The sequence below is a fragment of the Mustela nivalis genome, assembly GCF_964662115.1.
Source record: "Mustela nivalis genome assembly, chromosome: 9".
Lineage (NCBI taxonomy): Eukaryota > Metazoa > Chordata > Mammalia > Carnivora > Mustelidae > Mustela > Mustela nivalis.
In genome coordinates, this window is record NC_139028.1 from 119,673,535 (window position 1) to 119,788,058 (window position 114,524).

General features: G+C 61.3%; 9 protein-coding genes across 33 annotated transcripts; 5 read left to right on the forward strand and 4 right to left on the reverse strand.

Moving 5' to 3' along the window:
- The first annotated feature begins 7,436 nt into the window (after positions 1–7,436).
- SCT (secretin) lies at positions 7,437–8,525 on the forward strand. The gene is made up of 4 exons (XM_082749428.1): positions 7,437–7,677; positions 7,789–7,890; positions 7,985–8,077; positions 8,282–8,525. The coding sequence occupies exons 1-4, from the start codon at positions 7,601–7,603 to the stop codon at positions 8,403–8,405; spliced, it is 396 nt and encodes a 131-aa protein (XP_082605554.1). The 5' UTR covers positions 7,437–7,600; the 3' UTR covers positions 8,406–8,525.
- Positions 8,526–9,807: 1,282 nt separating this feature from the next.
- Positions 9,808–16,730, forward strand: CDHR5 (cadherin related family member 5). The gene is made up of 15 exons (XM_082749433.1): positions 9,808–9,982; positions 10,063–10,238; positions 10,567–10,617; positions 12,165–12,257; positions 12,334–12,435; positions 12,510–12,620; positions 12,713–12,883; positions 13,445–13,535; positions 13,692–13,789; positions 13,889–14,089; positions 14,161–14,274; positions 14,351–14,441; positions 14,570–15,190; positions 15,739–15,953; positions 16,205–16,730. Exons 1-15 carry the CDS (start codon positions 9,823–9,825, stop codon positions 16,637–16,639), a joined length of 2,730 nt encoding a protein of 909 aa, XP_082605559.1. The 5' UTR covers positions 9,808–9,822; the 3' UTR covers positions 16,640–16,730.
- A 1,433-nt stretch (positions 16,731–18,163) lies between these two features.
- IRF7 (interferon regulatory factor 7) lies at positions 18,164–21,726 on the forward strand. Of its 2 annotated transcripts, XM_082749435.1 has the most exons (9): positions 18,164–18,725; positions 18,806–18,968; positions 19,060–19,279; positions 19,576–19,628; positions 19,723–19,930; positions 20,130–20,207; positions 20,281–20,763; positions 20,861–20,979; positions 21,069–21,726. In XM_082749435.1, exons 1-9 carry the CDS (start codon positions 18,706–18,708, stop codon positions 21,222–21,224), a joined length of 1,500 nt encoding a protein of 499 aa, XP_082605561.1. In that variant the 5' UTR covers positions 18,164–18,705; the 3' UTR covers positions 21,225–21,726. The 2 variants fall into 2 exon arrangements, with proteins under 2 accessions (XP_082605561.1, XP_082605562.1); XM_082749436.1 differs by lacking the exons at positions 19,576–19,628; positions 19,723–19,930 and having other exon boundaries at positions 18,167–18,725.
- A 35-nt stretch (positions 21,727–21,761) lies between these two features.
- On the reverse strand, positions 21,762–49,511 carry PHRF1 (PHD and ring finger domains 1). 4 transcript variants are annotated; one of them, XM_082749429.1, is made up of 18 exons: positions 49,101–49,511; positions 45,299–45,414; positions 44,789–44,896; positions 40,765–40,988; positions 38,605–38,688; positions 37,328–37,446; positions 33,848–33,945; positions 33,530–33,705; positions 32,816–32,945; positions 29,389–29,516; positions 27,973–28,154; positions 27,528–27,647; positions 27,017–27,171; positions 23,492–26,104; positions 23,067–23,224; positions 22,687–22,947; positions 22,479–22,607; positions 21,762–22,112 (listed from the first exon to the last, which is right to left on the reverse strand). In XM_082749429.1, the coding sequence occupies exons 2-18, from the start codon at positions 45,390–45,392 to the stop codon at positions 21,969–21,971; spliced, it is 4,923 nt and encodes a 1,640-aa protein (XP_082605555.1). In that variant the 5' UTR covers positions 45,393–45,414; positions 49,101–49,511; the 3' UTR covers positions 21,762–21,968. The 4 variants fall into 4 exon arrangements, with proteins under 4 accessions (XP_082605555.1, XP_082605558.1, XP_082605557.1 ...); XM_082749432.1 differs by having other exon boundaries at positions 27,528–27,644; positions 40,765–40,982; positions 49,101–49,231; XM_082749431.1 differs by having other exon boundaries at positions 40,765–40,982; positions 49,101–49,231.
- Positions 49,512–55,949: 6,438 nt separating this feature from the next.
- RASSF7 (Ras association domain family member 7) lies at positions 55,950–58,744 on the reverse strand. Its single transcript, XM_082749441.1, has 6 exons — positions 58,621–58,744; positions 57,812–57,942; positions 56,924–57,636; positions 56,656–56,784; positions 56,498–56,579; positions 55,950–56,420 (listed from the first exon to the last, which is right to left on the reverse strand). The coding sequence occupies exons 2-6, from the start codon at positions 57,933–57,935 to the stop codon at positions 56,389–56,391; spliced, it is 1,080 nt and encodes a 359-aa protein (XP_082605567.1). The 5' UTR covers positions 57,936–57,942; positions 58,621–58,744; the 3' UTR covers positions 55,950–56,388.
- A 176-nt stretch (positions 58,745–58,920) lies between these two features.
- Positions 58,921–64,836, forward strand: LMNTD2 (lamin tail domain containing 2). 4 transcript variants are annotated; one of them, XM_082749440.1, is made up of 15 exons: positions 58,955–58,996; positions 60,148–60,184; positions 60,573–60,780; positions 60,859–61,011; positions 61,358–61,445; positions 61,581–61,736; positions 62,005–62,076; positions 62,167–62,255; positions 62,567–62,856; positions 63,159–63,285; positions 63,473–63,662; positions 63,758–63,877; positions 63,965–64,388; positions 64,476–64,528; positions 64,638–64,836. In XM_082749440.1, exons 3-15 carry the CDS (start codon positions 60,593–60,595, stop codon positions 64,767–64,769), a joined length of 2,082 nt encoding a protein of 693 aa, XP_082605566.1. In that variant the 5' UTR covers positions 58,955–58,996; positions 60,148–60,184; positions 60,573–60,592; the 3' UTR covers positions 64,770–64,836. The 4 variants fall into 4 exon arrangements, with proteins under 4 accessions (XP_082605564.1, XP_082605566.1, XP_082605565.1 ...); XM_082749438.1 differs by lacking the exon at positions 60,148–60,184 and having other exon boundaries at positions 58,921–58,996; XM_082749439.1 differs by lacking the exon at positions 58,955–58,996 and having other exon boundaries at positions 59,482–60,414.
- Positions 64,835–86,718, reverse strand: LRRC56 (leucine rich repeat containing 56). Of its 13 annotated transcripts, XM_082749446.1 has the most exons (15): positions 85,440–85,654; positions 83,749–84,948; positions 81,997–82,069; positions 81,356–81,542; positions 79,509–81,235; positions 77,997–78,084; positions 77,331–77,391; positions 69,353–69,449; positions 69,080–69,280; positions 68,128–68,311; positions 67,576–67,752; positions 67,432–67,496; positions 67,081–67,223; positions 66,767–66,882; positions 64,835–65,638 (listed from the first exon to the last, which is right to left on the reverse strand). In XM_082749446.1, the coding sequence occupies exons 5-15, from the start codon at positions 79,545–79,547 to the stop codon at positions 65,292–65,294; spliced, it is 1,518 nt and encodes a 505-aa protein (XP_082605572.1). In that variant the 5' UTR covers positions 79,548–81,235; positions 81,356–81,542; positions 81,997–82,069; positions 83,749–84,948; positions 85,440–85,654; the 3' UTR covers positions 64,835–65,291. The 13 variants fall into 13 exon arrangements, with proteins under 13 accessions (XP_082605572.1, XP_082605577.1, XP_082605576.1 ...); XM_082749451.1 differs by lacking the exons at positions 79,509–81,235; positions 85,440–85,654 and adding an exon at positions 86,407–86,718; XM_082749450.1 differs by lacking the exon at positions 79,509–81,235 and having other exon boundaries at positions 85,498–85,652.
- HRAS (HRas proto-oncogene, GTPase) lies at positions 85,823–88,981 on the forward strand. Of its 6 annotated transcripts, none has more exons than XM_082749465.1 (6): positions 85,823–85,984; positions 87,083–87,243; positions 87,420–87,598; positions 87,718–87,877; positions 87,972–88,053; positions 88,534–88,981. In XM_082749465.1, exons 2-5 carry the CDS (start codon positions 87,133–87,135, stop codon positions 88,032–88,034), a joined length of 513 nt encoding a protein of 170 aa, XP_082605591.1. In that variant the 5' UTR covers positions 85,823–85,984; positions 87,083–87,132; the 3' UTR covers positions 88,035–88,053; positions 88,534–88,981. The 6 variants fall into 6 exon arrangements, with proteins under 6 accessions (XP_082605591.1, XP_082605587.1, XP_082605592.1 ...); XM_082749466.1 differs by having other exon boundaries at positions 85,825–85,984; positions 87,080–87,243; XM_082749462.1 differs by lacking the exon at positions 87,972–88,053 and adding an exon at positions 86,777–86,850 and having other exon boundaries at positions 85,837–85,984.
- Positions 88,982–89,780: 799 nt separating this feature from the next.
- On the reverse strand, positions 89,781–98,465 carry LOC309840421 (uncharacterized protein; the record flags this gene model as incomplete). The annotated part of the gene is made up of 12 exons (XM_082682477.1): positions 97,915–98,465; positions 97,453–97,532; positions 97,100–97,169; positions 96,456–96,541; positions 95,263–95,302; positions 94,879–94,959; positions 94,416–94,545; positions 93,940–94,049; positions 92,756–92,876; positions 91,952–92,098; positions 90,419–91,436; positions 89,781–90,066 (listed from the first exon to the last, which is right to left on the reverse strand). Exons 1-12 carry the CDS (start codon positions 98,110–98,112, stop codon positions 89,781–89,783), a joined length of 2,367 nt encoding a protein of 788 aa, XP_082538603.1. The 5' UTR covers positions 98,113–98,465.
- Positions 98,466–114,524: the final 16,059 nt, after the last annotated feature.

The following is a 114,524-nucleotide window of genomic DNA, read 5'->3' on the forward strand; positions in this document are numbered from 1 at the left end:
AGGGGCTCCGCGGCTGCGGGCCTCTCGCAGGCGGCCTCTGTCCGGCGCGGGTCTGCCTCACTGCGCGGCGGCGCCCCCTTCGCTTCGCTCGTCGGCAGCACGTCGGGGCGGACGGCGTCCGGCCGTGCTCCCTTCTCGGGCCGCAGGCCGGCGAGGACGCGTGTCCGCGCGGGCCGGTGTCTCCCGGTCGTCCTCACGTGGCCCCCGCGTCCCTTCACGAGCCGTGTCCACGCGCAGTTTCCGCGGCCAAGGCCCCTTCGTCCCTCTGTTCGCGAAGTGTGTGTTTTTCTAGAATACAGCAGCCTTTCTGCTAGAGGTTTCTTAATGTTACTCTTCTTTTCAAAGAACCAACTTTGGTTTCATCGATTTTTCCCTACAGTTTGTTTTCAGTTTCACTCATTTCTGCTTTTATCTCTGTGTCCTCCTGCGGGCTCTGTCCCCAGTTTGTCCCGTTTCTGGTTTGTGAGCCCAGTGCTTTCCTGACACAACCACTTAACGCTACATACGTCCCTCCGACATGCGTCCCACACATTTGTCTGATCCATTGATCACGTTCAGTTAAAAATATTTTCTTCTGGGGCACCTGGGTGGCTCAGTGGGCAAAGCCTCTGCCTTCGGCTCAGTCATGATCCCAGGGTCCTGGGATCGAGTCCCGCATCAGGCTCTCTGCTCAGCAGGGGCCTGCTTCCCCCTCTCTCTCTGCCTGCCTCTCTGCCTACTTGTGATCTCTGTCTGTCAAATAAATAAATAAATAAATAAATATTTTAAAAAAAATTCTTAAAAAATAAAAATATTTTTAAAGATTTTATTTATTTATTTGACAGAGAGAAACTACAAGTACACTGAGAGGCAGGCAGAGAGAGAAGGAAGCAGGCTCCCTGCTGAGCAGAGAGCCCGATGCGGGACTCGACCCCAGGACCCTGAGATCATGACCTGAGCCGAAGGCAGCGGCTTAACCCACTGAGCCACCCAGGCGCCCCTGAATACATTTTTTTAAATTCATAGAACCATACCTCAAAAAGAGTAGCCATAGGGGTGCCTGAGGGGTTCAGGGGGTGAAGCCTCCGCCTTCAGCTCAGGTCAGGATCCCAGGGTTCTGGAATCGAGTCCCACATCCGGCTCCCTGCTCAGAGGGAGCCTGCTTTTCCTTCTCCCTCTGCTGCTCCCCCTGCTTGTGCTCTCTCGCTTGCTCTCTCTCTCTCTCTGACAAGTAAATAAATAATAAAAATCTTAAAAAAAAAAAAAAAGGTGCAGAGCTGAGCAGCTCAGCCTGATGGAATGATGTCCTAATTCTGTCCAAAGCCTCCGGCTGGTGAAAGCTGGGATATGCAGCCTTGAAGGTCCCTCCCCCCTGCTGGGACTGATGAGTGTCTGCAACCCTCAAGACTAGGACAGAAGCAAGAGCGGTCAGCCTCGTGGTGACACTGGAACAGGTGCTGGAGCCAGTTTTGTAGCCATTTGCTGCAGAATTTTATGGGATGCTTGAAACATTCTAGATAACACTTATTTGGCTTGTAAGAGTTGTTTGATAGTTTAAGACTCTCTCCTTAATCAATAGAACAAGTAGAAAGTCAGCAAAGCTATAGAAGAAGCTGCGTGACCATCAACCAAGTAGACAGATTTGACATTTATGGAGCAGTGCGTGCAATGACAGAGAAATACAGATGCTCTTCAAGTCGACATGGCACATTCACCAAGCTAGACCATAGTCTGCATCAAAAAAGAAAGCTTAACATATGTTTTTAAAAGAATGTAAGTCATACAAAGTATGTTCTCTGACCATAAAGGGATTAAACTAGAAACCAACAGAAAGAAAGCAGAAAAATCTCTAAAAATTTTGGAATTAACACAATTTGAAGTAAAAAGTGGGCCAAAGGAGAAATTAGAAAATAATTTGAACTAAAGGGAAAAAAAACCATGATATCAAAATTTATGGGACGGAGCTAAAGCTCTGTTCAGGGGAAAATTCATAGCATTAACTACTTAATTTGAAAAGAAGGATGGTCTCAAACTAATGTAAAATACCATTTGGCAATCCAAAGAAGAAATACCACATGATCGTATTGACTGATGGAGAAAAACATTTGAGAAAATTCAATATGTGCTCATGATGAAAGTGCTTAGCAACCTAGAACCGGAAGGCGCTCCCTCAACCCAGCAAAAGGCATCTTCAAACCCTGCAGCCAGCATGACTCTTAATGATGCAAGATTGAGTGCTTTCCACCTAAACTCAGGAAAAAGGGTGTCCGTTCTCACCATTGTTAGTCAACATTGTGCTGCCATTCCAGCCAGTGCAATTGAGCGATAAAAAATTCACAAATAAAATACATGCAGATTGCAGAGGGAGAAGCAAACTGCCCCTATTCACAGACAACATGACTGTCTAAGTAAAACCCCAAGGAATCTACAAAAGCTCCCAGAACTAACAAGTCAGCTGAGCCAGGTGGCAGGGTACAAAGTTGACACATGAAGATCCTTGTGTTTCTGTACACCAGCGACAAATAACTGGAAGCCAAAATTAAAAAGTAAAAGCACAACAGCATTTACAACAGCTTATGTATTATGTACAACAATTACATTATGTAATATGTAGAAATCTGACAAAACAGGTACTGGATTGGGGCTCCCAGGTGGCTCAGTGGTTAAATGCCTGCCTTCAGCTCAGGTCATGGTCCTAGTGTCCTGGGCTGAGCCAAGCTTGGGGCTCTCTGCTCAGCAGAGAGTCCGCTTTTCCCCCTCCCTCTGCCTCTCCCCATGCTTGTGCACTCGCTCTCTCTCTCAAATAAATAACATCTTTTTTTTTTTTAAGTTTAAAAAATTTCCACTCATAGAATAGGAGAAAATATCAGCAGATTACATTTTTAGCAAAGGACTTGTATACAACATATATAAAGAACTCTCAGAGCTCAACAATGACATCACAAGAAAGAAAGCTCCAGATTAATATCCCTTATAAATATATATACAAAACTCTTCAACAGGGATGACCACGTGGCTCAGTCGGTTAAGCGTCTGCCTTCCACTTGGGTCATGATCCCGGGGTCCTCAGAGGGAGCCCCACATCCTGCTCTCTGCTCGGTGGGGAGTCTGCTGCTCCCTCTGCCGGCTGCTCCCCCTGCTTGTGCACCCTCGCTCTTTCTCTCTCCCTCTGACAAATGCATAAATAAAATCTCTAAAAAGAAAACAAAAAAACAAAACTCTTCAACAAAATCTGAGCAAACTTAATCCAGCAGCATTTTTCAAAAGATTATGCACTTGGAGGTGTTTATTCAAGGAAGGCACCAGTAATTCAACAGAAAAAACTCAGCAAGTGTAGTATATCACATTGCTAGAACAGAGGGGAAATGCCCATTTAATCAATGCAACAGATGCAGAAAAAGCATTTGATGAAATCCAGTACCCTTCTATGATTTAAAAAAAAAAAAAACCTCAATAAACTATGAGTAGAAAGAAACTTAAAAAAAGAAAGAAAGAAACTTCCTCAACGTGATAAAGGACATCTATCAAAAACCCACAGGAGGGGCACCTGGGTGGCTCAGTGGGTTAAAGCCGCTGACTTCTGCTCAGGTCATGATCTCAGGGTCCTGGGATCGAGCCCCGCACCGGGCTCTCTGCTTGGTGGGGAGCCTGCTTCCTCCTCTCTCTCCGCCCGCCTCTCTGCCTGCTTGTGATCTCCCTTTCTCTCTCACTCTCTGTCAAATAAATAAATAGATAAATAAATAAATAAAAATCTTAAAAAAAAAAAACCCACAGGAAACATTACACTCAATAGTGAGAGACTGGAAGCTTTTCTCCTAAGATCAAGAAAACGACAAGGACATCCACTTTTGCTGCTTCTCCTTGTCATGTGCTAGAAGTTCTAGCTAGAACAATTAGGCAAGAAAAAGAAATAAAAGGTATCCAAAATTGGAAAGGAAAAAATAAACTATTTCTAATTGCAGATGACATGATCTTATGCATAGAAAATCCAACAAAACAAAACCCTATTACAGCTAATAAATAAATTCAGAAAAGTTGCAGGGTGTGAGATCATCATGCAAAAATCAGTTTTATTTCTGTATACTAACAAAGAACAATTCAAAAATGAAGTTAAGAAAATACTTCATTTGTAATAGCATCAAAAAGAATAAAATGGGGACGCCTGGGTGGCTCAGTGGGTTAAGCAGCTGCCTTCGGCTCAGGTCATGATCCCAGCGTCCTGGGATCGAGTCCCGTATCGGGCTCCTTGCTCGGCAGGGAGCCTGCTTCCTCCTCTGCCTCTGCCTGCCTCTCTGCCTGCCTGTGCTCACTCGCTCTCTCTCCCTCTCTCTCTGACAAATAAATAAATAAAATCTTTAAAAAAAAAGAAGGATAAAATGCAGAGAGGGCAACCCTCCAGGGTTCCTTCCCTCTTCTGGAACTTTGTACTGTCACTCAATAAACTTTACTATCCGTTAATAAACTTTTTGCTACTTACCAAAGAAAAAAAAGGAATAAAATAGTCAGAAAAAAATTCCAAGGGGGCCCGTGGCTGGCACAGTGAGCTGAGATTCCCACTCTGGCTTTCCGCTCGGGCTGTGCCGTCTGGCCGACGTGGGGCTCCGCACTCCACTCACGCCACTCGGAATCGCCTTGGGGTTCTCTCTCCCTCTGCCTCTGCCCTTCCCACTTGTGCGCGTGCTCTCTCTCTCTCAACTGTCTCTGTCTCTCTCAAATAAGTAAATCTTAAAAATAAAAATAGAGAAGAAGAAATTTAAGCAAGAAGATGAAAGACGTGCACACCGATAGTACGAAACGTTGCTGGCGAGGCTAAAGGCGGCGACGCTCATGGCCTAGAAGACTTCGTAGTGGGAAGGCGGCCTTTCTCAGCAAACCCAACGGTCGATTTGATACCCTCCCTAGCAAAATTCCCTTAGCTTCTTTTTTTTTTTTTTTTTTTTTTACGAAATAGAAAAGCCAATCCTAAGTTCGTATGGACGTGTATGTAAGGAACCACAAATAACCAAGACGATCTTGAAAAAGAAAAACAGTCGTAGGACTCATGGCTCCTAATTTCAAAATTTACTACAAAGCTACAGGAATCAAAACAGAATGATACGGGCAGACAGTTAGACATAGATCAATGGAACAGAGTTTAGAATTCAGAAATCAATACTCATACATTTAAAATAAATTGATTTTCTTTTTTAGAAAGATATTTATTTATTTATTTTAAAAAATATTTTATTTATTTATCTGACAGACAGAGATCACAAGTAGGCAGAGAGGCAGGCAGAGAGAGAGGAGGAAGCAGGCTCCCCGCCGAGCAGAGAGCCCGATGCGGGGCTCAATCCCAGGACCCTGAGATCATGACCTGAGCCGAAGGCAGAGGCTTAACCCACTGAGTCACCCAGGAGCCCCTATTTATTTATTTTTAAAGATTTTATTTATTTATTTGACAGAGAGAGACACAGCGAGAGGGGGAACACAGCAGGGGGAGTGGGAGTGGGAGAGACAGGCCTCCTGCTGAGCAGGGAGCCAGGTACAGGGCTGGATCCCACGACCCTGGGATTATGACATGAGCTGAAGGGAGACGCTTAACAACTGAGCCACCCAGGCACCCTTAGATTTTTATTAATTTGATAGAGAAAGAGCACGCCAGAGCCCAAGCAGGGGGCGGGGCAGAAGGAGAAGCAGACCCCCCGCTGAGCAGGGAGCCCAGGGCAGGGCTGGATCCCAGGACCCCTGGGTTCATGACCTGAGCGGAAGGCAGAGGCTTAACCAGCCGGGCCACTCAGGTGCCCCAAATCAACTGATTTTCAACAAGGGTGTCAGGAGTGTTCATCGAGGGAAGAAGAGTCTGAGCCGCGCAGTGTTGGGACAACGCTGCATCTCCGAGCACGACAAGAACGACATGCAAAAAAGAACTCAAAGTGGATCAGAGACCTAAATGTATGATCTAAAACTGTAGAAATCTTAGAGGAAGATATAGGAGCAAATCTTCACGACCTTGAATTTGGCAATGGTTTCTTAAGCCTAACACCAGAAGCACCAAGAAAACACCAAGTGATAATTGGATTTCATGAAACAAAAATCTTTTGTGCATCAAAGGACACTATCAAAGGAGTAAAAACAGGACTCACAGAATGGGTGAAGATATTTATAAATCACATATCTGATAAGTGTCTTCTTTTATTCCCGCCGCCTGGGGGGCTCCATTGGTTCATGAGGGTGTAGGCCAGGACCTTGGGGAGGCCAACCCAAGCCCCAGACTCTGGGGGGGAGAGGCGTGGGGTGTGGAAGTGGGCTGCAGGCAGAGCTGGATCCAGCCTCAGGATGCCCTTCATTTGAACTTCCCAAGGCTGGAGAGGCTGCATGCAGACTGGGGTTGGACAGGAGGTGGAGATGCAGACAGACTGCTGGGAAAAAGGCAGGCAGCCCAGTTACTCCTGCTTAATCAATAGGGGATTAAATCAGTTTAGGCTTTTAAAAACCAGTACTAATGAAATCCTTAAACAGAAATTACAAAACTAGTAAATGAAATGATAAACCAGTAGTTTTTGTGTTAAACTTTACATTCATTTTATTTTACTTCTTTTTTCTTTTTTTTTCTTTTATTTTTTTTTTAAAGATTTTATTTATTTATTTGGCAGAGAGAGATCACAGTAGGAGAGAGGAAGGGAAGAGATCACAGAGAAAGAGGAAGGGAAGCAGGCCCCCCGCTGAGCAGAGAGCCCGATGTGGGACTCGATCCCAGGACCCTGAAATCATGACCCCAGCCGAAGGCAGCGGCTTAACCCACTGAGCCACCCAGGCGCCCCTTACTTATTTTTTAAAGATTTTATTTATTTATTTATTTGGCAGACAGAGGTCACAAGTAGGCAGAGAGGCAGACAGAGAGAGAGGAGGAAGCAGGCTCCCCGCTGAGCAGAGAGCCCGATGCGGGGCCGATCCCAGGACCCTGGGATCATGACCTGAGCCGAAGGCAGAGGCTTTAACCCACTGAGCCACCCAGGTGCCCCTTTACATTCATTTAAAAAAAAGTTTTTTCAGTTTTTATTTATATAAGTAATCTTTACACCCAATGTGGGGTTCAAACTCACGACCCCAAGATCAAGAATCGAATGCCCTACTGACTGAGCCAGACAGGTGCCCCAAACTTTACACTCATTTAAAAATAATCAGTAGAATTTCATAAAGAGCAGTTTTATGTTTAAGAAAAATTGAGCAGTAGGTTCGGGCAAGAGGCACGGGCCCAGCCTTCCCCATTCCCACCGCCCGCCCCGCCTCTCCCGCGGAGTCCCCGGCCCGGGGCGCTCGCCCCCTCTGCGCCCAGAGTGGAAACGGCTCGGAGGCTTTGCACATGCTGTTCCCGCTGCAGCCTCGCCCGGACGTCCCTCCGCCCTCGGGGGCGCCCCTCCCCGACCCCCGCGGGCGCGCGCCCCGGCGCAGCGCTCCCCTCCCTGCCCAGCCAGCCAAGGGGCGCCGCCGCGGCGGTGGGGGCGGGCGGCCAGCCCGGGCGACAGCTGGGTGGGCGGCTCTGACCTTCGGGTTCGATCGATGCCCCGCTCCCGGGCGCTATAAAGGGGCCGCGCGGAGCTCGGGCGGCCGCAGCAGCGCTCAGCCCCCCGCGCGCTCAGCCATGGCCGTCGCGCCCCTGCTGCTGCTGCTGCTGCCGCCGCTGCTCCCGGGCTCCGCCGCGCTCCCCGCGCCCCCCAGGTGAGGGACCCACGCCCGCTCCTCGAACCCCACCCCCCCACCCCCGGCCCGGCGCGCCCCCCGCCCCCGCCTGGCTCTGAACCGGCGCGCGCCCCCGCCCCCGCCCCGCAGGGCCCCGCGCCACTCGGACGGGACGTTCACCAGCGAGCTCAGCCGCCTGCGGGAGAGCGCGCGGCTGCAGCGGCTGCTCCAGGGCCTGGTGGGCAAGCGCAGGTGAGGGGCTGCGGCGCTCCCCCGGCTGCGGGAGAACTGCGGGGCGTGGGCGCCGCGCACCTCCGGGACTAATTCCACTTGGGATGGGGGGCAGCGAGCAGGACCCGGAGAACAGCACGAGCTGGACCAAGTCGGCCGAGGGCCGCCTCTGCCTGCACTGGCCGTACACACCCACCCTGCAGGCCTGGTGAGCCCCGCCGCCCGCGGCACCCACCTGCTCCTGCCCCGCACCCTTCCTCTGCCCCCCCCCCAGGACCCTGGGTCTGGGACAGGAACGGGGCGCGGCAGGGGGCCCGGCGTCTGGGAAGGGGAAACAGTGCTGGTGACCAGAGGAGGCCCGGTTCCCCTAGGGGGCCGCAGTCTCCCGCCCCTGACCTGGCTGTCCCCGCAGGATGCCCCTGAGGGACCCCCTGGATCAGACCTGGTCTCCCCGGTTGCCTCCTGGGTCCGGGTCTGGGGCCACCTTGGCAGAGCCAGCCATCCCCGCTGTGGAGGCCACCCGAAGCCGGCCCTGAGGAAGAAGGAGTCCCCGCTGGCACCGGCACCTGCACGGAGCGGCCAGGGGAGGGGGGGGAGGAGGAGGAGGAGGAGGAGGAGGGCTTGCACTTGTCGCCAATAAAGGAGGAATTCAGACACTGGCCCCGTGAGCTCACTCCGCGCCGTCTCCCAGGTCAGGGCGGTCAGAATGCAGGAGGCCCCAACGGCAGCCTGTAGCCCGGTGACCGCACCCAGCTGCCCTTTAAACCTGGGGAGCCAGCGGGCGCCTCTCCTCCCCTATCTCTGCTGTCCCCGGAGCTTCCCCGAGACCCACCCGCATCCCTGCCGTCCACTCGGCAAACACCCCGGGGCTCTGGGTGCGTGGGTGGGGGGCACAGGACGTCTGTCCCGGAGGCCCCGTGTGGGGCAGTGGAGCGGCTGAGGGGGGAGTCTGAGGGGGCGAGGAAGCCCCGGGCAGGAAGCGGTGGCAGAAGGGCCCCGGCGTCCGCTCCAGCGAGAGAGGACCCCCACGCATGCCACGGCTCCGGCTCCAGGTTCTGTGGTCTCTCGTGGCTTGACTGCTTTGAGCCTGACGAGTGGGGGGGTCACGACACCCCGACACCCCGGGAGGAGCTGGGGCCTGCGGGAGCCAGGCAGGCACCACCTGCAGGGGCCAGGAGCCTTAGGGGGCAGCGGCCAGGCAAAGCTAGAGAGCGGAAGGACCACAGCCACACACACCCCCCTCGTGGTAGCAGCCCCTCCCTCCTGCCTCTCCCTGCTGCTGCTGAGGCCTGGCCCGTGGGGGTGGGGTGGGGGGTGCCTTTGACGGAAGGGCAGTTGGGGGTCTGGGCCAAGGAGCCTTGCCAGGAACTCCTCTGGCAAGCACCGGAGCCCATGGGGCCCCCCAGGAGCTCCCGCAGCCCCCTGAAGCTCAGCCATCCTTATTTCTGCGGTCCTGCCCACCCCACCGCCCTGGAGGGGATGGGCTGGTTTCCAGGACAAGCAGGGGTGATCCCAGGGCACAAACAGCCTTTTCCTTCCCGACCTAGAGGGTTGGTGTCGGGTAGGCGGGAGGAGGTGGACCCGGAGGGAGCAACTGGGGCCTGAACCTTGCTCCGGGATGATTCTGGAAGAGGAGGCCAGCAGAGGGGCTGCCAGGATTGCGGGGGAGGGGTGGGTACAGCCAACACAGAAGCCACAGCTGAGCCCCTGCCCCCCAGCTCCCTGCCCCAGCTTCTGCCCACCCAGCCACACCTCCCAGCCCCCTCCCCAGGCCCTGAGCACCTTCTACGTCCTGCCCTGGGTTTGAGAGCTGAGCCCCCTTGGTCCCCCATATGTGGCCCAGCTCTGTTGGGGAACCCCCACCCCAGTTTGCCCCCTCCCCGCAGCAGGGTAGGCCTGGCCGGGCGGCCGGCGGGAGCCCCCTTGGAGGAGGCCGGTGGCTTGTAAAGGATCATGACACGGGGCGGTGCCTGGCGGGAGCGAAGGTCGCCCGGCTCAGCCGCCACCAGCAGCGCCAGCCAGCTGCTCAGAGGGTCTGGCCAGGGGACGGCCACCAAGATGGGGGCTTGGGCCCTGCTGCTGTCACTTCTCATGGCCACGGCCCGGGCCCAGGGTACCTGCGGGGCGGGGGCAGGAGGCTGGGCGGTGGGCGGGTCCCAGGAGGGCACTGACTCTTCCTCTCCAACTTTCCAGTCTGCTCTGTGAGCAACACCATCTTCGAAGTCGCAGAGAACACTAACCGGCCTGAGCCCCTGGCTGACATCTCTGTCCCCGCGGGCCAGCACGTGACCCTCGGACCCTCGTCCACCCCCGACGCCTTCCGGATCCAGGGGACTCAGCTCTTTCTCAACGTGACCCCCGACTATGAGGTGCAGATGGCAGGCCGGGCGGGGTACCCCCGTGGGGGTGGCGGGAGGGCTCACCCTCCACAGGACCCAAGCCGCCGCCCGCACCCCTCCCCAGACAAGGCGTCCCAGGCGGCCTGAGGTTTCTGCACCCTCCAGGCAATGACTGGCCCTTCTTGGGGCCCCAAGGTGGGTAGGGTGGTTGAGGGCTCGAGCTGCCTGGGCCCCCGATGCCCTCTGGACTTAGCAGGACTGCTGGGGACCCTCCCCGCCTGTCTCCTCACTTGTGACATGGGGCCAGCACACTGCGGTCAGCTGGGCAGGTGACCCTGACCCTCGTTTGCCCCCTCAGGAGAACATGATGCTGGAGGCGCACCTGGAGTGCAGAAGTGGCGGCACCGTGGTGAGTACCCCCCGCCCCCCCGCCCCTGTGTGGCCACCCTCAGCCTGTGATGTCAGCGCACTCCAGGCCCCGACCTCTCCACTCTGCTCAGCTTGGTCCAGGGCCACTCCCTGGTGACCTCACCCTGTGGTATGTTGACGCCCACACTTCCTCCAGCCCAGACTCTGCCCTGAGATGCAGACCCCAGCAGAGACCCCTGACCCAGAGCCCCCACCACGGAAGGCACTTCACCCTGCCGGGTCCCTCACCCCCCACTGAGCCCCTCATGTCTCTCTGTCAGCAAGGCTGTGGGCTCTGCCTCAGGCAGGACTCCACATCAGTCAGAGCCTTGGCCACCAGCATCTCCTTTCTGGAAACTTCCAACTGTCAACCGGTCCGCTTGCTCCCCTCTTGGCCCTGGCCAGTCCACTCTCAGTGCGGCCAGACACTCTTACTAAGCAAGTGGACAGCCCGGCTGCTTTCTCCCTCGGAGCCGAGGCCGCACGGACCGCGGGGTGCAGGCGGGGTGCGCAGACCCCGACCTCACTCCAGCCAGCCTCGAGCCCTCTCCCCAGATGGGCACCTGCCACCCTCTCCCACCGTCTCGCGTCTTCCCTCCGAGCTCCCCTTCCCAGGGAGGCATCGACCGCCCTGTTTTAAGCCACAAGCCCCGCGCGCACGCACCTGCCGGCTGGACTGGACCCACGGCCCACAGGCTCCAGTGCTCCAGTGCCTGGAGCTGTCCTGGCGCAGACGGTAGGCACGCCACACGACACCTCAGCACGGGACTCCGGAAGACAAGGCCTTCCTAAAGAGCCACAGTGCCGCGGCCTCCGGGAAAAGGGCTCCTCAGCATCATGTCACACCTGACGCCCTCCCATTCCCACAGTCACAGAGACCCCGGCACAGCCCACCTACTGCGCCTGGCCGCTAGGCCTCCCGAGTCCCTCCCTCCCTCCCCCCTCCCCCCTTCTTTCCTAGGTTGGGGGATTCTTTAAGTCCTCTCTACGGCGACGGCGACGTGGGCTTCAGCTCACAACCGGAGATGGAGAGTCAACTTCTCCTCCCACTGAGCCAGCTGGGTGCCCCTCTTAAGCCTCTTTTTTTTTTTTTTTAAGATTTTTAAAATTTATTTGACAGAGACCACAGGCAGGCAGAGAGGCAGGCAGAGAGAGAGGAGGAAGCAGGCTCCCCGCGGAGCAGAGAGCCCGACGGGGCTCAATCCCAGGACCCTGAGATCATGACCTGAGCCGAAGGCAGAGGGTTTAACCCATTGAGCCCCCCAGGCGCCCCCTCTTAAGCCTCTTTCAATCTACGGCTTCTCCTTCTCTCTTCCTTGTTCTTGAGAATAATAATTTCTGAAGCACCTCGAGCGTTCTCCCACTGTTCTCATGAAGGGTTTTGCCGCCCCCCCCACCCTGCCCCGCACCTGTGCTGCTCTCCGGGGCGCTGGCCGCCTCGTGAGCTGCGGGGTTGTGTCTGTGCTCTGTCTGCAATCCACGCGGAGCAGGAGCCCAGGACCGGCGGCCACCAGAGCGCAGCACGGCTGACCCCACCCTGTCCCGCAGGTGACGCAGCTCAGAGTCTTTGTGTTTGTGCTGGACATCAACGACAACCCGCCCAAGTTCCCCTTTCAAGTCAAGGTGGAGAAAGTGTCTGAGGTGAGCGAGAGGGCCAGGGGCTCGACCACGGGGGTCAAGGGTACAGCCAGACCACTCACTCCCCCGCTTCCCCCAGGACACTAAAGTGAGCACCATCGTCATCCCTGCGACGGGACTGGAGGCCCAGGATCGCGACCAGGATGACATCTTGTTCTATTCCCTCCAGGAGGTGACCCCGGTCAGTGTCCCCCCAAACCCTCCTTCTGTGTCCTCCTGGGCTCCAAGACTGGGTCCCACCCCCTGCCTCCCCAGGGCGCTGGTAGCTTCTTCTCCCTGGTGGGCACCAACCTCCCCGCCCTGCGGCTGGACCGGCGCCTGGACTTCGACGCGCAGCAGAGCATCGACTTCCTGCTGCTGGTGCGGGTAAGCAGGCGGGGGCTCAGGTCCCCCCCCCCGCCGAGCCACCCCCAGCCCAGGACCCCCGGGCTTGATCCAGCTGGGCTCTGCTGCTGCAGGACACACGGGAGGAGAACGCAGAGCCCAGCCACACGGCCACGGCCACCTTGATCCTGGAGGTGCAGCCTGCTGACCTTCGCCCCCCCTGGTTCCTGCCCTGTGCCTACTCAGACCACCACGTCTGCATCAACGCCGAGTACCACGGTGCTGTCCCCACGGGGCACCAGCTGGTACGGGGGGCAGGGAGGGCAGGAGGGACATAGGGGGCAGGGCTCGGGAGTCAGGGGGCCACATTTGGTTGCGATTTTCATGCGAACGTTCTTTGGAAGCCAATCCCACCCAACCACGGGGTGGCGAGCGGTGACGGAGCCCCTCAGTGTAGACGGAGGTGCGTGGCCTGGTGGTCTCGGGGCAGGGCTGGGCAGCGCCTTGGGGACCTAGTCCCGTGCGCTGGGAGGGCGGCAGCGTGAGGGGCCGTGGTGGTGCTCCAGGCGGCCTCTCTGACCCGCTGACGTCCCTGCTCCGGCCCAAGAGGCCCACGGAGACGCCGGAACACAGTGGAGCGTCCTGAGCACCTGACCCTGACTCCCCATGACTTCTGCCTGTCCCACGCGCGTGCCCGCTCTGGAAACGCCCGTTGTTCCATTTGAGCAAATCAAGTCCGTAGCAGCGGAGCGGGGGGCCGGGAGGGCCCTCGCGGAGAGACAACTTTCCTGTTAAGGGATGTTGGACGGTCAGCTGGGCCCGACACCCCAGCCCCACGGCACCTCCTCCTGTCCCTGTCCCCGCAGCCAGGCCCCCTCGTGCTCCGTCCAGGGCCCGTCCACGCCGTGGACGGGGATCAGGGCATCAGCCAGCACATCCTCTACAGCATTGTGCGGGGTGAGTGCGGGCCGCAGCCCTGTTTCCCTCTGTGTCCTGCACCCCACCCCACCCTGGGCTGCGGGGGCTCTGGGGGACTTGGGCAGAGCCCGTGGGACCCTCGCCCTCAGGCCGCTGGAGGGGGCAGGAGGCCAAGCTTTCCCACCACCCTCGCAGGACAAGAAGATGGCACGTTTGCTATTGGCGCTGACTCGGGCAATCTCACCATGACCAGAAGTGTCCCCAGCCCAAAGACCTTCACTCTGGTGGTCAAGGTGGGCGCCCTGGCCAGGCCTCCACGGCCTTCCTGAGCCTCAGGCTGCAAGACTTGCCCTTGAGAACCCGCTGGTCGCTGAGGCCTCCCCTTCCCCCAGGGTGAGCAGGCAGATGGCGCCCGCTACTCGGTGACCTGGGTCCAGATCGAGGCCCGAAATGCCGCCGGGAGCCCACCCTACTTCGCCAAGAGCCGCTACCACGGCATGGTGGCGCGCGGCTCTGGAGGAGGCGTGGAGGTCAAGGACGCAACCACTCCCTCCCTGCCTCTGAGGGTCTGGGCCCAGGACCCTGACTTTCCGGTAGGCGCCACCCCCGCTGCGGGTGGGCTCGGGGGGCAGCCTGGGCCCGGGACTCACTGGGCCATGTTTAGGACCTCAACTCTGCCATCACCTACCGTGTCACCAATAACACTGACTTCCGGATGGATGGCGAGACCCTGCTGACCGCCTCCCTGTTGGCTGACGAGGGGGTCTTCTACGCAGAGGTGAGGGCAGGGGGCATCTTCAAGGGGCAGGGGCTAAGGCGGGGCCTGCGAGGGACAAGCCCCCTTTCTGCTCCAGGTTGAGGCCAACAACACAGTGACCGCGAGTACAGCCCGCACGGTGGTGGAGATCCAGGTGCTGGAGTGGGAGGAGCCCACCCCCCCCACAGGTGAGCCGGACGTGGACCCCCCAGGCAGCGGCTCAGGGAAGGCCTCTTGCCTCAGCTGGGCTGGTGGCTTCCCCAGGGCAGGCTTGCTGGAGGCAGAGCCAAGCCTGAATCCTGTCCCTGGTCCCCAGGTCCCCCCGAGACCCCCACATCCCCAGAGACTGGAAGAACAAGCCGGCCCCCCAGCAGCACCACGTCGGAAGCCCCCAGACCCCCGGGGCCCTCTCAGGGCCCCTCGACGACCAGCTCTGCGACCCCGGGGCCCTCTCAGGGACCCTCGACGACCAGCTCTGCGACCCCGGGGCCCTCTCAGGGACCCTCGACGACCAGCTCTGCGACCCCGGGGCCCTCTCAGGGACCCTCGACGACCAGCTCTGCGACCCCGGGGCCCTCTCAGGGACCCTCGACGACCAGCTCTGCGACCCCGGGGCCCTCTCAGGGACCCTCGACGACCAGCTCTGCGACCCCGGGGCCCTCTCAGGGACCCTCGACGACCAGCTCTGCGACCCCGGGGCCCTCTCAGGGACCCTCGACGACCAGCTCTGCGACCCCGGGGCCCTCTCAGGGCCCACAGCCCCCTTCAAGCACGATTCCAAGGCCACCTGCCTCATCGACGCCCGGCGGGCCCCCCAGCGTGGAAACCAGCACCTTCCTCCCATCAGCTTCAACCAGCGGGGGCTCAACACAGTCGCTGAAGCCAGGAACCTCTCAGCCGATGCCCTCTGGGCCCAGCAGAACTCCCCAAACCTCAGGTAGCCCTCTCATTTGCCCCAGAGTCACCCATATATTCCCTGATGCTTACTGTGGGGGTCCTGGGAATCCCTGTAGGGCAGGGCCCACCCAGGGCAGGGGGAGGCCCAGACTGACCACACTGACCATGAAATCCCAGGGGGTTTGCTCTGGTCTGGGTAGAGACCTGTTCTGGGGCTCCCAACAAGGTAACCTGGGGAAGGTGTATGGAGGACGGGGCAGAAGCCAGATTTGGGGTCAGTGGGCCTATAATTCCAGGCTGTTCTCTCTGCCTTCATGGTCCCTCCTATGGTGCTGGGCCCCCCACTTCCACCAGGAGCTGGTGGGCCTTGACCCCCATCTCCCCCCATTTGGCAGCCTCCCCAAGGGCCCCGGGAACACACAGCTCCTCGGCAGGGCGGTGGGCGGCAGGGGAGTGGTACCATGCCCCAGAACCCCAGCTCTGGTGGGACACCCGGTTTGGCTTGTTGTCACGGTGTCTAAAGCCTGGGGCAGGTCTGTCTGGGAAGCGCTTGGGATGCTGATGGTCAGTGGGTGGTGTTGCTCCCAGGGCCAGCCCAGACTGGAGGAGGCAGCACTGCGGGGACCCCCGGGGACGGCGAGCCCGGTGTCGGTGCTGCCGGGGACCGGCGCTTCTCTGTCGTGGACATGGCGGCCCTGGGCGGGGTGCTGGGCGCACTGCTCCTTCTGGCTCTGCTCGCCCTGCTCATCCTGGTCCACAAGCACTACGGCCAGCAGCTCAAGTGTTGCTCTGGGAAAGCTGTGGTGAGGCCCTGGGGGGCTGGGGGCAGGACTAGAGAGGGAGACAGGCAGGTGAGGACAGAGCCAAGGAGAGGTGGACAGGGGGACAGAGAAGGGGCAGGGGTGGGAGCAGAGGTGAGGAAGGCTGGGGTATAGTGCACACAATGCGGAGGAGGCCGAAAGAGGTGAAAAGGAAGGACTAGCCTGGGTCCTTGTCTCTTGGCCCAGGCCTGGGGTCCTGGTTGAGGCCCTGGCTGCCCCTCTCCCCTCCGCAGGAGCAGCCCCTCAGCTTTGACAATGAGGCCTTTGATGCCCCCCAGGAGGCCAACTGGGCGCCAGCTCCCTACTCCTCCCCTGGTCTCATGCGGGCGGCCCCGGAGCCCGCAGAGCCACCAGAGCCTGCGCTTCTGGAGCCCCCCAGCACTACGACCCTGCGTCCAGCCTCAGAGTCCCCCGAGCTGACCCGCGATGGAGGCAGCCCAGCGGCCGTGAGGTCCATCCTGACCAAGGAGCGGCGGCCTGAGGGTGGCTACAAGGCCGTGTGGTTTGGGGAGGACATTGGGGCTGAGGCCGACGTGGTGGTCCTCAACACGCCCGCCTCCGACGCGGCTGGCGCCAACGACTCTGGCAGCGAGGCTGGCAGCGACGAGGAAGCAGTTGCTGGTCCCCATGCCGATGACACGCCCAGCACTGGCTCCTCCTACGTCTAGCCGGGCTCCCCCCCTCCCCCGTGGGCAGGACCTGATGTCTGCCAGCCACTCGCCCCCACTCCAATGCGCACAATAAAGCGACAGTTTCCAAGTTCGGCTGCATGAGAGTCAGCGGCCCTGTCAGCCAGGGTCGCCCCCCTCCCCAGCTGCTGGCCGAGGGAGGTGACGGCGCACCCTATCCCTGGCCCCGCCCCTGCCTGGGCCGGGTGGCACTGGGGCTTCCCGTAAACCACGTGCTGTGCCCGCCCGCAGTGGGCCTTTCCACACTAGCGCCAGCTGGAGGCCTCAGTTCCTCTCAAGGCCTGACCGCGGGGGCAGGAGGGAGGCCTGCACTGCGGGGCCCCCACCTCCCCAGCTGACATGGAGATTCTTGACCTGAGCAAACTCCCTGGAGACCTCGCCGGGGGGGGGGGGGTGTGTGTGAAAGCCTGTGGGCCTGTGAGGTTCCCTGTGGGCAGGGAGGCACCTGGTCCTGGCTTCCGGACTGTCACCTGTGGCTTGTTGCAGGGGCTGAGTGACAGGACTGGGAAGCAGTGGCTGCAGGCCATGGGCGGGGGAGGAGGACTGTGGCAGGAGGACCCCCGCTAGGAGCGGCACCAGAGCCACAGAGTGGGGGACAGAGCCGCCTCTGCTGGCCTCCCCAGGGCAGGACCGCAGGCTGGACTTCCTCCCTGACCCCCTCCTCACTGTCCCTTGTGGGTCCTCTGCGTTTTTCCTATGAAAAGCCACCACGAACTGCTTTCCAAATGTCTTATTCTCAAGGGTGTGAGCATTCTTGTCTGAACAATTCTCATTAAGATTACAAAGGCGGAAGGGTGGGGGCGCCTGGTTGGCTCCGTGGGTCACCCACGGACTCTGGGTTTCCCTTCAGGTGGTGATCTCGGGGTCTGGCTTCCAGCCAGGAGGGGGCTCCGCACTCAGCGGGGACTGGCTCGGAGACCCTCTCCCTCCGACCTCCCTCCTGCTCCTGCAAGCTCTCTCTTCCACATATAAATCTTTAAAGAACCCCAAACCAGCGGGGTGCCTGGGTGGCTTGGCCGGTGGAGCACCCCACCTTGCTCTCAGCGGGGGTCTGGACGATGGGATCCCCCGGTTGGCGCTACTCTGGGTGCGGAGCTACTTAAAAAAAAAAAAAAGAAATCCAAAGCGCAGGGCTGCCCCTTGGCCCACGCTCTCCTCCACGACCCACTTCCCCCGGGAAGAGAAGGGAAGATGTGTGGGGTCTTCAGTTCACCCCACTGCCTCCCCACCCCCACTAGTTGCCAATGGCGCCCTGCCCCGTCCCTGCGTGTGCGGGGCTGGGTGCTCCTCGAGGGAGAGGAGTGACTGGACCCCGCAGGACCCGCCAGTCCCGCCGCCCCTGCAGCCCCGCCCGCATCCGGGAGCCTCGGCGGGGGCCTGGGGAACGCGTCCCCCCAGCACACAGGGGACCCCGCCGCCGGAGCACGTGACTTCCTCGGCTGCACCTGCAGCCCCGCCCCGCCCCCCCGCCCCCCCGCCGGCGGGTCCCCATAAAAGCGCGCGTTCCGGCCGCTCCGGGAGACCAGGCTTCCAGCCCCGGCGGCCCGGCGCGTGGGGAGGGTCCGGCGCCCGGAGTCGGGGCGGGACGGAGAGGGGGCGGTCGTCCCGCTGACGGGCCGCGGGTGGCGAGCGGCGCGCGGTCCCGGCTTCGGCTTAGGTTTCGCTTTCCCGGCGCGCGGTTTCGCTTTCCCGGCGCCCGGAGCGCGCCCCGGCCCGCGGCCGCCCCCGCGGTGTCTCTGAAGGGGGCCCCGACGGCGCCCTCCCGCCCAGGACTGGGCGCCGACTCCACGCCCGGGACCCCCGGCGCCCGCGCAGCCCCCCGCAGCCCCGCGCTGTGCTCACCCCCGCGCCGCCGCCGCCCGGAGCCCGCACCTCGGCGACGTCGTGGCCCGCGACCCTCCGCCGCGTCCGGGGTCCCCGCACGTGGAGCGCCTGCGCCGCACCGTCCGTGGGCACCCGCGAGCCACGCTTCCCGGCTGCGGCCGTGACCGCCCCTCCCGGCGGAGGCCCCCCGCGCCCCCCGCGTCGGTCCCGCGCAGCGAGCGATGGCCGCGGCCGCTGACAGGTGAGCCCCCGTCCCACCCCGGCTGCGCGGCCACTCCGCCGGCCGCCCGCACCCTCACCCGCCGGCCGCCCCGCCCGCAGGAGGCCCCCGCGCCTGCTCTTCGGAGACTGGCTCCTGGGGGAGGTCAGCAGCGGCCGCTACGAGGGTCTGCGGTGGCTGGACGCGGCCCGCACGCGCTTCCGCGTGCCCTGGAAGCACTTCTCGCGGAAGGACCTGGGGGAGGCGGACTCCCGCATCTTCAAGGTGGGACCCCCAGCCCGGCTGGGTGGGACGGCCGGCCCGGGGCCTGGCGCGCGCCCCCAGGCTCGCTCACACCGTCGGTCCCTCCCCCCAGGCCTGGGCGGTGGCTCGCGGCAGGTGGCCGCCCAGCAGCAGCGAAGGCAGGGGCGGGGGCGACCAGCTGGCCCTGGAGGGCGCGCTCCGGGCCGTCTGGAAAACCAACTTCCGCTGTGCGCTGCACAGCACCCAGCGGTTCGTGATGCTGCAGGACAACTCAGGGGACCCCGCGGACCCGCACAAAGTGTACGCGCTCAGCTTCGAGCCTGCGGAGACAGGTGAGGAGCGGGGGGTGCGGCAGGACGTTTGGGGCAGAGAACGGGGCTGGGAGGGCACTGGGATTCTGCTCTCCACTGGACACAGACCCCACGAGCAGAGCCGTGCTTTCCAGAAACTGGCCTCAGAGAGGCTGGTGCCAGGTTGTTGGGGGAGGGCAGGGAAAGCTGATTGGGACTGCTGGGATTAGTGGGGGGGGGGGGGCAGCTCTGAGGGCCGACCCAGAGACACATGCCCAAGCGTCCCACTCCACAGAGTCTCATCCCACACTGCCCTGATCCCAATTCTCTCTTGTAAGGTCCGGGCACTCAGCAGGGGGAGGTGGCCCTTGAAGACGCCCTGCCCTTGATGGTGAGCCTGTTCAGCCCTCCTTGTTTCCAGGTGGGGGCTGCCAGTCTTCCCTGGGGCTGACGAGCTGCTGACGCCGGCCCCTCCTCCCCTGCAGGGTGAGCTCCCAGGGCCATGCCTGGCAGGAGACGCTGCTGAGAGGCCAGGGCTTGGACTGAGCCCTGAGCTCGGTGCCCCAAGACCCCCTTTTGGCACAGCCGACAGTGCTGGGGACCTCTTGCTCCAGGCTCTGGAGCAGAGCTGCCTGGAGGCCCACCTGCTGGAAGCTGCATGGGTGGGGGACCCAGTGCCCCCAGAGGCTCCTGGTGAGAGGCTGTGTCTGGTGGGGGCGCTCAGCCTTGCAGAATTCCATGGGCTGGGGGGGGGGGTGCGAGGGCGAGAGGGCAGAGTCCAAGAGGAGAGGGAGGGGCTAGGGGTGTGGTGGGAGTGAGGACGCCCGTGGAGATGGAGCCGGCCACAGCCCGGCCTGTCTGGCTGCTCCCAACTGCGCATTTTCCTCCTCAGGCCTGGAGCTCCTAAACATGGAGCCTTCTCTGCCAAGGGCAGGACACACGGTCCCTGTGCACCAGGCGCAGGAGACAGGTGAGAGCCGGAGGGGTGTGTGCGGGAGTGAGGGCCTGGAGGGCCAGGTTTCAGCTTGGGCCTTCCTCCCCAGATGCAGGCCTGGTCCCGGTCCTGGAGCCCTGGCAGCGTCCACCAGAGGTGGAGCCTTGCCCCGGGGTGGCTGCTGAGCCTGGATCGCACCGAGAGCCCAGCCTGAGGGCCCTGGATGTGACCATCATGTACAAGGGCCGCACAGTGCTGCAGGAGGTGGTGTGGCGTCCAAGCTTCGTGTTCCTTTACGGATCCCCAGGCCCAGCCACCACAGCCACTGAGCCCCAGCATGTGGCCTTCCCGAGCCCGGCCGAGCTCCCTGACCAGAAGCAGATGCACTACACCGAGAAGCTGCTGCAGCACGTGGCCCCGGGACTGCAGCTGGAGCTCCGGGGCTGTAGGCTGTGGGCCCGGCGCCTGGGCAAATGCAAGGTCTACTGGGAGGTGGGAGGGCCCCTGGGCTCTGCCAGCCCCTCCACACCCCCCCGCCTGCTGCAAAGGAACCAAGACACCCCCATCTTCGACTTCAGCACCTTCTTCCGAGGTCAGTGATGCACCAGACTTGGGGCTGCACCATCCCTGCCCGCTCCCGTCCTACTGCACCCCCCCCCCCCCCCGCTCACCGGAGTTCCCCCCTGCAGAGATGATGGAGTTCCGGGCTCGCCGGCGTCCGAGCTCCCCGCACTACACCATCTACCTGGGTTTCGGGCAGGACCTGTCAGCTGGGAGGCCCAAGGAGAAGAGCCTGGTGCTGGTGAAGGTGAGGCTTGGGGTTCCGGGAGGCAAGGCCGCACACAGCCCCTGTCTGTCCTGTCCTTTCTGTCTGTACTGATGACACCCTGCCCACAGCTGGAGCCGTGGCTGTGCCGGGCGCACCTGGAGTGCGTGCAGAGAGAAGGGGTGTCCTCCCTGGACAGCAGCAGCCTTGGCCTCTGCCTGTCCAGCTCCAACAGCCTCTACGAGGACCTGGAGCGCTTCCTCATGGAGGTGCAGCAGCCTGCCTGAGGGCCGGCCCGTCTCCAAGCCAAGAAAAAGGCCTCAAGAGTCAGTGCTGGTGTCCTGTGCAGGGGTGGGCTCGGGCTCAGAAGGGGCAGCAGACTTCTGGGAGCCCCCAACACCTACAGGCCCAGGACGCGAGGCGACCGCCCTGCCCCGCCCGCCCTCCTCCGTCTTCACAATGAAAAAACAGGCCACACGCTTTAGAGCCAACAAACTCTACTCAAAGAATACAAAACGCCCCAGGGACAGGAGGTATCTGCCCCTGCAGGTGCTGGGGAGGGGGCACCACGAATGGTCGACTCTGTGCTGTGTGCAGCCCCCGCCCCGCCGGCTTCCAGACCCACCCACACCGCGCTCTGCTGGTGGGAGGCAGCGAACACGCGGGTCACTTACAGAGCTAACAGAGGGCTGGGCACGGCCCTCCCTTGTTACTCCAGAGAATAAAATCAGGCCATTGGCGAGGGGTCAATGAGCCCCTTCCACCCGCCAGGCCCCTCCTGATACCAAAGCCTTTGACTTTCAAGTACTGAGTCAATCAAGAAGTTTCTAAAGATAATCCATTTTTGATAAATTAGAACACAATGGAAACCGTGTATCTATAATATACATATAAAAAGGTCCAGTTTGAAACTGAGCAGGACAAGTGCGCAGGGCACGTGTGATCGCGGGAGCCCTGATACCGTAGTGCTGGCCGGCTGTCTTCCGAGGCCTCTGCTTCTGCCGTCCCCAGCGGGAGCGCCAGGGGCGGCCTCAGCTCTCGGGGCCCTGGGCGGGCGCCTCCTCCCCAGCCTCGGCCCTCCGGTGCCGGCGCATGTGTCGGTACTTGTCCACGTAGGCCCTCACCAGGTTACCCACTTTCACGGGGTTGATCTCCCCGCTCTTGCTGTGGCATATCTGGGGGCGTGGGGGGAGGGGCACACATGACCCGGATAGCCCCCCCGGGGGGACAGGCACCAAGCAAGACCCATCCCCCTGCCAGGGCCGCCTCGAAGGCCTGCTGAGGGCCCAGCCCCTGGCCAGACACGCCACGTGTGGCTGTGGGCCCCAGATTTGGCCCCAACAACCACCCTCAGGCTCTGGCTCCCCCACCTGCGAAAGCGGTGCGTCCGTACCTCCTGTCTCTCGCCCGCTGAGCAAGGGACGGGGGCGCCGTCCCGTCCCCTCACCAACACCCATGCTTCCTTTTCCCGAGCACCTGAGCTCCCGCCACAGGAAGACAGAAGCGGCCTCCGGCCGTCGGCCCCTCCCGCGCACACCCACCTTCTGCACAGCCTTGCGCAGGATGTCCTTGTACTCCTCCTTGGTCACCTCCCGCTTCTGGTAGAAGGGCTTGATGGCCAGCTTCACCTCCTCGACCGCCCGCTCCTGCACCTGCAGCTTCTTCATGTACTGGGAGCAAGCATAGGGGTGACCACCCGGCCAGGGGCCGTGCCGCCAGCCCCGCCGTGGGCCGGGGACCCACACTTACCTCCTCATTCTTGGCCTTCTCCGCAGCAGGCCTGGGAGCCGCCGCCCTCTCCTCAGAGTTGCTGGCGCCACTGCTGTAGGCGGCCGGTTCGGAGACTGCGGGCAGGGCGGGGGGCCCCGGGGCCGGGCTCTGCGGGACCCCGCAGCTCGCCAGGGGAAGGCTCCCGTGCAGGATGTACTGCACCGCGGGCTGGCCGGCTGCTGCGTACGGCGGGAGACTCACAGGCAGAGCTGGGGTGGGAGGCAGGTTTGGGGTATAAACCTGGACAGAAACGCGCACAGTTCAGGGTAGCGCTCCCCACTGCCCCAGCAAGAGCCCCGCCAGAGAGGGGAGTCCTCAGCCCCAGCCTGGCACCACGTTGCTCCAACCCAGGCACCTACCTGAGAGGGCTCCGCTTCAGGGAAGCTGGACTCTGGAAGCGCGTAACTGGCAGGAGGGGGCTCAGAGAAGGGTGCCTGCTGGAACCCCACCGAGGGGCCCATGTCTTCTGTTTCCCAGACCCCTTCCCGGGGCTTCTGGGGCCTGTGGAGCGGCATCCCTGAGGGCCAACACAGGGGAGGGTGGGTGCTCTTGGCCACCCTGGGCTAGAAGCGGCTTCCCAGCTGGAGAACTCCAGAAAGGCATCCCGGCAGCAAGGACCACAGCCTAGGCTGCAACCACCTCCCTACCTTGTGGTCTATGCTACCCCAGGGACCGAAGAGATCCGTGTGCCCCCCCCCCCACCGCCAAACACACAGCCCAAGGGCCACCACCCCGTGCTGCCCCGAGTCATGCCCGCGAGCGCCCGCAGGAGTGTCCTACTCACGCAGGCCTGGGTCCGCGGCGGGGGCGCCACTCTGCGCCTCCTGCAGGTTCCACGTGACTCTCTTCACCAGCGCTTTAGCCCGTAGGAGGGGGGGCTGGGGGGGGCCTTCCTCCTTCCCCACGGGCACCGCGCCCACAGCCCGGCTTCCCAGGGCGCCGGCCACCACGGCGGCCCCAGTGGCCTCCTGCTGGAGCCCGGGCCTCTCTTCAGGGCCCTGTGCCCCGGGCGGAGCCTGGGCGGTGTCTTCACCGTGGATGGACGACACCTCCCGGCGGATGACTGCCACGGCCAGGCTGGTGTCCTGCTGGTGCCCGCCGGCCGGCGGGATGGAGGGAGTGGGGGGGAGGTCCCGCTCTGGGGAGGAGTCTGTGCTCTCAGGGGAGGGCGGGGAGCTCATGTCATCCAGCTGCATGAAGAAGGCTTCGCTTGAGAAATCCTCAAAGATGTGTCCTGCCTCGACAGAGTCACCGTAATCCAGGTCCTCGGGCGGATGGCCCGCCGGGGCCTCTGGAGCCACCTTGTGGGTTTCGGCCCCAGCTGGGGAGGCGTCTGCTCCTGCCGGGGCCAGCGGCCTGGCTGGCGGCTCCTGGTCAGGCTTCTGCTCCTCCTGGAGAACAGGCGCCAACTTCCTCTCTGGAGAGCGAGGCCTTGGCCGCCTCTCATGGGAGCGAGGACGCTGGTGCTCCCGGGACCTGTGCTCTGTGCTCGGCGACCTCGGTGACCTGGATCTACGCTTCCTCCTCTCGTGGGAGCCCCACCGGGTTCGGGGCCGCTCCCGGCTCCTCTCTCGGGGGCTCCTCTCCCTTGGGTGCCGGTGCCTCCGGGCTCTCTCTAGGCTGCTGGGGGGAGAGCACTCCCGCCCCCGAGACCTGGACCCTGACCGCCTCCGCTTCCTCCTCCTGCTCTCCCTGCGTTCGTGGGAGGAGCTGCCGGGGCTGCCCGAGCGGGACCTGGATCTCCGCCGGCCGTGACCCCGGGAGTCCCTCTTCCTCCTGCGCTCATCCTTTGTCTTCTTCCGCTTGGCTCGCTCGTGGCTGCTGGAGTGGTCGCTAGAAGACCTCCGGCCCCGGGACTTGGTCTGCTGCCTCCTGGGGTGGTCATCCCCTACCAGGGGCGACACAGACCGTGAGCTCCTGTCCCCAGAGCGGGAACCCGAGCGGGAGCCCGAGCGGGTCCTCCTGTGCTCCCTGGATGTGGCTCGCTTCCTCTTGGCTTTCTTCCCGCCACGGGAGCTGGACGTGGAGCGGGAGCACGACGGGGACCTCAGCTCCACGATCCTGTGGGTGGTCATCTGTGGTGCATCAGGGCTGGGTGGGGCCTCCGGCTCGGCTACAGTCACGCACGTCACCATCCGCTCCTCGGAGCCAAAGAAGGTACTGCAGGGCGGCTGGCCCGTGTCCTCCCATGGCTCCGGCGGGGAGGGCCTCTGTGCCCGGGAGGCTGAGCCCTGACCCTCGCCCAGCCCCTCGCGCAGCCCCTCGCGCAGCCCCTCGCACTCCAGGTCGGAGGTCCCCTCGGCAGCCCCCTCGCCCCGGAGCTCCAGCCCGCTGGAGGAGGGCCCCCGAGGGGGCTCAGGCTCCGTCCCCAAGACCGTCTCCACGGTGTAAGAGGTGACACAGCGCACAGTCTGCAACATTGGGGCCTTCGGGCTGTTGATGGAGATGGTGCGTGTGATCTCAGACGGCAGGAGGCCAGAGCCCAGGCGCTCGGGGCTGCTGCCGGCAGAACTGGAGTCGGAGCCTGTGGGGTCAAAGGGGTCGTAGATCTCGCTCTTGAGCTGTTTGGTCTTCCTGATGGAGAACAGGGGCGAGGGAGTCTCCTTCCTCTGCACCTTGTTGTCGACCGGCCGAAACGTGTTACAAAAGCCGGGACTGGAGAGTCTGCCGGAGTGTGCCGTGTTCCCGGGAATATTGATCCTGAAGCTCTCGAAGGTCGAGCTGACCCCCTTCCCCTTCGAGGGTCCCAGTGAGGCGGGGGACTGGGAGTCGCCCCCAGAGGGCGGGCCAGGGTCCTGTGGGCCCCTGTGGCGTGGCTCTCCCTCCGCTCTGGCACCATGGCCGGGCTGCCCAGGGCCCTCCCTGCCCGTGAGCCGGCTGATGCAGGAGCTGGGGATCTCGGCGCGTTGCTCGCTGGCGGGCGCCGCGTCCGTCTGTCTGCCGCCGCCGTCCTCCCTTCTGACCTTTGGTATCCGTGGTAGCTCAGAGATGTCGGGCCTCCTGGGAGCTGGCTTCAGGGCCTGGCCCAGCAACGCACCGGCGGGCGGCAGCTGACAGCAGCTACTGGGGGTCTTGGAGGACGCGGAGCTGGGAAGCAGAGCGCGTCGGCTGTCACTGTCCCATCGAGTGTCGTCCCTTTGCTTTAAGCCGGGCCCGCGCACGCCTGACAGGTTCTGAGTCTGACCAGACAGAGGGGTCACAGGCGGGTCCAGTCTCACAGCCGCCCCAGTCCTGAGGGCAGGGACACGGGAGGGCGCTGGCCCGCCACGACAGCTCAGCCCCGCGCCCTGTGGCCCACTTCCCGAGTGCGGCGCTCGGGGCTGCAGGCAGGCCCTGGGCCCACGGTGCTCGGCGCCTTGGGATGAGCCGCCTGTGCTCCGAGGGAAGGAAACAGGTGCTGGAAGACAAGAGGTGAGCGGCCGTCAGTCCCCGCTGCCGGCTCCTCCAGCGCGAGCAGTGCGTCGCCTGGCCCAGATCACAACGGCCTTCCCCTAAAAGCTGTGCTTTTAACTGCCTATTCCCAGGGCGCCTGGGGGGGCTCAAAGTGTCTCCCTTTGGCTCAGGTCACGATCTCGGCCTCCTGAGACGGAGCCGTGTGTCGGGCTGGGAAGCCGGCTTCTCCCTCTCCCTCTGCCCCCCCAACTCCCTGGCCTGCTCTCTGGAATCATGAATAAAACCCTTTAAAAAGTCACAATAAATAGATAAATAAAGGCCAGTTCCCCCTTCACCCCTGAGACCTCGGTGCACCTGGAGGTCTGGGCCAGTGCTCGGGTCTCACGTGCCACCAGAGATTCTTCCTCGTGGGTCTCACGGGTGTGCTCCGCACCCATGGAAAGTGTCCCTGCCAGTTACAGAGGCTTGTCATGGCAGGTAGGTGTGTGTGTGCACGCACGCGCACGTGTCCACCAGGGACAGGAAGGGTACAGCCAGCCCCATCCTCCATGGCTGGGGACCCCAACCCCAAAAACCTCCCAGGCCCGGCTACATGGGGGCGGGATCTACAGGGGCTGGCTCTGTGGCTGTGGGAATGCACACCAGCCACGTTACGACCACAGAGAGTCTGTGGGCTGGTCCAGAAACCCCATCATCACCTCGACTCTCAGCCTGTGAACTCTTTCAGAAAGGCAGGTAGAGTTAATGGAGAAGAAATGAGAAAACCGTGCCCCTTCAACGTCCATTCTGAGCAGAGAATGCGTTTTAGTTCAACTGGCTCAGAGGTAAGGAGAACCAAGAGGCTCATTCCCAGAGGGTCAAGGCAGAGAGGGCGTCCGCACGGACGCAGATGGGCTCCGCGTGGCAGCCACCTCACCTGCACTCTTGGCGCTGAGGGAGCCGTCCCGGTGGATGACGATGTCCGCCCCATTCATCATCAGCAGGCTCTGGCCCGACAGGATGCTCCCCACCAGGTCTGGGACAGGGGCCTCGTCCACCTCCGGCTCAGGCGCCGCGGCAGGAACACTCCTCCTGCAGGTACCGAGTCGCAGCTGCCTCCCTGTGCCCAAGACCCTCACGCCAGGCGGGAGCCCCAGCCCCCCAGCACCCTGCAAGCGGGCAGCATTGCACACAGCCAGCAGCCCCCAAAAAGAAAAGCAGCCTGTTCGGAGGGGAGATCATCTGACGCTTCTGAACCCAAATGCCCCCAACAGTCCTGCAGCAGGGAGGGTGTGCGGCGGTGGCCTCAAGCTCCCATGGCTCCTCGCCCCCACCACACACCCAGACAGACTGCGGCACTTCCTCCCAGGCCAGGTGGAGCGCCAGCCCCTGTGGAGCCCCGTGGTCTGGGCCGCCTCCCAGGACCATGGCCCCCTGCCCGCACACACCTGGAGAGCCCCACGGCCACGGGCCTGGCTACGGGCCGGTGAGAACGCAGCGCTGACTGGGACAGGACCCGCCTCTTGGCACTCAACGGGGAAGCAGGGTTTGCAGACGGCTCTTCACTGCTGGAGAGAGCACGCGGGCCGAAGGGACGCTGACCCCATACCATCGGAGGCCCAGGGAGACCCTAGGTCCCTCCTCGATGGCATATGCGGCAGCACTCGTGCCCCAAGTGGCACACGGGCCCCATGGAGGGGCTTCGTGCCGGTAACAGCTCGCTGGGGCAGGTGTGCAAGCTGGACCTTCTCTGCTCGAGCAGAGGCGGGTGTAGGGCGCTCCGTCACACCCCGTGACTCTGAGGAGGGGTCCGCAATCGCCACCGTCGCTGTTCAAACGTAACGTCCGAGGCCACTGCCCACAAGGAAAGGAGGGAGGTCGCCCTGCCCTTACCTGTCAAAGGGGTCCAGCTCATAGGGGTCTCCAAAGAGCGACAGGGAGGCCACGCCGATGTCCGCACGCATCAGCCCCAGAGAGGGGTCTGCCGGCTTGTGCACAGACGGGATGCAGGCTCCACGGGCCGGACCCCGGAGGCCCAGTGTCCGTGCGATGCGGGAGCGAGCTGTGGCTTCATTCTGAACCGAAGTCACAAAAGGCAAGGAATGTAAGCCAGATGGGAGCTGAAGGGCTTCGTGTGTGTTAACAGCATTTAGAGGTTTTATTCCGACAGATTTAACGAGCGTATCTCAACATCCCCAACCTAACACACTGCAAAACTGCCCGCAGAAGCTGGGCACAGCTGGTGCACCGTGCCGCGGGGGCGTCGACCCTGCACACCTGGGACCCCGCTGCCGCGGGGGCGTCGACCCTGCACACCTGGGACCCTGCCGCTGTGGGGGCATCGACCCTGCACACCTGGGACCCTCCCATTGCAGGGTGGGGGGTCCGATCCTGCACACACACTGCCAAGCAGCACAACGGGCTGTCCAGGTGATGGCTGCCTACACACCTGAGGAGCAGTGCTGGGGGACCTGCACCCCCACCCGGCAGGTGTGCCACCAACCCTCCAGGACTTTCACATCGGCGGACTACCAGAGCAGCTGCTCGCTCTCATTGAAACGGAAGTGTAGGCTCTGTAAGTGTGCGCTCTACGGAAGTGTAGGCTCTGTAAGTGTGCGCTCTACGCACTCAGGCCATCAGGCAACGACAAAGGTCCAGGTGTAAGTTCATGTTCAGTCGCAACAAACACCTGCACAACGGCCACAACTGGGCTCGAACGTTTCATGTTAACGTGCTCCTAGCGCGGCCCATGAGCGTGGGGAAGACGACCCTTCAGAGCTGGGACGCGTGACACAGGCGGCACACACAAGGAAGGGCCAGCCCTGAAGCCTGGGGGGTAAGAGAACCAGAGCATGGGGAACGGCCTGACGTGGGCAGTGCTCGCCGGGGACCCTCTTGAGTCACCTCGGCAGGACAAGAGTGTCCCGGCCGAAAACCTGGCCACATGCCGCGGGCAGCATTCCTCTCTCAACTCCCCCACAGCTCCCACCGGGCGCCCGGGCACCAGGTGACCCTCCGCCTGCCTCCCGGACAAGCTGCTGGCCACGGCCATGCGGCCTCCAGACCCGCTGCGCCGCCCAGGGCCCAGCCCTGGGGTGTCAGGAGTCCCACGCAAGCCCTCGGGATGTCCAAAGGGTCCTGGGCAATCTCTTGTCTCAGCCCCATCTTTAATGTGTGCTGTGGAAATGTTCATTTTTACTGGTGGATCTCTAAGCAAATACAGAAAATGGGAGCTTTTTCTGTGCGACCCGCCACCTAGCTGCACGAAGGAACTGGCAGCACATGGGGAGCGCTACCGTCCGAGGCTACCTTTGACTTTTTCCCTTTTCTCTTCCTCACGCGACCCTGGCGCTTCTTAGATCTCGTCCCGGAGCTTCTGCTCTTCACCGACGACCCGGACTGCGCTTTCCTTCTTCCCGGCACCTTCCTCCGTCTTCCTACAAAAAGCACACTGAGAGTCTATGCTCCCCTCCGTGCCCGAGGCCCCGGCCCTGCTCCGGGTGTCCCCCCTCAAGGACGCACTCTGCGCCCCCAGGACCTGGCACGAAGACAGTCACGTGCAGAAACAAGCCGGAAACAGGCCGTAGCGTCACCAGCATTTCCGTGAGGAGGCGCGGCGGCGGTGCAGAGCCACCTGCCAGGCCGGATTTTAAACCAGGGACTGTCCCACATCATTTGTCACACAGCAAAACGAAAGGAAAAGCCAAGCTACCAGCCCTGATGACACAGAGCGAAATGAAATGAGGAGCCCCAGGTACGCAGCCACCGGCTGTGACCCTGAGGCTGCTCCCGACAGACTGGGGTGTGGGGCACTGGCCGCACAGCTCCTGCAGCCCGTCCTCGAGACCAAACTGCCCACACTCTGCGCTTCGGCCCTGGTCCGGCTCAGGGACGCTACCATGGGCTCAAGAAGGACCCTCATTCCAGGACGCCCCAGCAGCCCCTGGAACCCGGTGGGGGCTTCAGCCTGGAAGGAGCGGCCTCCGCAGGGTGGGAGCAATGGGCCCTTGCGAAGTCTGCGGGGAATAACGCTCGCCACGGCCTTCGTGCAAGCTCTGGGCCCTCACAGCCCTGCCCGAACTCCACCTAGCAAGTGACTAGCAAGCGAGCTTCTGCGACGCAAACCCGGGCCTGGGGAAGGACTGGGATCCCACCCCATAGCGGGGAGGCCTCTCCCTGCCTCGGTGAGCCCAGCAGGGCCCACCTGTGCCCTCCGCCCGGCCGCTCGCAAACACAAATCCAGTCGGACGGCAGTTTCGGGTGAAGCCGGGTGAAGGTGGGGGGACCCTGTGGCTCCGCTCCTGGCCGCCACAGCAGGAGGGGCGCCCCGGCCCCCCAGTTGCCCCCAGAGTCAGGAGCTCCCAGAGCCACTCACCGGGCGCGGCTGACAGTGTAGCACGGATCTTGCCAGGCTCTGGATTCAAATAAACTAGGTTTTAAAATTCTATCACATTTATGACACAATTAGAACCTTCAACCCTGAGACTATCTCACGGCGTTAAGGAGCCACTACTTGTCTTCTCAGGGGTCACAAGGATACTGTGCTTCAGCTCAAAGGAAAAAAGACTGCGTCTCTCAGAAACACATTAGAAAATACCTCCAGGGAAGAGGCCGATGACAAGAAAGATCTGCTTCGAGACCACACGGAAGGGAGCAGGTGAGGGGGACAAGTGAGGTCGAGGCCGGGCGATGCGGTGGCTGAGTGAGGACTCGCTACGCCCTTCTCCCTCTGCCTCCAAAGCTTTGACAGAAGTCTGCAGAAGCGAAAAACTCACTAACAAAACCAAAACAAAACGAAACAAAACAGGAAACCAAAAAAGAACCCAAAACCAAGGTGCCTGGGTGGCTCAGTGGGTTAAGCCTCTGCCTTTGGCTCAGGTCATGATCCCAGGGTCCTGGGATCGAGTCCCGCATCGGGCTCTCTGCTCAGCGGGGAGCCTGCTTCCTCCTCTCTCTTTGCCTGCTGGTGATCTGTCAAATAAATAAATAAAATCTTTAAAAATAAAAAAAGAACCCCAAACCAAAGAAAAACTACCAGGCAAAAGGGAGCAAGCCAGACGCAACCAACGACAGAAGAACTGTTCTCCGCTGCATGAGCACAGGGGACGGGGGTGTGGCCTGTCCTCGGTAGGGTGCGCGCTGGGGACCAAAGCAAACCCCTCCAGTCCTGCCTCGTGCACCACAGTGCTGGCAAGACCTGAGCTGTTCTGAGGCTGTTCTCTGGGCAAGGAGACGGGTGAGCAGGGGCACCAGCGAGCACTGAACTGCCACGTTTCTGACACAAACACCTGAAGACGCAGATGACACGATACGAAACCCCATAACCTTCGTTCAGTCACGTCACGAACGGCACGACCTTAGCATGGATTTCCCGGCTCTGTCCACTAGAAAGGGCTGGAAGGGACGGCCCACCCTGGTGGACAACACGCACAGAGCGCGGTCGCACGGGGGGGAGGCCCACAAGTGCAGGCTGCCCACCCCCACACCTGCGCAAGCCACAGAGCCAGACAGTACCCGGGTCTCTGCCCCAAACGTGGGGAGCGCAGGGCACGGGAGGGCGTGTCACACACCCCGCGGGCACAGCGACGACAAACGCCGACCATCCCCAGGACTGCGGGAGGGGGTGCGTGTGCTGCTGTCGGGTACGGAGCCACAGAGCCCTAACTGCATCTTCCCCCCGTGAGCCCACCGTCTCCTTCCCCAGGAGAAACCGGGCACCTGCCGGCAAGCCACGAGGACATTCAGAACACTGGCAGCAGCTCTGTCCCAACAGCCCAGGCAGAACACAAGCCAGGCGACCGGCCTCAGGAAACCCGTCGACAGACTACGGCATGTTCAGGGGACGCTGACCCTCCGCAACAGAACCTCTTCCACCACTGACACGGGCCCCGAGAGCACCATGCCACGCCACGTGACAAGCCACTGTGCACTCGGGAGGACCTCACGGACGTCTGAAAACGGGCAAAGCTAGTGTCCAGGGCGAAGGACGCCGGGGCTGCCCGCTGGGGGCGGGGGCACCCGCTGGGAAGGGAAGGGCCGGGTGAGGCAGCAACGGCCCCGCTGTCAAACCTGGATCAGTGCCTCAGATCATGACCCACTGAGTAAGCCACAGTCTGCTGACAACCGACGGGGAGAAGCAGAGCTCCCCACCGGAGCCCATGTCTGCTAAGGGTCAGAGCTTGAGCCGGACCCTGGAAGCCACCCGTCGCACTCTGCGGGCAGGGCCGGTGTGGGGTGGGGTGGGTACTGCCCACGAGAACCCCAGGGCTTCTCCCCGGGAGGTGCCTACTGACACCAGGCAAAGACAGGACTTACCGGGACAGAATCACCAGAACGAACACAGAAAAAGACAAGAAGCCTGTGAATTAATCAGTTCAATGGCTCCCACAGAGAAAGGCCCAGAACCAGGGGCTTCCTGGTGTACCGCTGCATCTGGGGGGAAGCGAGACCGTTCTGCCACCAAGGCCTACAGAGTGCTTCCCAACCAAGCTGGGGGCGGCCGAGTCGCCCGGATGCGTGTGCAGGAGGCCTGCGGTGGATGGTCAGAAGGCCTGGGCGGACCCCACCAGCCCGGCCCACAGAGCGTCTGTGCCGTACTTCTGTGATGTGAAAACACCAGCGTGCAGAATGTGACGCGGCTCTGCGGGTGAAGCTCGTGGGAGGCGAGCACGTGGCCGGCTGCTGCCCAGGGACACACACGCGCGGCCCGCAGCGGAGCCACCACACCCGGGCTTACCTACTCTCCTCCTGCGCTTGGCAGGGGCTCGGGGCGTCACGGGGCGCTGGTACACAGCAGAGCTCAGACCCGCAGCGACAGCCTCGATGGTCTCGTCCAGCAGAGAAGACATGAGGTACCGTGGGACATGCTACACGGCAAGGAGGGCGCCGTCAGCAGGGCGACCGCCCATGGGCTTCTCACGCAGGCCCCGTGCCCTGAGGACGATTCCAGGCAGGACCCCAGCAGGGGCGGCACCACCTGGGAGCCCCTGAGGGACCCAGTGCCAGCCCCACCAAACGGACCACGGAAGCTGGACGCCCTCGGCCTGCCAGTAACAGACCTAGCGGGTGCGTCCTTCTTGCTTCCGACAAACGCTGCGCGCTCCCACGGGCAGTCCAGGGCCTGGGAGGGCCTCCTGAGACGCGAGTCGGGGTGACAAGGAGCCGACTGTGCGGGCTGCCAGCCACGCGGGGGCCCAGGGAGATGGGGAGCGAGGCGGACACAGGAGGGAGGGAGGCAGGACTGCAGGCGTCTGTGACGGGGTGCTGGGGCCTCCGCCAGGTCCTCTCACCCGACTCCCTGAGCAGCCAGACAGCAGAGAAGAGCCCCCCCCACTCCACCCCCAGGCCAGGGCTGTCCGTGGCTGGTGTTGCCACAGGGCCCTGCACCCCGAGGGGCTGAGTCGGGCACGGCTCCACGGCGGGACCGGCAGCCTTAACCGTGGGCGCCCACCTGAATCCTCCTGGCGGTGGAGATCCGGTTCCGGTTCACAGTCGCTCGGACCCTCTCACTCTGCCGCGTCCTGGCAATAGCACGGGTCCTCCCCGCGTGGGGCCGAAGCCGGCTAGTGGTGGGCACCACGTCAGCCACGAGCAGGGAGACCTCCTCCTCACTCACAGGACCCGCATCTGGGAAGAAGGTGCATCCTGGACTGATGTGTGTCCGCCATGGCCTTGGCCTGGCAGGGGGCATCTCCCCGGGGTCCTGGGCTGCCCTGACAGAAAACCCTACAAGTTCTCCCAGAAGGTGAGGGGGAGGCGGCACCTATACCTGCCGCGGGAGCAGCTCCAGGCGCAGCACATTCCGGACAGAACCACTCATCCACTGGCACCTCCTGGAGAGGAGGGTCCAGACACTCCATGTGGTACCTACAGGAACGAGGAGCAGACGGGGCTTTAGCACCACTGTCACGATCCCGGGAGCCACCACCATCATCCTGATGTGTCCCAAGACTGCCATGCCCCCGCTGTAGATTGAATCGTGACTCCCAGTCCCCATGTCGAAGCGCTAATACCCAAAGTCGCTACATTTGGACATGGGGTCTCGGGAGTGGTGAGGTTACCTGAGATCATAAGGGAGGGGCCCTGACCCATGGACTGGGTCCTTGGGGGAGAGAGGGACCCAGTGCTTCCTCTCCCCACCGGAGAAAGGGCCTTGAGCGCACAGCGAGGTGCTGCGGGCAGCTTCCACCGGGAGCATCTCGCCAAGCTGAGCTTGGGGACGCGGTGCAGGCCGGCCCGGTCAGAGGTCCACATGCATCGGATGGGAGACACGAGGCTCCCTATCTTCCTGCATCCTTCCCTGGGGCACGCTGGCTATCTCCGCCCTCCAAAGGGGGCCCAGCGGCTCCGGAATCCTCCATAGGAGGTGTACTGCGTGGAGGGATGGGCGCAGGTGGCCTTGTGATGGAGGGCAGCTCTATCCCGTGGGGGGCGTGCGGCCAACCATGGCCGGTATCCTGCACCTGCCTGCACCTGGAGCCTCACTTCTGGCTGGTTATGGGACCTCAGCTTGTCCTTCCCCGCCCCACGGTCACTCGGCAGCCCCAAGAGTTTCAAATGGTGGCACCACATCCTTCACAACCCAGTCCGAGGAGCCAAGGGAGAAAGGCAGGTTCTGTGTGCTGAGAGCAAAGAGAAACGGGGCCCAAGCCCAGTCTCCCAGTGGCTTCGACCCAGTCTTCAATGAAAGCAGCTTGGGAAGATTCACTTCACGGCTGGCATGGGCTGCCCATGCCAGCCTCTCCACCTTCACGCCAAGACCCCAGACAGCCCTGAGCCAGACGGACACCCAAATGGAGTCCCCACTAAGTCCCTGAAGACCCAAGCTCAGATCCTGAGCAGCTGAAGGACCACCTGCTGGTCACGGGGTTGCGGGGGGGGGGGGGGATGTGAGGACCCAGGGAGCCAGGCTGGGGGAGGACTTCACAAAAGGGCCACAGGGACGGGAGTGGGGGCTGGGAGGCCCCTCCTGGAAGGCAACCTGGCCAGTCCAGGCCAGCATCAAGTCCTGGGGAGCACCCCAACACCCCAAGTAGATCCCAGCCTCAGGAGATCCTTCTGAGAGCTCCGTGGTCACAAGACGAGAATCAGGAATCGCGCAGCTTCTCACAAAGCGCTCCAAGGACCCGACACGGCTCACTCCACGTGTTCCTCAGGCCAAGGTCCAGGGCCTCGAGGGGAGGCCACTGCTGTGTGACAGGTGCCCCGCCCGGCCAGCCTGTATCCTGCGCAGTCCGTGCATAGGCAAGACTGGCTGGGGACTCACAGAGGGAGGGTCACAGAGCAGCCACCTGGACGGGGGCACAGCTCTATCCCCAATTCCCCGCACAGCTGGGTAGACCAGGCACCCAGAGCTGGCCTCCTGCCTGCAAGGACCACAGCGACGGGACGCAGTGACGTCCTCAGTGGCTTCTCTGGTGACTCAATGCCTTTCCGTTCAACTGCAAGTTTCAAAAAAATCAGGGATAATCTGTACTTCACTTCCAGTAATAGTGCAGGATCTGTCACACACATTTGTGTATCGACAGCCTTGTGACTCTACTTCCAACGTAACGGAGTCATTTCGGGAAAAGAGGAGCGACAACGACAAGACGCGGCAGGCGGCGGGTAAGAGCGGCGTGGGGGCGCCTGGAGGCACGAGACCCCTATGTGCTTAACGTTTTAGATTCACCAGGATTTTTACGTACTTGAGCTTTCTTACCTGCTAAATAATTCAAGCACGGAAAATACAAACATCCATACGTTAAATTCACAAACATACTTTATAAGAATAAAAAAGTTAACAAAGCTGTGAAAAGTCCTTACAAGCCTCTGTCCAGTGTCTAAGATTACACAGAGACCCTGGCGCAAAGCACTGAGGCCATGGGCCCAATTCAGAAGCGGCAGGGACACGAGCCGCCCGTGAGCAAACGTTCGAACGGCCTCACCCGGGCTCTCCGGCCGCTGCAGAGGAGCAGAAGGCACTGGAGTCTGGCATCCGGCTGCGGGGCCCTGTGCTACAAGAGCAGAGGCCAGTGGCCAGGACCACGGACAGCCCTTCCCACCCCGGATGGCCTCTCCTATAGCACCCGGCTGCTCCAGGCCCCAAATGGCCACAAACACGGGGCAGGACCGGTTTCGCATGGAAAGCGAGCTCTGAGAGCGAAGCTGCCCGCTCAGACCACGCTTCCTCAGCTTCCCGCCCATACTCAGGCAAGACTGTACACGAGGCACAGGGGATGGCAGAGCAGGGACTGGTCTCGGGGGTTTGCAGGACGCCGAAGGCACCCCCTTCTGTCCCTCAGACTCGCAGCGACCAAGGAGCAGGGGGCAGTCAGACACGCCCGCCCCCGGCCCCCCAGCTGGAGCACCCCGAGTGGAGCACTCACACGGCACGCACGCCGGCAGCCCCTCGTGGAAGGGCACACGGGCAGAGCGTGCCCGCCGCGAGGGCGGCCCCAGAAGGCGCCTCAGGGAGGTCAATGCACAGCGCGCATCAACTGTCTGGCTGGCGCGGGAGGTCCAGGGCAGGGTCAGAGCCTGGGCCAGCCTGCAGCGGAACAAAGCGAGCGCCTCCAGGGCCAGCTCGGAGTCCCCAGGGCTCGAGACTTCCTCCTGCCGCTTCTCAGCCCAATCCTGAAAAGGGCTACCTGCAGCCCAAGAGGAAGTTCCAGACCCGCCAGCCCCGTGGGGTTCTCTCGTTGCCGCCTGTGCCCCGAGACGCTGCCGCCTGTGCCCCGAGACGCTGCCGCACCACAAGCTTACAGACTGATCTGCGGACGTCCAGTGGCAGCCCCTGCGGGAGTCCCTGAGAAGAGGAACCACGATGGAAGGAGGCTGGGCAAAGGCTCCCAGGAGCCAGGGCCTGCTGGACACAGGGGTCACCTGACCTCATAAAAGGCGGGGTCCCACACAAGTCCTTTGTCTGGGCCCCCGGGGCTGCTGACCGGCCCCAAAGACCCCAGCTTTTCTGTCTTGATGTGTTACATGCATCTCTGTAAGGAGCCTCACGATATTTGGAAGGAACAGGCCGAGAGTATAAACGGCAGGGAACGGAGGAGCCCGGGAGGTCTGCCGGCTACCAACCGGCGGCCTGGGATTCAGGTGCTCCCGACACAGCGGGCTTGGCCTCGGCGACCGCAACCGCAACTGAGGGGAGGAAGCCCAGAACACAGGGCTTCCTGTGGCACTTCCCAGCCGTAAGGGACTAGGGACAGCAGAAGGGGCTCAGGGCCCTTCGGAGCCACCACGAGGAGGGCCCCAGGCTCACCCGGCGTCACAGCCGTCACAGAGGAGCAGACGGTCCTCCCGGTCACTCCTGCCGCACACCTCACAGAAGGTTGGGTCTTCTTCCTCATCCTCTCCGGCTCTGGCGTTCTCCACTGGAATCTGTGAGCAGGAGAGCACTGCTGGACGCGCGGCAGGTACAGCCCAAACTGTGGAGCAGACCGCGCAGCCTCTCCCTGCCGGTGGTGGGAGGGGCCGCAGAGCGGAGGGAGCCGGCAGCCACAAGCCAGGACGCTGGCACCGGAGCACGAGGAGGGAGCAGGACAGAAGCAGCAGGCCTTTCCTCTGGTGAGAATGACTGTGCGACCCGGCAAAGACAGGGAGACACAGATGCCAAGGACACGGTCCTCACATGGGCCGCGACACTGGGACAGTCCCAGCCCCATGTGGGGCCGGCCCTCACAATGCAGGCTCAGAGATGTGGTCCTCGGAGCTTCCGTCATCCAAGCCTTCACATGTGCGAGGTCTGGGGACACAGTCCCCTCAGATGGGACACCACCTCTGCACCCCACCTGTCTCCCCACGCCACAGGGCACAGCCTCTGCCTCTCCTCCTCCTGTCACACACACACACGGCTTTTTCTCCAGAGCCGGGCAGGTGGACTCCCACACTGTGGCTCCTGGACCTTCTCGAGCCGGGCTCGCTCATGGGCTGCCAGGACCTCTCTGCACACCCAGCAAGGGCTCGGGGTCCAGTCTGGGTAAACGGAGGCTGCCCACCCAACGTGGGAGGCGCTCCCGGGTGGAGCAGAACAGAGCGCCCGGGCCAGGGCCAGAACCGCAGCTGCCTCCTGCAGCACAAACCAGAGCCCAGCAAGGGCCCGAGTGCCCGCACACCTCGGGCTCTAAGACGAAACGGCAGGCCTACCGCCAGGAGCTCCGCGTGCCTCTACAGAGCACACACCTAAGAGCAAAGGAGAACCTCTGAGCTGCCCAGTGCCGTCGGCCGTGTGGGCGCCCCGCGCCGGCCGCGGCGCAAGAGCAGAGAAGCAGGGAGGCGGAGGGAAGGCAGGTGGGCGTGGGGCAGAGGACGTCTGAGAAACGGCCACTGTCTGCGTCACCCAGAACCAGCGGCCAAGGCAGCTCCTCCATCAACCGGCGTCGCCCCTACAGGCTGCAGAGGGCCCGCAGTGGCTCCCTGAAAAGCACTTGGCCAACACGATCCCTTCAGGAAACCGACGGGCCCTGCAAGCACGTTCTCCCCTCACACAGGGACCGACGTAAGACGGCGCGGGGGCTCGACCGCTGCACCTCTGCTTACCTTCTTCAGGATTTTACCACCGAACCGGGCTCGAATACAAATACACTTAAACACAGTTCGATCGACTGGACAGGAATTGGCATTCTGTAAGAGATAAAAGTTGTGTCAGGATCCCACAGGATCATTTTCTCCATTCAAAATAAAGAATTCCCTCGGGTCAAAAACTCACTATAACCTGATCATCCAACCTTCACTTAACACCAGCCCAAGAGGTACAGGGGCTCCTGTCCTGCCCCGTCTTGGGTCTGACCCTCGGACTCCTGTGGTGTGTCTCGTGGTGGAACCTGGATCCCGGCTGGCCTCGCTTAAGTCCTCCCGGCGGCCCCGGCTCGGGGTGAGGAGCCCTTCCCTGTCCTGACAGGGGCCCTGCATCTTCTTCCGACGGCTTCAGAACACGGCTCGCTCGCTTCCGATCTTGAATCCGGGGGATGCTGTGTGCGCGCCGCAAGCCGGGCCCGCCTTCCTTCCGTCTCACACACATGTACCGAGCCCCTCTCTCCCTCGTGCGAGACGCTGCCTGCTGCCTGCCATGTGTGGCAGGACCTGCAGGTCCCCACCACACTCCCGGGGCCTGGTCTCCATCCCGGGGCAAGTCCGGTGCACTCACTGCCGTTTCATAAATCTCAATAGCCGGGAGGGGCTTCTCCCTTTCTTGAAAGGACCAGCAAGTCTTGGTATTTTCCTGCTATTTTCCGTCCCTCCTCTCCACACTTCACAATGCTTTGAGGGCCCAGGAGGCCCCGGGGTCGCCATGGCCATCTCTTGGAGCTGGCACTTCCCTCCAGAAAGTGCTTTCTTCATTCAGACTCAGTGGTCTTAGAAAAGGTCTTCACAGGTCTCACGTGTCTTCCGATGACTCACTTCTGAGTAGGACTTTTCGTCCGTTTATCCTGTGCTCAGCCATTCGCTGCGCTTCGTGTTCTGACAGTTCTGGAAAACGTCTGTCGACAAACTTACTTGTGACGAGAACCTTTTCCTACGTGACACTTCTACCTGTATTTTCTCCTCCTGCTAATCCAGTATGATACCAACTAGAAAACCAGCACCTTGTCAGGCTCCTCAGTTTATAAGGCTTTGGTTGCGAAAACAATTTAACCCTTCATCGAACCTGTGCCATCAGGTCCAGCCCCACAGGACAGGAAGCCCTGGAACGACACAGTGCGGCGGCAGACAGGTGAGGTGGCCTCAAGGCAGCACAAACATGGCCAAGGTCCAAACTCCTGAGCTGTCTGGAAACACGGGAAGCAGGACTGGGGCGGTGGGGTTACGGTTAACCTCGCGAGGGGAGGTGGAGGCACGGAGGTCCACTACATCCACACAGCATCCATGTGGGTCGAGTCCCAGGCTGCCCAGAGGACACATGGCTCCCGAAGGCAGGGACGGGCGGGGGCGGGGGCGCACATCACTTCTCCTGTCCTCTTCTTCATCTTCAGAGTTTTTCACAGTAAGTAGTTTAAAAAGTCGGAAGAGGGTTACTGCTGCTCAGGTTCACCATCGGGCGGGGGGGGGGGTTGCGCACCTGGGGGGCTCAGTCAGTGACACATCTGCCTTCGGCTCAGGTCACAATCTCAGGGTCCTGGGATCGAGCCCTGCATCGGGTTCCCTGCTCAGCAGAGGGCCTGTCCCTCTCCTCCCAACCTGTGCTCTCTTTCACTATCTCTTTTCTCAAATAAAATCTTCTAAAAATTAAAGTTCATCACGCAATATACGGTTTCTGATATGTTCCCTTTATCTGTCTTCCGGTGGGCTCCCTGTCCTGCTGGTTGTCATGACTCGGTGCCGAGCTCCGTCCCACGCTCTGTCTGTGGGGTCACGACATACCGGGCTGCCTCTGCCAGCCACAGACTGCCCTGAGTCATCTGGGATTCCCGCACACAGGTCCCCACGGGGCACTGACCCAGAAGTAACATTTCTCTCTCCCGCCTCCTCATCCCATGCTCCACGGGCACAACACCCCACACTGAGCTCTCCTGGAAACCCCAAGAGTCAGGAGCACACCAACCAAAGTGAAGAGCACGCAAGGACCCAATGCTACGGCCTCCGTGTCTACCGCGGAACAGAGAGCGCCACGGGCAAGAGGCCGGCGACTGCAGGGTCACTCGTAAATGGAGACAGGTCATCCTGAAGGAAGGACGGACCCCAGAGAAGCTGCCTCCTCACCTTGGACCATTCGACGATACAATCCAGGCAGAAATAATGGGCACAGTTCTCCGGGGTCCCCACAGCCTGGTCCCTGAAAGTATTGAGACAAATCGGGCAGCTCTCGGAATCATCGTCAGAACTGAATGCGCCACTGGCTTCCAACTTCCCCTGAGCGTCCACCACAGCCACCAAGGCCTCCGCGCCCTCTCCTCTTCCTCCTTCTTCTTCAGAGTCTTCTGAACCTTGAAAAAGGAGAAATGTGACTTTGCGAGCTGGAGCCCCGGAAGCAAACAGGCCACAGCGGCATGCAGGAAGGCACGTTTCTAAATCCTGTACTCGGGGGACAGACACCTTTCTGACGCCCTGCCCGACAGGCCCACCCCTGGGCACCTCACTGAGGTGGCTTCCGAGCTAAGAGGATGGGATGCGGCTGAGCGGCCGTCCCAGCTCCACAAGCCCCTCCCTTGCTGCGGAAGCCGAACACTCCCCATCAGGGCAGCTGCCAGGGGCCCGTCCCCGTCGGACAACGGCCCCTGCGGAGCACAGCAGCCTCCAGAGAGGGCCACACACCCCCAAAACCCTCCCCCAAACACGGTCTTAACAAACCATCTGCCTCCACACGAGACCTTCCTTGCAGGTCTATTGCTTTTTCTTTGGGGATGTAGGGGCCATGGATTCCTAACTGGACAATATGGCAGTTCTGATCAATTTCTGAGAGGTTCTGGGGCTGGATCCGGACCAGCAAAAAAGGGACACTGTCAGTTCAACACAGCGGTCAGCGTATGCAAACTCCACGAGAGGTTCAAGTTCACCTGTGTGGCAGGAGCGTCCTCACAGGGCCCAGGACACAGCCACATCCAATCCCTTCCAGGGCAGACAGAGCCCGTGTCTCCCCTACAGGCCTGCTGCGGCGTGGCCTAGGAAGTACTCTTTTCCCAAACAGTTGCATCCTTTAAAAGCCATTTTCCCCGGTTGGTTGCAGAGAAAGAAGTCAGAGCGCTATGCGCCCGCAGGCGTGGAAGCAAGCAAGCAGCTCTGTGACCTGCCTGCCGGTCAAGGGAGTGGCCTCCAGGAGCAGGGGACAGCCCCCGCCGACAGCCAGCCAGAGGTCACGACTTCAGCCCTACCCTCTCAAGGCTCTGAATTCTGCCAACAAGCAGTGCCCTTGGAGGAGGAACCTGAGCCTCAGGTGGGCCCTGTAGCCTCGTGACCCCCGATGCTGGCGAGTGAGACCTGGGCAAAGGACCAGCAACGCACACCGGGACTGCTGACCCTGGAAACACTGAGGTCACGAGCACACTGTTCTGAGCTGCTGGTTACACAGCACGAAAATAATACCTAATGAAACTGGTATGCAGAAGTTTTGAAAAGGGCACGGGGGAAGCTGCCCGAGAGTGGGCTTCTCTCAGCTTTCCTGCTTTGCTAAGGGCAGAGCGAGCACAAGGGGGTTCAGTCCAGGCGGTCAGATTCTCCCTATGGAATTCCGAAAGGCAAAAGAATTGGCCATCTCAGGGCCGCGAGACCCTGCGCAGCATCTGGAGTGCGACGGCAATGAGGGACGGCGACCAGCAAGGACGGGAGCAGTAAGGACCCACAGGGGTGTGCAGGGCCCTGAGCCGTCTACCTCCGTGCGCCCCTCCGCAGGGGCTGCCGACGATGGTCCTGCCTCACTAGGGGATCAGTGAGGAAGGTGCGGACGAACACAGGGTCCCCAAGAAGGGCACGGTCCATGCCGGAGCCAGAGATGGGGGTGTCCGGAGGCTGCAGCCTGAGCAGGCCACTGTCACTCCCACTCCCTCGTCCGTCACAGCTCCCTGTGGAGCGGTGTGCGCTCGGCCTGGAGGCTGGGGGTCAGGCCGCAGATCCGAGGCCAACATTCTCAGTTTTTGTGGTAAGACTTTTCTAATACATTTTTTTAAAAATATATATATTTTTTCTTTTTCTTTTTTTGATAGACAAGGGAGTACTAGTAGGCAGAGAGGCAGGCAGAGAGAGAGAGGGGACAGCAGGCTCCCCGCCAAAGCAGAGACCCCGATGTGGGACTCGATCTCAGGACCCGAGATCATGACCTAAGCCAAAATCATGAGTCCAACACTCGACTGAGCCACCCAGATGGCCCTTTCAAGTAGCTGATACCTGAAGTTGGAAAGGCAGCAGCTGCTCTCGCGCTACGGCCAGAAAAGCAGCAAGCAGAAAGAGCTGCTCTGGGACGGGCCAGGCCTGCAGGATACAGGAAATGCCCCTTCAGGAGATTTCCCTTCTCAAGGTCTGACTCTGACTGCACTTCCCGGAACCTGCTCAGGATAGGCCGCTGCCTGTTAGCAAGGCTGGTGCCGAAGGAGCCAAGGGCACTCCCGTAAGCAGAAGGGCCTGTGAGCCACGAGCAGGGCTCAGGCACTCCCTCCATGCAGCGCCTCCCCACCTGCAGGCCTGGCACCCGCATCCCCCTCCCTCCTGGGCACTCGGCTCTGTGCCACTTGTCCGTTTCCAGCAGCACTCGGTCCGCTACCGCCAGCCCCTGCCTCCTGTCTTCACAACACAGCTTAGACGGGCCTCTCTGGAAGCTTCTCCTCTCCACTCTAGGCCCACAGAACCCCTCTTCTGGCGATGCCCCATGTACCTACTCTTGCCATGGACTACCCTTGTTATAACCACTTCTTTCCATCACTGTCTTTGCTGCTAAGTGGTGAGCTCAGGAACAGCAGGTCAGCGGGCTTCTGCACTCCCTCCGGGCCCCACCCAGATTCTCTGGCATCCAGCAGGCCCTCAAACCTTTGCTGGAGAAACGAACCTCCTGCCTTCAGCTCTGCCAATGCCAAGAGTCTGTGCCTGAGACCTGCTGCAGGTCAGCCCAACGCCACACGTCAACTGTGGGGGACAATCAGAAGAACTCTATTCGTGACCTGCAAACTCAGGACATACTTTCAGGTCCCTGTGTGCAGCATCCGAAATCCAACTGTGGACGAGTAAGTCACCGACACGCACAAAGTTGCAAACTCACATCCGCTCATGCTGCTGCAACCCTGTTCCTTCAGGAGCCCGTTACCTTTCTGTAACATTCTAACACTGCCAACTGCAAGAGCCCAGAGAGACCATGATCTGCAGATGGTACTTGCTTTAGGACCATGCCTCTCTCCCGACTTGATGACTACTTCCAAAGCCCAGCGCCCTATCAGCAGTTAGGGCCAAGTGCGCCCTCCCTCTCTGGAAGGTGAGCCCAGCGGGTCTCAGACAGGGTGGCCCGGGGCCTGGGGGCCTTGGGAAGCCATGCGGCAGCCTAGGTGGCTAGAGGGACAGGGAAGGAGGTGCTGTGAGCCCAACCAGAGTCCCTTATGGCAACGTTCCCTATGCAGAAGTTCGAGGGCACAGAAGTCAACCGGCACGAAGGGGCTAGGAATTCCTTAATGAAATCACCGCCTGCGCTCGTCAGCTCTCGGGGGCTCTGGTCAGAAGAATGAGAGGAAGCCATGAATGGCTACACTGAGCTGGCCTGTTGAGAGTCCTGGCCAGGTGGCCCTGGGCCACGGCAAGCCTCTGCTCACTGTGCTGGCAAATCCACTCCACTGGGCTCACCCCAGAAAGACCCCAGTTCGTGCTGCTCCGCATTCCTAAACATTTTAATCTTTAACGAAGTTGTGCTGTTGGGACGCCTGGGTGGCTCAGGTGATTGGACGACTGCCTTCGGCTCAGGTCATGATCCCGGAGTCCCGGGATCGAGTCCCGCATCGGGCTCCCAGCTGCATGGGGAGCCTGCTTCTCCCTCTGACCTTCTCCTCGCTCATGCTCTCTCTCACTGTCTCTCTCTCAAATAAATAAATAAAATCTTAAAAAAAAAAAAGAAGTTGTGCTGTCAAACTGAACTCTGAAACAAAGGATTACAATGAAAATGAGCCCCTGCCCTGGCAGAAGGTGAGGCCCGCTGGGAGTGCGGCCCTCCGCTGGCCAGTGTGGGCCAGCCACCAACTCCAGCACCGTTCCGTCAACAGTGGTCCCCGTCCCGGCGAGGGACAACAGGAGGCCGCGCAGCCGGCGGCGCTCTCACCGGACGGGTCCTCCAGGCCCCCATCCTCGTCCTCTCCGTCCGTGCTGCAGCTGCGCTCACTGCCCGTGTCCTCCTCAGAGCCCCCGCCGGCGCCGTCACTGCTTTCTTCTACAGCAAAAGAAGTGGAGACAGGGGCCCCGAGAAAGTGTCACAACCAAGGCAGCGACAAGGGACACCACCTCCCGGAGGCACGGAGGTGCCCGAAGCGCCCACCAACGGACTACGAGCAGCTGCCCCCACGGGTGAGGACAGAAGCAGGGAAGCACGTCCTCTCACTCTGCTTACATCTGGGCGACTCAGCGGAGCAGTAAGAGAAACGTACGTAGCCCTCACGCAGTCAGAGACAAAGAAGAACTTAGAAAAAGGAGTAAAAGTTGAAAACCGACCCACGCAGATAACCCTCCAAAGGGACCCCGCACACGAGGCAGCCCCGCTGCTTCTGAGAGGTACGAGCCGCAGCCCCCTGCGCCCCGCCCGGGCTGGGGAAGAAGGGGCGGGAGACTGGCTCACCAGCACTGCTGGCCAGGGCGGTGGGGCTGAGTCGCCGGCGTCCGGCCGGCCCTGGGCTTCGGTCCACAAGTTCGTCCAGACTGTCGTCATCCATCCCTGGACATTGGCGTTCGGCTCTGAAATAAACCAGAGTCAGGAAGTTCTCAACTGTCCCAGGATGCAACGCTCCCCTCCTGAAAGCCCGACAGTCCCTCGGCACACAGCACGACCCGGTGACAGGTTCGTCCGGAGGACAGGGAGGCCGAGCCGTGAGAGAAAGCAACTTGAACTGCAAAGCTGTGCACAGGTAGGAGAGAAGACACTGATTCTCACCTACAGAGCAAGAAACTCAAATCCCAATTTACGACGAGCTAAGTAAGCTTCAGTCTGGCACCTACGGCACCTCACCAGTCCCAAGGAATCCTGACGCCAGGCTTATAAGCTGAGGCAGAGCAGGGATGTCAACCTAGCGGGGTGGGTGTCAGAAGGGTGGAGGGGGCTAAGAGGACCCTGTCCCTGCACTCTCCTGCCCTGTCGCTCTTGGCCAGCGTTGGCCAGCCTGACCTCCGCACACCAGGGGCTGCATGTCCGCTGAGCTGTTCTGACCGCACCCCCCCCACGGGACACAGAGTCCAGGCTCACCTCTCAGACACCATGGCCACTTTGCTCTTGGGCTCCTGATGTCCGGGAGCCCTGTCCTGCCTCCTCTGTCCTGTCACTGCAAGGACAACACAGAAGACCGAGACAGATGACCTCACAAATGTAGCAAAACACATCTACCTCCATTGCCAGACGTCCAACTTTTGACCTCAAATAAGGGCTCCTTTCTCAACAATGCTCTACACTTCATCTCCCAGATGACTCTCAGAGGAAACGCTTCCCACAAGGAGTCCCTCAGGTACTTACAAAGCCAGGACGAAGAAAACCCTCCCTGGGGTATGGTGTGCTTTAGGCCAAGTCCACTCTCCATGGTCAGAGGAAATGGGTCACACAAAAGACCAGGAGGCAGAGGGGCAAAGCAAGAACTGGGAAGGAGACCCGACCAGGTAAGGCTTCTTCATGGACCCCACACACAGGCTTCCTCCCCATGGGCCACGTGCCAGCACCCAGAGCTTCACGTGGCAACCAGAGAAGGGCTTATCACCACCACCTCTGGACAGATGCTCCCGGAGAATAATCCCCTGGTGGGGCTAAGGCCAGATTCAGACTCTGGAGAGCCTAACTTCCCTCACAAAGCCCCCAGTTCTAAATTAGTGAGGGCGTGTTAATTTGATGAAACTGCCAACTGCCTTATGCCGTTCCTACCTGGAAACAGTACACTCAGAGGTGGTTCTACAGAATCATTCACCCCCTAAAGCCACCACCTTTCCTCTACTTAGTGTTCTAAGGTTGAGAACATGAGCCACGGCCCCACTCAATTAAGGGTCTGCACCCTAACTGTCTGGCGACTCAGCAACACGGCAGGGACCCAGCTGTCCTGCAGCTGCCGGCCATGACTCCTGCTGGAGGCATACAGACTTCAGGATACGACAGGGCCACAGCCCTTCCAGGAGGATAACACCTCTCCTGTGGGATCAGGGAAGAGGGCCTAGAACATTCTGGCCTGTGTCATCACCATTCCCATAACTGGACTCCACAAGGTCATCCTGGGACACCTACTCCAATGCCTACCCTGCCCCTAAAGTGTGCAGCAAACTTCCTTCCCTGTAGGGAGGGAAATACCTTTCTGCAAGTCGGCCCCAAAACATGGGTTTGAACTACACAGGTCCACTTGCACGTGCAAAGGTTTGGGGCGAATACAGCATTATAAACGTGTTTTCCTCCCCTTCGATGTTCTTGGTAGTATTTTTCCCTTCAGCTCACTTTATTAAAAGAAACACGTGTTCATCAACTGCTTGTGTCATCGGTAAGGCTTCCATTCAACAGGGTGCTGTCAGCAACAGTCTTCAGAGGGAGTCAGAAGTTACGCATGGATTATCCACTGCACTGACTGGCGCCCCTAACCCCTGTGCTGTTCAAGTGTTCGCTGTACCAACACACATAACCCTACCAGGGAATGCTTCACACACCAGAAAACGTCACTCCTGAGGCCACCTAAGAGATGACAGAGCACAACCGAGGGCAGATTCTGGGGTGCAAATTCTTTCCCTGATGATGTGTTATACAAGCACAAGTTCAAAAGTCTGAACAAACAGCCCCTGGCTTCTCCCTTGGTGCACCAAGACCCAGGTCCACGGGAACGGGCAGTGGCAGGGCCTGCCTCAGAGGGCTGTCGGAAGAAGTCAGCAAGGCTGCGACTGGGGTTGCGATCCTGGGGCTTGCCAGAAATACCCACCCAGGAATGGGGCTGAAGTCCACCAGGCCCGGCACCTGCGGGGTTAAGTCCCATGGAGCCTGTGCTGCTCCACCACAGCTGTGAGGGCAGCAGGAGAGTGTCAGCCACGAGGCTGAACATCGTCTGGGCTAACATCATCACGTGACAGTTAACTGCTGGCAAAACACCCAGGCAGCCTCTGAAAGTACTTCCCAGAGTAAGCACCTGTGCAAATACCGAGGCGGCAGCCACTGGAGACCCCAGCAGCCCTCTCCCTGTCCGGAACACTGGGGTCAGAGCTGTGTGTTCCTGGGGCCACCAGAAGCCCCGGCTCACAGGCGCCTGTCCATGCTCACCATCCCCACCCTGCCGGCCCGCTCCCGGCCACAGGCAACGCTGGCGGTACTCTGGGGCTCTCCTCTCCGCTCTGGATTGAGGGAGCTGAGAGGAAACAATTTTCCTCTTTTCAAATGCAAGGACCCAAAGCACCTACGATTCTGACCAGTACGAAGGAACCCAAAGAACTTCTGGTGGTAACCGGCCCCTGTGCCAGGCCCCGGGCAAGCATGCCAGGTCCAACATCTCCCACCCTGCCAGGGCTGTGGTTCCTGACGCCACGTCTGCCACGAAGGACAGGAGACCTGAAAACTGAAACTGCAATGGAAGTGAAAAAGTAGAGCCAACGAGGTGTATGCAGGGCTGACGTGGACACCAAGCGTCCATTCTGGGGGGGCTGCAGAGAAGCCCAAAGCTGAGCTGGTCCTGGCCGAGCCCTGCCACTGGCCTGGTGCACAGACTGCACCGGAAGGCGCCAGGCGCTGGTACTCTGACTCAACACTCTCCGGAGGTCCTGGGAGGCCTCGCCTGAGCCCCAGGGTCCAGCCACACGAGCCCTGGCTAGAAGGAGGCTCCCAGGCCGACCATCACTTGCTCCGAGAAACGACGACAGCCCCTGACCTCCGCGACTGACAAGGCATAACCGGGCGCTGCTAAAAACAGCGCAGAGCAGGGGCCGGAGGCTGTGCGCTCGGCAGCGGCGCGCCCGGGGCAAGTCGCGCACCCCTCACGCGCGGAGCAGGAAGGACAAGACCTCCTGAGGAGGCGGCTCGCTGGGAGGACGACCCGAGCTACCGGGAAACCGTCCCGCCGGCCGATCGGGCTGCCCAGACGCAGACGAAGCCGCCGGCGGCAGGGGCCACCAGGAGCGGGGAACGAGTCGGCACAGGGTCACGCCTCGCTCACGCCGGGCACGGCTGGGGGGTTCCCACGGGACGAGGCGGGTGCGCCCCCCGCGACGGTGGACAGGCGGCGGCGACTCCAGAAACCCGCGCGCGGGCCGAAGGGGCTCCCGGCCTGGGCGCCGGCCCTCCCCGCCCGCCCTCCCGGGGCCAGCGCGGCGCAGGCCTCGCCCTGCGGGCCAGGCCGCAGACAAAGCGCGCGGCGCTCGGGGACGGCCCTCGCGCCCGGGCGCGGCCGGGACCCCCAGGCCGCCGCGGGCCCCGCCCGTACCCGAGACTCTTGCGTCCCTCCGCCGCTCCCGGGCGTTCGCCGCGCTGCCCGAGCGCCGGCCTCGACTAGGCCGCCGCCACCGCCGCCGCAGCCGCCACCGTCGCCGCGCGCTCCCCGACCCGGAAGTGCACGGAGCCGGCTTCCGGGCCTCCCGCCTCGCCCCGCCCGTTGGCGGGGACCACTGGGACCAGGGAGGGGAGAAGAGCCTGGAGGGGCGGAAGCCGCCGCTCGCCGCGGCCGAGGGCCTCGAGGCTTCGCAGACGCGGCCTAATGCTGGCTCACCTGCCAGGAAGACCAGTGTCTGGAGGAGCCTGGAGGGTCTAGGCCCCCGCCGGTAGGCTGTTCCGTGTCAGCCCCCCCCCGCTGGAACTTGGTACAGTCCGAGCCTCCGCCCTCCGCCCAGGGCGAATGGCAGCGGCCGTCCGGCACACCTGAGACCCCGCCCCCCAGGCTTGGCCCCGCCCCACGCCCGTGAACACGCCCCCACCCTGCTGCCTGCCCCGCACGCGGCGCCGCGGCCCTCCCGGCGTGGGTCACGCCCCCAGCCCGCGTTGCTCCGGCCCCAGCTGCCCCGTGGCGCTCCCGCAACGAGCAGCTTCGTGACCTGCAGTCGCTCCTGGACCAAACACTGACGGAGTCCTGTGTGGGCGGGCTCCTCCAGGTGCCGGGCCCAGCGGGAGGAGACCCCCGCCCCGCGCCCCGTCTGCTTCAGACGCGGGAAACCACCAGCGCTGTCGGTCAGCACACCGCGTGGTGTGTGGCAAGCTGCCCCGTGCTGGGATGAAAGATCAAGCAGGGTCGGGTCGGGGGCTCAGGAGGCTGGGAGGACCGGCCCGTGTTAGGCAGTGAGGACGGATCTGGCAGTGGCAGGGGTGGGGAGAGCCCCGAGAAGCCGCTGCCGGACGTCGGAAAGGAGGCCAAGCCGGGATGGCCCGGCCCAGTGCGGGAAGGGGCCAGAGGCGCTAGGGGCTCCGGTGGATCTGGAGCTGGATGACACGTGCTGGCTTGCCGGCTCCGGGGGGGCGGGGCAGCAAGGTGGGGGAAAGACTAGAGCAGTGAGGGCAGACACAGGGGGACCCCAGATCGGGAGCCACCGTGGCCTGGGCTGGACTGGGCGCAAGAAGCTCCTGGTAGATTCTGAAGAAATGTGCGAAGTAAACAGGAGGGCAACCTGGAAGTCAGGCAAGGAAGGACATGTGAGCACCTTCTGTACATACCCACTGTCCGTACTGTCACTCCAGGCCACACTGACTAGCCACCCACCTGCCACCTCTCACATGCTAGATCCAAGCAAGGACACAACATGTGTACCCTGCCCCATGCCCCTCATAGACCTGCACTCTGTATTCCCTGCTGGGTTTGGGTGGTGCTTAGTGCACCCTGTTCTCCTGCCCACCCCAGCCCAGGCAGGAACAGACACGAGATGCGCACTGCTCTCTGATACAGGAGGGCGCAGCAGGACTGGGAGCTACCTTGGTTCTATCCAGCCCCCACCAGCTCTTTCCCTGCCATCAGGCCTGCATGCAAACAGGGCCAGAGGGGGGGAGCCAGGTACGGCTGTGTTCCCTGACTTGGGAAGGCAGACTTGTTAGCATCCCAGGCCTGCCTTAACCAGTGACCACAGACTGGGTAGCTTAAAACAACAGATGATTTTCTCACAGTCCTAGAAGTTACAGATCTGAAATCCAAGGGAGCTCTGCTCTGTAGGAAACCCTTTTCTGCCCCTTCCAGTTTGTGGTGCTCCAGGCTTCCTTGGCTTGTGGCCACATCACCCCAAAGTTTGCCTCTGTCTTTACATGGCCTTCCTCTCATCTGTCTCTTATAAGTACAAAATCTCAAAACCCTTAATTATGGCTGCAGAGACCCTTTCCCCAAGTAACCTAATGTTCCCAGGGTCTAGACATTTGGATATAGACATCTTTTTGGGGACACTATTCAACCCACTACAGAAGGTGATAAGGGGTGCATTTGGAACCTGCAGGACTGGGGGACACAGCTGAAGGTCATACCTTCAGGGAACTCAGAGTCACCCTGACCTATGGCTTCTCTCTGTCCCCCAACTCCAGACTTCTTTCCTCCAAACCTCGACCCTGTCCTGAAGGTGTGGGCCTTCTCAGGGGTCCTGCAGATTACTAGTGTTCTTCCAGACCAAGGTGTCTGGGCTTCGCTGACCCCTCCCCTGATGGCACCAGTAGAACTGAGCCCGCTCCTCTGTGCTCTTTCCCCACCCATAGGCAGCCCCACCCACATCATCTGCCCCTTGGGTTTCTATCCCCAAGCTTCAGGCTCCAATGTCCCAGAGCCTCTGCATTTAGCCACTCAGGTGATGTTTTTAAGGAAGAAATGAAATGAATGTGGTAATGGGAAGGGTGCAGCAGGAGCTGTGCTGGGTCTGGGGCACCTGGGGGGCTCCAGGCCCCACACAGGTAGGATGCAGGGGGGGTCACTGGAGGAAGGGAGAACCGGGACAAGGTGGTGTAGAGGCAGTGTGGCCACAGGTGAACCATGAGGGACAGGGGTGGCTGAGCCTGGACCCCTGGGCAGTGAAGAGCCGAGGGCTCCTTTGAAGCTGGCTGGAACCAGGTGAGCGGGGTCCTCTAGGGAGGGCCAGGGTTGAGGCAGATGCGGGAGATGAGTGAGTGAGGTAAGGGAAAGTGGGGAGCCCTGGCTCACTTTGGAAGAGCGCAGAGGGCTTGTGAGGACTTCTGTGTCAGGAACAAAAGGAGAGCAAGGGTCTCTACCCCATTGGAGGTCCGCATGACCCCTGGTTCTGCCTCAGGGGTCCCCTTGGCCGTGGAGGCGGGGAGGAGAATGTGAGGGGAAGGGGGTCAGGGCCAAATCTCCCTTGGCTGCCACCTTAGGGCATCACCAAGGAGTCAATAACTCCAGGTCTGAAACAGTCTGTTCTCACGCTTTATACTTTTTCAAAGCCCAGACAGGACGGGGCAAAGCACCGATGGCCCTGCGCCCCGCGCCGTATCCCCTCCGCACTCAGATTCCGAGCCTTCCAAGGTGACGGATTCCACTGGGGTACCGCGGAGCCCCGGCCCGCCAGCCACAGTGCTCCGCGGGGCCGCGGGCAGCGCGGGCCCCCTGTGCGTCCGGAGGGCGCAGCCAGGATACGTGCACCCCAACCCCGCGCGTTCCCGGGGGCCCACCGCGAGGGCGGGGAGAGCGCCTCGGGCGCTACCACCTGCCCGGCCCGCAGGGGAGCCGCCCCGCAAGGCAGCAGCGCGGCGTCTGCTGGCCCCGCCCAGCAGGTGGCGGCCCCGCCCCGAGGCCGACGTGCGGAAAGGAACGCGCCGGCCGCGCCCGCAAGGGGCCGCGCGGCGGTGGGCGTGGCGGCTCGCCCCCACCTCGCGGCCACTGGCTGGGACGCAGCAGGGCGGGCCCAGCCCGGCTGGCCATTGGCCGCAAGACTCGCGTATTTGCATACGGGCCGGGGGCGGGGCGCGGGCCAGGCTCCGGGTGCGGGGTGGTCGGGGGGCGATCGGGGGGCGGTCGGGGGCCGGTCGGGGACGCCGGAGGCCCGCGGCCGCCGCCGAATTTGGGCTGAGAGCCGGCGACGGCCCCGCGCCGCGGTTGCAGGTGACGCGCGAGGGGTCCCAGACCGGCGGGCGGGGGCTCGGGCTGGGCTGGTGCGGTGGGGCTCGGACGCACAAGTTGGAGGGGAAGGAGGGGTCGGGGGTGGGACGGCCCTTCTGTGCACCCGGTGGTCCCTCCAGGCGCAGGGCAGCCACTGCCCACCGCACACTGCGCTGCTCCGGACCCACTGTGCGTGTGACAGCGGCTGATCTGTCCCTGGGCAGCGCGACCGCCCCGGCCCTTCTGTGACCCTGGTGTGTCGGGCAAGGGACGGCCAGACCAGGTGGGGGGACGAACACCAAGGCGGGGAGAGGGCGCCCCTTTGTCGCGCTCAGCAGCGGGGTGGGGAGGAAGGGGAAGCACCGTGGGGCTTCACAGCCCTCCACACGAGGGGGCTCAGATTGGGCCAGATGCGCCTTTGGAGGGAACTTTCCTTGTGTGTCTCAGGTGCCGGGACCTGCAGAGTTGCTGGATGGTCTTCGGAATGTCGCCAAGCTGAAGCAACGTGTTCTGGTCAGACCCGTGGCCCTCAGGACCGGACCCCCTACTACCTGCCTCTTGAGGGCCACTGCTGGGAACTCAAGGAAGACGGTGACAGATTTGGCTTTTCTGCATATTTCTACCACTCAGCAAGAATGCCAAGAACCCACTTGTGCCCAGCGGTGTGCCCTCCTGGAGGTGGGGGCACCCGGCCGAGCCCCCAGCCTGTCTGCCGCCGGGCCTGCTTTCTCTGCTGGGGTTCTTTTTTTTTTTTTTTTTTTTTTAATATTTTATTTATTTAGTTGACTGAGAGATCACAAGTAGGCAGAGAGAGAGGGAAGCAGGCTCCCCGCTGAGCAGAGAGCCCGCGGGACTCAATCCCAGGATCCTGAGATCTAGACCTGAGCCGAAGGCAGAGGCTTAACCCACCAAAAGCAGAGGCTTAACCCACCGAGCCACTCAGGCGCCCCTCTGCTGGGGTTCTCAACCCACTGTGAAGATCTGCTGGTCGGAAAGCATGGCCTGAGCAGCGTCCAGGCATGCAGAGGCCAGGATGCCTGCCACAGGCCCTGTCTCCTCCCCAGATGGTGGGCGTTGATGGCTGGCACTGGGTCCACCATTGTCAGAGCAGCGTGAGGGACAGGCAGCCTGAATTGAGGCCTTGCATGGACTTGGACTCACCTTTGGAGGGACACTCTCGTAAAGGTCACTGTGGTACCCTGAGGGTCACACCTAGCAGGCTTGGCAGGACAGGTTCTGCCGGCAGCAGGGAGGTTGTGGGTGGCCCTTGGGGTTGAGAACCAATGGTGTCAGTTGCCTGCCACAAGGCAGTGACTTGCTGTGGGTGACCCTCAGGGAGCCCCAGTGTTCCAGCCAGCCCACAAGAGTACTTTTGTACTGGAGGTGAGCAGGAGGGGCTCCAGTGCCAACCCCCGCACAGTCTGGCCCTACAGAGACATTGATGATGACTGGGTCCTGTCTCACCTTGGCCAGGTAGCTGGGCTGACCTGGCTTGGTCCTGCCCTGCCATGGCCTGGATGTGTGTGTCTGGCGGGAGTGGGGAGCTGGGTCTCCTTGGCTCAGCATAGCTCACATCGTTGTTTTCAAAGAGCAGCTTAAAGCTCCAAAGTAAACTTCTCAACAGCCCCAGTGTTCGCTTACTGATACGAAGCACTTCTGGCCACTTTTGGAGGATATGGGATTTTGTCCACCTGGAACAGCCAGAGGTGGAAGGTTCTGCCCCCTTCCCCACCCCAGAGCACACTGGCTACCTGAGGACCCTTCCCAGGTGAAGAGGGCTCATCAGCTTTTCAGCCAGTAGCAGACTGGGGACAGGTCCCTGGCGATGTCTTCAGAAGGAACAGGTGTTCCTTGGAAACAGACTCAGGAGACCAGGGGTGTGCAAGCTCTGCCAGCACCAGGACTGCTTCCCTTTGGGGTGTGGGAGAGCACATGACACCGGGAGGGAGTGGACTGCCTGCCAGCCTGCACCTGGCTTTGCCCTGTGCTGGCCAGTGTGCTCAGCTTGGGAGACGACCCTGTGCTGGTGCTCAGAGGCACCGAGTACAGGTGAGGGCTGTGGGTGGGGATTCCAGGCCTCTTGGACCTGGCGGTGACCGCCCGCCGCCCGCAGCTCCAGCCCTCCCACGCAGGGCACAACGCGATGGGCATTTGCATCCCAGGCTCTAGCCGTGTGACTGTGCACTCAGCCCTGTCTCCAGTGGGTGGCTGTGCGAGAGACCGTGGGCTCGGGTGGCAGCGTAGGTAGGAGCTATGTAGGGCTGGGGGCTTTGGAGTGAGGAGCCTGGGCCAGAAGTCCCCTGCTGCTGCTGTCCTGCCGTCACTCCCGGTCCGGTTCCACCTCGGGCAGGAAGTATCCAGTCCTCACTAATCCCCTCCCCCAAGCTGCTCTTGGTGACTTCCACGCTCCTGTACTCAGGACTTCTTGTCCCCTATGGTCAGCCCCAGAAGAGGAGAACACCAGGCTGAGCTCGGGGGCCACTCCAGAAGGCTGAGTCCATCCAAAGTTGCTGACTCCCAGCCTCAACACAGACACTCCATCATCAAGGGTGCCTCCGTCTCCTGTTCCTCAGTATGTGTGGCTGCACCGACCCCCTGTGTTCTGACCATCACAGAGGGCTCCAGGGCCAGCCACGGTGCTCACAGGCGGGGCCTGCAGCCCGTCCCAGACCCAGGACTGTGATCACTGCCCTAATTTTGAGCCTGCACACTGACCTGGGAAGCAGAGGGGGCCTGGTGGATGGCTGGGCAGCCACACCCTCATGGGGCCAACAGAGCTCCTCTGGGCAGAGCTCCTGGGTTCTGGGCAGGAATCTGGGGACCTGCCCCCACAGGCTCTCCATAAACCTCAATAAACCTGATAGGCAGGTCTGGCACGTCCTTGAGTCCTCTTGTCCAGGAACCATCTTCATGCGGTGGCAGCTCCTGCTACTGGTGAGGAGTAGGCCAGAGGAGGGAGAGCCCACACAGACACCCAGACCAGGCCTGAGGCTGCTCTAAGGCCCCACACTATGCAACTCTCAACCCAGGTTTGGGCTGCCAAGGAGAGCCCCTGGGCGGGGATGGGCACAGCAGCTGGAAATGGGAGGCCCTACAAGCCCCAGTTTGGGGTCCAACTGACCACTAGTCCCTGGGAGGCCCTTTTCTCAAGAGCCCTGGTCATGGCCAGCCCCAGGTAGCTTGGGGGACTCCCCAGTGACCCTGGCTGGTCTCAAGTTTTAGGGCCCACAGACCCTGTCCGGTATAGCTTCAGGACGCACTGAAGCCATTCTGGGCAGTTTATTGAGGTTTTAGGGTCGGGGTAGGGGAGGCGGCATGCCCATGTGTGTACGCAGGCTCGAGGAAGGCTACCTCCCACACACAAGCACACACCCACAGCTGAGCAGTGTCCACACGTCTCCCATCCCCCACAAGGAGCCGTGACCCTCGGGGTGTAGCACATTCTGAGCCGGTCATGCCTCCTGCCTGTCCAGGGGTCTCAGCAGACTCCCTCCACCCCCACACGGCAGAAAGCCCGGGGCCCTGAGGTGCTCTGTCTCAGGCCCAGGGCACCAGGGCTTCCCACTGCAGGGGAGAATGACTCCTCTGTGACCACCAGCTCTCCTGTCTTCCAGGTCAGGCTGGCCTTGGCTGCCCTTGCTCGTCGTGTCGTGGGAGCCTGGGGCCAGGCTGGCAGTGGACGTCCACTTTGGGGCCAGAGCTGCTACCTCCAGGAGTTCTGCCTCATTGGGGCAACTGTGGGGAGGAGACAGGCTGAGGGCACTGAGGACAGGAAGGCCCTGTCCCACCCGAAGTGGGGAAGACAGACGTACTTTCTGGGCTCAGGCTGGACACTAGAGCAGGATTCCGAGGGGTTCTCGTGAGGGGCTCTTCTCTGGCCAGAGGCAGAAGACCCTGTGGGGAGAGCAGGTCAGCTTGGACCTGGGCCAGGCCTCCCACGCCCCTGGGCTCCCTCTGGAACCACTCTGACCTGTGTGCTGAGAGGGCCCCTGTCTGGCCGCGGGGCTGGTGGCAGTGCAGCCCCCGTCTGCTGGATGAACTCCTGCAGGTTGCACTGGCGCAGCTCCCGGTTCAGCTCCTCAAGTTCCTGGGCTTGGGCCTGGGGCACATGGGGCCCTCAGGGGACGCAGCCACGGGGCTCCATGGCCTCGCCCTCTCCTTGGCCTGACCCAGAGGCCAGCCCCCAAATCCGCTCGCACTGGGAACACTGGCAGGGGCTCGGGGGCCTGTGGGCTCACCTGTAGGGCGTGCTCGGCCGCCTGCAGGGCCCTGCTCACCAGGGCCAGGCTGCCCTGCACTTCTGCGCTCTGCCGCTCCTGGGCAGCCAGGTCCTTGCGCAGGCGTTCCGCTGCAGACGCTGTGGGCGAGGGGGGTCCGGGGGCCTCTGAGGCCAGATGGAGCTCCACCTCCAGGGCACGGGCCTGGGCATCCAGGGCCTGTAGCCGGGCAGCGTGCTCCGCGGTGGCTGCGCTCAGGGCCTGCAGGCGCGCCTGCCCCTCCCGCTCCCGAGCCTGCTCCCGCCGCAGCTCCTGCTCCCAGAAGGCCTCCTGACCCAGCTCTGCGGCGTTCCTCCGCACCCTGCGCTCCAGGCCCTGCAGGTCTACACTGGAGCCTGGGACTGGTGCTACGGGGGCCACAGGGTCAGGTGGTGCAGGGCTGGGGGCCAGTCCGGGGCACCCCAGGCTGAAGGTCCATGCTTTGCGCTGCTCGTGGCCCAGGGCTGGCCGTGGCTTCGGGGGGAGGCTGGCACGGACTGGGCAGCGCTCAGGAGGTGGGCAGCTGTCTGAGGAGGGCCTCCCAGCAAGGCTGGGCCCTGTCCGCCTCAGGACAAACTGGACATCACTGGCAAACTGTCCACAGGTGGCCTGGGCACCCACTGGACACTCTTGGGGCAGCAGCTGCCGTTCCTTTTCCCTGAGACGCTGCACGAGCACAAAGCGGCCCGTCTGGCCTGGGGTAGGAGGAGACAGGTCAGCTGATGTGCCCCCCCATCCACCTGGCTTGAGAAATTAGGAGAGGGCAAGAGGGATCAGCGGCCAGCCCCAGGCTTGATCAGGGAAGGGGACGGAGGACCCAGCCCCACCTCAGGTGCACCTGTTGGGCTACCTGTGCCCAAAAGGACTCACCTATTGCTTGGGCTAGTGCGAAGACTACTTCCTGACAGGTGGTTTGCTCTGAGACCCCACAGACCACGCGCTGTATGCCATCCACCCACACCTTCAGCTCCATCGCTGCTAGCCCAGACAGCATCCCTGTCCTGCAGGGAGGACAAAGGCCAGAGGGTCAGGCCCTGCCTGGCCCCACCACCCCCTGGCCTCTCCTCTCCTCACCCCCAGAAGTGGTTCAGGGCTACTGCGCGCCCCCCACCTCATGTCAGTCCTGCTCTCCTATAGCCTAGCCCCGCACGCAGGTCATACACTGCGGGGGTGGAGGCACGACCAGCCCCCCCAAGGGGTAACCAGTGCGCCCTCCAGGAGCACTCTGAAGCTCCCCCACTGACCAGCCTCCCCGTGCCCCGCCCCACTCCCCCGGAACCAGGCGAATCATTAACCAGATCCAGCACTTCCTGCCTCCCCAGGCACCTGGCTCGAAGGGCACTGCCCCTCCCACGGGACGCCGAGCTCGGGCACCCAAGGGCGCCCTCACGAAAACACGGCTTCCCGCTGCCATGGGAACGCCGCTTCCCCGCCACTCCGACCCCGGCCCCCCGGAGCCACGGAACCGCTCCGGGGCGGCCCTCGCCGGGGCGAGCAACGCCCTGGCCGCTCCCTCCAGCCGCGGCGCTCGCCCCCCACCCGCGGCCGCCGTCGCCGCCGAGGGGCCGCTGCAGGTGCTGCGCGGCCCCCACGGCGGCCCAGCCCGCGTCCCTCCGTCGGAGTTGCCGCCCGAGGCCGCGCCCCGCACGCGGGAGGACCCGGGTCCCTGCGCGGCTCACCTGGGCGCTCGCTGGCCTCCGGGACCCAGACTCGAACTGGCTGCTTCCCGGGGCCCGGCTCCGCCGCAACCTGCCGCCTCCAGCGCCGCGGGCGAGCCCCGGCTCGCCACTCCATTGGCCCGCAGCCCCAGGGCCCCGCCCCTCGCCCTCCTATTGGCTCCCAGGGTCGCACCGCCCGCCCTGAGCCAACGTCCATTGGCCGCCCCGCCTGCGCCCCGCCCCTCCCATTGGCTCCCCGCCCGCCCCGCCCCCGGCGGCGCCCAGGTGTGGGCGGAGCTCGGCGGCGCGGAGGGGCGGGCCGGGCCTCGTCCACGCACGCCCGAAGACCGCGAGCGACGCGGAGGGGCTCCGGGCCGGCTGGCGGCGCGCGGCACAGGTGTCTGGCTCCGCTTCCGGGCCCGCTTCCTCGGAAGCCTCCCAGTCCCATGCGTCTCCTGCCGAGGGAGGGGGCACCGGCCTGGGACCCGCGGTCTCTGCACGCAGAGGGGCGGGCGCGGCCCGCAAGGCCAGGGACCGCCCTCGCCCCCCGACCCGGCTCCGTCCGGAGGACGGCGGCGCTGCGGGAGCGGGTGGCGGGCGCGGGCCCTCTCTGGCTGCCGCCAGCCCGGTGGTCCTGATGGGGGAGAAGGCTGCTCTGAAGCTGCTGGGGACAGAGCAAGACAAAGACCCTGGGCGCTTTGCCCGCACCCCTCCCTGCCCCCAGTGGGGCCCGGCGCCCCTGCGACTTGTGGACACACGTGGGCACCCTGAGCCCGAGAACCCCAGCCAGCCCAGCAGCCGGGGTCCCTCACAGCCTCCGTGCTGTCTGTGGACCGGGCGTGGGGAGCCTGCTCTGCCTCCTCACAATGGGCCATGGGGGGGGGGGTCCTCCCCAGCTCAGGAAGTCCCCGGGAAAAGCAGAGTTGAGGATCTTAAGGAATGATCGAAAGTGGGGAAGGGGGAGGTGAAGGCTGGAGGACATTGGCCTGTGTGTCGGATCTGGTGCCTCACTTGTGTTCTGGGGCAGAGAGAGCCGTTGTAATAGTTAGGAGGCTGTCCCCAGGGCTCCCCAAAGTGGGAGATGGACTGGAGAAGGACCGGCTTCTGACTTGGGGTTTAGGTAGGTGGGCGTCAGCCTCTGAGTGGGAAGATGCTGTGGGAAGCACTTGGGGGGCTCACTGATGGCTAGAGTCGGGTAAGCCCCCCTACACCAGGCAGCCGTGCCCCCAGTACCTGCCTGCTGCCACAGTGAGGACTATGGGAGCCTCCCCAAGGTTGGCTGGGGTGGCAGACTGAGTGTGTGACCATCTGTGAGTCTGTGAGCATGGCAGGGCCTGCTCCTTGCTCCATGGTCCCCTGAGCCTGCGAAGGCCACCTGGGCAACGACCCAGCCTTCCAGTTTCTCCTTCCGGCTGGGTCGGGAGGTGGGCCCAAGGCTCACTAAGGGCCCTGGTCTGGGGTTTCCCTGGAAGCTCCTGGTAACAAACAGCCCCTCCCCTTCTGGGTGCTGGTATCCATGGCAACACTCTAGAGCCTTTCTTTCCCTAGGCCCGCTTGGATTTCAGGCCTCAGGAGAGTGTTTGGGGTAAGGCCCTGGGCTTGGGGGCATCACAGGCAAAGGATCAGTCCCTCTGGGGACTCTTGCTCTAGGTTGAGGGATAGGACCTCAGGTCCTAGAAGGAAGGGGTGATGGGGATGACAACAGGAAATGTCCACTCAGGTGACATGTTGCCTGGGGGTGACCTGCTGCCTTGTCCTGGTCAGAAATATACAGATGTGGGCACACATGTGACCAGCAGTCTAGTGTCCTGTGGGGTATGTGCACACGCATGCAGACACACACACAGACCTCTTTGGAGTGGTGCTGTCTAGGGCTGTCAGACTTACACACACACGCATGGCCTTCTAAGGAGAGCCCCGCAGGCGTAGCCAAACAGAGGACACAAGGATGACAGCCCTACCGTCTCTCGCAGCTCCCCCAGGAACACCGAGAATGGCGCCTGAGTCTTGCCAAGAGGATGAAGGAGCCGAGAAAAAGGCTCCCTTATCCCAGGTGGACCAAGAGCCGGTCCGCGCCCACCTGGAGCCTCCTGTGGGCACACCTCAAGAGCCGGGGGGTCCCACATGCGCACAGGACACCAAGCCCAGCTCTACACGGGTGGTCTTCTCCGTCAACCTACAGTAAGGAAGGGAGGGATGGGTGGCCAGCCACTTGGGCCTGGCCAGCTGGGGGACAGGGCCTGATCACTGGCATTGCAGGTTGGCCCCTGAGTCTCTAGACACTCGCACCTTGCGGCTGCTGTGGGGCCAACGGGAGCTGGAGATCCAGGCTCTGCGGTGGGCGGTCCAGAACCGCCAGGATGCCCGGCACTGCCACGTCCTGCGTGAGGTGGCTGGACTTCCACCTGAGAGGTGACCAGCAAAGTGCTAGTTCCCCAGCCCAACCCTGCCTCTGTGCTGGCCCGAACTGGTTTTTGTCTGATCCCCATCCCCAACCACCGGTCCTGACTGACATTGTAACTTCTTACTCTGGCCTTAAGCCTCACTCGAAGCCTGGCCCTCTACCCTGACTCCGAACGCACTGGGAGTCGCTGCATCTAGACCCCACCTGCAGCCCAGACCTCTCAGAGCCAGACTTGGCCTGGCTCACTGGAACCCTATGCCCTTGGGCCCCCAGTGTCAAGGAAGAGGGGCCCCTCCTCCCTTCCTTGGCTGCTGACCTCGACGCAGGGGCTGCTATGATTGCCCCTTCCCCCAGGAGTGCACGTAATCAGGAAAAGTTCCTGCAAAATCAGGTCCAAAAGCTGACTCTGGACTTGAAAAAGCAGAAGGAACAGGCCCAGCTGGTGAGGGGCAGGAGGGACCAGGGAGTCGGGGAGGGGACCCAAGCTGGGGTGAGGGGCAGGGCCCAGGTAGGGGTTGGCCTTGGGGGGTCAGCAGCTGGAGAAGACCCTGCGCACCTATGCACTCTCCGGGAGCAGGAGAAGACCCAGCTGGAGGAGCGTCTGCTGCAGACCGCGACCACCACGCAGCAGCTGGAGGCTGAGCTGCAGGCCTGCCAGAAGTCCTGCCTCCTGCAGCTGGCCCGCTCCTCCTGGGTGGGGCGCATACTGCGCTCCTCCACCGGCAGTGTGGAGGTACGCCCCGCTCGGCCCACGCACTCGCCGCCTGCGTTCCCCTCCCCAGCCCTCCTTGGATGGCCCCTTGGTAACCATTGTCTCTCCTGCCGGTCCTTTGGTGGGGCTGGCCTGCCTGGGAAGCCTGTCTCCCCTCAGGACCACGGGGCAGGGAGGAACCCCCTGGTTCCACCCACCTGACCCACTGTGAACCTGTGCCTAGCGAGGTCAAAGGAGAGCGCCTCTCTTCCCCAGCCCCTGCCCACTGGTCTCCGCTCCCCGTGCGCAGGTGGTCACTGCAGAAACCCTGATGGACTTCAACGACGTCTCTGAGAGTGAACAGGGCCCCTCCACTGGGGAGGTAAGAGAGCTGAGCAAGGTCCCCTACGTGCTCTCATAGCCAGCAGCCTTGTGGGAGGGGAGGGCCATGTGCCTGTTGCTTCGTGACCAGGGTTTCCGGCTGGAGGACGTGGACTGGAACAGCATCGCCCAGCGGTATCCCAACCTCTTCAGCAACATGGAGTCCAGCGCAGACCCGAAGTAACTGCTCCTTGTGCACTCCTCCAGGGGTGCGGGGTGGGGGGCGGGAAGTGCCTTGGCATATGTGGACCAGAGTCCAAGTTCTACCCTTAGTGTCCGTGGGCAAGTCACTTTCACCTTCCAAGGTCAGCTCTCCCATCTGTCGGACAGGGTTCACAGTGAGGGGAAAGGGCTCCTGAGCCCTCACGGACCTTCCAGGAGCCCCTTCCCCTCCCCCCACCCCCCCCTGGGGGGGGCTAGATGGGCGTGGGGCTGGGGTTTAGAAGTCAAAGGCAGCCCCCGCATGCCGATCAGCAGACTGTGGCCCACAGGCACCCACGGCCCCTGCCACCCCCAAAGGCCCCACTGTCGAGCGAGTGGAGCTCGGAGCTGCGCAGATCGGGGACAGAGCAGCGTCTCAAGAGTGTCGAGTGGAGTTCCCTGCCCTTCATGGGCACAAGCAGCTCCGGGGGCGCGGACTCCGACTCCAGCAGTGGCCAGCTGGCTGAGTGTTATTGTGTGCGGAAGGTGACAGGGCACCCCCCGTGTGCGCCAAGCCGTGAGGAGCTAACGGCGGCCAGCTCCAGGAGCCTCAGCAGGGAAATGCAGGCACAGTCTGGAGGTGGGGCGTAGCAGCTTTCCCCAGTTACTGACCCCCTGCAAGGCTGTGATCTCTGCCCAAAGCCCTAATAGCATGTCCCCCGACAGCTCGGTATTCATGACCGCCGGGAGCAAGGTCGCTGAGGCCACTGCAGTCTCATCCCTGGGGCTCAGGGTGGTCTTGGAGGGTACCTGCTGCTGCCTGTGCACTCTGGCGATCCACCCAACCCCCCGTACTTGGGAGTTCTCCCTCTGCTTCCCTCAGCCTCCCGGGTCCAGCCTTCCTGCTCTGGATCTGAGCTCCAGAGCTGTGCCTCTCCCTAGTGCACCTGTGGGGTGCTGAGCATCAGTCTGGCCTCGCGGGAGATGTCCACAGTGCGTGCAGTGTACGGGGTGCCCCTTCCAACAGGTCTTTTCCTGGATCTCAGGATGGCTCAGCGGGACCAGCCAGGTAGTACAGTCCTGACCCTGACCGGGGAGCCCTGTGTAGCTTCTGAGCACCCGCATTCAGGGTGCCCCTGGAGGTGAGGGGTGACCCGGCGGGGTCCTGGCAGGAGGGGGTCTCCAACCAGGACGCACTGGAGGGGTGGCCAAGCCTCTCTGCGTAGCGCACCTACCCTCCTCACACCTCCCCCCAGCCCAGGGTGTTCCTGCCTGAAGATTGTGGCAGTCAGTGCCCGGGAGAGGTTCGTGCGTGTCCTCAACCAGTCGCCGGAGGAGACCGCGGACCTGGGTGGCCTCACGCTGCAGCAGCGGGAACGCGGCTTTCCTGTGTGCATGTACCGCTTCCCACCCCGCACGCTGCTGCCTCCGCGCCACCACGTCACGGTGCGCCCCTCCGCCCCCCCACCCCCCGCAACCCCGCGGTGGCCTCGGCTCAGGCCCGCACCGCTGCTCACCCACCCCCTGGCCATGTCCACCAGGTTTGGGGCGAGGGGCCCCGCAGCATGAAGAAGCACCTGCCCTCGTCCTTGGGCCAGGAGCCCGTGCACTTCCACTCTAGCCGGGGCTGTGTGACTCTCCTCCTGAACCCCAAGGGCGAGGTCAGTGTGCATCCCAGCTAGAGGTGGGGTGGGAGTGAGCCCCGGTGGACGGAGGTGACCCCCGTGCCTCTCCTGGCCGGCCCGTAGGTCCTGAGCGAGCATCGGGCCGCCCACTGCGTGTCCCCCGCCTCGAGGATCTTCGCTGACAACACCGATTTGTCCATAGACCGCTTCCCGCTCTCAGAGGCCGGGCTGGGGGCTGACACCGGCACGCAGAGGCCCGGCCCTCGGCAGCTGCGGGCAGGCAGGGTGCAGGAGGCCCCGGCCAGACGGCGGAGGCCCACGTGGGCTCCGCGGGTCCCTGCTTCCCCAGGTCCCGGCCTCTCCAGGCTCCGCAGCCCCCCACCCCCGCCCCTTCCCGCAGGCGGGCTTCGGATCTCACGAGCCCCTCGCCCCACCAGGACGCGGGGCCTCTTCCCCCGGCTGAGCGCCAGCAAGACCTTCCGCCCGCGGGCGGTGCCAGCGCCGTCCGCCGAGGCGCCGGCGCCGGAGCTCCTGCCCACCATCCCCGGTGAGCGCGCGGTGCGCGGCGGGCGGGCGGGCGAGGAGGGGGAGGCCGGCCGGACCCCCCCTCCCACGCGGTCATTGTTCCCCGCAGAGGCCGGGCTGCGCCTCGAGGACTGCCAGGCTAGGAAGGAGCCCAGGGTCCGGGTGAGTGCGTGCGCGCGCCCCTTGGCCTCCTCCCATTCCCGGCCGTGCCCCCTCCTCCGCGCAGGCCCCCGCCCTGGCCCCGCGCGCCTCTGAGGCTCCGCGCCCCCAGGTGTGCTGCAAGGGCGTGGACCGGGGCTGCCCGATGGTGGCGCTGTCGGTGCAGAGCGCGGCTGAGAGCAGATTCGGCTTCCGCTTCCTCCCCTGCCCGCCGGTCACCGCCGCCCGGAGAGCGCGGCTGTAGGCTGGGCCCGGCGGACGCCGGGGCTGAGGGGGCGGCGCTGGGAGAGAGGCGGGGGAGGCGGGCCGTGCTGGCGGCAGCGTTTATTGAGCCAACGTCGCCTACGAAGTAAAGCGCATTCATGTACACCTGAGAGTCGAGAAGGGTTTGCTTGGTTTTGGGATACCCTGCCCCATCCCTGCGTGGGCGAGGAACTGCGCAAATGACCCCCCACCCCCCGGGGATGGGAGGCCTGGCTGCACCCTGGCATCTGGAGGGGGCCTGCCGGAGAGCTGGTGGGCCTCCCTGGAAGGAGCCGGCAGCTGGGCCTGTGCTGGGGACCTGCGCTCTCAGCCTGGGCTCTTTCTTGTGCCTGCAGCTGGAGGTCCCAACTCCCGACTCCCCGCCACCAAGAAGGGTCTCTCCTTCCTCAAGCCCATTACCCACCCCCCCAACACCCCCCCAAGATGCTCTGTGTTCCATGAAGCCAGAGTTCACATGGGGCTCCCACAACCACATTGGGGCTCCTTGGCCCTTGGCAGTACACTAGGGGTGGAACTGGGCTGGGGTGATAGGGTTCAGGTGCGGCAAGCACGGGAGGCCAGGGGGTCTGGCTGCTGGATCCGTTGCTGGCTTTGGGGCTGGACATCCTTGGGCTGGAGGGCTTGGGCCTGAAGTCACCTCCAGGGCTTTCAGAGCTGCCGTCACTGTAGCCAATCCCTGCCCTAGGCCAGGCCCTTGCCCCAGGCCAGGCCCTAAACTACACAGGGCTCTGAGCCTCCGCCTCCCGGACTGCAGGCCGGTGGAGCCCCAGGAGCTGCTGCTAGAATTAGAAGGCATGGTCATCTTGGGAGGAGAGGGTGTCAGGTTATAGCCCAAGGTCCTGGCAGGCTCTGGAGAACAAGGAAAGACAACATGTCAGACAAGGGACCCCACAGGGATCACTAGGTGTGGTGGGGGTCACCACAGGCCAGGTGGCAATGTCCATGTGGCTCCTCCCCCTGGGCCGCCGCCCCCAGGCAGCATCCCTCTCTTCCATTTGCTCTGCCCCCCTGGGAAGCTGTGTCTCTGCAGCCCTGTGACGGCTGATAGTTGCTGGGGATGCAGAGGCCACAAAACCTGGGTTCTGGTTTTGGGTCACTGGATCCCAGCCCCAAGGCTGTCCCCGGGCCAGGTTCTAAGCCTCTCTATAGAGTGAGCCCCGGCACCTCCCCCTGCCCCCCCAATGCCGGGCAAACTGGATGGAATAGCCATGGTCGCCCTGTGCCTACTTGGACCTGGCCTGGAGTAGGAGGCTCTGGTACCTTTTCTCCCTGAGTCCCCACTGTCTGTCATCACTCCTTCATCAGGCTGCCCTGCCTGTTCTCCCTCAAGCCCCCTCCCCCCATAACTGACAGCACTTGACTAGCTGGTCTCAGGGCCCACCCTCTCTGGCCCTCCCCCCAGGCACCTGCCAGCACATGGAGGCCAGAGGCTTTGTCTGTCGTGTCCCTGTTCCATCCTGGCCCTTTTGATTCCCCACCACAAAGGAGGGCCATTCAGCCCCTGCTTACAAGACCTCTTCCCAGGCGTGCCCACTCCGTTCTACCAGTCAATCCTGACCCTTCTTTTGGGAAGCCTCCACAGGCTTGCGGTCCTTCCTGTGTTTGTCCCACTCAGCCATGGTCTGTCTGGAGCCAGTGTTCTGAGCCCAGCACAGGCCCCGGGAGCAGAGTAAGGGCAGCACCCTCCCCACCACAGTCTCCCGGCCCATCTGGTGGCCTCTTTCTGCATTGGCCTGTGCTCTGCTCCCTGCCCGGTGGGCCTGTCCTGGCCACTCATTGTCACCCTGCCCACTTCCGGTCCAGACTCCCCCCTCACAACCCCCGTGACCCCGTGGGCTCAGGGAGGAGGACTTGGGGCTGGAAGCTCTTGAGTGTAAGCAGTGCCCCCCTCAGGAGAGGACTGCCCTGAGTCCCGCTGGGGAAGGGGCCCAAGCTGATGAATGTTGGTGTGGGGCAGTGTGTGGGGTCACTTGATACCTGGGACCGGGCATAGGGTGCCGGAGGGAGTCTTGGGCCTAGACTGGTCCTTCCGTGGGCCACGGGGGGCTACGGCACCTTCCCGCTGGGGCTCCAGGGACCTACCAGGGAGGGGGCTAGAGTGGGGGGAGGGGCCTGCAGCCCTGCCCTTAGAGCCCGTCCCAGATGAGTGTGCCCCTGGGCTGATCCCCCAACCTCAGGCTCCCGTGGCCCGCTCCTCCCGCCCACCTGGTACCAAGGCTGTCCCCGGCCACGACCTCCCACCGCATAGGACACGCGATGGTGGGTCTTGATTGCGGTGGGGGGCTACTCACCGCAGGCGCAGCTCCCTGTAGGCCGGAAGACTAGCCAAGGCCGGGGATTCACTGCTCTCCGCAGGATCGGGCCCTGGGCTGGGGGCACTGGCAGCCGGGTCCTTCAGTCTGGGTGGGCGTAGCTGCTCTGGAACCGGCCAGGCCTGGCGAGAGAGGGGGCTGGCTTGAGGTCACAGCCATCAGGGGGGCTGGGCGGGGAGCCCCCTGAAGACAGAAGGGCTGCTCTGGCTGCTGTAAGAGAGCTGGAGCCTCTGGCCGGCAGTGGCTGTGGGGCAGGGGACTGTCAGGTTGGGATACCGGTCCCCTGCAGATGTCCTGGAGTCCTGACCCAGCTGTGGATAGCAGGCCTACCTGGCACTGGTGCCGACGCTCCCACAGGCCTTTGGTGGGGTTCCCGCAGAGGACTCGACTAGCCCCTGCGGAAGAGGGTGTGGCCAGGTCTGCTTTGGGGTTGAGGGCTACAGGGTCAGCTTTGTGCTGAGATGGGTTCCTTACCATGGGTGAGGTTGCTTGTGTCCCCCTCTGGAGCTGGGTCCTTGGGAAGCAGGCTTTCAGGCAGGGGACCCCCACTGACCAGTACGGAGAGCGGCCATGGCCCGGGGGCCCATGGCTGGGTCTCAGGCAAGGAGAGCTTGGAGCTGAGTCTCTGAATGGGGGCTCCGTGGGGACAATCTGTCCGAGGGTCAAAATCAGAGGTCATGGAAACCCACACCAGCTGGCCAGCCCAAGAGCCCCACCCCCCGCCAGAACTGTCCACAGACCAGGGACCCTGCCACCCAGCATCTCTTGGCTGGAGGTCCGCGCCCCACCAGGTGCTGCTCACGGCCTGGGGCCAAGCGTGCAGGGCTCTGGGAACAAAAGGTGAAGGCCAAGAAGGGATATGAGATGCGGCTCTCCGTCTCTACGAGGCCTAGGGGGGTGCTGGGGGTATAGAGCTCTCTCCCTGGGGATGGTGGGGGCTGGCAACCTCTTCTGGAGCTCAGCCAGGAAGGGGTCCAGGCTGGGTGAGGCAGCCCTTGCCAGAGGGCTGGTGAGCAGCTGCCGTACCCAGCCCAGGGAGCAGGCCGTCCAGGACGCTGCCCGCCTTGATGGCTTCCTTCACCAGGAGCCAGTCCTGGCCCGGCTTCCAGGAGGCTGACCGGCCTGGGTGCGCAGCCGGCACCTCGTCCAGGACCCGCAGCTGGGGGATTTGCTTCCGCACCTCCGTCCGGTAGTTGTAGCCCCGGAGCACCTGCAGGGGGGAGGGTGCGGCAGGCCTGGTTCCGGGGGGCCCTTCAGGCCAGCTCTGGCCTGTGGGGCTTTCTCCAGGCCCTCTGTGGGCAAGGCAGGGGAGCTGAGGGTTGGCGATGCCATCCCACCCTGCCGGGCTGGCCTGGGTCACTCTGAGCCAGCAGGGACTCTGGGGACCCTGGGCTCCCACCCGCATGCAAGCTCACTCTACAGACTCACAGCCAGGGCCTAGTGGTGTCCTCTGGCCTAGGGGACTGCCCTGAGCTCAGAGCTGCGGCCCAGCTGGGCAGCCACCTTACATGCCCCCCCCTACACACGGCGCCCCGCCTCTCAGGGCAGGAAGCGTGAGCGCCGGGTGTGCATGGGCAGTGCTGGGGGGTGCGGCTGTGGAGGTTGTGGTGAGCCCCCAGGTGTCAGTGCATTCCCACTGGGGGCACGCCCAGGCCTGCAGGGGATGGAGAGGGTTCCGCCGGCGTGCCTGCGCACATGTGCGAGTCCGTGTGCTGTCTGAACAGACCCCACAGGGCTGTTACTGGCTGGGGGCTCTGTGGGGTCTGGTTGGGGCCCAGAGGGTCCCCAGCGATACAAGAGGATGAGCGTTATTATGGTGCAGGCGGGCTGTGCCCTGCAGATGTGCCCTGGGCTTGCCCCTGTTGCCCAGCCTGGATGTGGCCCGTGCTCAGGTGGGCAGAGAGGCCGCTGGGACCGCGGGGGACCCCAGAGTGCCTCCCCCTCCGGTGCACGTGCTGCTGGGGGCCCAGACACACACCTTGTTGGAAGGGCTGGGCCCCGGCCGCAGGCACACCGGGTTGCCCTCCAGGGTGAGTGTGGCCAGCCTCGGGCACAGCCGCAGGTAGCACACCTGCCCCAGGTCCTCCACACTATTGCCCTCCAGGTCCAGCACCTCCAGCTGCTCCAGCAGGCACAGCGGGCTCAGGTCTGAGACGTTGTTGTAGGAGACGTAGAGTTCCTAGGGCGTCAGGGGGCTCAGCCGGGACTTGGCCGGGCACCGTCTCCCCAGCCCAGGGCACCAAAGACCCACCTTCAGGGCCAGGAAGGAGCCAATGCCGTCCAGGTCGGTCAGGCCGCAGCGAGCCAGCCACAGCACCTGCAAGTGGGCCAGGGAAGTGCCCAGGTCTCTGTAGAGGGTAGGGTTGGCTGGTCAGCGCTGTCTCGGGCTGGAGGGCCATGTCCGTGTCCATGAAGGCCATGTGCGACGCCTCATGCCCATCCACCACCCACCCCTGGCTCTCTCCAGGTGCAGGGGTGCCTGTGAGCCGTGGCTCATGTGTGGTACCCTCCAGGCCACGGAAGGGGCCCCTGGAGCCCCTGCCCCCCTGCCTTCCCTCTTTGCTGCCACTTCCTGGTCTCAAGCATGGGATGAATCCACTTTCTTCTGCCCCTGGAGGGCCTGAGGCTGGTGGTGGGGGGTAGGGGGGTGGTACCTGCATTGGACAGCTTGGCTGGGCCCCACCTGCTGCCCATTGCAGTGGGGGTGGGCAAGTCGGCCCCTTCCCCAGTGGGGTCAGCCCAGGAGCTTCTCCCTTCGTCTGTTTGGCCTTTCTTGTGGACGGCTTCCCCACATACAGACCCTCCAGCGGCCAGCTCTGCCCGCAGCACCTCCTCCACCCCTGCCACGGCCAGGCCCCTGCCCAAGCCCTGGACTTGTCCTTGCCACCTCGCGCTCCGCTGTGGATGGGCAGGCCAGGGCTCTTTGGGCCCCACCTCTGCCTGTGGGGTCCTCTTGTCCTCAGTGTCCCCTGACAGGGCGCCGGTCCGGTGCTCAGGTCCTTCTGATTGGCTTCTGGGATGGTCTTGATGGCGTTGCTTCTGTGTCTCCCCTGTCCGTGCTCCCTGTTTTCACGCAGGGAGCTCTGCCACTCAGTGTTGGTCCTCTGAGAACGACCCCCATACCATTGTCTTCTCTGTCCCCTTTACCGGTTGTGGCCTTTCCCTCCGCATTCTGGGCCATTTCCTCACTCCAGCCTGGCCCCGACATTGTCTTCTGAAGTTAGCGTCTGAGGAGTCCGATTGCTTTCTGACCCTTTCTCACGCTGCTCTGCTGGTTCTGAAGATACCGAGACGCCCCGTCTTCTGTGGGGCTCACCGTATCGGCTGAAGGAGTCTGGAGGTCCTACGCCCCTCCCTGCCCTGTTGGTGTCCTCCGGGACCCTTCGTTTTGACCTTTCCCCCTCGTGCTGCAGAGCCCCTGGCATTCCGATGATACTATTAATAGCTTCTCGGGCATTCAGGTTGGGAGCCTCGGTGTGGAATCCTGCGGGGGAGAGCTGAGCCACTGGGGGCCCTGGCGTGGGCGGCTCCCCTGCAGGGGCACGAGGGGGTGGGGGGCGGCGCTGGGGGCAGAGCGGACCTGTGCCGGCGCCCACGCTGGCACGTGCCCCACACTGGGCGGGCTGCGTGTCTCCCCGTGTTCCCCGGGGCGCACCCTCGCACGGGACACTTGGCCCTCGCCATTCCCCCGCCCCGCTCAAGTGCCCACGTGACACATGATGACATGCGCGGGGCCCCTCTTCCAGTGCGCACGCTCCCCAGGGACGTCTGACCCACTTCCCACCTGACCAGCGTCCCCTAGCCTCCAGGACCCCCTAGTCTGTGCCTCCCAGTTACCGAGACGCCCCGTGTATCCACAGCCTGTTGCCCCAAGTGGATTTTCCCGCTGCCTCTGAACTGGCTGAGATTTGTGTCCAGGGACTTCTTCAAGAGGGTTAATTTGACCCAGTGATTGTCCTTGGTCTCACTCCCGCAGAGCCGCTGGCCGCGCATGCAGGTCCCGGTTCATGCCTCTTTTCCATGGTCCTGTCGTCTGGTTTTGAGTGTCTCTGTGGCGCAGACTCAGGAAGACATCATTCCTCTTCTTCCTGAAGGACGGGGCGGTCTATCTCCTCGGCCGCCTCCGAGAGCCATCCTCACGTGGGCGAGTTTGTTCGGTGTGCTGCTGGCCGGTTGCTTCCGATGCCTTCTTCCAGTCTGGAGTTGAAAGTCTTCTTTTATGCCCAATGAGTTTTCCTGAGTCTTTGAGCTTCCGTTCTGTTCTGTGGTTTCCAACTCCTTCTGCAGCGGATGCACGGGTCAGGCCCTCCGTCCCACGGGTTCCCCCAGACTCTGCACGGATGGAGAGCTGGGCTCGTGGTTGTCATTCCTGTCTCCTGTGCGATCTCCCTTTCTTTTTTAAAGATTTTATTTAGTTATTTGACAGACAGAGATCACAAGCAGGCAGGGAGGCAGGCAGAGAGAGAGGGGGAAGCAGGCTCCCCGCCGAGCAGAGAGCCCGATGCGGGGCTGGATCCCAGGACCCTGCGATCATGTGATCATGACCTGAGCTGAAGGCAGAGGCTTCACCCACTGAGCCCCCAGGCGCCCCCGTGCCTCTCGACAAGGCCTCCCGCAGTTTTGCCGTCAAGTCTGTCTTCACGTTTGAGCCGCTGTTAGTTTCGTTCTGTCTGTGCTGCTGGGGAGTCTGGGGACTGCGTGCCCAGCGGAAAATGGGGAGTCCGCTTTTTATGGAAGATACAGATTGGGGAAGAACTAGTAGATGTTGCCTCATCTCACATTAAATAGGAAAATTACCAAATATTTAGAACTACTGACAACAAAGCATCCAAAATCTGTGAACCCTGCCTGAAGGGGTACGTAAGGAGAAAGAGCCTTCCCCACATTTACCCAAAAAACAGTGAAAGTGTTACAGCGATGAAGCTGGGCCTGTAGCTCCAAGGGCTAGAAAAAGAACAGGAAGAGGAGACATAATGAAGACCAGGATGAAAGTGGTGACAGCCAGACGGAACGCGGCGACGCCGTCGGAGCCCAGACCGCGCTCTTCCGGACGTTAATGGACGACCTCCCGCCTGACGACGGGGAAGAAGGGTGACTGACGGGCAGCATCTGAGAGGACGGGAGTCGCCGGCAGAGCAGTAGTGAAGAAGCAGGAGCTCCCTGCAAGCAGAGCGCGTGCCCACTGTTTTGGAACCAGAGAAAGCAGCACCCGAAGAAGAGGGACACTGGGCGCCGGCCTCCCCGGCAACCCTCCGCGCCCTCCGGTCCGGACTGTCTTTGAGAGTAAGTTCTAACGAGCCATCAGGGAACAGGCGCTCTCGATCTTGCACAACGATTTCTCATACAAGAAGTTTGAAAATTAGAGCAGCCGGAAAGAGCCAGAAGAGGGGTCGGGCCTTGACGCCGGCGCCAGAGATGCACAACGCTGGGGGCGGGGGGCAGAGGGGCGTCCCTCGCGAATGCGGGCGTGAAAAGGCCCAGCGAATCGTAGCTGCATGTTTCGGCGCTTGCAGGGCTCGGCGATTGAGTGTGCCCCGTGCCCGGGGGGCCTCGAGGCGACTCACCGGTGTCTGACCGTGCTGACGGGGCACAGACACTCACACACACACACCCCTTCAGGTAAAACGCACACCAACGGTGCCTGCGGCTGTCTTGCTGATACTGAAGACCGTGCTAGAAGGCACGAGGACGAAGCATGCGGGCTGGAAGTGAAAGACGGCCCTCGACGTGCTGATCAGACCCTCACCAAGACAGAGACTCCAACGGAATTAACACACTTTTGAATTAATACGAGCTTGGCCGTTTTACTGAGGAGAAAATGAAGACGCACTATTGCCAGATACAAAGCCCGTTGGGAAACTCAGCCGTGTTTCACCGATTTAGACCATGTGTTCTGGGGGCACCTGGGGGGCTCAGTGGGTTACGTGTCTGCCTTCAGCTCAGGTCATGATCCCCGGGGTCCTGGGATCCAGCCTTGCATCGGGCTCCCTGCTCTGAGGGAAGCCTGCTTCTCCCTCTCCCGCTCCTGCTTGTGTTCCCTCTCTCGCTGTGTCTCTCTGTCATAAATAAATAAAATCTTGAAAAAAAAAAGTGTTCTGGGGGCGCCTGGGTGGCTCAGTGGGTTAAGCCTCTGCCTTCGGCTCAGGTCATGTTCTCGGGGTCCTGGGATTGAGTCCCGCATCGGGCTCTCTGCTTAGTGGGGAGCCTGCTTCCTCCTCTCTCTCTGCCTACTTGTGATTTCTCTGTGTCAAATAAGTAAAAAAGAAAAATCTTGAAAAAAAAATGTTTTCCAGGGCGCCTGGGTGGCTCAGTGGGTTGAGCCTCTGCCTTTGGCTCGGGTCATGATCTCAGGGTCCTGGGATCAAGTCCCGTGTCAGGCTCTCTGCTCGGGGGGGAGCCTGCTTCCTCCTCTCTCTCTCTCTGCCTGCCTCTCTGTCTACTGTGATCTCTGCCTGTCAAATAAATAAATAAAATCTTAAAAAAAAATGTTTTCCAAATCAACATAATGTTTCTGTATGCTTGTAAGAGTCAACCAGAAAATGCAGCAGGGACAGGACCTCACTCATGATTATAAAACTACTGTAAATGTCTGGGAATTACTTCGTTCTGGTTTAAGGGAACTTTTGCTTCATAGAGTGCGGGTGTCCTGCCCCATTCCAAGCGGCCGTGGTGAAGGTGGGGGGGCGGGTCCTGGTGAGCCCACACCAGTTCCAGTTCCATGGTCCTCCAAGCAGCTGGTGTTCAAGGGTGTGCACATGCCACGGTTCTGCCCAAAGAAACATAGGAAGGATGCCGGGAACCTGCTTGTTCTTACGAGTAGACACAGGAGGTCGCATCGCTGTCACAGGATGAATTGTGTCTCCCCCACCCCCACCGATGTGCGTGTGTTGAAGCCCTAAGCCCCGGCAGCCCAGGATGTGACCCTATTCTGAGCTGCTGTTGTTGCAGATATAGTTCGTTAAGAGGAGCTCACACTCCCTGGGGCTAACAATACATTATATGTTAATAAAAAAAAAAAAAGAGCTCATACTGGGGTGGGTCCTTATGCTTATGTACCTTATGGTACTGCTGGTGCCATCTGGGTCCTTATGAACAGGAGACCCAGGGTGCATGGACGAGACGGCAGAGACTGGGCTGCGTCTGCACGTCAAGGGAACGTGGAGGCCAGCCAGCAAAGCCCCACAGGAGGACAGGGGAATGAGGTGGATTCCTGCTCAGCCTCGGAAGGAGCCGTGGCTGTCCACCCCGATCCTGACCTCCGGCCTCTCCGACTGGGCAGGGATGACTCCCGCCGCCAGTTCGTGGGGTTTTGCTCAGCAGAAATCTGACATTCCCCCCCGGCCACTGGTGCAAGGGATGCCTGAGCCTGCGGATGCGTCGGGGCCTGGGAGGGACATGCAGGAGTCAGACACGGGCTCACTCGCTGTGGGGAGACCGGCTGAATGAACCGAGCCCAAGAGCCAGCGCTGGGCTTCTCATGGGCTCCTCGGGGGTCGGGCTTCTCAGTGCTGAGAACTGGGTTTGGCCCAGAGCACGGCTGGACCCAGGTTTCCGTGACTCGCCACGGAAATCTAACTGATAGCAAGCTTCACAGGCAAGTTGAAAGATGCTCTTAAGCATATAAAAGAACGCAGGAATGGAGAGTGATAGCATATTTGGGCATAAAGATGGCTTAGCAAATAACCCAAGTTAGCACGTGAATCTTCTGTAATTCCCAAAAGGAACTCCAGACAGAGTCCCGTGTGTGAGACCCAAGATCGGTTTGTAAACTCCAAGTGTGGCACCTGTTCAGGAGCAGCTGGGCTGCTCCGGGGAAAGGAAGCCGAGATGAGGGCATCAGACGCGGATCACTGGACTCAGAGCCCCACCAACGCCAAGCGGGGCCTTGGGGCAGGGACAGACCAACAGATGAGACAGAGCCAGCAGTCACATCCACTCCTGGGCCCCTTAAAGGGCAGAGTGGCGCCCTAGCCCGCAGGTGAGCGGGGATCGCGGGGCAGAGGTGTCGGGAAGACAGACTCACTTCACGGCAGCAAGGAAAACGGTTCCAGCCTCACGCCACGACCGAAGGTGACCTCACAGGTGAGTTGGAGCAAAGACCCGAGAGGAAAAGGCGAGACCATGAAAGTGAGTAAAAGGAAAAGCAGAACGCAGCCCCCTGACTTTGGGGTGGGAAGGAGCTTCTTCAGCAAGACCCCGATCACCAAGCAAAATCGATGCAACAGACCAAAACGAAAGTTTCGGCTCAGATGAAGGTGGGCCCGGGGGGTTCGCGGGGGTGGGGAGGCGCCTTGCCGTGTGAAGCCCGGACAGGCCACGCAGGGACCAGGAAGCAGCGAGCGGACGGGCCCCTCCTGAGGGACTGCGGAGCGAGCCCCGATGGCGTCGGTGGGAGACACACACACGGCTCAGTTAACAACTCGTTAGCGGGCGGCAAGCAGCGTTCTCCCAGCTGGCCGGGGCCAAGTTCTCTCTCAGCCTCCACTGGACAGACAGACACTACGTTGAAAACTGTTTTCTAGTTCTTGATATCCTGCCTGAGATTTGATTTTTGTTTTTTTAAGTAATGGCTGCGCCCGCCATGGGACTCTCCGTCTGGACCCCGAGGTCCGGAGCTGTGCGCTCCTCCCCGGGCCGGCCAGGCTTCCCTCCTGCCTGCGATTCCAGCGCCCTGGACGCGGCGGTCACCAGCTAAGTCGTGACGGGAGCTTCCCGGACTGTCAGACTCAACCAGTTTCCGTTTACGGACTTCTGTCCACCTTCAGCCCGTGGACATTAGCAAATGTCCTGTGGCCAAGCCTCAGCATTTGATAACGGAACCGCGAGACTCATCGTGTTTCTCACTCTTCTCATCAAGGGACAGAACAGGGTTTCTTGTACTTTATGATCGAATCATTTTTCCTGGAATTGAATTTTCTGTGTTGTCACAAGTGGTGGGTCATACTTCTTCAATCTTCAATCCCTTCTGCTGCTCCTTGTGACCTCCTGCTTTCGTGCTCCCAAAGTACCTTACTCCTCGTTGAGCTAATTTGTACGGCTTCACGAGGAAGGATAAATGCGATTAAGCTGTCAGAACACTGCTTAACCACGCATGTGGGGCGTCTCCGAGGCCCCGTTTCCAGACGCTCCCACGGCCTCGGTGGGAACGCGCCAGGCCGCGGCTCCCTGACACCCGCTCGCAGCTTCTCTGCTCTGGGGGCCACGCGGTCTTCTGGCTTTCTTTGCTTCTATTTCCAGGCCGTCAGGTGTTTTATTATATTCTTTTCGATGATTTTTTAAAGATTTTATTGACGTAGTTGTTGGAGAGAGGGAGCGAGTAAGCACCTGAGCGGGGGGAGCAGCAGAGGCAGAGGGAGAAGCAGGCTCCCCGCTGAGCAGGGAGCCCCATGGGGGATTTGATCCCATGAGCCTGAGATCAGGACCGGAGCTGAAACCAAAAGTCAGACGCCTCACCGACTGAGCCACCCGGGCGCCCCAAATCAGCGGTGTCTCCGTGCAGCCCACTTTGCTTGAACACCTGAAACTGTCTGAGAGTAACTGGGCTTTGTTCTTTCCAGCCAGTGAGGTAAACAAAAGACATTCATCCTTAGTTTTGAATTTTGTCTTTTAAATTGATTATTAAAGTGCTGTTGGGGCATCTGGGTGGCTCAGCCGTTAAGTGTCTGCCTTCGGCTCAGGCCAGGATCCCGGGGTCCTGGGGTCGAGCCCCGCATCTGGCTCCCTCCTCAGCAGGAGGCCTGCTTCTGCCTCTCCTTGTGTTCCCTCTCTCGCTGTGTCTCTGTCAAATAAATAAATAGAATCTTAAAAAAAAAAAGTGCTATCGTGTTTTACGTGAGGCCGTGCTGGTCTTGCTGGGCACAAGGGCTGACAGGGACCAGCCTGAGCCCCCACAGGCTCCCCGCCCAAGTGGTACAGGGGTGCCCCCAAACCCTGAAGGCGTGGGTGGCATTGGGGCACCCACCAGAGACCTCTTGCTGGCTCAGGACCCTGTGCGGAAGGTCGGGGGCACCTCCCAGGCACCCCACAGTCTGTCGACCTGGGCGGTCGGCCTGACACTGACCACCTGCGCGGCATGGACCTCCACCCAGCTGGGGGCGGGTGACACAAGCCGCATGTATCCAGTGCAGTCAGGCTGGAAGTGTGGGCATTAGGGCTGGGAGAGGGACACCGCAGGGCACCTAGGAGCCCCTCTGTGGGGACCCTCTGCCCCTGGCCAGAGGGGTACTCACCGCACGGAGCCCAGGCAGCTGCCGTTCAGCTTCAGTTGGCTGAGGTTGGGCAGGTGCACCCCTGTGCGCCATGGGAGGGAGCGGTGGGTGACCAGGCCGCACTCCTGCAACTCCTCTCTCAGCACCCTCCGGAGGCATCCGTGCCCCAGCGGGCTGTCCTGGTGCAGCCTCGGCCTCACGTGGGTGCGGGAGGTATGCCTGAGTGGAGCGGGCCACCCGGAGGCCGAGAGGCCATGGGACTCGCAAGTCTGCTTGGAGCAGGGGAGCCTCATTGGCATGGGTGGGGTCACCACAGCTTGGGTCCTGCCGCTGAGCCACAGGGCCAGCCCCGGGCACCCCAGACCATCGCCTCTGTCAGCTCGCAGCACTGGGTGCCAGAGCACAAGAAGCCTCTGGCTGGTGTCCCCGTGTACCCCAAAGCCCCTGATCCCTTAAAGAGGGGTGCAGGTGGACCCACGGGGTGTAGGAAGGGTCTGTGGGGTGCAGGGCAGTCTCGTAGGGCACAGGGCAGGTCCGCGGGGTGCAGGGGTACAAAGACCAGAGCCTGGCTGGTCACACTGGGGTGGATGGGCCCTCAGAGAGGAGTCCGAGCTCGCCAGGGCGTGGCGTGGACGGGGGTGTGGCGTGGCCAGGGAGGGCGTGGCGTGGCCAGGGAGGGGCTCTCACCGAAGTTTCCCAGGCTGTTCTCACGAGTGTTGACACACATTTCCAGCATGCTCACCAGTCGAAGGTCATCTACCTGGGCCAGGGCCCGCTGCAGAAATCGATGACGGGTCAGTCGTGTGGACTGGACAGGGGTCACTCCCTCCCCGTGACGTCCCTGCCCTTGGCCATGGGGCTGGGACAGGCGGCACACATTTCCCTGCCTTGTCTCTGCTGACCTTAGTCGCAGACGGCGCAGGCTGGTGGGGGATGAGAGCGCGGGGTATGAAAAGAGACAGTACCCGTGCTTGGCGGGGGGCATCTGCAGAGTTGGGCCTGAGGGCCAGTGTCCCCGTGAGACCCAGGAACGGGCCCCCATATAACAGAGGGTTTAGGACCGGTTTGGGAGGCTGATGTGAACGCTGCTGGGGCTGAAAAGACAGATGTGGGCGCCGTGCGGCAATGGAGTGTCCCGTGGGGGTGGCCGGATGGCAGAAAACGTGTGTGAGGAACCCGTCACGTAAGGCTCCAGGAGACACAGGGCTCCGAGGGAAGGGAGGGCGCTCGGAGATGTGGGACCGCGGGTCTGGAAGATAAGGTCATCTCTCCATTCCAATCGGCCAAAGAAAAGGCCAAGGAGGTCGGCAGGACGGGTGACTGTGCGGGTCTGTCTTGGGAGCAGGCTGGGGTGCTCTGCGCCTGCTACCCCTGCAGAGGCTCTGGGGCTCTCAGGGGAGGCCTCCAGGGAGCTGGTGACCCCGTTTTCAGTGACTGAGTCGCAGAGAGGTGTGTCCAGACCCCGTCTCAGGCTCTTGGCAGCTGGTGTCACTGGACTCTACCATGTTGAAAAGCAGGTGTGGTGACCTCTGACCTCTGACCAGGGAGCCACGGCCCAGACTGGGGCTCACAGGGACCGTCCGAAACGCCGGTTTTGGGGACCATGTTCTCCAGGTAGGAGCTGGGCCGAGAAGGAAGGAGGCCCCAGGACGGACAGAAGCCACGATAGGGGCGGCAACCTATGGTGGAGCGCGCTCCCAGCACGGCGGGCCCGAACGTGTCCAGTGGGCCCCCAGACCCCTCCTCAAGGGGGAAAGGCTGGTGAGTCACCCTGCTGTTCCCACCGTGCAGGCTGGCCGTGGGGCCACACTGGGCTTCATGCTTGCCCGAATCCTCCTTCAGATGTGCCCAATGCAAACATTTTCTCCCAAGACGCTGGGCTCACCTGATGTGTGGTTAATGGGGACTTGGCGGTGTGGAGGCTCGGGGGGTGTGGGGGCAGGTGGACCGTTGCTCACACTTGTCCCTGCTCCCCTGAATTCGAACGGTCGTCTGTTTCTGCCCAGTGATAACACGGACCCCAGAGCAGGTGGCCTTATGCGTGCTGGGCTTGGCCCAGGGAGCCCTCAAGTGTGCACCTGGGTTCACCTGCTGCTTCCCCCCAGGTGTTGACCATAAACAGGGCTGCCCCACATGACCCCCTTAGCCTGGTTCCCAGTGGGAACCTGCCGGGCAGACCCCAAGCCTGAGGACAGACACCTCATCGCAGCCAGAACCTGGGCGGTCTGTGGTCAGCATTGTGTGTCCGCAGATGACAGATACGGAGACGCGCCAGGCCCAGGTGCTGGGGAAGGCCGCCCAAGGGACAGCTGCGGGGGGCCTCGGTGTCAGCAGGGCCCAGCTGACGTGCTGTGGGTAGGCGCTGCCCCGAGGATGTGGGGGTGTCCAAGCGGATCTGCGGGAACAGAGTCACGATGCTGCTTGCACCCCAACTAGCCCGATTCTGTAGGGCTCCCGGGCCGTACAAAGCCTTCTGAGCGGCAGGGACATCCCCCACCATCCGTCTGAGGAAGATAGTGACCATACACACTTCTGCAGGGACACCTCCTGTTGGGCACTGTCTTCCACGAACGAGCATAAAATGGAAAGGGAATGAAACAGAGAGTCCAGTGAACCCCAGGAAAGTGCAGCTCCTGGCCTGGCTCCCAGCGTGTGATTCCAGGTGGGTGACAAGGCTTGGTCCCCCTCCGGGTCCAGCTAGGGTGCGGTGGGGGGGCCTGCCCCTACCCGCACCTTGCTCCTGGCACTGCCCGGCACGGCCAGGCTGGACCCTCCCTGTCCTGCTGTCCGGAGAAGGGAGTTCTGTCCCCAGCCATCTGCTCTGTCCAGCAGATGAGACCCCAGCTCCGTGCATGGGTCAGCCAGTGCCCGGAGTGCCTTCGCAGGTCAGCCTGTAGTCTGTGCAGCCAGGTGTCCCCTGTGGCTCCAGGAGGGCCCCTCTAACAAGCCCACCTGTGGTGTCTGAACCAGGCCTCATATGTGCAGAAGGACGGGGATTCCAGAGCTGGCCGGTGCAGGGGTGGGCCTGTCTCTGTCCCCCAGCTGAGCAGCTGGTGGGAGGGCCGTCCTGATGGACTCCAAGTTGGATCAAGCCCCTGGGAAGGTAGGGGCCTGTGGGCATGGCTGAAGGGCCGTGCACACAGAGGAGCTGGCTTGGAGCCTGGGGAGGGGGCCCGGCAGGAGTGTCGCTCCCACGTTCCCTGATCAGTGGGATGCTTTTCTGTGAGTCAGCTGGTCAGGAAGGCGGGCAGGGACCTCAGGCAGCCAGGCTCCTTTCTGCATGCTGGTGAGCATGTCACCTTTGAGTCTCCAAGGGACCCCTCCCCGGGCACTGCACGTTCTTACCCTGTGCAAGGGTGGGTGTGGGCCTGAGGGCTGCCTGGGCAGTGCCTGGACCCTGGGCAGTGCCTGGACCCGGTGGGACCTGCCGCCTCAGCATGGCCAACAGTGGGTGCGGAGTTGCCCAGAGGTGTTGCTGGGTGGGAACCTGGAGTCAAGAAGGCTCTGCATCTCCCAGTGGGCCACAGGATGGGAGGGGGGGGCAGCAGCAACCCCCCCACCAGGTTTGGGAGAAAGCCTTCCCCAGCTGCCCCCGACACAGTCAGTGGGACCCGGGAGCAGCCGCCGCTTCGCCAGCCCGCCCTGGACGGCAGGGGACCCTCTCTTTGCTTGTGTTTTCATTGACCCCTGGAGGTTTGCCCCTTCCGTGCACCTGGCGCTGTCTGCCGCCCAGCCGCCCACCAGAACGGTGCTACTCCAACAGGGGGCTTCTGGGGTTCACGGAGTGGTTCCTGGCACCAGGAGAACACTTGGGAGTTCCTGCCGAGCTCACGCCCTCGGGCGTCCTGTGTGCCTGGGGGCCATCGGTGTCACCAGGCCCCTGGGGCTGGCCCTGAGGGTGAGGCAGTTCTGGGGACGAAGCGGGGCTGAAAGCAGCCCTCAGTCAGGCAGGGCTCGGTGGGCTGCCGATCGAGCGCAGGCTGGACATGCCCCAGGCTGCCCCATCGCACCCCTGTGGCCTAAGCCCTCCACCCCTCAGCACTCACCAGCCGGGCAGGCGACAGGGACTCATCGTCCAGCCCCTCGGCACACCTGTCCCTGGGGCGGCCTGGGTCCTTGCTCTGTGGGCGGGGGTCTGCAGGCCTTGCCAGCTCAGCTCCCGCACCGGGGCCGTGGCCGCGCTTGGCCGAGGCCCGTGGGCTCTGTCCCAGGCCTGGGCCATTCACATCCAACCTGCGTGGACAGGCAGAGGGCAAAACCACTAAGCCTTTGCTCTTCCCCCTGGCTGGGCCCGCCCGCAGCAGGGCTCTGGGGCTGCCTGGCTCATCCTGCCTGGCTCTGAAGGGGCTCTCACTCACTCGGGCTCAGCCTGCCAGGGGACTCGTGATGGCCTCACCATTGCCCACTCAGCCTTAGCTCTCACCCACTGGGGTCTGGGCGGGTCACCTCCTTGTGTTTCTACCCATCCTTCAGGGTCCACAGCAGGAACTCCCCTATCTGAGGTCCTGCCCAGGCTGTGCGTCTGAGGGGAGGCCCCAGGTCATGTTCGCCCTGTCAGCTGGGGCCAGCAGCAAGCCCTTGGCTCAGGCCCTGTGCTGTGTGTCTCCACCAATGATCTCCAGGCCTGGGGGCCCAGGGTCAGGCTCTCAAGCATTCCCCACATCCCTCTGCCCACCGAGCCCCTCACCTGGAGGCAGCTGCCTTTTCCCACCACGGGTCAAACATCCAGACAAGGCAGTAGCATGTGTCTTCGGTGACACCTGCAGGAGAGAGCCATGGTAGCCTCCTGGCCAGGGCATTTGGGACAGGCCAGGCTGAGGCCATAGGGCCAGGTGTGGAGGTGGTCAGGGCTGTCCCTATGGGCACTGGCCCTCAGGTCCTTTGATCATCCTGATGGGGGACCTGGACTGGCTGATGAGGAACAGTCAGGTGGTGACTAATGCCATCCTCTCTCCAAAAGGGGTCCCAGGTCTGTCAGTCTGTACTGTCTCTCACGGGTGGGCCTCCCTGGCACCTTGTCCCTCTGGAGCCCCCTCAGCCCCAGGCTCCAAGGGATGTTGTCCAGTGTGTCCCTGGACACCTGCATGAGGCGTGCCTGGAATTGCCCCTTAAAGGTGCAGATGCCTGGCCTGACCCCTGGCCCTGGAGCCATCTCTAGGGTTAGAGCCAGAAGTCTGCCTGGAATGATCTGGGCACTTCCCTCCAACTTGGGTTGAGGCCTCGCTGACCACTGCACCTGTCTTACCCTGCCCTTCCTGGATTTACTTTCCTGAGAAGTTTGACACGTTTTGTTCTTCAGCTCATTCTCTGGAGTGAGCACTGCACCCCAAGACGAGTGGGCCCTCTGTGGGCAGCGTGCTTGCCTGCTGTGTCCGCATGTGTGGAAGGGGGGCTCTCCCCCACCCGCTGGAGGAATTGGTGGGTGTGGTGGGGGCACAGGCCGGCACTGCTCCTCTCTCAGCCCCCTGGATGCATTAAGCTGTGCCCTCTCGCTCATGCCTGGGGCTGGGAGAGCAGCCAGCGGGGCTTTTGCAGAAGCCTTGGAAGGGGCTGCTGAGCCCTGGGACAAGCTGCCCAGGCTCTGTGTGCCTCAGTGGCCTCATCTGGAAAGTGATCTGTACCCTGAGGGTCCAAGGAGGTCAAGGCCGTGCAGGTGAGCCCCAACATACAGACTCACAGGGTTTCCAGGCAGGATTTCTTTCCACAGGTTCCCTCTGCTGTCTGCCTTTCTCCAGCTGGTGAAAAGCCCAAACCTGGCAGAAGGGCCCCTGCCACTGTGCCTCCCGGGAAGCGCTGCCTGCCCTCATCCCAGCCTTGGATGTATAGGCTGGTCAGGCTGTAGTCCCAGGATGCCTCTGGGCATTATCGTGAGCTGAGCGCACTGCCTTCCCTTCTGTGCCTGACAGCGGATCGCTAGAGGTCCTACCCTGCCCCTGCCCCGCGTACTGGTCCTGTCTAGCCCAAGGGTCTTGGGGTCCAAGAAGCCAGGCCTGGGCTGGTAGCCGCAGCTCCCTTGTAAACACTGTCCCCTCCCATTCCTGCCCTGGCTGGAACTGTCCATTCATGGCCCTGCTCCCACCCTGCCCTGCCCCTCTGGGAGCCCCACAAACCTCCCCAGCTGGGAACCTGCGGGCCTATGTCCACAGGCTAATGCCAACCCCTGGCCTGGGTCATCAGCTCTCCGGGTCCCCTGCACGACTCCACCCCTTCACCTCAGAGTAGAGGGGCTCAGAGGGCAGGGCCTGGCCCCTCCTAGGTCCCCACTATGGAAACACCCAGAGCAGAGTCTGGGTCCCTGCCTCCCTCCCCTCGCAGGCGCAGGGCCTTGAGCCCTTCGAAGCATGGCTAGGGTTGTGGGCGGGGCCCCTGAAGGACCAGACTGGACATCTAGGGGTACCACCGGGACGGCCCAAGGCCCATAAGCGTGCTTGGCTCTCACCTGCGGGGTCGGTCCCGGTGCCACCGCCCTGGGCGCCCTCCGCTGCCGGGCGCTCACTCCGACTCGGGGTCGTTCTTCCGGTGGCAGGGTTGCGGGGCCGGGGCGCCATGGCAACGAGGCCGGAGCCTTATTTGAATGCTAAAATATTCATGAGTCCGCGGGAACCTCCGGGCTCGGCCACGCCCCTTAGCAACGGTTGCTAGGGCAGGCCGGCGGGGCGGGGCAGCAGCCTACACGGTTGGGATCTGGAGGGCTCGGCCCCACGCGGTAGGCGCCCTGTGCGCTGGGCGGGAGCCAGGGGGCGGAGGTGAAAGTCCATCAAGCCGCTGGGGTGGAGGGGTGGGGCGGCGAGGAGGCTGGGGCGCGGACAGGCTAGGGGTCAGCCCCTGCAAAGGCAGTGTCTGGTGCAGAGCAGCGCCCACCTTTCCCGGCTGGGAGGGTCGTCCCTGAGGTCCCGGCCTTCAGAGATGTACACTCGCCTCCCAGTGTGGTCGATGCCAAAACAAAAGGAAGCGCCATGGGAAAGGATCCCCCGAAGAGGAGGGAAACGCAGACCTGGACACCCGGAGGGGAATTTGGAGTGTCCATGCTCCCGAGGGACGCCGCCACCCGCTCCTGTTTATGCGCGCCAGGCGCGAATCCCGCCCTGTTCTAGACTGCCACGGCACGTGGGGTCGGTGATGCGGTGTGGCGGGGCGGCCCCCTAAGGGGTCCGCCAAGGTCACGGCCTGCAGTGGGCTGAGCTCCCGGAGAACAGCCCCGGGCCGGCTTGGGAGGGGACAGGGGATGGGGAGGGGTGGCGTCCAAGCCAAGCAACGCTGGGTCTTCTGTGGAACGCGTCATTCCTTCTTTGTAAATAAGGAGGGTGTGTTTCTGCACCACTTTGAAAATTTTTAAAATGTTAAAACCATGTGTTTTTTAAAATCTCGAAAGGAGATGGGATGTGCGTTTGTGCTTGGGATGGGGGAAATTTCAGTACACCCCTCGGAGCAACTTTTGGGTGCGACTTGCTGGGTACCATTTGTTAATTGGGCCACACGGTAAGCTTGTGTAGGGTTGGCAGGGCTGGGTGGTGGGCAGCTGGGGGGGCCGGTCTGCAGGGCCTGCTCAAGCTGGGCGAGGCTGGTGGTGAGGGGGTGCGGGAGAAGGCCGGTCCTCGGAGTCCCGGCGGGGCTGCGCACTGGAGAGAAGCAAGACCCCCTATACGGGATAAAAAGGATATGTGTGTTTCGCTGCTCCGTGGGCGCAGACGGGCCCCCCGCCCGCCCACCCCGCAGAGACGCCCCGGCACCTTCTGGCCCTGGGCTCACCGGCTGTGCCGCGCCCAAGGACTAACCGAGGTGCCAGGTGTCCGGGGAGGGGCGCAGGGGAGCCACCGCACGGGAAGAGGGGCGCAAGGCAGCCGAGCCTCCGGCCACTGGGGGTCCCAGAGGCTTCCGGCGCGGCCCGTCCGGGAGCCTGACCCTCGCCCCGGCCGCCCCTCTCCTTTGCTCCAGGCTTCCGTCCACCCCTCAGTCCCCCAGTCCGGGGGGCGTCCGCGGCGCTGGCCCTCCACCCTCCCTGAGGCTCGTCCCCCGGGCTGGCCTTCGGCTCCGGGGCCCCCTCGGTGGACCGCGCGTCGCGACGCAAGGAAGCCCTCCCGGGCAGGGCAGGGGCTCGAGCCGGACCGCAGCGACCCCGCCCCAGCCTACGACCGCCGTCGGTCCGGCTTTCCTGAGGGGCCTCCGTTCCCCTGGGAGAGTCCGGAACCTCTCCGGAGAAGCCGTCGCGCCCGGACCCTTGACCTCGCGTCCTCGCAGTCCTCCGGCCTGGCAGCGCCCACCGCCCCTAGGCCGCGGCCCACGAGGGCCTCGCGGGCCCGCACCGCCCTCAGGGCCGTTTCCCGGAAGCCCCGCCCGGCCACGGCTCTTGACGGGCGGGCGGGTCGGCCTACCGGAGCGGGGCGGGACGGGGCGGGACGGCTCCAGGGCGGGGCCCGGCGCCCTCGGCCAATGGCAAGCCGCGCCAGGCTGACGGACGGGCGCAGGGCGGGGCCTGCGCCGGTCGCCACCGCCCCCCCCCACCTCCCCGAGTGTCCGCCGCCCGCGCCCCGCCGCCCGCCGCCCGCCGCCCGCAGCCGGAGCCGCACCCTCCGCGGACCGAGCCCATGAGCTGGGCGAGCCGCGCGCCCCGGCCGCGGCCCCTTTCCCCGCCCCGGCCCCGGCCCCGGCCCCGAGGGCAGTCGCGCCAGTGAGCGGTGAGTGCGGCGGGGGCGGGCGGGGGGCGGGCGGCGGCCCGGACCGGGGCTGCGGCGCGGGGCGTTGGAGGCGCGGCGGCGGCGGCGGGGCGCGCGGGGGCGCAGGTGAGCAGCGGGCGGGAGGGCTGCGGGCGGCGGCGGGGGCGCGGTGTGTCCGCGCTCCTGGCCCTGCCCTCCGCGGGGCCCCAGCCGTGCTCTCGGGCAGCGTGCGGGGGGCCTCCCGAGCCGAGGTCCGCCGCGGCCCCCCTCGAGTCCACGGCGCGCTCCCAAGGGCTCGGGCACTGGGCGGCCATCACGGTACACAGCCGGCGAGTCAGGGGTTAGGAAATCGCTGCCCACTGTCTGGGGACAGGAGCAAGGGCACCCCGCGTTCAACCTCACAAATCGGCACACCCCAGCCGGAGGCCTTGAGTCTTGCTCACCTGCACCCCTGCCCCGCGCCTCCGCTGGGCCTGTTCTCTCGCTCGGCCCGTTACCGGGAGCCGTCCTCCCCCCCAACCCGCGCCGGGCCGCCTCCTCGGTCTTCCTTTCTCCGCAGCTCATTGGCAGCAGGATACCGTGGGTTTCCCCTTATTTTAACGCGTGCCGGCCTTTTCCTTGGAGAAGGGGGCGGGGGCTTCTTTCTCTGCCCGTCCCCCTGCGCCTGGAACAGCGGCTGGCATGCAGTAGGCGCTCAGTAAATGCTTGTCAAAGGCAGCAACATGCTGGGGTGGGGAGGGGGGGTCCGCAGCCGGTCTAAGGCTGGCGCTGGCCTGCCCGGGCACGCTGCTGTGGCCCGACCTGTTCTTGCAGGGAGGGGACCGGTAACCTCAGCCTGCAGGGCTTCCAGCTCCGGCTTTCTGCCTACCCAGCAACTTCTAATTTGGGTGCGTGCTTGGGAGATGCTCTCAGCTGTCAGCTCTGCCTTTTGGGGGCCAGCTCCCTGCTCTCTCAGAGCCATAAGTGCAGCTGGAGTGGGGGCCCTCTGCCACCCCTGGGCTGGAGGGGCTGCAGGTGGGGGGGGGGGGCTGGGCCCGGTTCCCTGGCTGTTTGGGGCCAGGGGGTGGGACAGCCTGCTCTGTGGGGCTGGGCCTATGCTGAGTGTGGCTCCCTCAGCAGGCGGGACGGGAGACCACCGCAGTGCCCCGTGCTTCAGCCCTTGAGGAGCGATGACGGAATATAAGCTTGTGGTGGTGGGCGCTGGAGGCGTGGGGAAAAGTGCCCTGACCATCCAGCTGATCCAGAACCACTTTGTGGATGAGTACGACCCCACCATCGAGGTGAGTGTCAGCGCTCCTGTCCCCAGCCTCCACTCCTGAGGTGGGCTTGTCATCCGTGTGCTCCACGGGAGGGCGTCCCCCACTTGTGGGACTTGGGGGCGGGGCAGGAGAGGTGCCCCGTATGGGCCCATCCTAGGAGAGGTCGGGGGCGTTCCTGAAGCCCTGTCCTCCTGCAGGACTCCTACCGGAAGCAAGTGGTCATCGACGGGGAGACGTGCTTGCTGGACATCCTGGACACGGCAGGCCAGGAGGAGTACAGCGCCATGCGGGATCAGTACATGCGCACCGGGGAGGGCTTCCTGTGCGTGTTTGCCATCAACAACACCAAGTCCTTTGAGGACATCCACCAGTACAGGTGAGCTGCTGGCCGGCCCTCGGCGCTTCCCTGTCCTGGTGTCTCCTCATTCTCTGTCCTGGTTCTGGATGCAGCTGTGCCTGCGGCCGAGCGACTGGCTCCCACTTTCTTCCTTGTAGGGAGCAGATCAAGCGAGTGAAGGACTCCGATGACGTGCCCATGGTGCTGGTGGGGAACAAGTGTGACCTGGCTGCCCGCACCGTGGAGTCCCGGCAGGCACAGGACCTCGCCCGCAGCTACGGCATCCCCTACATCGAGACGTCGGCTAAGACGCGCCAGGTGAGCCGGCTCCGCACCCCACCGCAAGCCAGGGACCCGCCCCGCCCCGCCCCTGCCAGGGAGCAGTGCTCATGCCCCCTCTCCCCCGACACAGGGCAGCCGCTCTGGCTCTGGCTCCAGCTCCGGGACCCTCTGGGACCCTCCGGGACCCCCGTGACCCAGCGGCCCCTAGCGCTGTAAGTGTCCCCGGACGGCAGGGCAGCGAGGGAGGCCAGGGCCCAGGGTCTGCGCTGACCCAGCTCCAGGGAGAGGCGGAGGTCCCTGGAGAGAGCTGCCCTGAGCCAGGCCGGAGCGGCGACCCTGGGGCCCTGGCTTCTCGGCCCCCAGAGTGCCCTGTGGGCCCTTGTCGGCCCTTCCCCTTCACGGGCTGGTGGGGACAAGGTTGGCAGGTCAGAAAGGAGAGGGACACGGGGATGTTCAAGCTGCGAGCCAGACCCCCGGCCCGTCCTGTCGGGGAGGCTCCTGAGGAGCGAGCTGCCTGGTGGGGGCAGGCCTGGGGCTGCGGGATAAGCGGGGCCCGACAGCCACGTGGGACTTGGCATGGGAAGGGGGGGAGGGCAGGGTCCTACCTGAGCTTGAGGCTGGGGGTCCCTCGGTCCCCTCCCCTGCCAGGCCCCCAGGCTGAGCCCCACTCTGAACCGGCCCCTTCTTCCCAGGGCGTGGAGGATGCCTTCTACACGTTGGTGCGCGAGATTCGGCAGCACAAGGTGCGGAAGCTGAGCCCGCCCGACGAGGGGGGCCCCGGCTGCATGAGCTGCAAGTGTCTGCTGTCCTGACGTCCCTTCGGGGCCCCCCGCCCCTCCCCCCACCATCTCGCAGGCCCTCTGTGCCCCGGAGCACGGGCACGGAGCACGGGCATGAGGCATGCAGGTGCCGGATGCCAGGAGGAGGTGCTGCCGTCGGAGGGAGGGGCAGGGGAGGGAAGGAAGGAAGCGCCCCCGGGCCGGCCCAGGCTCCCTGCACGGAGTCCGCACACCTCCCAGGACGCTTTGCACAGACTGTGGTGACCTGAGGCCACCGGCACCCGGCTGTCACTCGTCCCCCAGCCCCGTCCTGGTCCTTTGGGCACAGGCTGAGTTGCAGTAAATTATTGGATGGTCTTGACGCTGGCGTCTGGGTGAGATGGGAAGGCGCCTGGGTCCCTCCGCGTTGTCTGCCTGGAGGCCCCTCTGCGGGGACTGGGGAGGCGGCCTGGGCCGAGCCACCCAGTTCTGTCTGGGTGTCTGTCTGGCGCGTCTCGCAGAGAGTCTGGGCTCCACGCGTCAGGCCGGCTTTGCGTTTGACCTCGACAACACTTTATTGAACTTTCCAGCAGTCAACAGGGGCTCAGAACCAAGGGTGCGAGTCTTCCCCTCAGAACCTCTCCTTCTCTTCAGAACCAAGCAGGTGCAGACACCTGCTCCTTCAGGGGAAGGCGGAAGTCCCACAGAGGCCTGGGCGCTAGTGTCCCCCACGTGGCGTCTGTGCTGACTGCAGGTGTCGGCACGTTTCCTGAGTTTCCTTGAGAGGCAGGTGCTGAGGACGCGGACCTGAGCCGGTGTGCAGTGTCCGGGTTCCCGGACAGGATCCCGACACATCTGCCTGGCCTCAGCCACTGCCCCATGGCTGCCAGGTGACTGGTGGAGACCTGCGCTCTGGTGGCCCCTGCCTCCTACTGTTGGGGAGGGGAGGGCAGGGCCCACCTGCCTGTCCATGCGCCCAGGCTGGGGTAACCTGTGGTCCCCAGCGCTGCCCTAGGTGGGAGTCGTGCACCTGTGGGGCACGCCCAAGCCCCAGGTGGACACAGAGAGTCCTTCAAGACTTGAGCAGCCTTGGGTCAGAACTCAGGACTGCCCAAGGCCACGGGGCCTGAGACCCATCAGTCTTCCTTCTGGTCGCGGGGGAGCTTGTGTTGTCTCTGGGGTCAGGCCAGAGGAGGTCCCTCTAGGTCAGTGACTTGTACCTCCTGGTGGGGGTGGTGGGGACTTCCATCTTCCAAGAAGTCCCGAGTGAGGAGGCAGGGCACCGTGCTGGCTGCCCAGAGCCTCTCGGCCCCCAAGTTCTTCTCCAGAGGCCGAGGGGCATCTACTTTTCCCATCAAGGAGGTGATCAGAGGGGCCCAGGCAGGCTCAGGGCCCTGGGGCTGCAGGCTCAGTGCTGGCCCGCAGGTGTCTTGGCTGGACCGGTCCAAGCCCACAAAGGGGCAGGAGCTGCAGAGGCCCCAGGGCAGGAAGGGTGTCCCGGGCCCTACAGCGTCCTCCTTCCTGGGCTCGGGCGACCTCATCCCATGAGACCCAGAGACGTTTTGGGGCCTGGTCTGGGGTGTGGCCCGGGGTGGCCCCAGCAGGGGTTAAAGAGAAAGGGACCCAGTGTTGTGGCCTCAAGGCCATGTCCACAGGCCCCCCCTGCACACACACCCCTGGTGTCCTGGCAGGTTGGGGAGGGAGCTGCGTTGCTGCGGGGGCTGCTGGGCCAGCGAGGGGTCCTGGGCTGGGGGCAGCTGTGCCAGAACTAGGGTCCCAGGGGCTTCAGGCCACAGGGGTGCAGCCAAGGGCTACCTACGTTGACCTTCCCTCCTGCAGTGGCTGCTCGGCCTTGATCACAGCCTGGTGGGGAAGGGGTCCCGGCTGCTCAGCGAGTGTGGCTGGGCCTGGGGAGGCCAGACCCTCCGCTCTGGAGAGCGTCTCCAGGGTAGGAGCAGGGAGGAGGGCCGTTGGGGCTGGGGACATCTGCTCCTGGCCCAGGGGCATCTTGGGGAGCTCCTCAGGGCCGGCTGCAAAAAGGCAGACTGGGTCAGTGTCTCCAGCAGGCTGCGCCCCCAGGCTGCGCTCCCGGCTCCCTGGGTGTCCGCCCCGCCCTGCCCCTCCCAGCTCATCCAGGCCGCGCAGGCCCCGCCCCCTCGGGGAGCACCCCGATGCCCTGGCCGGGCCTGGGTTCCCTGAGGTTGGAGCAGAAGAGCAGAGGGTCAGAGACACAGAGGAGGGCCCCCGGGGACTGGGTCCACTGTGAGCTGCCCCAGGGGGGCGAGGCGGGAGGGGACGGGGACCGGAGCCCACCTGGCAGGGGCAGGTTGCATTTCCTCCGTCGGAGATGGGCCATGGAGGCCCAAAGGTGTCTGAGGACGGCCTCATCCTCCAGGGCCCAGGGCTGGGCCAGGGTGTCTTGAAGGAAGACAGGGGCAGCTTCAGGAGGCGTCTGGGCAATGGGTGTGAGTCAGAGCAGAGGGGCGCCTCCCCACTGTCCCAGGATCCTGCCCGGGACAGCGGTTGGGCGTCCCGCTGTTCCCAGGAGCACCACGGGCAGAGCCGCGCAGGAGAGGCCCCGTGGCCGCTGCTCCTCTGCAGGGGGGCCCCCAAGCCACGGCCAGCCAGTGTCCCTCCACCGAGGCCTGCCTGCTCCTCGCCCCCGGGAGCAGTGGGCCATCTCCCCGGCCCCCCACACCTGCATGGGGCACCCCTGGGCTCCCGCGGGGTCCCGTACTGCGGTGCAGCCTGAGGACGGTGTAGGCCATAGCTGTGAGGACACGCGCTCCGTCCAGCATGTAGGCGTCCCACAGCGTCAGGGTGAGCACGAAGGGGGTCTGCGTGGGAGCGGGTGTGGGGGGCCCAGGGGGTCTCCACGGGGCGATGAACTCCCCTCTGCCCAGCCCCTGCCACACCCCTGGCTGCGTCGGACAGGGCCCTGGAGCCCGTTGTGTGGGTGTCCTCCTCCTGGGGAAGATGGGCTCCAGACGACCTTGGGCGGAGAGGGACTGGCCAGTACGACCCACAGACCTGGGGGGCCACAGACTCTGTCCCACCCTCGGTGCCCACACACTCTGGTAGGACTGCAGGCTGGCCGCAGAATGGCCCGAGGGCCTGTCCGCTCCCAGGCTGACGAGGTCTTCCCTGGGGAGGCGGAGATGGATAGCACCAGTCCCCTGGGACGTCCTCAAGGGGCCCCTTTGGGGCTCCAGGACGCATTAGGACGGCGAGCCTCGGGCTCAGGGCCTTCGGGGTCGGGCCTGGCTGGTCTGGAGCGTGAGGCTGAGCTCGGGCTTCCCCTGGGCCCGGGGCCGGGAGCAGGTCAGGGACCAGGTTTGCCTGAGGGCCTTACCCGCCCAATGAAACATTGCAGAAACCACTTGGGGGTGTACGGCCCTTGCTCCTCCTGGCAGAAGGACGCCTCTGAGCTCCTTCTCCATGATGCTGTCATGATGCCGCTGGAAACGGGCCAGCTTTGGGAATCCCGGAGCGAAGAACCCTGAGAAGGCCACAGGCCTTGCCCCCAGCAGGTGGGCGGTGGGTCTGCCGGGGGGCTCCGCTCCCATGCCCCGACCGGAGTGTGTGCCCACAGCCCGCCCAGCGCTGGCTGCGCCCGCTCGTCCGCAACCGCAGCAGAGCCGTCCAGGCCTGGGGGCCGGGCCAGGGGTCCCTCCTCCTCACAGACCCAGCTGAGTGGGTGGCCGGGCTGAGCACCAGGCCCGTCGGGCCCAACACACTTCCGCGGTGGTCGCAGCAGGGGCAAGGGGGTCCCCAGCCCTGAGGGGCAGAACGAACCTCCCACGGGGAGGGTGATGGGGTGTGCAGGCCCAACGCCTGGGCTTGGGTGCCGGACTGAGGGTCCAGGGAGCGGGACATGCCACCGCCAGGGCTCCATCTGGCCGTGGGATGCCGGGGGGCCCGGCGGGCAAGCCGGCTGCCAGACCGGGGGCAGAAGGCCCCGTGGGAAGGCGAGAACAGTCTGCAAACGCTGGGGCCAGTGGCCGTGGCTACAGACGCCCTGAGGGGGCCGCGCCCTTTGCCGGAGGGGAGGCGGGCTGGCTGGGGGTCCCAGACTGCCCCGCCGCTGCTGCGGCCGCCCTGCAGGGACGGAGTCCTGAGTTCCAGGTCCCGCCCAGGCGCCCTGCAGGCCCCCTACCGTGCATGGCGTGGGTCTCCAAGCTCATCAGCTGGGCCAGGGCCCAGAAGGCGTCTTCCTCACCCAGGAACATCAGGAGGAGTCCCACGATGTCGCTCATCCCCTGACAGTAGCCCACCTCCTGCAAGAGCCAGACCCCATGGGACGGGGCCACCGCGCTGGGGAAAGGTCAGGACAAGGGAACCGCCCTCCCCGCCCAGTCCCGATCCTCCCACGGGCTCCTCAGGACCCAGCCCCGAGCGTCAGCACCACAGCGGTGCAGGCCAGAGCCCCCCCGCACCCAGCCCTCCGGGACTCAGGGGCCGTCCCTCCCCGCACTGAGGTCTGCACCCCAGCCTGGCCTCAGGCCTAGGGTCCAGGGCCCCTCGCTTGCGTCTCTGGGGCCATGGGAACTGGAGTCCCAACTAGGAGTCCCGCCTGCTCAGGCGTCCTGGGGACAAAGGGCCCCCGCGGGGCAGGAGGGCCGGCGGCAGGGACACTCACGGGGTTGTAGACGGGATAGGCCAGGAGGACGGGGAACAGGCCTCGCTGCCTGGGGACAGGGAGAGCGGGGTGGGGGCTCTGGCCTGCCCGAGCCGCGTGGGAGCCCCCGAGGAGCAGAGTGCAGCCCCAGGGGACCCGCGGGCTTCTGCGAGGCTCGGGGCGGGACGCGTGCGGCGGGGGTGCGGGGGGTGAGCATGGGACCGGGGCGGGGCCGGGTGGCATTTGGGGGTTCGGGGTCCTGGCCATCTTTACACACAGTGTCCACTGTGGGAAATACAATGCCAGTCCACGCAGAATCACACCCAGCGGGCGGTCCCCTGACCGTGTGCCCCTCGTCCGCCCACGTGTGTCCTCGCCCGGCCGAGTCTGTGCTGCCCGGCCCCAGCTCCCCGTAGTGGGCCCTGCCACGTCCGCCCTCTGGCTCGGCTCCCTCCTACCGGCCCCCGCCAACCTTTGGGTTCCGCGCACATGGCTGCCCGCCAGGCCCTGGCCCGATGCCCTCCCATCGCAGCAGCCCCGGGGGGGGGTAGGGACCCCTGGGTCCTCCTCCCACGTTCACCATGCGGCCGAGACCACGTTTGCTGCCGTTCCTCCCCCTCTCCTCAGAGACCCCGCGTCCCCCACCCAGAAGCCCCCTGGGTCGCGCCGGACCCCCGAGGAGCTCCCGTGCCCCCAGAGCCCTGCTTGTCCCCCAGCCTCACCCGACGCCATAGCGGTCCCGGAACATGATGTGGTTCCTGTAGGTCCGGTTCACGTCCAGGTCGATTTGTCTGATGTCTTTGCAGGACAGTTGGGCCCGCTCCTTCATTGTCTGGGGGCAGAGCCGGGGAGGAGGAGCCAGCATCAGGGCACGGAACCCCAACTGCCACCAACTGTCCCCGGAGCAGAGAGCGTCCCGAGCCGCCCTGGGCCGTGTCCTGCGGACACCTCCTTCCTTCCCTGGTCTCTGAGGCGGGGCCCCCCCCAGGAGCCCACCGTGCCCGGGATGACAGGGATCGGGTTCAGCAGGCCTGGGCGCCGAGGACACTCCCGAGGGTCAGCCCACGGGTCTTCCCCTCCCCCGCACGGAGCCCTGTCCTCCTGGGCCCCCGAGCTCGCCTCTCCCCATGGGGTGCTCTCGGCTCCTGCCCAGGCCTCCTCCAAGGGCCACGTCTCTGCTGTGGGTGGAAGGGCTTACCTCGTACAGCCCCTGGTGGGTGGGCTTGACCTTTGGAATATCGAGCAGCAGGGCCCACACCTGACCCCTCACCTGCAGGGGACGAGGCCCTGAGCTGGGGAGGGACCCCTTTATAGAGGCGCCGACGCATCTGCAGGAGAGAGGGCAGTGCCGGGACCCAGAACCAGGCCCGCCCCGTCAGGCCTAGGAGCAAGAGGCATCCAGAAGCTTTTGGCTTTGGCTCCGTGGCGTCCCCGAGAGGCTGGGTCTCCTCGGAGCTGGGCCCCGTCTCCCACGAGGAGGAGGGCACTGGGCCCTGACCCGTCGCTTCCTCTGCTGCCGGCTTGGAACTGGGGAGGCTTGGGCTCTGCCAGCAGACTCGCCCCAGACAGGGGCACTCCCGTGGGGTTGGGGTCCGGGGGAGGCAGGGGCTTCGCCCCCACCCCCATTGGACAGATGCCGTCTGCGGGCCCCTGGCACCCACCTTCTCGCTGGGCCCGTAGTAGTCCCAGTTTCTCAGCATCTTCACCCACTTGTCAGCCCTGCGGGTCTCCTGGCGATGTTGCTGGAGCAGGAGAAGGGGGGCAGCGGATAAGCCATGCAGAGCAGGAGACCGGCCCATGGGCAGCGTCCAGAAGCCCTGGGGGCCGGGACTGTGCTGGGAACAGACTGAGAGGGGCCTGAGAGGCACAGGGCCGCTCCCGCGGACTGCGTCTCCGGGGCTCAGGCGCGTTCCTGGCCACGTGCGGATTCCTGGGACGGGGCTTTGGTGACTTAGTCCTGGGAACAGCTTTGGGGACAGGGTCTGCCATCACCGGCCCCACGCCCACCCACCGTGTCCTGCCCGTGCCCCAGGACAGGCTCGTACCTTGACTTCTCGGGGGCTGAGGCCGGGCAGCTCCTTCTCCCTGGAAGGCAAGAGAAGCAGAGCCCTGAGGACCAGACCCCGGCCCGGAGCCCCAAGACCGGGGAGGGGAGCCTGACCCCAGGGAGGGCCGGGACTGCCAGCTGCCTGTGGCTCGTGGGGGACAGCAGCCTGGGGCGTGAGAAGGTGGTTGCTGCCAGGTGGGCTGGGCTGGGGTCCCTCAGCGGTCCCCCAGGAGGGACCTGCTCTTAAAGTGGGATGGGCCACTCCTAGTCCTGTCACTGCTGCCTGGGTGGCCCCTGTGACCATGAGTCTGAGGACACCACGGGCTCACGGGGCCTGCGTGCCCAGTGTCCGGCCTGCCTCTCCCTCTCTGTGTCCATCACCCTGCTGTCCCCTGACTCCACCCCTCTTGCCGGTCACTTCTGCCGCTCTGGCCCCTCGTCTTGTCAGAGCCACGAGCACGGCCCCACCTTCCCACCGACCTCCACGGCCACTGGTCACTGGGCGGCGAGCAGTGCCTGGAGACACGGGAGCAGCGCTGTGACCGCTCATGGAGTCTCCGGCCACAGTGAGGTCTCGCGGGGCCCCTCGGCCTAACAGCCTCCATCCCTCGTAGCAAGGCAGTCCCCTTCCCTGGTGCCCCCCTCCAGGACGGCCTCCTGTCCCTCTCCCTGCCCCCCGCCCAGGTGGGTCGGCCCCTCCCTCTGCTGCCCATCACCCCTCCCTGACCTGGCCTGGTTCCTGGCGTCGTCCTGCCAACCCCCAGAAGCCTTCGGGAGCTGTGGCGGGCCTGGCCTGGGGGTGTCCCCGAGGGTACCCCTCGGCCCTCCCCCGGACCTCACCGCCCTCCCACGGAAAGGACGCCACCGTCCCAGAGCCCTCCCCCTCTGTAGTCCCAGCTGGACCGACGGGACGCACAGACAGAATGCAGGAGGCCGGCCCCGGGCCTCCCCGAAGCAGGCGTGCGGCCCCTCGTTGGGGTGCCAGGGGCCTGGCCCAAGGCCCAACTCAATTCCTGCCATGTGCTCGACCTGCCTCCCGGGTCGCTCAGCTCCAGCCAGAGCAGAGTCGGGCCCTCAGAGGGCTACGGGGACGAGGCCCTGAGCTGGGGACATGGGTCCTGCGTCCAGAGAGAGAAGTTCCTGCCAATGCATCCCGCCCCTGGGCTGGCCGGAGGCGGCCCCGGGACTCACTGCAGGAAGCCGTGATGGTCCGTGAGCCTGCGCAGCGAGAGGTCGGCACCTTCCCGGGCGTCCCCTGGAGACCCCGCTGGGCGTGCCTGAAACAGAGGGGGTCCGGGGTGGGGGTCCCGTCCGAGCCAGGGGCAGGGGGATGGGAGGGGGCAGACTGGCTCCTCTCGCCCCTGCATCCTCAGGGGGCCCAGGACCCTCGGCAGAGGGGCAGCATGGGAGGCAGGCCCTGCCGGCTCTGGGAGCATGCTGACTGCCACCCCTGGCTCTACCAGAGATGTCCCCTGCCTGGCTTCCCCCACTCCTAGGGCCAACCACAGCACCTTGGTCTCCTCTGCAGGACTGTGGCTCTGGTCCCTGCCTGGGCATTCGTGCTCTCGCGGCTGAAGTCTCCCTTGGGGCCAGACCTGCTCCTACACGCCTAGGACCCCCCTGGATCCCCCGAGCGCCCGCTGTCTGGGATCCCTGCCTGGACCTCACCGACGATTAACCCCTAGGATTCCTGATGGACCCTCAGCTGCTTCCCATGCCAGGGACCCTCCCCCGCGTCGCACTTTTACCCGAGGACTCTAGTCCTTGTCTGGGCTGAAGGCACCCATCCTTGGCTCTGGGCCCCACCCCTGCAGAGGCCCCCCTGTGGGCCTCACCTGGGTGTAACTGGCTAGGATGTGGGCCCGTTCCAAGGCCATCAGAGTCTCCAGGTCCTGGTTCATGGTGCTGCCAACCAAAAACACCCCGAGGGCACCCTGCATGAGAACCTCCAGGGAACCAAGGCGGGTGCTCCCAGCGGGCAGATCCCCAGTCTGTCTGAGCCCCGAGTGGAGAGAACCCTGGGGCTCCAAGGGCCGTGCTGGGTCGACGGATCCCACGTGGGCACTGCCTCCCCGGGGCACTCCCGCCTCCAGACTCCTTCCCAGCCACCGTCCCCAGCACGTGGTCACACGGAGAACATGGTCCCCAGGAGCACACGGGGGTCCGGGTTTCTCCGGGAATTGCTGACCTGATGCTTGGGGTGGTGTCCCCGAGCCTGGGGCTGGCAGAGGCTGGACGGAACGGTCGGCCAGCGAGTGTCCCTGCGGGCTTGGGGGGCATCGAAGGGGACTCTGAGATGTGACAAGCTCACGCGACAACAGGGAAAAGCCCGTGAGCGGGACGTCCCCACATGAACACATGCCAGAGTCTGGACGGGCTCGCCAGCCTGGGGTTTGGGAATCGCCCGAGGAGGGGCGGAGGGGAGCGCAGGAGGGACTCTGTGCTCCCTGGAGGGGAGGGGCGTGCGGGCTCCCTGCGCAGAAGGCTGGGACCCAGGTGGCCGCGGGGGCAGCCCGCCCTCCAGGGGGCCGTGGAAAGGCTGCCTGTGCCAGCTCACAGTCAGTGCTGGGGGGGGCGGGGCGGGGGCTCTTGGCCACAGCCCTGGAGCCGTAGGTCCCACAGCGGCCCGAAGGGAGCAGCTCACACTCACCTGTGACCTGTCGCTGTGGGAGCCACGCCTGCTGTCTCCACAGGGTTTATGCGGGGAGCACGTCAGTGAACGTGTGGCAGAGCCGGGAACAGAGAGCGCCAGCGTCTCCAGCTGCCTGCGGTCACAGAGCAGAGTGCGCGCCAGGCAGCGCTGGAGCCCTGGGGCGCCGCCGTTCTGCCGACAGCGGGGCCGTGTCATCCATGCGGGCCAGCAGGGTTCTGTCTGCACTGAGCCCTTCCCCCTGAAGGTCTTACTCCCGGGGAGGGTCTTGGTACCACGCGCGGTGGGAAGGGGGGCTTGGCGCCCTCCCACCACCCTTAGCTCGCATGCTCGGGCCCTCAGGGCACCCCCCTGCTTCGATGACAGGGTCACCAATGTCCTACCACCCCAAGGGTTGCCAGCGTGTGTTTTGTACCCGAGAACATTTGAGGGGCTCCTGGGGTGCTTAGTCAGGTGAAGTTCCGACTCTTGATTTTGGCTCAGGTCACGATCTCGGGGTTGTGGGAACAAGTCCTGTGATGGGCTTGGGCTCCCCGAGGAGTCTGGCTGCCTCTCCCCCCTGCTCACACCTGTGAGTGTGCCATCTCTCTCTCATAAATAAATCAATCTTTAAAAAATTAACATTGAAGAACATTTGAGAAATCTCTGTCATATTTGCAGAGGTGCCTTTATTTCTGGAACAGCTGTATCAGTGCCTTTCACAGATCCATTGTGATTTCTATCCGAAACCTCTATTCTTGAATGTTTACTGAAGTAGAGTCAACACACAATGTTACACTAGTTTCAGGAGTCCAACTTAGTGATTCAGCGCTCCTCAGGAGCAGTGTCCTCACCATCTGTCTTCATACAAGTTATTACAACAACTTCTTCCCTATGCTGTACTTTTAAAATTTCCGTGACTTGTTTATTTTATAACTGGAAGTTTATAGCTTATAATATTCATCATCATTTTGCCCACCCACATCCCCTCTGGCAAATCAACCAATGTGATCCGTCACATTAACAAAGGACAAAAACCATAAGGTCATCTCAGTACTTACAGAAAAAGTGTTTGACAAAATACAACATAAAAACACAGTGGGTTTTAATGAAATGTATATCAAAACAGTGAAGGCCATGTACGAAAACCCACAGCTGACCTCATACTCGACGGTGAAGAAACCATTTCCCCTAAGACCAGGAACGAGACAAGGAAGTCCCTTCTCAGCACTGAAAGTTCCAGCTGCAGCAATCGGATAAGAAAAACAACAGACCTCTGCATCGGTAGGGGGGTGTCAAACTGTTCCTATTTGCTGAAGACATGGTACTATAAATAGGAAACCTTAGAGACTCCACCAAAAACTGTTAGAACTAATGAGTGAATTCGGAAAGTTGTGGGACACATGGGGCACCTGGGCTGGTGTCTGCCTTTGGCTCAGGTCATAAACCCAGAGTCCTGGTATCGAATCCTCCATTAGGCTCCTTGCTCAGCAGGAAGCCTGCTTCTCCCTCTCCCACCTCCCTGTTTGTGTTCCCTCTTCCGCTGTGTCTCTCTGTCAAATAAATAAATAAAATCCTAAAAAAAAGAAAAAAGAAAAAGGAAAAAAAGAACAAACAAAGCCACAACAGTGTGGTTCTGGCAAAAGCCAGTGGAGCAGAAGAGAGAGTCCAGAAGGAAATGCACTCTGATATGGTCAACTGATCGTTTTTTTTATTTTAATTTTTAATTTTTTTAAGATTTTATTAAACTGATCTTTTTAAAAAATTAAATTTAATTTTATTTAAATCCAATTAATTACCATATAGTGTAGTATTAGTTTCAAAGATAGGGGTCAGTGATCCATCCGTTGCATGTAACACCCAGTGCTCCTTCCGTCACGTGCCTCCTTCATGCCCGTCCCCCAATTTCCCTGTTCCCCCACCCTTTTGCCCTCCAGTAACTCTCTCAGTTTGTTTCCTATGATTAAGAATCTCTTATGGTTTGTCTTCCTCACTGGTTTCATCTTCTTTTATTTTTCCTTCCCTTCCCCTATGCTCCTCTATTATTTTTTCTTTTTTAAGATAGTGTTTTCTTTATTTTTAAAGATTTTATTTACTTACTTGACAGAGAGAGAGTGAGAGAGGGAACACAAGCAGAGGGGAGTGGGAGAGGGAGAAGCAGGCTCCCCACTGGGCAGGGAGCCTGATGGGGGGTTTGATCCCAGGACCCTGGGATCGTGACCTGAGTGAAGGCAGAAGCTTAAAAACTGAGCCACCCAGGTGCCCCTATGCTCCTCTGTTGTGAAATCATATAATTGCCTTCTCTGATTGACTTATTTTGCTTAGCACAATACCCTCTAATCCCATCCATGTCATTGTAAATGGAAAGATTTCTTTTTTTGGATGGGTAAGTATTATTCCACCATATATATGTATATATATATACATATATATGTATATATATATAATCTTCTTTATCCATTCATCTGTGGATGGACATCTGGGCTCTTTCCATGGCTCGGTTGTTGTGGACATTGCTGCCATAAACATTGGGGTGCGGGGCCCCTTCAGATCATTCCATTTGTATCTTTGGGGTAAATAACCAGTCGTGCAATTGCTGGGTCCTCAGGTAGCCTTATTTTTAACTTTTTGCAGAACCTCCATATGTTTTCCAGAGTGGCTGCACCAGCTTGCATAAGAGAGTTCCGCTTTCTTTGCATCCTCACCAACATTTGTTGTTTCCTGACTTGTTAATTTTAGCCGTTCTGACTGGTGTGAGGCGGTATCTCACTGTGGTTTGTATTTCCCTGATGCTGAGCGATGGTGAGCATTTTTTTCATGGGTCTGTTGGCCATTTGGGTGTCTTCCTTGGAGAAAGGTCTGTTCTTGACTCCTGCCCATTTGTTGATTGGATTATTTGGTCTTCCGTGTAGAGTTCGATAAGTTCTTTATAGATGTTTGACAATAGCCCATTATCTGATAAGGCATTTGCAAATATCTTCTCCCATTCTGCTGGTTACCTTTTGGTTTTGTCAACTGTTTCCTTTGCTGCAAAAAAGCTTTTTATCTTGATGAAGTCCCAATAGTTCATTTTTGGCATTGTTTCCCTTGTCTTTAGAGACATGTCTAGCAAGAAGTTGCTGTGGCCGAGGTCAAAGAGGTTGCTGCCCGTGTTCTCCTCTAGGATTTTAATGGGTTCCTGTCTCACATTTATGGGTTTATTTTTGTGTGTGGTGTAAGAAAATGGTCGTGTTTCATTCTTCTGCATGTGGCTGTCCAATTTCCCAACACCATTTGTTGAAGAGACTATCTTTTTTGCATTGGACATTCTTTCCTGCTTTGTCAAAGATTAGTTGACCATAGAGTTGAAGGTGCATTTTGGGGCTCTCTATTCTGTTCCAGTGATCTATGTGTCTGTTTTTGTGCCAGTACCATACTGTCTTCGTGATTACAGCTTCGTAACAGAGTTTGAAGTCCAGAATTGTGATGCCACCAGCATCACTGTTTTCTTCTTCAACATTCCTTTGGCTATTCAGGGTCTTTTCTGGTTCCATACATATTTTAGGATTGTTTGTTCCAGCTCTGGGAAAAAAGTAGATGGTATTTTGACAGGGATTGCATTGACTGTGTAGGGATGGTATTTTAATAGGGATTGCTCTAGGTAGCATAGGCATTTTGACAATGGTTGTTCCTCCAATCCACGAGCTTAGAACGTATTTCCATTTCTTTGTGTCTTCCTCCATTTCTGTCATGAGCATGCTGTAACTTTCTGAGGACAGATCCTTGGCCTCTTTGGTTGGGTTTATTCCTCGGTATCTGATGGTTTGGGCGCTATTGTAAATGCAATCGACTCCTTATGTTCTCTTTCTTCCGGCTCATTATTGGCGTATAGACACGCAACTGATTTCTGGGCAATGATTTTATATCCTGCCACTTTGCTGAATTCCTGTATGAGTCCTAACAATTTTGGGGTGGAGTCTTTTGGGTTTTCCACCTAGAGTACCATGTCCTCGGCAAAAACTGAGAGTTTGACTTCTTCTTTGCCAATTCGGATGCCTTTCATTTCTTTTGGTTGTCTGCTCGCCGAGGCTAGGACTCGTAGTACTATGCTGAACAGCAGTGGTGATAATCGACAGCCCTGCCATGATCCTGGGCTTAGGGGGAAGGCTCTCAGATTTTCCCCATTGAGAATGGTATTTGCTGGGAACTTTTCATATATGGCTTTGATGATACTGAGGTGTGTTTCTGTTGGGTCATTTCTATCACCTGTTCTTTGTCATCTCACCTTAAGTTTACTGGTATGCCAAAGTACTTTTGATTGAGTATTGCATATTTTCTGTTAATCATAGAGAATCAGATGATTGGATGTTGAACTGGATACTGCCTTCTGCTGGGGCAGACCGCTAGACTAGGAGTTCCAGAATCACCAGGTGACTTAACCCTAACAGTGAGTTTGGGTCACTTGAGGCCAAGCTTCCATCATACCAGGGCCAGTTCCCTTTCTGCTTGTTTGATCTGCTGTGTCTCTTCTAGGATGCAGCCAACAGCCTGGAGAACTGACTGGGGCCCATCTTCCTCAGCACAGTTTCTGAAGTTGGTTCTCTTCTCACGTCCGTGGGACTCTGTAGAAAGTTCTGGTCAGCCTCCTGGCTGTCGTCTTCTGAATTAGCAGATTATCTCTTGGGCTGAACTTTCTTCTGGGTCTCACCATCATAGTTCATCACTGTCTTGGTAGCAGTTTAATAGGTGTGTGTATTTTGTCTTAATCCTGTGCTCACTCTAACTCACAGCAGGCCATTGATCTGAGCCTCTGTTCACCATCTCAGGACATGGGGCCACCTTCCTCTTTTCAAGATTAGAAAATGCAACCCGTACTTGGGATTATACTGAAAGTCCTTGGGAGGCCCAGAAATACACATTTCTGAGAAGCAGATGCAACTCACCTTGCCTGTGCCTTCGGGAGTTATTGATTTGATGCGTGACTCAGAGTATCCACCAGGTACCTGGGTTGACGTGGGCCCTTACCCCACCCTCTTGGGAAGAAGACAGAAAGGGGAATACCTTTGTTGTTCGGGACACAGGGTTTATTGGCAGCATCATGACACGGATGCATAGGATACATCACACTGATCTACGGTTCCAGCCAAACTCAGATCTGCTCTGAGCTGCCCCTGCCTGAGTGTTCAGGGTACAGGTAAACCACTCCAACTGCAGGTGCAGCATTGCTGTGATGAAGGTCAGGGAGGGGACCTCATCCCACTTAGGATGGGAAAGAGGAAGGGATGGAGGCAGAGCCAAATGTGGCACTCTGTTTGGGGCCTGGTCGGGTCGGATCCTGTGGCACCTTCCACAGGCTTCCCCTTGTTGCCTTCACAGCCTTCTGAGACATAGCTCGTCCGCTTGGAGCCCCCCACCATCCCCTCAAATCTCCCTGTTTCCTTGGACCCCTCTCATCAACGGAGAGCATCCTACCCCCCGCCCAGAGTCTGCTTGTTCTCCAGGAGCTCCTCTTCCCTCTAAGAGTGTCTTGACATCCCCCCGAAGGTACCTCCCTGAACCTCCATCAGCCCTCTGGGAGCACCCTGTTCTTCTGGAACCCCACCTCATCTCCCAGGAACCCCCCACCCCCCACTGGAGTCCTTCCATTCCACGCGAGGCCCTCCCCTCAATGTCCCCCAGGGTCCAGCAAGGGTAGAAATGGGTCAGTCAGGCCTGCAAGTTTGCAGACCCGCTCTCGAGCTTCGGTGCATAACTTGGGTTCTGTCTGAGAGCAGGGGCAACCCCTGGAAGTTAAGGTCATGGTGGTCTGGCCCAGGGTATCCGGGGTATTTTGGAGGTACAGATGAGTGACGGTGTCGAGGGGTGGCTTTCAGGATGAGAGGAAGGGACACTCCAGGTGGAGTAGCTAAGGACACGGCGCTGGAGTAGCTAAGGACAGGAGGGCCAAGCAGAGCCAGCTGGAGCCGGGGCAGACTTACTGTAGGGATTCGGGGATGCTCACGAGACGCCCAGGGATTTAGCTACTGGCGAAGTGGAGACAGATCGCAAGCTGGTGCTTATTCACGCCTGTGGGGAGTGGACCCAGAGCTGAGCCCTGGGCACAGCTGGCATTCGCTGTCGGCCAGAGAAGGGAAAACCCATCACGGGGTCAGGGCCAGTGGCCGGGGGCCCAGGGAGACCAGCAGAGAAGGTCAACTTGGCATGAAGCCAGAGGGGCTCAACAGGCCCCTCCAGGGCACCAGGACAGACCCTAGCAATGGGGTCCGCTGTCACCATTCCTGACGGGGCGGCCTTCTGTCTCCCGGGTGGAGGAGCGCTACAAAGGGCGAGGGGAGGGGAAGGTGTGTAGCGGCAGGACACGGTCGTCATACACAGAAAAGAGAGGATTTGGAATGAGGTCACCTTCATTTGGGGACAAAAGGGACTTATTGAGGGAACCAGCTCATCTTCCTCTGGGGATGGAGAGTGGCCGTGGGAGGGATGACCTCCGTGGGGCTGACCAGTGGAGACTACACTTCTCAGGGAGCTTGGAAGAGGCCAACGAGCAACTGAGCCTCAGGGTACTGACGTGACCCAGCCCAGGTGACCCCATCTGGGGCCCGTGACTTTCCCTAAACAGGACACAGGCAGGAAGACGTCACTCACGGACTCTCACCCCGATTCCTGAGCCTCAGCGTGCGTTGCCTAGGATTGAGGCTGTTGGGGTGACTGTCTCCTGTCACACCGTATCTGCCGCCCTCTTTCTTCTTGCCTTGTGGAACCTGAAAGGATTCTTCAAGCCACGGGCTGATTCACAGCCAACGGCTCCGAACCTTGTTCTCATGATTCCACAACTGGACAGCAGGATTTGGAGTCCCTGGGGGGCTCTGTCAGTGAAACATCTGCCTTCAGCTCAGGTCACGGTCCTGGAGTCCCAGGATGGAACCCTACCTGGGGCTCCCTGCTCAGTGGGGAGTCTACTTTTCCCTCTGAGCCTTCCCTCCTTTGCTCGCTCTCTCTGCCAAAGAAAGAAGGAACACTTTTGTGGTTTCCAGCCGGTCAGCATTCGTGTCTGCTGCCGCTCCCTCTGCAGGGTCCGTGAGTGTGTGCAGAAGCCCCGAGGGCCCCCAGAGCCCCTGGCGCCTCTCCAGCCCGCGGTGTGATGGTCACACGCGTGTGCAGACGCTCTGGCTCAGCCCGCCCTGCTTGCCTCTGCGGGAGACGGCCTTTCCTAGGACTGCTGCGCTGCTCCCGAAGGCCGAACTCACTGTGCTGTGCTGCTTCCCCCAGACGGCTTCACCTCCTTCCGGGAAATCTCTGGCCCCTTGCATAGGCTCTCAGGGCCCACCTTCATTCCCCGTCAGCGGCTCGATCCCCAGTCTCGGGTGCCAGGGAGGACACGCCGGGGGCGTCAAGGACTGTCCTTGACTGCTGTCTGCACCTGAGCCCATCCGATTTCTGTTCCCATAGGGTTGGTTTTACAATCAGAAAACAATCAGAACCAGAGCTGCCTGCGGCCTGAAATGGGCCTGCTTCCCTCTGAGGCCTCTCGTTTCCTTCTTGGGGGAGTGAGGCGCTGCCCACTGGTGTGGATTCTTTTTCTCTGTGTCCTCCTGCCTCCGTCTTGCTTAGATTCAGGAGGATCACAGGTTCGACAGCTCCGTGCACTCCTCCGTGCCCCCCAGGGAAGTGTCGTGGTCTGTCCTGCGCTGCCCTCCCCATCCCTGGGAGGTCCTGACTTTACAACTGGAAGTTTGCGTCCCCTATTCTGCCCGGTCCCTCATGACGTCCCCCCTGGGCACCAGGATGTATGTTCTCTGTGTTCAAGAGTCCGTTTGGTTTTCCCTCGGTTGGTTTGTTTTGGTTTATTTGTAGCTCCCACAGGCGCTGAACTCACCCAGTGTTTGTTCTTCTCTATGTGACTCCTCTCCCTGGGCTTTATGCCCCCAGGGTCCATCCGTGTGGTCACAGTGACAGGACTTCCTTCCTTTTCCTGACTAGTAGTCTCTGGCAGAGGCCTAGCCCGGTCTTCTTCTTTTTTTTTTTTTTTTTTTAAGATTTTATTTACTTATTTGACGGGCAGAGATTACAAGTAGGCTGAGAGGCAGGCAGAGAGAAAGGAGGAAGCAGGCTCCCTGCTGAGCAGAGAGCCCGATGCGGGACTCGATCCCAGGACCCTGGGATCATGACCCGAGCCGAAGACAGAGGCTTAACCCACTGAGCCACCCAGGCGCTCCTAGCCCGGTATTCTTCATCCGCGCGCGTTGGGGACGGGTCCTCGGGCGACGCAGCAAGTGCAGGGCCGCTCAGATCCTCGCTTCCACACCCAGCAACGGACTGGCCTGGCCGGGCCACAGGGTAGCTCCGTTGTTTATTTTCGGAGGAGCGACCAGACTGGACGAGCAGACAACCAAAAGAAATGAAAGGCATCCGAATTGGCAAAGAAGAAGTCAAACTCTCAGTTTTTGCCGAGGACATGGTACTCTAGGTGGAAAACCCAAAAGACTCCACCCCAAAATTGTTAGGACTCATACAGGAATTCAGCAAAGTGGCAGGATATAAAATCATTGCCCAGAAATCAGTTGCGTGTCTATACGCCAATAATGAGCCGGAAGAAAGAGAACATAAGGAGTCGATTGCATTTACAATAGCGCCCAAACCATCAGATACCGAGGAATAAACCCAACCAAAGAGGCCAAGGATCTGTCCTCAGAAAGTTACAGCATGCTCATGACAGAAATGGAGGAAGACACAAAGAAATGGAAATACGTTCTAAGCTCGTGGATTGGAGGAACAACCATTGTCAAAATGCCTATGCTACCTAGAGCAATCCCTATTAAAATACCATCCCTACACAGTCAATGCAATCCCTGTCAAAATACCATCTACTTTTTTCCCAGAGCTGGAACAAACAATCCTAAAATATGTATGGAACCAGAAAAGACCCTGAATAGCCAAAGGAATGTTGAAGAAGAAAACAGTGATGCTGGTGGCATCACAATTCTGGACTTCAAACTCTGTTACGAAGCTGTAATCACGAAGACAGTATGGTACTGGCACAAAAACAGACACATAGATCACTGGAACAGAATAGAGAGCCCCAAAATGCACCTTCAACTCTATGGTCAACTAATCTTTGACAAAGCAGGAAAGAATGTCCAATGCAAAAAAGATAGTCTCTTCAACAAATGGTGTTGGGAAATTGGACAGCCACATGCAGAAGAATGAAACACGACCATTTTCTTACACCACACACAAAAATAAACCCATAAATGTGAGACAGGAACCCATTAAAATCCTAGAGGAGAACACGGGCAGCAACCTCTTTGACCTCGGCCACAGCAACTTCTTGCTAGACATGTCTCTAAAGACAAGGGAAACAATGCCAAAAATGAACTATTGGGACTTCATCAAGATAAAAAGCTTTTTTGCAGCAAAGGAAACAGTTGACAAAACCAAAAGGTAACCAGCAGAATGGGAGAAGATATTTGCAAATGCCTTATCAGATAATGGGCTATTGTCAAACATCTATAAAGAACTTATCGAACTCTACACGGAAGACCAAATAATCCAATCAACAAATGGGCAGGAGTCAAGAACAGACCTTTCTCCAAGGAAGACACCCAAATGGCCAACAGACCCATGAAAAAAATGCTCACCATCGCTCAGCATCAGGGAAATACAAACCACAGTGAGATACCGCCTCACACCAGTCAGAACGGCTAAAATTAACAAGTCAGGAAACAACAAATGTTGGTGAGGATGCAAAGAAAGCGGAACTCTCTTATGCAAGCTGGTGCAGCCACTCTGGAAAACATATGGAGGTTCTGCAAAAAGTTAAAAATAAGGCTACCTGAGGACCCAGCAATTGCACGACTGGTTATTTACCCCAAAGATACAAATGGAATGATCTGAAGGGGCCCCGCACCCCAATGTTTATGGCAGCAATGTCCACAACAACCGAGCCATGGAAAGAGCCCAGATGTCCATCCACAGATGAATGGCTAGAGATGTGGTTCATATACACAACGGAATATTACTTAGCCAGCCTCCCAAAAAACGTGAGATCTTTATTTGCAGTGACATGGATGGAACTGGAGGATAGTAAGTTAAGTGAAAAAGTCAATCAGAGAAAGACAATTATCACATGATCTCACAGATATGTGGAATTTAAGATGCAAACCAGAGGATCACAGGGGAAGAACGGAAAAAAATAAAACAAGACAAAACCAGAGAGGGAGAAAGTATAAGAGACTCTTAATCATAGGAAGCAAACGGAGGGTTGCTGGAGGGGTAACTGGGTGATGGACATTAAGGAGGGCATGTGATGTCATGGGCAATGGGTATTATATAAGACTGATGATTTCTTTCAGGCCTTTAGCTCTGAAAGAAATAATACCTTATACCTTAATTAATGGAATTTAAGTTAAAAATGGTACAAAAGAAATAACCTAACAGAGATGCAGATAATGCCATTATCAGATAAGGACTTTAAAATAACTATACTTAGTATACTTCATTAAGTATCCTGTCAAACGATAAAAAATAACTAATTTGGTTAGGTGGGAGATTTGGAAACACAAACTAATGGAAATTCCAATACAAGAAAAATAGCATGATTAAACTTAAGAACTCAATGGAGGAGACTGACAACAGACTCAATGCAGATAAAGAAAGGTGGTGAACTAGAAGGCTGGTCAAAGGAAATTACTGAGCCTGAAATGGAGAGTCAAAAGGATATAAAGTCTAGTGAAGAATGTAAGAGACATGTGAGGAGAGAGGAAAGGTAGAGCATGTACTTAGCTGCATTCTTAAATGAGATCAGAAAGAGAGGGGGTGGGGTGCCTGGGGGGCTCAGTTGGTTAAGCATCTGCCTTCAGCTCAGGTCATGATCCCAGAGTCCTGGGATCGAGGCTTGCATCAGGCTTTCTGCTCAGTGGGATGTCTGCTTCTCCCTCTCCCTCTGCCCCCAACTCATGTTCTCTCTCTTGCTCATTCACTCTCTCTCAAATAACAAATAAAATCTTAAGAAATAAAAAGAGAAAGGGGCATCCAAAATATCTGAAGAAAGAAGAGCTGAGAATGTCCCCAAACTGATGAAAGGTATCAAGCTACATATCCTAGAAGTACTTTGTGCCTCGAGAAGGGTAAGTCAGGGTGAGGCACAGCGAGGCGCAGCCCAGTGAATGTGAAACTGAAGATAGAGAGGAACTCTTGCCGCACCCGCAAAGACATGCCTCCTTCAGAGCGTGACAGGAAGGCTGACAGGAAGTAGAAAAGCCGGAAGACAATAGAGTCCCATTTTCATTTTCAGACTACTGACAGAAATGACTGCCAACCTACAATTCTATACCCAGTAATGAATATCCTTCAGAAGTAGAGGGCACACCAAGAAATTTTCAGAAAAGCAAAAACTGCAGTATTTATCACCAGTAAACTTTCATGTCAAGCGACACAGTAGAAGGTGTTCTTCAGGCAGGAAAAAAAAAAAAAAAGAGCAACCCCCGATGGAAGTAGAAAGATGTCAAGATTGAAGAGCAACAAAATTCTAAATGAATACTGACTCCATAACTTAATAATAACTTATTTACTTATTATTTACTATTAATTATCATTAGTCACAAATAAAGACAAAATGCTCTAAGGTTCTAGGATTGTCCAGGGAGTGGCTCAAGTATAAGCTTATGTTAAGCTTTAATAAGTCAAAGTATAATCGTAGAGTAACTACTAAAATAATACTAAAACAATGCAAAACTACCAAAGCGGAGAAAATGGTAAAATAAAAACCCAGAAGACGGCAAAAGAAAAAAGAAGAGAAAAACAGAAACATAGAATAGGCAGAAAAAACAAAACGCCCAAAATATATCAGTGATTAAATGTAAATTTTCAGTCTAAATTTTCCAGTGGAAACCACGATCATCAGACTAGGAAAAAAAATCCCCAGAAGTCAACTACATTCCAATTCTAAGAGAACACCTTAAATAAAAGAATATAGAAGGGTTAAAAGTCAGGGGATGGAAAAAAAACAGCATGTAAGCCCTACCCCAAAGAAGGCTGGCATGGCTGTGTCTTCAGAAACACACCTCACAACCAGCGTCCCGAGAGATGACTTCCCTGATCCGTCTCAGCTGCTGACTCAGGCCACAAACGGGCAGAGCCGTGGCGGGCTGCTGTGGCCACCTGCTCGGTCCAGGGGAGTCCCCTGGCCAGGACAAAGCTCCTGGCCAGGTTTGCCAACGCTGCTGCCGAACAAGCTCAGGTAACGGATGACGAGAGAAGCCAACAACTCCAGCCACGAAGGTTTGGGAGAGACGGAGCTACTTATTTCGGGTGCCGGCAACCAGGGGAGGTGGCGGGCTCAGGCCTCAACATCCTACCTCTCTGCTGGCAAGACAGACCCCGAGGGTTTTACAGGGAAAGGGTCGGGGGTACTTGCAAGAGAGCAGGCACGGAGCACGTGATCCCGGGGTGGGGGCAGCTGGTTCGCATTCAGCGTGAGGTACTGGTTGAGGAGGGGACATGGGGCGGGTGTCTTCTAGGCATTCTGCTGCTCAGGGCTTTTCCGGCCTGGCAGGTGGAAGCTGCCGTCCTTGAAGGGCAGCTCATCAGCGCTTCAGGCAAGCGTGGCAAGAATCAGGAAGATGGGTTTCGGTTGGGGCACGAGCTGAGTGCTCGGCCCGTTTCTGTTGTCACTGCAGCGAGCAGGCCTCGCTGGCACCAGGAGCAGCATCTCAGAGGGGACACAGTCCATTTGTTGGGATGCTAAGATGATTTAAGATATGGGCTCTTGACAGTCTAGAAATAGAAAAGCACAAACCTAGCAGAACTAAAAAGACACAAACACGATCAGGGTAGAGAGTCAATATTCCTCTCTTACAACAGTTCACAAGACAAAGGAATCCCCCAAAGGTGTAGATTTTTTTAAAAAGATTTCATTTATTTATTTGACAGAGAGAGACCGCAAGGAGGCAGGGAGGCAGGCAGAGAGAGAGGGAAGCAGGCTCCCCGCTGAGCAGAGAGCCCGATGCGGGGCTCGATCCCAGGACCCTGAGATCATGACCTGAGCCGAAGGCAGAGGTTCAAGATGTAGATTTTAACCAAAGATTCACAAATGTGAATGTCATGACTGACATTCGTATGACAAAAACCATCACAGAAAGAAACAGAAAAATCTGAATGTTTCTAGAAGTACTAAGGAAATAGAATGTATGATGTAAAAACTTCTTAAGAAGAAAACAAAGAATTTGCTAATGGGTTTTAACAAACATTTAAGGAATAGCTAGCACCAATATTACATGAATGCTTAGAAAAGACAGAAAACGCGGCAACATTTCCCAGCCCGCGTTAAGAGGCCTCCACAGCCTCGATACCTGAACAACCGTCCCGGACATACACTCAGGAGAAACGCTCACGTACACTCGGTGAAGGACATGTGGGTTCATAGCATGGCTACACATAATAGCCAAAACCCAGTCTTTCGGAAACACTCAGCTGTACATTGGGAAGGTGTGTGCCCGCCGTAGGAAACACAGCAGGGACACCAACTAGACACGCCTGCTCACAATGAAACGGGTGGCTGTCACTCACTCGCACAGCTGTTCAGCAAAGATACCGTGCAGTACACTTCCATTTCTATAAAGCTTAAAAACAGGCAAAAATGAGCCGGTGGAAGCAGAGATCGGAGCATCATTCTAGACCCCTGAGCCCTTCCTCCCTACCACATGCATGCAAGCATCCCCGGTACAGAGTGGCCCCCCACGTCCCTGAGGTAACGGACGGAGGCTGTTGGCGCCCTCCTGTGAGCAGGCTGCTGCTTCCAGTGTCACTTAGGGTCTGACCCGGGGTCTTCGAGGAATGGCAGGAGGGAAAAGGGTGTCATCCCTGCGACAGGACACCGTGCCGGTGCAGGACACAACTCCCGAAGCCACACTGTCCCCTTGACTGGCTGCTTCCTTGCTGCATGACTGAAACCATCAACTTAAAGCCAAATCCTCTCACTTGTGGCAAGGAGCCTGAGCCTGAAGAGGGTGGGTATGCCCAACTTCCCCTACACCTGCCCCATCACGAACTTTGTCCTGCCCAAGGATAGAACCGAGTCCACAGATCAAAGGGAGCTCCACACTCCAGAGCGCAGGTCTCCGGTGTAATTACAGTCAGTGGCACAAGCGCAGGCACACGAGCAGAGAAGCCTCGCCCTCCGACGGTCCTCCTCCATCCTAAATGGGTTGTAGCTCACTTGAGGGGAGGTTGGGGGAAAACCCAGTGTGCTTTTATGTTCACAACGTGCATTTTTCTGTATGTGCCTCACATTTCAATAAACAAGATATTTTTTAAAGGAATATATATATTTACAGAAGTAGAGTAGGAACAGGGACGCCACCCAAAGATACTCCTGGGCAACATCTCACAAACCCATCCTGGGGCTTCTCTCTTCGGCCCCTCTGTTCCTGTTTCCTGAGACCCTCTGTGTTGAGACGCTGCAACAGGCATTGAGGACAAGGCAAAACAGACCCAGAGGTGCGCATTTCAGAAGACATTATCGTTCAGTGGGGACAAGCATATGGGGCAGGTGGAAAGGGCTCCAGAGGACAGACTGCACCCTGGAGATGTGCAAGAGTGCTCCCCTCGGGGAGGGGCGAGGGGAAACTGGGGGAGTCCTTCTACATACCACAAATCCCAAATCCCACATCAGCTGAGCTGAGTTTAAAAATAAAGATAAAGACGTAAGTTCCCGTGAATCTCCGGTGGCCTGCCTCCTGGCCCACATTCTGTGTGGGAGGGGGTACAGCCACATGTATGGTGGTGGTCTCCACGCCCGGCTTCACAGGGGCCGACAACACATCCCCCAAGCTCCTCACTGGTTCTCACAAAGGGGACCAAACAGTCTTAGGGCCAAAGATTTGTTTCAAGTAGTTCTCTTTATCAATTACAAGAATTTCAGGAAACAAATCTAAGGGGTTATGGCATAGAAAGATATAAAACGAAAGTCGACCATTTCAGCAGCTTTCCGAAAAACGTAACTGTTGTGGTAGTCCAGGGAGCCAGTGCCTGAGTCAGCCCAGTGGAGCCCTTCCGGTGTCCGGTGATGAATTCTAAGCCTCACATCAGATTCCCACTCAAAGTGCCTTGTTTTGTGCGGCATGAATTTGCATCATCAGCCTTTGGAGCCATGTGTGTCGGCGTCTACCTGCACCGCATCTGGGTTCCTCACTGCTCAGAGGGGGGACTTGGGTGGCGCTGGTGTCCGGACAAAAATGACGGTGCCGTTCACCACAGGGAAGGCCACCCCAGGTCAGCTGGTTCCAGGCCCTGCGCGCCACCATCTCCTGTAAGGTCACCAGAGGAGAGGCTCTCTGTGGTCTCATTACCGGCTCTGGGATGCAGTTCCCTTGTTTGCAAACTTGATCTGGCAAAATGTCAATTCTTTTTTTTTCTTTTTTAAAGATTTTATTTATTTATTTGACAGACAGAGATCACAAGTAGGCAGAGAGGCAGGCAGAGAGAGAGAGGAGGAAGCAGGCTCTCCGTTGAGTGGAGAGCCCGATGTGGGACTCGATCCCAGAACCCTGGGATCATGACCTGAGCTGAAGGCAGAGGCTTTAACCCACTGAGCCACCCAGGCGCCCCAAAATGTCAATTCTGAGAACTGGGGACCAGCCCACCACTTTCTCCTTGATAAGCACCTAAAATGAAGTCACAGCATTTAGGGACTCCAGCGCATAAGCGTTGTCCGTGCAAGCGCACCTGCATTGTGTGCTCGACTCCACACTCACTCCGGGCCCCGCCCCGACGGTGCTCCACTAGGATTTCCCCTTAGACACAAGGGCAAGAGACAGCAGGACTGGACGCGCGGGGCAGCAGGCGGCTCTAACGGATGCGGGTTTCTCCCTCCTCTGAACAACCCGCTGCGTCCCCCCGGATGCCCGGGACCTGTGCTGCCCCGAGGGATGTCCCACCTGTGGCTCCAGCCGCGGCTCGGCCCGGCTCGGCCCTCCGTCCTCCGGGCGCCCGCAGGGACGCCGGACCGCAGAAGGGCTCCCAGAGCGCGGGAAACGGAGTTCGGCGGCGCCGGTCGCCTGGACCACCGGCGCGCTGAGGCTGCAGAGCAGGAACGCGAGCAGCGGGACCGGGCATCGTCCGCGAAAGCGGCTACAGCCAGCCTCGCCCGAAGCGGCGCGTGTTCCCTCGAGCACCTCCCAGCCCTCGGGCCCGCAGGACCCCGCGCCGCCGGAGCGCCGGAGCGTCGTCCTGGCTCCCTGCGGCCGCCCGCAGGCCTTTCCTCCCGCGTCGGTCGCGCCCAGCTTCCCGCCTCCGGCCGCGGGCGGGGCGCTCCGGGGACACCGGCCTCCCCTCCCGGCCGCTCCTCGCGGGCCCGGCCGCCCCGCCGCTTCCCGCACGAGGGTCCCTGCGGGTCGCAGCCCCGGCAGCTACGACGCAGCCGGGCACGGCGCTCCACGAGACGCGCTTCCCGAACGGACGCGCGGGGACGGGGCCGTCAGGAGGTCGGGACCGTGCAGAGAAACGAGCGTCGCCCCGATCGCGCGCGGTCCCGGCGGTCACCCGGCCTTCCGCACGGAACCGTCCTCGCGTCCGTCTGCGCGTCGTTCTGTCCGGCTCCACCCACCGGGCGGCGCGGCGCGGAGGACGCAGCCTCGCTCCCGTCGCCCCACCGA

What these genes read in the sequence shown, in the direction of transcription:
- LRRC56 (XM_082749451.1), bottom strand. Translation starts at nt 83,857, where the DNA reads ATGGCGCCCCGGCCCCGCAACCCTGCCACCGGAAGAACGACCCCGAGT. An exon ending in GAAAAGGCAGCTGCCTCCAG is followed by an intron (nt 81,543 to 81,996) that starts GTGAGGGGCTCG and finishes CTGTCCACGCAG; the next exon opens with GTTGGATGTGAATGGCCCAG. An exon ending in CGGCCTGCTCCCTGGGCTGG is followed by an intron (nt 67,753 to 68,127) that starts GTACGGCAGCTG and finishes ACCCTCGGACAG; the next exon opens with ATTGTCCCCACGGAGCCCCC.
- RASSF7 (XM_082749441.1), bottom strand. Translation starts at nt 57,935, where the DNA reads ATGCTGTCTGGGCTAGCAGCGATGGAGCTGAAGGTGTGGGTGGATGGC. An exon ending in CGGCCGAGCACGCCCTACAG is followed by an intron (nt 56,785 to 56,923) that starts GTGAGCCCACAG and finishes CATGTGCCCCAG; the next exon opens with GCCCAAGCCCAGGAACTTGA. An exon ending in GGGGCCCTCTCAGCACACAG is followed by an intron (nt 56,580 to 56,655) that starts GTCAGAGTGGTT and finishes CTCTCCCCACAG; the next exon opens with GGTCTTCTGCCTCTGGCCAG.
- SCT (XM_082749428.1), top strand. Translation starts at nt 7,601, where the DNA reads ATGGCCGTCGCGCCCCTGCTGCTGCTGCTGCTGCCGCCGCTGCTCCCG. An exon ending in GGCCTGGTGGGCAAGCGCAG is followed by an intron (nt 7,891 to 7,984) that starts GTGAGGGGCTGC and finishes GATGGGGGGCAG; the next exon opens with CGAGCAGGACCCGGAGAACA. An exon ending in ACACCCACCCTGCAGGCCTG is followed by an intron (nt 8,078 to 8,281) that starts GTGAGCCCCGCC and finishes CTGTCCCCGCAG; the next exon opens with GATGCCCCTGAGGGACCCCC.
- IRF7 (XM_082749435.1), top strand. Translation starts at nt 18,706, where the DNA reads ATGGCCGCGGCCGCTGACAG. An exon ending in AGTGCCCCCAGAGGCTCCTG is followed by an intron (nt 19,931 to 20,129) that starts GTGAGAGGCTGT and finishes TTTCCTCCTCAG; the next exon opens with GCCTGGAGCTCCTAAACATG. An exon ending in GCACCAGGCGCAGGAGACAG is followed by an intron (nt 20,208 to 20,280) that starts GTGAGAGCCGGA and finishes CTTCCTCCCCAG; the next exon opens with ATGCAGGCCTGGTCCCGGTC.
- HRAS (XM_082749461.1), top strand. Translation starts at nt 87,133, where the DNA reads ATGACGGAATATAAGCTTGTGGTGGTGGGCGCTGGAGGCGTGGGGAAA. An exon ending in GAGGACATCCACCAGTACAG is followed by an intron (nt 87,599 to 87,717) that starts GTGAGCTGCTGG and finishes TCTTCCTTGTAG; the next exon opens with GGAGCAGATCAAGCGAGTGA. An exon ending in CGTCGGCTAAGACGCGCCAG is followed by an intron (nt 87,878 to 88,533) that starts GTGAGCCGGCTC and finishes CCTTCTTCCCAG; the next exon opens with GGCGTGGAGGATGCCTTCTA.
- CDHR5 (XM_082749433.1), top strand. Translation starts at nt 9,823, where the DNA reads ATGACACGGGGCGGTGCCTGGCGGGAGCGAAGGTCGCCCGGCTCAGCC. An exon ending in CCCAGGACCCTGACTTTCCG is followed by an intron (nt 14,090 to 14,160) that starts GTAGGCGCCACC and finishes GGCCATGTTTAG; the next exon opens with GACCTCAACTCTGCCATCAC. An exon ending in GTTGCTCTGGGAAAGCTGTG is followed by an intron (nt 15,954 to 16,204) that starts GTGAGGCCCTGG and finishes TCCCCTCCGCAG; the next exon opens with GAGCAGCCCCTCAGCTTTGA.
- LMNTD2 (XM_082749437.1), top strand. Translation starts at nt 60,548, where the DNA reads ATGACAGCCCTACCGTCTCTCGCAGCTCCCCCAGGAACACCGAGAATG. An exon ending in GCTGGACTTCCACCTGAGAG is followed by an intron (nt 61,012 to 61,357) that starts GTGACCAGCAAA and finishes CCCTTCCCCCAG; the next exon opens with GAGTGCACGTAATCAGGAAA. An exon ending in AATGCAGGCACAGTCTGGAG is followed by an intron (nt 62,857 to 63,158) that starts GTGGGGCGTAGC and finishes GCCTCTCCCTAG; the next exon opens with TGCACCTGTGGGGTGCTGAG.
- PHRF1 (XM_082749429.1), bottom strand. Translation starts at nt 45,392, where the DNA reads ATGGATGACGACAGTCTGGACGAACTTGTGGACCGAAGCCCAGGGCCG. An exon ending in CAAGCGCAGGAGGAGAGTAG is followed by an intron (nt 29,517 to 32,815) that starts GTAAGCCCGGGT and finishes TGCTTTTTGTAG; the next exon opens with GAAGACGGAGGAAGGTGCCG. An exon ending in TGCGCAAGGCTGTGCAGAAG is followed by an intron (nt 22,113 to 22,478) that starts GTGGGTGTGCGC and finishes CCACGCCCCCAG; the next exon opens with ATATGCCACAGCAAGAGCGG.